General features: G+C 47.2%; 10 protein-coding genes and 1 long non-coding RNA gene across 14 annotated transcripts; 7 read left to right on the top strand and 4 right to left on the bottom strand.

Moving 5' to 3' along the window:
• Positions 1–20,754: 20,754 nt before the first annotated feature.
• Positions 20,755–21,661, bottom strand: LOC120664711. The gene has a single exon (XM_039944013.1). The coding sequence runs from the start codon at positions 21,480–21,482 to the stop codon at positions 20,946–20,948; it is 537 nt and encodes a 178-aa protein (XP_039799947.1). The 5' UTR covers positions 21,483–21,661; the 3' UTR covers positions 20,755–20,945.
• Positions 21,662–28,125: 6,464 nt separating this feature from the next.
• On the bottom strand, positions 28,126–31,449 carry LOC120664710 (ATP synthase subunit beta, mitochondrial-like). The gene is made up of 9 exons (XM_039944012.1): positions 30,888–31,449; positions 30,391–30,466; positions 30,214–30,302; positions 29,977–30,094; positions 29,789–29,892; positions 29,547–29,705; positions 29,197–29,421; positions 28,803–29,114; positions 28,126–28,567 (listed from the first exon to the last, which is right to left on the bottom strand). Exons 1-9 carry the CDS (start codon positions 31,350–31,352, stop codon positions 28,454–28,456), a joined length of 1,662 nt encoding a protein of 553 aa, XP_039799946.1. The 5' UTR covers positions 31,353–31,449; the 3' UTR covers positions 28,126–28,453.
• Positions 31,450–46,540: 15,091 nt separating this feature from the next.
• On the top strand, positions 46,541–47,982 carry LOC120664709 (transcription factor RAX1-like). The gene is made up of 3 exons (XM_039944010.1): positions 46,541–46,832; positions 46,959–47,088; positions 47,179–47,982. Exons 1-3 carry the CDS (start codon positions 46,697–46,699, stop codon positions 47,696–47,698), a joined length of 786 nt encoding a protein of 261 aa, XP_039799944.1. The 5' UTR covers positions 46,541–46,696; the 3' UTR covers positions 47,699–47,982.
• A 20,120-nt stretch (positions 47,983–68,102) lies between these two features.
• LOC120664707 (syntaxin-71-like) lies at positions 68,103–71,937 on the top strand. Of its 2 annotated transcripts, XM_039944008.1 has the most exons (10): positions 68,103–68,160; positions 68,491–68,728; positions 68,826–68,954; positions 70,204–70,375; positions 70,653–70,738; positions 70,845–70,913; positions 70,997–71,041; positions 71,131–71,193; positions 71,296–71,372; positions 71,582–71,937. In XM_039944008.1, the coding sequence occupies exons 2-10, from the start codon at positions 68,573–68,575 to the stop codon at positions 71,595–71,597; spliced, it is 813 nt and encodes a 270-aa protein (XP_039799942.1). In that variant the 5' UTR covers positions 68,103–68,160; positions 68,491–68,572; the 3' UTR covers positions 71,598–71,937. The 2 variants fall into 2 exon arrangements, with proteins under 2 accessions (XP_039799942.1, XP_039799941.1); XM_039944007.1 differs by lacking the exon at positions 68,103–68,160 and having other exon boundaries at positions 68,449–68,728.
• A 407-nt stretch (positions 71,938–72,344) lies between these two features.
• Positions 72,345–75,783, top strand: LOC120664708 (histone chaperone ASF1B-like). Its single transcript, XM_039944009.1, has 3 exons — positions 72,345–72,761; positions 74,649–74,764; positions 74,953–75,783. Exons 1-3 carry the CDS (start codon positions 72,653–72,655, stop codon positions 75,295–75,297), a joined length of 570 nt encoding a protein of 189 aa, XP_039799943.1. The 5' UTR covers positions 72,345–72,652; the 3' UTR covers positions 75,298–75,783.
• Positions 75,784–81,427: 5,644 nt separating this feature from the next.
• Positions 81,428–85,008, top strand: LOC120664704 (protein DETOXIFICATION 14-like). Its single transcript, XM_039944002.1, has 7 exons — positions 81,428–81,800; positions 82,445–82,989; positions 83,074–83,160; positions 83,260–83,316; positions 83,409–83,647; positions 84,354–84,559; positions 84,652–85,008. Exons 1-7 carry the CDS (start codon positions 81,510–81,512, stop codon positions 84,733–84,735), a joined length of 1,509 nt encoding a protein of 502 aa, XP_039799936.1. The 5' UTR covers positions 81,428–81,509; the 3' UTR covers positions 84,736–85,008.
• Positions 85,009–85,721: 713 nt separating this feature from the next.
• LOC120664705 (50S ribosomal protein L7/L12-like) lies at positions 85,722–87,267 on the bottom strand. Of its 2 annotated transcripts, none has more exons than XM_039944005.1 (2): positions 86,568–87,267; positions 85,722–86,092 (listed from the first exon to the last, which is right to left on the bottom strand). In XM_039944005.1, the coding sequence occupies exon 1, from the start codon at positions 87,164–87,166 to the stop codon at positions 86,588–86,590; it is 579 nt and encodes a 192-aa protein (XP_039799939.1). In that variant the 5' UTR covers positions 87,167–87,267; the 3' UTR covers positions 85,722–86,092; positions 86,568–86,587. The 2 variants fall into 2 exon arrangements, with proteins under 2 accessions (XP_039799939.1, XP_039799938.1); XM_039944004.1 differs by having other exon boundaries at positions 85,727–86,169; positions 86,568–87,252.
• A 296-nt stretch (positions 87,268–87,563) lies between these two features.
• LOC120664706 (ER membrane protein complex subunit 6-like) lies at positions 87,564–89,775 on the bottom strand. Its single transcript, XM_039944006.1, has 4 exons — positions 89,588–89,775; positions 88,337–88,532; positions 88,232–88,251; positions 87,564–87,889 (listed from the first exon to the last, which is right to left on the bottom strand). Exons 1-4 carry the CDS (start codon positions 89,674–89,676, stop codon positions 87,859–87,861), a joined length of 336 nt encoding a protein of 111 aa, XP_039799940.1. The 5' UTR covers positions 89,677–89,775; the 3' UTR covers positions 87,564–87,858.
• A 12,920-nt stretch (positions 89,776–102,695) lies between these two features.
• On the top strand, positions 102,696–108,612 carry LOC120664703 (CDP-diacylglycerol--serine O-phosphatidyltransferase 2). Its single transcript, XM_039944001.1, has 13 exons — positions 102,696–102,927; positions 103,081–103,350; positions 104,172–104,237; positions 104,736–104,795; positions 105,129–105,219; positions 105,363–105,417; positions 105,503–105,582; positions 105,687–105,803; positions 105,902–105,986; positions 106,445–106,536; positions 107,614–107,867; positions 107,970–108,058; positions 108,185–108,612. Exons 2-13 carry the CDS (start codon positions 103,190–103,192, stop codon positions 108,310–108,312), a joined length of 1,278 nt encoding a protein of 425 aa, XP_039799935.1. The 5' UTR covers positions 102,696–102,927; positions 103,081–103,189; the 3' UTR covers positions 108,313–108,612.
• Positions 108,613–109,264: 652 nt separating this feature from the next.
• Positions 109,265–111,593, top strand: LOC120664702. 2 transcript variants are annotated; one of them, XM_039944000.1, is made up of 4 exons: positions 109,265–109,480; positions 109,571–109,634; positions 110,077–110,286; positions 110,659–111,593. In XM_039944000.1, the coding sequence occupies exons 1-4, from the start codon at positions 109,382–109,384 to the stop codon at positions 111,369–111,371; spliced, it is 1,086 nt and encodes a 361-aa protein (XP_039799934.1). In that variant the 5' UTR covers positions 109,265–109,381; the 3' UTR covers positions 111,372–111,593. The 2 variants fall into 2 exon arrangements, with proteins under 2 accessions (XP_039799934.1, XP_039799933.1); XM_039943999.1 differs by having other exon boundaries at positions 109,266–109,480; positions 109,571–109,664.
• Positions 111,594–117,147: 5,554 nt separating this feature from the next.
• On the top strand, positions 117,148–118,640 carry LOC120664701. The gene is made up of 2 exons (XR_005670992.1): positions 117,148–117,790; positions 118,283–118,640. It is a non-coding gene; the product is annotated as an uncharacterized LOC120664701 (long non-coding RNA).
• Positions 118,641–139,776: the final 21,136 nt, after the last annotated feature.

The following is a 139,776-nucleotide window of genomic DNA, read 5'->3' as shown; positions in this document are numbered from 1 at the left end:
CATCGTTGATCATATCCATCGAATGTTTAGATTCCCCAGCGGTACTGCTGATGATGCGTGTTTAAGGGTGTGTTTAGATTCCAAAACTTTACACCTAAACATGTCACATCGAATGTTTGGACACATGCATAAAAGTATTAAATAAAATTTATTTATAAAACTTTTTATATGGATGGGTTGTAAAATCGCGAGATGAATTTAATGAGCTTACTTAATTTATGATTTGCAACAGTGATGCTACAATAACTATCTGCTAATCATGGATTAATTAGGCTCATTAGATTTGTCTCGTGATTTACGATCCATCCGTGAAAATGATTTGTAAAAAAATTGATTTAATACTTCAAATTAGCGAGATTCTCTTCCAAATTTTTTTTGGCAAAATGATCTAAGCACATCCTAAAATGGGCGCGAAAAGCAGGCAAGCAACTCGAGTTCTTGGGGTCAGCACCAGCCAGCCAACAATATTTTTCTCTCATACCACTCCAGCACCAGCACAACGAACAGAGTGTTTGGGGTCAGCACACTCAAACAGGAATGAAGGACGATGCGTTGATAGTGTACGTACGACCAACTCTTTTCGTACGTAAGGAAATCAACATCACGAGGGGAGGGGGCGTCCTCACCTACGTTTGTTTATATTGCGAGCTCTAGTTCATCACGCACGCACGTATCACATCATCACATCACGAGCCAAACAATCCAACCCAATTTGCACCCCTAAATCCAACAGGAAGATTTCCAAGGAGTAGGCCGATCACCTCATTTTGCATTCTTCTTTGCCGTAGGGATTGAGATGTTACCGTATGTGGTCTCTCTTAACAATTGGAGTCAGCGTACGCATCGTGGCAACCTTGATTCCAAATCCACGTGCAGAACATACGTAGTGCCGTGCCGCTGATGAGGGGTTGATGTGTACGGGTATCGCGTTGTGCTCTCCTCCCGGGGTGGATAAGGGCGGTGTGCAGGGGGAGCAAAAGTGCAAGACCCACGAACCTTTTGCAGGGCTGGTGGTGCTGGCCGTGCAGTGTGCACGCGTGCTGCGCGTCAGCGCGTGCCACAAAAGCCAGACCTTTGCTCCCCGCTTTTGCCAAGTTGCCAGTTTCGGGGGTGCATGCCATGCGCTCGCCTCTCAGGCAGGACGTGACGTGACGCCGGCGTTGCCCCCACTGCTAGGCGCCTACTCAGGTCGGTGGCGCGGCCAATGTCCTGCGTGCGCCGTGCGGGGGTCGAGCCAAGTGCGCCCGGAGCAGGGGGCGGCGGCACGGTATCTCGACACGTCATAGAGACATAGACCACCATTCGCCCGGCCGGCATAGTGGGGGTAGAGAAAAAAATCAAAGAGAAAGAGGAGCTTCCCCGAAAACGACTCGCTGACCTGCTGCGCCCGATTCCGCATGTTTCCTGGTTTCCTGTTTCGCGTAGAGGCCGCCGGGCGGATGGCCATAAGGCTTTCTCCAACCGAATAGGCAAAAAAACATAGACCCATTTGGCTGTATAGGTCTCGTGGCCGGTGGATGGGTCAGGTGCTGTTGGGTAGTCAAAAAACGGAGTAGGCGGGAAACGGTGAAATTTTCCCGCCCTTCTTTTACCGCCTCTTCACATTACGGCCGCGAGTCAGCGCTTTCCCGCCGCATCCCCCTTCTCGGATAGGATTTCGCGGCCGAGTCAATCCCTCAGGTGTGCCAGGTATGGTTCTATCTTGCCGGCGTTCGATCTTTACTTGCCTGCTCATTGCTTGCTGTAGAAATGGGGTCTTGGTTCATGATCTGCAGTAGCTGGGGGAACGATCTAGCATCTCCCCAAGGTCTTCAACTCGCTGTTGCTGCCTATGCGGTAGCATCGGGTACGAAGAAGCGTAAATAGGGTGGATCTATTCTAGGCCACAGAACCTATGATCGTGAGCGTGTTGCAGCCGCAATTCGGCTGGAGAACGACTACTTCAGGCCACGACCACTATACAACGAGGAAATTTTCCGCCGCCGGTAAAATGGCTTCTTCTTTAGGCTGATTAGGCTGTGCTTATTTACCTCATCTCGTTTCCATGTTCCATGCTCTTTATGTCAATTTACCGTGTGTTTGTATGTAGCAGGTTCCGTATGCGAAAGTCGTTGTTTCTGAAAATTGTTGATGAAGTCACAACAGCCAATGACTTCTTTAAGCTTAAGCGTGATCGAGCTGGTAAGCTTAGCTTTTCACCAAAGCAGAAATGTGTTGTTGCAATGAAGATGCTTGCCTACGGGTCAATTGCAGATGCTTTAGATGATGGGCAACGTATGGGTGAATCAACAATTCTCAAGTCGTTGAAAGAATTTGTGTACACTATCATATCTGTCTTTGGCCCAGAGTATCTTAGGAAACCCAATGCAGAGGAGTTGGAACACATCCTAGCTGTTAATGAGGCCCGTGGTTTTCCTGGGATGATTGGCAGTATAGACTGTATGCATTGGGAGTGGGAGAATTGTCCTAGTGGCTGGGCAGGAATGTACAAGGGGCACAAAGGCAAGCCCACTTTAATTCTTGAAGCAGTGGCCACGCAGGACCTTAGGATTTGGCATGCTTTTTTTGGGCTTCCAAGATCTCACAACGATATCAACATGTTGCAGCGTTCTCCAGTGTTTGATGAGTTAGCTAACGGGAACGCTCCTCCTATGGACTTCACTGTCAACGGTAACCCTTACTGTATGGGTTACTACTTGACAGATGGAATATATCCTAAGTGGGCTACTTTGGTAAAGAGCATTAGTGCACCTGTGAGCAACAAGCAGAAGATATTTGCTGGCCAGCAGGAAATTTGCAGAAAGGATGTTGAAAGGGCATTTGGTGTGCTGCAAGCAAAGTGGAAGATACTCCATGGTCCTTGTAAACTTTGGAGGCACAAGGACCTCAATGCTATAATGCTAGCATGTGTAATCCTCCATAACATCGTAATTGAAGATGAGCGCAATGTTCAGCTCCCTAGAGTTGCTCGCAGTGAGTGGCTGAAGCGTCCCCTCATAAGAGAAGACTTAAATGTGTTACAAACATCAGTCCCAGGAGGCTGATGACACATTTATTACATCAGATGGTTCATTACCGTACGGTTCATTACCGTACAACTCTATGCGGTAGTGAGCAGAGAAGCGCCACTATCGCGAGGATTACAATCCACACACACGCTACGATATTAAATATAAAAAGAAGATCATCAGAGTCTTGCGCCATGCGGTATCTCTTGCGGGTGACTCTAATCCACAGGTAAGGCTGGGTGCAGGACGATACCCTACTCAACGTCCTCTGGAACGAAGTCTGGGTCTTCCTCTGTAAAAATTAAGAATGGGGTGAGTACAAACGTACTCAGCAAGTCCAACCACACCCACGGAGGGGGTATAAACAGAATATAATGCACATGGTAATTCAAGGATAAGGCTAGGGTTTGTTTTGCGGAAAGCAATATTTTATGCAGGGGTTCATTTGAAAGAAAGCATTTTCCAAAACCAGTTTTCTTGTACTGAGTAACACGAGGGGTTGATCCACCCAGGATCCAAGTTTTAAGCTGCTACCAGACTTCTCATCCGCCGTAGCACACGGCACAACTGACAGAACTGGTCTTGGTCCATTCACAGAGTTGGAGAAGGTTGAGGCTGCCGGCTTGTTGTTGGCATACGAGCAGTTAGCAATGAAATGCCATGTCTCTCGGCAGTTGAAACAGGCCTTAACATTGCTGTTGTTGGTGACCTGGCTTGCATTGCTCTGCGGGGCCTTCATGGAGTTCTGGCTCCTGAACTGCGTGTTAGAGGCTTGTGAGGCTGTCACCTGAGACCGAGTCCTATACTGCATTGGAACCTAAGATCCTGGTGCAGTGTAGCTGAAGCTTCTTGGTTTCTGAAAGCGGTCCTGTTGGCGGGCCTTGCTTTCCATAAACTTGCGCTTGTTGTCCTTTCTTTCTTCAACTTTGGCCCTTTCAGTGAGAATGGCCTTGTTCATCAAGGTGTTGAAGTCCAGGTAGATCTGAGGGGTAAGCAGGGTCCTGAGTTCTGGGTTTAGTCCCTTCTTGAACATATCCTACTTCTTCTCGTCGTCGTTCACTTCTTCTGGTGCATAGTGAGCCAGTTCCATAAACTGGTGGGTATACTCTTCCACCGACATACTCCCTTGCTGAAGTGCGCGGAACTCATCCGCCTTGCGCTTCATGGTGGCCGAGGGGATATGGTAGCGGTGGAACTCCTTCATGAATTCCATCCTAGTGATGTTGGAGGCATCTTTGGCAGCAGCGCAGTAATTCTCCCACCAGGCTAAGGCAGACCCGGTGAGTTGGTGGGCTGCTAGAAGAACCTTGTCCCGATCCTGGCATTCGAACGGCTCGAGCTTTCTCTGAATCACACGAAGCCAGTCGTCTGCATCCAAGGGGTTGCTAGATCCAACAAAGGTGGGCGGCTTGGCTCTCAGAAAGGCTGTTAGCTTGTCATTCGTGGTTTGTTCTCGAGGCTGCTTGTTGACAAGGGCATTGGCCAGTGTCTCTAGGATGAGGGTCTGATTGTGGATTATCTGTGCCAGGTCTCCGAGGGGTGGTGGTGGAGGCAGTGGCACTTCTCCCTGATTTTCTCCTCGGTTCTGGTTCACTTCTTGTTCATCCTAGGGAGGGTTCTGTCCGTTAGGCTGCACTCCCATATCAGCGACTGCAGGGTTCCGAATGCGGGAGGCCCTCGTAATGCTTCGGGAGGCCATATGTAGATTGGGTAGAGTTTTTGTGAGATTGAGATTAAGTGATGTTTAAGTTGTATAATTCGTATTTTTGAAAAGGCAGAATCTACCTTCTGCCGATAAGCACACAACTATCAAACACACAAACATGACAAACTACAAGCACACACAACTTTATTATAGCAAGGGAGGGTACAACACGGGGTAAGACTAAAACACGTACTACACGACCGGGTACAGGTTTATACTTAAGGGTACAACTTAAGCCAGTGGGGCTGGAAGGGTACAATACTAGGATGGCGTCGGGTATTCTACTCGCGGGGCGAGCCTTCTTCTGGGGCGGAACATGCTTCACCGTCCTCTAGGTTTCCATTTGCCAAGGGTTGCGTAGCAGCTTCTCCTTCATCGGTTGCAGTAGACCTTTCATGGTTCTCGGGTGGGGCTTGTGGAGTTATCACGAGTGGTCCCCATCCTATGACGGGCGTCCCGAGTAGAACTTGGTCTTCTCCAATTTCCGGGACTGGGGTTCCACTTCTGGTCCATTCTTGCATACGCCGGTCTCGGGCTTGCCTGAGGCTTTCCTGAGCAACTGCTTCACTGATGACCGCGGCTACGGCTCTTGCCTCGGCTTGGGCTGCTCGTATCTGTTGCAGTCTCACCGCGAGCTCTGCTTGCTCGGCTCGATGGGTCTGCTCCCTCAGAATGTTGGCTTACTCGTCAAAGAGCTTATCCAAGGCGGCTAGGTAGGTAGCCACTTGGTACAAAGGGTCCTCTTCATGGCGGCGCCGTTCCAAACTTCTCATGCGTGCTTCCCAAACTGGGGTTCTGATGGTCGGCGGGAAGAACCTCATTGGCGTGGGGGCTAGGTGTTCTTCGAAAATCCGGCACAGGTAACGGAGTGCCTTTCTGATGGCCAAGGGATAGGTGTCTTGGTGCCTAAACCCCGTAGCGGTCACTCGCCACGGCTGGATGTCGGGGTAGCGATCACTCCTGGAGATGACCAGGATCACCCTGCAACGGAGGGTACCATGGTGCTCGTACTCTCTGTTGTAGTACTTTGGGCGTTCCGTGACGCCAAGGCTTTCCTGGGCGTTGATCAAGAGGCTGGGGAAGCCAGGTGCAGCTTGGCAATCGCCCTGGGTCCATCCTTCCTCAGCCTTCTGAAAAACAAAGATTAGGTGAATCCGTTTTGCATAAAAACGGTCTGTGAGGTTAAACAGGGTTGGACCTAATGGGAAAGGCTTGGAAAAGGGGTCTCGCTCCTAGGGTCACGTCCTACGGCCAATCTATGGCTCTGATACCACCTGAAGCGTCCCCTCATAAGAGAAGACTTAAATGTGTTACAAACATCAGTCCCAGGAGGCTGATGACACATTTATTACATCAGATGGTTCATTACCGTACAACTCTACGCGGTAGTGAGCAGAGAAGCGCCACTATCGCGAGGATTACAATCGACACACACGCTACGATATTAAATATAAAAAGAAGATCATCAGAGTCTTGCGCCATGCGGTATCTCCTGCGGGTGACCCTAATCCACAGGCAAGGCTGGGTGCAGGACGGTACCCTACTCAACGTCCTCTGGAACAAAGTCTGGGTCTTCCTCTGTAAAAATTAAAAATGGGGTGAGTACAAACGTACTCCGCAAGTCCAACCACACCCACGGAGGGGGTATAAACAGAATATAATGCACATGGTAATTCAAGGATAAGGCTAGGGTTTGTTTTGCGAAAAGCAATATTTTATGCAGGGGTTCATTTGAAAGAAAAAATTTTCCAAAACCAGTTTTCTTGTACTGAGTAACACGAGGGGTTGATCCACCCAGGATCCAAGTTTTAAGCTGCTACCGGACTTCTCATCCGCCGTAGCACACGACACAACTGCCGGACACATTTCCAAACAACTCACGCCAACCCATCCATTCCCAGAAAAAACACTAGTTATGTGATGAGAAATAATGCTATTAACACCACTACCCAGCATATCTCTAACAAGAATTCCCGTGTAAAATAGAGAAATAATGCATGGATGAGCATTATGAGAAAAAAATGGATAGCAAAGAGATGATCCACATACAAGATAGGGTATGCGAGGGGTAGAGATTAACTGTGCTGCTGTGTGAACGAATCAAATGTTTTTCCTCACTAAAAAGCTCCAGGGATTCAATTTTTGCAGCAAGTGACTAAGGATAATATATGTGGACACAATTGCCATCAATGTCGGCTGAAAAGAGGTCAGTTGATTATTCTAGGGCTAGCATATAGCAGGAATTTTGTAGAGAAATAAAGGTTCAACGATGATGGTTTAGTAGGATTTGACCAGCAGGCACCTGAACCCAACCTCAATCGGGGTCGTTTATGAAACTCAAAAGGTCCAGCACGTATTTCACAACTAAAATTTTCTACTAGGGCGAAAGGAATTTCCTTTTTTGCATGTAGCTAGGGATACTTCTTGATGACGACGATGATTTTAAGAAACATCCGAACTCAATTCTTGCAAGACTCTGCAACTAGAATGGATAATTGAGTGATGTAAGATTTTCCGTCCAAGAAGAAAAGGTCAAACAAAGCAAGGAATGATGCTGAGACAAGGTGATCAAGTTCTTACAGAGCTGAGATCAGAACATGAGGAAAAACAAATGTCGGTGAGATTCATCACCAGACTTACGGATAGCAAGTAAGGGTAGTAAGGAAGAATGATTTAGAAGAAGCTTTTGGAACATCCTTGCTCAGGATTTATTACTTGAAGTAGTTGCACGATGCTAGTTGTAAAACATTTTTATTTATGCCAATGCAATCAAGGGATAATGACAAAATATTCCAACTCAGAGTGTAAATGCTCGATAACCATGAGAATGATGCACCCATGAAATGTATGTTTGCAGTGGTGGTGCAACACGATGATAAAAATGTTCCACGCACAATGGAATGGTGCATATGACTTGATGCATTAGTTATGATGCTGGCCCAATGATGCGTACACCATGGTGCAAAGATGATGCCCATGTTTTATGCATATATGAGGTGCATAAAATATGATGCATACACGCATGAGTTTGCGAAGCACACAATGCAACACGCGTCTTAGGACCGTTCTCTTGCTCGAGACTAACCTCTCGTTAACCCTATACCCTTGAGAGGGATTAGAAGTTAGGACACTAGTAAGGTTGCATAAAAGGGGATCGTAGTGAGTTACGTCACACATACCTAGACACCAGCGCGCTCCTAGTGGCTCGATCATGTGGCTGCAACGCACAGGTGGCCCTAGGTTCCGTCGCGGCATCAGGGTTATGTGATTAAACACCACCACACGAAATCAAGAGTAGCAACCCAACAGGCCAAAAGAGCAAGATAGGTTAGAGGGAACCCAAGACAACCCACGATGTTACACTCGAACGCATTCCCGTTAGTCAATCTATGGATTCTCGACGATGATGCAACACCATGCACTGACCAATGACGTGATGCATGATTGTTGCAATGACTATATTCAAAAAGTTATTTTGTCATGAACCTTTTTAATTTATCCAAAACTACTGAGCAAGAATGGAATGTACAAGGTTCCGGTGTTAGAACCAAAATAGCCAACAATATAGATTACGAAATCAATGATAGGCCGGTCATTGAACGATGGATCGAAGGATTTTGTTGACAAACATTGAGGTTTAGACATTGAAGGAAAAGCTTGCTTTTGCTCGAACAAGTGCAATGCGTAGATCAAGGGTTTGATTGGAATGACAGGCTAAGAGAAACATAAGATTCACGTAAGACCCAAGCCACCAACTTGCAAAAGATCTTCTTAAGCCAAGATTAGTCTAGCAGATTATGTTAGCCCCACTACTACAACACAAAACCTAGGTGAACCTTAAGGTAAAAGCATCACATTTTAGTAAATGACGCAACAAGCATGACAATCAATCAAACTCAAGATTATGCCAAGATGCATGCATGTTCTATCGTTCCTCACCAACAAATGCCAATAACTAGGCATACGGGGACAATTGGTGGCACAGATACGTACTCTCCCTATATATACTAGTCGTTCTTACGTTCAAAGCTTACGTAACATGGTTAGTGTACCTGCAGACAAACACAAGATATAAAGAAATATAAATATCCATTTCTGGACCCTTCGTGCCAGCACACACGAATAGCCCCCATGTGTCCTACGCCACACGGGTAAAGCATATGCAGTTTCCCACATATTCACACATACATTACCATCCACTATAGAGATGACACCCAAACGTTTGATGTTGAATGGGCAGCGCTTCATACGTTACCGGGGCAACGTATTCACTTCCCGTACAAATCACCTTACGGGACACCCAAGGGTACACGTGTCCCAAGGTACACGGTTATGTCTAACCACATAACAGGTCTTCATCTCGTAACATTGCCTTAGGAGATGGCCGTGATTACAATCACACGGTGGGAAATCCGCACTCCATATCAGGCGGCAGATAGCGACAGGCTCGTTTGAATTGAACCTTATCACTTCCTCGTATGCTCATCATACGGGTCCCGCGCACGTATGAAACACATGGGCTATTCTAAGGACTATCAGAACAGTCACCTTGCTTACCTGAGCGTAGGTGCGTCGGTACAGAATAACAGTTGTGCACAAAAGTAAGGTTTAACAAAAAGTAAATGCTGGAAGTGCTGGAATAAAATAGATATATAGATGCCACCATATCTAATAAAACCTAGATAGGGCATACGAGCTATCTATCTTATTCCTTAGCGCCACTAGCGTCAAACTTTCGAAACCGAACATTTTGCAAGCCAAAAAGTTAGTTTTAAACTTAATTAAGCATACAAGTAATCATCCCCAGTGCATTTCGGTTCTGATACCAGCTGTGGCAGAACCGCCCAAATTAAACCGGCTTAAGTGCGCTAACTATCATTTTAAGTATTAATCAAGCCACCGCGCACTTAAAACGGTGTAATCCGGCAGCTTGTAGGGTTAAGGATCGAAAACACCGGAAGTCTCGCCCGAAGGCGAGCACAGATGATTACAAGCAGATAAAAGTTCTCAAAATTAAGTTTACAAAGCAAAGTATTACAATTAAGTTTAAATACAAGTTATCAGAGTTAAAAGTGCAGCGGAAATTTAGAAAGTAAGTTCAATTTGAAAACCACGAGATCTACGAGGTCGGGAGGACGTCACATCGAGCCCACCGACGTGAATCCTGGTCAGCTTCCACCAACAATAAAATACCTGAAAACAAGGTAACAACAAACCATGAGTATACTAATACTCAGCAAGACTTACCCGACTATGGTATATACTTAGCCGACTCCTAGACATGCAGGCTTTTGACTCTGGGTTTGTTTTGCTGAAAAGCTACTAATAGTGGATCCTTACTTTCAATATTTTAGCTCAAATTTATCATACAAATACCAACTAGGTTTGTCTGAATATCTATAGCATGCATGGTTGATCACATTATCTCTTTAGAGTACCGCACTCATATCTCATAATCTTAACTTTCCAATCTCATTTCAATCTTTTACTACGATGTGACGCAGTGACCAAGGTTCTCTTAACCGAGAGAGACGGCGAATCGATCCGATTTAACCTTGCAAGGTGGACCTAACTCACACGACACATGTAAACCACGCCGGGCCACACGCGTCAACTGTTCCCATCATTACCCCGACGTCTGAATCACGCCTGCCAAAACCCGGGTGAAGGGCCCCTCACAGCGAACTCCCAGAGAACCCGGAGGCGACATACACTCCAACACCCGCCATCATTCCACTCCCAGAGTAGTAGGTCGCGATTCAAAGTATCATTGCAAATCAGGTAATTAGCTTACCGGTTTCGACTACATCTTACTTCCGGCATGTGGTTAGTACTATTCAAACTCGGTCAACAGGGCCAACAACGGTACGGTCCTCAATCGACACAGGCGGAGGCTTACTTTCCAAACATTCCATATCCGTAATCCAATTCCTCTCCGCCCGGTCTCCATTTTTCTTTCCTCACAGATTCATTCTCAAGCCACTTTTCCATAAATAACAAAAACCTATAGCTCGCGAGGGACAGCAATCACTCGACTTCTACCGGATCCTAGTTAAGCATGGCAATACTAACGACACATGTATACTAGTATAGACTCATAGGTACCTAGGGAGAAACATGCATACTAGGGTTCCATACAACTTCTAAAAATGTAAATGCACAAATACTTAAATAAACATTGAATACTCAAATTAGGGGTTATGCTCCGGGGCTTGCCTTCTTGAGCTAAGTTAGTTTCCGAGGCTTCTGGAGTCGGGTTCGGGTTCTCGACGGCGTCGGCAAAGTTCACTTGAGCTTCTCCGGGACCTTCTTCTACTTCAGGCACCAGCTTGTATGTACCGTCGGCGAGAGTAGTCGTGTCTATATGAAATGCACATGCATGAGTGAATGATGATGACAAGTTAAGATTAAAACACTATAGAGTTGTAATCCAACAACTCAGGTTAGGTGGTACAGAACCATCAACTCTGTTTTATTGGGCAACCGTTTATAGAGTAGAATCTAACATGTTTTAGTTCATAAAAAGAACTAGGTGTGGTTTTCAAAACCCAATTATTTAAACAAGACAAACAAATCAACATATACTAGTTAAATATGCATAAATAGCCAAAGTAAGGTTACACTTAGCCTCTGGTCACGAAATTTTCACACAGCAAGCATAACTTAGCTAACAACCTACTGTAAAAAAATTTCAGTAAGTTTCAAGAAGTAGAAAAGGCAGGAAAAACATTTTACATAGCCACTGCAAGAAAACAAATTGATTTGCATAGGCTAAACTATGCAGGTGCTGGTAATAAACTTTTAACTGAGTGTTGGTTATCCTAAGATGAGCTTACATTAATTTTTTCAGAATTAAAACAGGAACATACAGAGCATGATAAATATAGCAAGTTATAGCTATATTTAACAAGATTCATTTTTCTCGACAGATGTACTAAGTTCTAGTTATCTAAAAAAAATACTAAACTTTTTGTACAGAAACTAGGCACCAATTTAAAGGTACTGTAATAGTTTTAGCTCATGAAACAAAGTTAAACAGCATGTACAAACAAAACTAATTAAACAAGGCATAAAGCAAGTTTTAACTAAACTGATAGTTAGGCATGTCAAATGTCCATGAAACTTTTACGCAAGTCTAATAATCTTGCGTGCAACACACTGACCAAAAAATGGCAGCCATGCAGTGTATAGAACTAGAGATCTAATTAAAGCTCTAATAAACTTGCATTTAGTATAGAACAAAAATTAATGCTTAAATAAGAAAGTGCATGTAATGAAACTTGTATATTTTGTTACAAGGAATCCAAAACAATTGAGTTTGTATTTTTCTCATTTTTCTATGAATTGTTATGAATTTTCAAAGTTCACATGAAATGAAACAAATTCATTTGACAAAACTACAGAAGCAGCACACAGACACAGCCACGCCATGGCCACCAGGGCCATGGCCGACGGCGTGGCATGCCTGGCTTGCCGGCGATGGGCCAAGACGTCGGCGGGGCAGGGCAGCACGGCGGCCAGGGGAGCCCTGCGGCCCCGAGGCGCGCGGCGGGGGCGCCCGGGCCCGCGCAGAGGCAGCCCGCGGCGTGCGCTGGCGGCACAGCCCGGCAACCATGGCGGCTTTCCGACGGCAGTGGTGCCGGAATCGAGCGGGAGAGAGGTCAGGGAGGGAGAGGAGAGCACAAGGAAGCTCACTGCGGGGTTCAATCGGGTGGAGAAGGGCCGGAAGACGAGGATCGACGGCGGGGCGGAGCTTCGGCGGCCAACAATGGCGGCGGCGGCCGGCCGATGGCCCTGGGCGGTGGCGTCGGGGCTCGGGAGCTTCGCTGAGAGGCGGGGATCCCGTTCCCGTGGTCGGTTGGGCAGACGGAGGTCGGAGGGTGGCGCTCCGCGGTGAGGTGAGGGCGGCGGCGCTCATGGAGGTCGGCGGCGCCTCTGGGCGCGCGAGCAGGGGACCGAGGAACTCGGCTCGGAGTGAGGGTGAGAGGGAAGAGGCGAAAACGAACTTGGCGACCTCCACGGCAACGACGGGGTTAAGCGGCAGTGGTGGTCGTTGGCGCGCGACGCGTGGGCACAGACGTCGAGAGCGGCGACGGCGTTCGGCGGCGTGTCGTGCGGAGGGGCGTCGGGGCGCGTGGCAGCCGCGCGACGTGCCAGAAGAGAGCGGTTTCGGGCAAAACCGGGGGCATGCGAGGTGGATTACGAGGCTTCTCCGGAACGCACAAACATGGAGATCAGTGTTGTGCGCTTTTCTGATGGCTATTGGGCGATTCCGGAGTAGGAGACGGCACATTTGGACTTTGGGCCCCGTGAAGCTATATTTCAGAAGCCTAAAGATCCGGATAACCACTTGAAAGCCCTTTATGTGAGGGGGCACATTAACGGGAAGCCGGTTTCTCGTATGCTCGTGGATAGTGGGGCAATTGTGAACTTGATGCCTTATTCACTCTACAAGAAGCTCGGCGGGACGGACGAAGAACTCATCAAGACGAATATGATGGTCAGCGGCGTTGGAGGAGGTGATCCCATTGGTGCCAAGGGGGTTGCTTCGATGGAGTTGACCGTTGGGAGCAAGACGGTTGCTACGGCATTCTTCGTTTTCGAGGTGCAAGGTAACTTCAACCTCATACTTGGACGTGATTGGATTCATGCCAATCAATGTGTACCATCTTCCTTGCACCAGTTTCTTATTCAGTGGATCGGTGATGAGGTTGAGGTTGTGCATGGTGATGTCTCTTTTTTTATTGGTACCGCCGATTCCGAGTTTGTTGGCGCACATGACAACATCAAGTGTTTATCGGGCCTGGACTTGACCGATTATGACTTGATTAGTTACACTAGGGAGAGTTTTGTCTCTGCAGTCCTAAAACTGATGCAAAATCGGCTACACTTCTATGATGCAGCAGGACAACAACACAGAACCGACCGGTCAAGCCGCTTCCTCTGACCGGTCAGACCAGCCGAAGCCGACCGGCCAGACTGGTGCACCAGACCGGTCAGACCGGTCTAGCGCAGACTGGCTGCAGCAGCGCACTGAGCACTATCGGGACAAGGCGAATGATATGTGCGAGGCTATTGAAGACATGGGCGACTTAGATAAGTTAGCCCAAGGTTTTACGTCGGTTGATCCTTTAGAAAAAGTAGCTATTGGAGATGGTTCTATTCATAGGCCGACTTTTGTAAATGCAAACTTATCGAATGATTGTAAAGCCGATTTAATAAAGTTGTTGAGAGAATATGTCGATTGTTTTGCATGGGAATACTCTGAGATGCCTGGTTTGAGTCGTGATTTGGTTGAGCATTGGCTCCCGATTAAGGCCGGTTTTAGACCTTATAAACAACCTTCTAAGCGTTTTAATCCTATTATGTATGACTGAATAAAAGAAGAAATCAATCATTTATTAGGTGCTGGATTTATTCGGACTTGTCGTTATGCGGAGTGGATCTCTAATATTGTGCCCGTTGAAAAGAAAGATTCGGATAAGATTAGAATTTGCATTGATTTTAGAGATCTTAATAAAGCTACTTCTAAAGATGAATATCCTATGTCTATAGCCGATATGTTGATCAATGAAGCTTCTGGACATCGTGTTATCAGTTTTCTTGATGGTAATGCGGGTTACAATCAAATATTCATGGCCGAAGGAGATACGTCTAAAACGGCTTTTAGATGTCCTAGTTTCGTTGGTTTATTTGAGTGGGTTATCATGACTTTTGGTTTGAAAAATGCTGGTGCTACTTATCAAAGGGCTATGAATTTGATCTTTCATGATTTAATTGGCATTATATTGGAAGTTTATATTGATGATATTGTGATCAAATCGGTCGGCTTGAGTCATCATTTGGCTGATTTGAGACTTGCTCTTGAGAGGATGCGTCAGTATGGATTGAAGATGAACCCGCTCAAGTGTGCTTTTGGTGTATCGGCTGGAAAGTTCTTGGGCTTCATTATTCATGAGAAGGGCATAGAAATTGATCCGAAGATAATTGAAGCCATGAAGAAAGTAGAGGCTCCTGCTTACAAGAAAGACTTGCAAAAACTTCCGGGCAAGATGAATTACTTGAGAAGGTTTATATCTAATTTGTCCGGAAACATAGATGCTTTTACTCCTATTCTTCGGTTGAAGAATGAGACTGAGTTTACTTGGTGGGGGGCAGAACAACAAAAGGCTTTTGAGAAGATCAAGAAGTATTTATCTTAACCACCGGTTCTCAAGGCGTCTAAGAGAGGTATTCCTTTTAGGTTTTAGGTGGCTGCAGAAGACAAAGTTATTGGTGTTGTTTTGACTCAAGAAACCGAAGGAAAGGAGTATGTTATCACATATGTTGGCCGACGACTTATTGATGCAGAAACAAGGTATACGTTTATTGAGAAATTATGCTTATCATTATATTATGTTTGTACCAAGTTGAGGCATTATTTTTTATCAAGTACTTGCATAGTTACTTGTCAAACCGATGTTATTAAGCACATGTTACAAAAGCCGATTTTGAGTGGAAGAATAGGAAAGTGGGCTTATGCGCTTGTTGAATATGATTTGGCATATGAGTCTTTGAGAGCTATTAGAGGTCAAATTGTAGCGGATTTTATTGTTGAACATCGGATTAGTGATGAGCATGATTTGAAAGTCGGCTATGTTACTTGCACACTATATAAGTTGTTTTTTGATGGATCGACTTGTGATGATGGACAAAGAATTGGTGCCGTTCTGATTTCTCCGAGTGGTACTATTTTTGAGTTCTCGAATTAATTAGAAGAAGAACACACGAATAACCAAGTTGAATATGAAGCACTTCTATTTGGTTTGGAGTTCTTGGAATCAATGGGCATTAAGCATGTGGAAGCTTATGGTGATTCACTTCTAGTGGTGCAGCAAGTAACCAAGATATGCCAATGCTATAATGGTTCTTTAAATGCATATCTTGATAGATGCCTTGATATTATCTCTTGCTTTGATGAATTTGTAATCCGATATATTTCAAGAGATAGTAATAAGAAGGCAAATGCTTTGGCTTAGCAAGCATCTGGCTATGATGTTACTAAAAAATATTTTAACATGAGAAAGCCGATGCGAGCAACAGCTGAGTTACTGGTTCTAGATGAACCGGTCAGACCGGACGCCCCGACCGGTCTGACCGCCCAGACCAGCCTGACCGGTCCAGAGACCGGTCTGACCGGTCGCCCTGCTGAAAACAGCAAGTCGGCCGCTATTTTCGATTCCAAAGGGAAGGCCGAGGTTGTTGATTGGAGGGTGCCTATTGTGACATATTTAAAGGACCCTGGTCATGGTGCAGAAAGGAGTATTCGGTGTTTGGCATTTAAATACATTTTGATAGACGATGAGCTTTATCGTCGGACCGCCGAAGATGTACTTCTCAGGTGCTTAGATTCTGATCAGGCCCGTGTTGCTATGGGGGAAGTTCATGAAGGCATCTGTCGTACACATCAATCGGCTCCTAAAATGAAGTGGTTACTTAGGAGAACCGATTTCTATTGGCCAACTATGATGGCAGATTGTTTCAGATATTACAAAAGATGTGAAGAATGTCAGCGATTTAGTAATGTTCAGTTAGTGCCTGCTGCGTTGTTGCATCATATTATTAAGCCATGGTCGTTCAGAGGTTGGGGGTTGGATTTCATTGATTAGATTAATTCCCCTTCTGCAAAGGGACATCCCTTCGTGTTGGTTGTTACGGATTACTTTACTAAGTGGACCGAAGCGGTTTTTTTTGAAGAATATGACACATCGGGAGGTAATTGAGTTTATTACAGAACATATTATTCATAGATTTGGTATTCCTTAAACTTTGACAACGGATCAAGGTTCATCTTTTATTTCAAAGGAGGTACGTGATTTTGCCGAATCATATAAGATTAAGATAATCAATTCATCTCCATATTATGCTCAGGCCAATGATCAGGCCGAGTCTAGTAATAAAATCTTGATAAAGCTCATCAAGAAGAAGATAGAGGAGAATCCTACGAGGTGGCATGAGGTTCTATCTGAGGCATTGTGGGCTCATCGTATATCTAGACATGGTGCTACTAAAGTTAATCCTTTTGAGCTTGTTTATGGTCAAGAGGACGTTTTGCCCGTTGAGGTGAATCTGAATGCTTATAGATTGGCTAAACAAAATGACCTTTCTGCTGTTGATTACTATGACTTGATGATGGATAATATTGATGAAGTAAGCGACAAGCAGTTGCAAGCTTTGAAGGAAATTGAGAATGACAAGTTTCAGGTGGCTAAAACTTACAACAAAAAGATAAGAGCAAAATCTTTTCAAGTTGGTGAGCTGGTTTGGAAGACAATATTGCCTCTTGGAACAAAGAGCAATAAGTTCGGCAAGTGGTCGCCAAGTTGGGAAGGACCGTATAAGATTGTCAAAGTTATCTTCGGGAATTCTTATATGGTGGAGACGATGCAATGAGAACGTCTTCCACGGGCACTTAATGGAAGATACTTGAAGAAATACTACCCAGTGTGTGGCAAGATGCTTGAAGACGAAGACGGCCGGTATAGAATATCGTCCTTAGCATTATTTTAGCATTGTAATTTTTATGCAGATCTATGTAATTAGGCTAGTTTCTGGTACTTGCTTTTTAGTTTGCATAGCTTACTAAAAAGTAGGGGGGCATATATGGTCAGCCAAAATTGGCAATGCCAAAGGCCGACCGGTCTGACCGGTCTGGTCCTGTGTAATCCGAATCAGATTAGATTTGATTTGTAGAGTCCATTTGTAACTCGATTTGGAAGGGATACGTCCTCCCCGGTCTATAATTATAAAGACCACGGCCGATTGAGGTCCTTCTACCCAATCGAATCAATCAATTTACAATTTTCCTATTTTTCTCCAAACCCTAGCTTTTCCAACCTCGTGTTGTTCTTTGCTCGTCTCGACGACGTTCAAGGGTTTCTTGGGTGGCCAGCCGAACTCAAGACAACCCTAGATCTGCGAGCTCCGACGGGGTCCCTCCCGAGCTCGTGGTTTTAGGTCTTCGCGAAGCTGCTCTGCGTCCGACCGGTCTAACCGGTTGGCGCAACTGGTCTGACCGGTTGCTGGGGTACTTCGTTTGGTTGCGATCGTTGCAATCCTGCACTTTCTGGCGCTTGTATATTGACCAATTCTGTGTCAACACCACGCTACCACCAGCATTGTTGCGATGGCGGCGTAGACCCGGGAACCGTATTGTTCGATGACTTTTCGGCAAAATTCATGGAAGGGAAACGGGTTTTTAACGGGATGCCTTTGCTAATTTCTCGCTGGCAAGAATGCTTTTCTTCGCCTTATTAAAAACGCATTCCTCTGCTGGCAAACTTTGGGTTTTGCTTTCTTCATCGAGTAGTACTACTACCAGTTAGGCCTGGAGCCTACCTTGCTTTCACTGATCAGTCTAGGGGGTTGTTTGGTTCCAGGGACTTTTTTTAAGTCCCTGGAATTTTTTAGTATTTAAAAGTATTAAATAAATATTAATTATAAAACTAACTGCAGAACCTTGGGGCTAAACTGCGAGACGAATCTAATGAGGTATCTTAATTTATGATTAGCGAATGGTTACTGTAGCATCACTGTAGCAAATTATGAATTAATTAGGCCCATTAGATTCGTCTCGCGAAAAAGCATTCAGCTGTCAAAAAAACATTTATAAACAGATTTTATTTAATACTATAAAATAGTAAGATTCCTTTTAATGTGATAGGGACTTCTGAAAAAAGTCCTGGAGCATGTTTGGTTCCAAACTTTTTTCAGAAGTCCCTATCACATCAAAAGAAATCTTATTATTTTGTAGTATTAAATAAAATCTGTTTATAAATGTTTTTTGACGGCTGGGTGCTTTTTCGCGAGACGAATCTAATGAGCATAATTAATTCATAATTTGCTACAGTGATGCTACAGTAACCATTCACTAATCATAGATTAATCCAAAACACCCTCCTACTTTCCACTTTACCCTGTTTTGAGGGACATCATGGTATCTTTGCCCGCAAACAAAATTCCGGACCAAACCAACATCATGGTATCTTTACCCTGTTTTGAGGGACATCTTGGTATCTGCCGGCAAACTTTGCGTTGTCTGAATCCGAGGGTCACCTGGTTCTAGGTAAACTTAATGCTACTTTCTCCGGTCGGAAAGATCCTAATCTATTTTTTTTTGGATCAACCCTGCTTATCAGAAAACATTATTTGAGGACACATGGTTTATATGAGCGAAAGTTAGAACGCGCTGGTAGCGCGATGGTAAGCGCTCCCGTCGTGGAGCCGCCGCCCAAGTTCGATTCCCGTATGGGACGTGCCCGGGTGTCGCACCAGGTGCTGAAGCGTGCGTGCGTGGTGGGTGTGAGTATGTGTGGTGGTGTGAGTGCCTCAGTATGGCGCGTCCCGAGACTACTCGGGCAGCCTCGTCTGCATTGAGTTCGGTCAATGCAGGCGTCTAAAAATCTTATATGACTCTCCAGTGCTCCTGGGTGCTTTAAAAAAAAGACAATTCTTTGAAAAAAGTTTAGTACAAGCATCCTACTTTCTTCTATAATTTATTAGGAAATTTAGATAAATATATATCACTGCAAACTTTGTAGCTATGAAAGTGGCATTGTTTTGCATCTTTCAGTGTTACTAAGCAAGAAAAGTATCAAGTTTGGGCTACTATTAAGTTGTAGTAGGTGCAGTAACATGTGACGCCCAATTTGAACGGTACGAAGTGTGGAACCAATCTCCTCTTCTCCTGAAGAAACTTTTGCTCATTCGATTCAACTGGCTACTGGTTAACGACGTTAATAATATGAAAGGAGCCGGTCATTCCACGCTAAACTGGTGGATGTGAAGCGAGACACGACTGTACAAGAGACCAAAGCTAAACAACTGAAATGCCTGACCAGTCTCAAAAAAAAAAATGACTGTCGTGGCTCAAGGAGGAGGGCCACAGCCGGGTGGCGTAGTGCACCCGCCAAATCCCAGAGGGTGGTTACTCGGGGAAGTACAAGCGATCAGACAGATCTACTTATAAAGTAAAAACACAGGAACACACAGGGACTTAGAGTGGTTCAGGCTGCCGGAGCGTAATACCCTACGTCCACTGAGAGTTAATACCCTACGTCCACTGAGAGTTCTATTGCTCTTGTGTCCGTGGATGGTTCCTCCTCTAACAGGCGTCTCCCTTTTATAGCGCAAGGGAGACGCGTACACAGGTGTTGGACCCCGACAGGTGGGCACAACGAGGATGTGAATCTCTTGCCGGATACGCTTCATCGCCCTGTTGACTCTCGGACCGAGGGGGGTTTTTACTTTATCCCATCGGCGAGGTGCCCGTTGAGGCGGTGTAGGTTGCGGCGTAGACTGTTGGTCTACCGCGTAGGCGTTATAATACTCCGTCGCCGAGCTGTAGTGTCTAACTGGCGTAGTAGACTGACGCGCGTGGCGTGGGCGGCGCCAGCGGCTGCACTATGCACTTTGGTAACGCGCGATCAACAGTATAGCCTGGCAAAAGTCGCATCGGGCTCTGCTGTGGCAGAGCGCACTTACGTCTCCTGTATTGAATGCGGTAGGTGGGCGAGTCTTCCCGGGGAAGCTTCGCGGCACGCGCGTGCCTGCGCCTGCGGACATGTGGCGGCTCCGGACCCTCCCAGGCGGGGTGTCCGTTCCCTCCCCGCTGAGGGGTCCGGATAGTATATGGGGGTTCGGGCCCCCGGCTGTTTTGGCTGAGTGCTCTCTTCTCCGGGATACGTGGCTTCACCGGACCCTTCCCTAGCAAGGGACGGGTCCGGGGCCGCTGACCGGGTGAGAAAGGCCTCGGACCGCGTGGGCCTGGCTGCTCAGGCCGTCAGCACGTAGTCAAGGATAACTACAAGGCTCTCGCAGCAACGCCTCTAGGACACGTGGTGACACCGGACCCGTCCCGAGCGGGAAGCGGGTACGGGACCGTTGGTCTGATGAGATGGGGCCGGACCCCAGGGGTCCGGTAGCTTCTTAGGGCGTAGTTACGGATAACTACGCGAGTCTTGACATAGCAAAAGGGGTACCATAGTCCAGAGGTACCGACACTGACCTAGTATATCTGTATATGTATTTTTCTTTTCACAGAAATACGGTTGCCTGTACAATTTGCTTACCTCAAGTACACATCTTTTGGAACTCCAGTTCAACTGAATGCTCCAAAATTGAAACGAAAAAAAATGGAAAAAGCGTGTACTTGAATCGCATATCAAAAAAGCTCTGCCACGCCACGCCGTGTCTTAGGCTCTCGACGACAGGTAATTCTCCTCCTCTATGGTCTCCAGCGTCGGCCTCCTCCTGGCCCGCGCATTGCTGAGCCGGTGCTTGAGCGCGCCGAGCTCCGCGGCCGCCGCGCCGTCCACCTCCATGTCCTCCAGCCGCAGCCTCGGCGCCTTCTCCTCCGCGGCCGCCGCGGCCACCCCGTCGGGCGGCGCGTCGTCCGACACCTTGGCGGACGACCGCCGCGCCTCCCTGGTGCCCGCCGCGGCGGCCAGGCACGCCGCGTCCGGCGCCGCCAGGGGCGTGCCCAGGCGCTTCATCGGGAACGCGGCGTACGCGCCGCCGAGCTCGAGCTCCTCGTCGGCCGGCAGCGCGGCGAGGCGCGCCCCGACGCTCGCGGCGCGCGCGTCGACGAGGAAGTGCCCCGGCGCGTCCATCATCAGCTCGGCCGCCGTCGCCGGGAGCGGCACCTGCCGGACGCCGCCGTCGGGCAGGATCACCCTCGCGCCCCTCCCGCCCGGCGCCTTGGCCAGCGTGCACGACATGTAGTTGCCCATGGCCGGTCGAGCGAGCACCGCCGATCACCGAAGGGAATCCGGACCAAGTTGGCCTGGCCGGCTGTGGGGTCGAAGCGAGCACTCGGAGTGCGAGATGAGATGGATGAGCCGAGACGAGGTCGTGTCGCGGTTTGGTGGTCTGCGCTCCTGGCGGCCCTGGCCGGGGACGCCGCGGCTTTATATAGCGCGGGGGAAGCGCTTGGGAACGCGTGCGGGCGAAGGCGACGGTGATGGACGGCAAGTGAGGGGAAATAGGAGAGGAGGCGTGTGTTTGGTGGGTGTTGGTGGTGGTGCCAGCGCGCGCGCGTTCCGGAATCCGGACTCCACTTGCACTCGGGTTCGCATCCCGTGTCGCGTGCGAGCTCTCTCGCCATGGATGGGGTCGCGGTGGTTTGCGCGTCGGCGGGGCGTGGTGGCCTGGTGGGGTCTGGGCGGTTAGCCCGGCTGGGGTTTTCGGTTGGGGACGCGCCGTCACGGCGGGCACCTGGGGGCAGCCGCGTCACGGAAAGATGGTCCGCTCGCTTGCCATTTACAAGGCGCCCCCCGCCGCGCGTGTGCCCGGCTCGGCCGGGTCGCCGTGCGCTGCACCTGCCCCGTGCCCGGTGCTAGGATTGCGTACGCTGCACAGTGCCCCTCCTGCTTCCACTGTAACAGAATGTTTGTTGGGGCGGCCACTGGGAGATTTCGGGTCAATGCCGACACCTCGTCAGGAGATGTCAGATGTATAATATGTTCTTCAGGGTTTGCTAGGAATATTTATTCTCGTGAGATTCATATAGGATGAAGTCGCTATTACCCTTACCCAACCACCTTTTATGCAAGACTATTGACCTATCTGGGGTACTGTCGTATCTTAAATTTGGGGACCCTGATTATCAACATGTAGTCTAAGCTTGACATCACATACCAAACTATTCAAATTACTTGTGTTGCTCCAGACGAAATGAGCAACACGTGGCGATACTGGGGACTTGGAGCCTGCTACAATTTTCTTACACACAATTTTCAGCTCGTGAGGGGATTTTTTTTATATGTTCTGCTGGTTTGCTAGGAAACTCCCGTGAGACAAGTACAGAATGAAGTCGCTATTAGCCAACCACCTCATACGCAAGGCTGCTGACCTATCTGCGATACCGTCCTATCTTAATTTCGGCGACAATGATCATCCACGTGTACTTGCTGCGGCTTAGTATCTTCACATCACGTTCCAAGCTGTTCAATTTACTTGTGTCGGTCCTGACAGAATGAGCGGCAATTGGTGGAATTGAAGACATTTAGAGTTCGGAGTCTGCTCTCATTATATCTATCTGCCACTGGGTTTTCACCGTTCTTTCATATTTTTTCTCATCTGCTCGCAGACCTAAAGGCTCACAAGTCACAACTCACATCGGCGCCGCAGCGACTTCCAACTCTCACCACGATGCCATGAGAAGCGCAGGATTGTTTGTCGGCTTAAAGTGTTCCAGACTCGTCGGTAAGAGACGAGTCCTTTCGTCTTTATCTTTTTTCTTGGTCTAGTCGGAGAAACAGTCAGCGTTTGTCTTATTGGACGTCGTTTTCCCCGTGCCAATGTGCTACCTATAACCCAAGTTTAGTGTTTAGTGCCTTGATCGACACTTCCTCGACTTAAACGTGGCTACCTACTGTGATTGCCAGTTTGCCTTAACCTTTTTTTTTAACCAGAGAGAGAGAGAGAGAGAGAGAGAGAGAGATAGAGAGAGAAGAGAGAGATGACACAAGAGAGAGAGAGATGACAGAGAGAGCAGGTGATAGATTATACTAAGTCAGCAGTGTGCAACACACTGCCCTTGTTCGCCTTCATGCTCACTGTGTGTCTGTTGTTCCCTCTTGGCCATTTTAAGCACAAAGCAGTGGACCGAGATGCCCTCTTTCTAATATGATGACAAGAGATAGTGACAAGAGCCGACAGGTTCTAGCCTTAGGCATGCTTACACAAAAAAAACTCTATAGTCGCGATTAGTGTTACCAACCGAAACTAAATGTAGACCATTTAGTTCGGGTTAGAGCCTCTAACCGAGACTAAAGGGACTTCACGTGTTAGTTTAAAAGAAATGCACCCCCTCTAAAGTCGCATATATTATGTGAGGGGGGTGTTAAGCAAGCTATACGCGAGAGATAAATGGTCCTCGGTTCAAACTTTGTAGAAGTCCTACTCGACCGCGGGAGTTGGTGGTGGTGCTTGCTTTTTTTTTTAAATCTAGCGGGCCTTTTTAGTCCCGAATGAAACAACCGGGACCTACCGGGACTAAAGGGGTTAGTTACAAATGAATTTCTCTGTTCTGTGCTGGGGTCACTTGCTCTCCTATCACAAAGATCGTATTACCATTGTACTATCCTACTAAAATACTGTAATTTGTACATCCCTAGGTAGCAAGCCTTCAGAAATGAAGTGGGTGGTGGACCTGGTGGTGCTTGCTAAATATATTTTTTTGTCGAGCAGGCCTTTTAGTCACGACTGTAACAACCGGGACCAAAGATCCTGGACTTGTTGTCTCGGTTGGAAAACCGGGACTAATTGGGGTTAGTAACCGGGGCTAAAGAGGTTAGTAACCGGGACAAATGAGCTTCTCTGTACTGGCGTCACTTCCCTCCTATCGCAAAGATCGTAGTACCCTTGTATTGTCCTACTAAAATACTGTAATTTGTACATCTCTAGGGTAGGAAGCCTTCAGAAATGAAGTAAAACTCAGTGCAAGTAGACCTGATCATGGGCCACTCGACCCAACGAATTTTTTTGACCTGTAACTCGAAAAAAACTCAACCCAACCCTATCCGATCCAAAAATCACATATAAAAAATTGGATTTTACATGAACCGAACCCGGCCATGCTCAGGTTGAAAAATCCAACCCGATGATTTCTTTTGACTCGATCTGAACCCGATCCGACGCGACAGATGATCAAGTTCTAAGTCTAAGTGCAAGTCTCTCTAATTTTAGGTGGAAACATTCAGCAGTGAACTTGTCCAAAACTCTCCTACCGCACCACCCAAACCCACCACCCAATTCACTAGGGAACTTTCTAACAGGAACAGGTAATCAACCAACCGACACTTTTATTGAAAAATAACAATAATCGGCTGGCAAATCACCTCGATAAAACTCATGCTAGATTAAATCGCAAAAGACCAGTTCCATAAAGCAAATAGTATTCCGAAGTTCACATCCAATCGCCTGGGACTCTGGAAGTCTAACAAACCGCTGTGACAGAGATGCTCCTTTATGAAAAGTTAGTGACTGGCTCGAAGATTGACGAAAGGATAAGTGCGAGCTGACCACGGGAACCGCATCACCTCAAGGCTGGTGATGCTGATCAGCAGCTGACAAGATCCTTCTTCAGCTCATCGCAGAATGTCGCCGACGAAGCTGCCGGGAACCTGCACGCTGCAGCTGAGGGTGACTGTGATCGCGTGAGCAGACAGAATAATCGACCTGGTACCAAGCTATGAACGCGCACCGCCGTGGTGTACCAGCGCGTGGACTGACTGAGCTGCGGAATCAGCCGCTGTTTAGATTCCAAATTTTTACAACAAAAAAACATCACATCCAGTATTTGGACATATACGTGGAGTACTAAATGAAGTCTATTTATAAAACTTTTTACACGGATAGGTTGTAAATTGCGAGACGAATCTAATGAGTCTTACTTAATTCATAATTTGCAATAGTGATGCTACAGTAACCATTTGTTAATTATAAATTAGTCATAGATTAATTAGGCTCATTAGATTCGTCTCGCGATTTACAACTCATCCATACAAAAAGTTTTATAAATAGATTTTATTTAATACTTTAAATTAGTAAGATTCTCTTTCAAAAAATTTTACCAAAATAATCTAAACACACAATCGATCACGTTGGAGAGATGGGGTGAGCGCGAGCGTCTGATTGAGTGATTCTGGAAGAAATGAACCTGAACCGTTTGGTCTGACCTTTGAGCTAGGTCTTGCGTGGTGCTAACAGTAGCCAGGTGGCCTCGCTGACCTACTGCGGCAGCTTGGCACTTTTGAATATGCCTGTGGCTTGTAAAGGGTTGACCTACCCTCAGTATACGTTTAGTCAACACAACCTACTGTAGTATCTTCACCGCTAGTCCAGCTCTTCCCATGTAAATCTGTAGTTTTAGGTCCAAAAACAGTAGCATCCAGCCCAATTTTAGTTGGTTAGCCTAGTACTTCGTCCACCCGGTCAGCTCCCTGCTCCAAAAAAAAAAGGAGGCTTGTCTACAATGCAGAATTCCATCGCAATTTCACAGGAATTTCGCATGAAACAATTGAATACTACAGGAATCAGAAACACACGTCTTACCAGAAAGAGAAAAACTATGAGCAACACCAACATACTAGCAAAATAGATCAGGATCTGTAAAAAAGAGAAGCATCCGGGTGGTAATGGACTATGACCCTAAAGATTTACCGCCCCTAAACATCCCTAAAACACGCATCCAAGAACTTCTCTTTCCTCCTCGCTCCATCTGGATCAGTATCCCCTGCTCCCTAGGCATCTTTGCCTAGCCTGCCCACTCGCCATCTCCCTAAATCTCGCACCGCGCCGTGCTTTTAGATTTAGTCTCCCTCAGAAATTGATGGTGGGGAACTCAATATATAAGGTAAGTCAGTTTTTATTCATTAGACTAGTTTTTTAGGTTAAGTTAATCTCAAGACCTTAGTTGATTGATTGAGCTCCGATTGACCAGAGGTTTGATAGGGCGCCCGCTCGCAGGTACTGTAGGTAAACGGGTAGGCTACGCTAGCACCACTACCGCATATACTCAAGACGCTTGCGAGTAAAAGATCATAAATCGTTACCACTAGACGCGCAGCGCAGCGGAAGAAGTCGCGCGTCGATGTAGAGGAAGTAATCGATCACGTCCCATGAACCGAGCTCCTCGTACTTGATCCCAGCAGCCGATCAGCACAGCAGTCGCAGCAGCGCCTCCACGGAGTCTACACATACGGGGATGAAACGCCGGGCGTCGGTGTGCTAGCACCGCACGCACGGCAAGGGCGGCGGCCGAGAGAGAGAGGGGCGGCGGCTAGGGAGGTGGAGCAGCTCAGGGTTTCGCCCCCTAGCCCCTCCCTCGTATATATAGGGCGTACTAATAGGCTTCTATCTCATAGGTCCATTAGTAATTCTAATTCCTTTTGGATCAATATCATTTTGGGTCTTTAAACTGTATTGTGATGATGGGCTCTTGGACTTTTGGTACAGCCGGTCGGACCAGGTTCCGCTGCGCGCTCTGAGGTTAGTCCTTTTTCCTCCCGGTCCTCGTCTCGCCCCGTCTGCCTCGCCTGCCTGACGCTCTCACTCTCTTCCGCCCTCGGGGCGGTGGCATGCGCGAGCGGCGGAGCTCGCGCCGGCGGGGCCTGGCACCAGCCGGCGGTGGGGGACGACGAAGCGGAACATGCACCGGACGCGGCGCTCATCCACGACTCGCGCTCCAGCGCGCTGACGGCAAGCGCGGGTCCCAGCGCACCAGCTCGAGGCGTTAGTGGTGGAGCTTCGCAAGCGGCACGCGGCGGTGGGCGGTGAGCATGAGGAGCTTCCGGACTGCGCGCACCCGTGACGGGAGGAGAGTGTTGTGCTGCTCGAGAAAGAAGAGGGTCACTTGTTTTTTCGTGAACCTAGCAGCTTTTCTATCTTTTTACAGATCCTCTAAATAGCTAAATTTAGATAAAATTATTGCTAAGCTGTTGGAGTTGCTTTAACTATTTACGCCAGAACCTAACACAGGCTCACCATTCCTTGTACTGCGTTTTGTGTTCCGCCACGCTGGCGTCAGCGACTCAGCGTCACAACATGCACCCAGGCACCCAGCCCTTTGTGCGCCTTGTGAACGCAAAAGCATCGGAACATTAGCAAGGGGGTTGGTAACGTAAAGAGATTGATGGTATATATCTAACTTTTGTATCTTCTAATGATACAAATTTAATTTTTCTGAGGATTTTCCCGGCAGTCCTGACAATCAAGCGAGGTAAGCTCTGTATGGCAGGATACACAGCAAGGCGTCTCATCGAATGAGTACTCGATATCCTGAACCTCAAGCGAGGTAAGCACTGTTTTTTCATAGAAGAGCCAGACACACAGCATGAGTTTGTTTACACTGCCATCGCCTAGGAGTCGGCACTTCAAGTATTGTGGGTGCTCAGTTCTTGCACGGAGACCGCAAGGGCGTCAATCAAATGCTGTATTGCTTCTATTATCTAAGTTGGTTTGTAGCTGCAAGGTCATGGTTTAAAGACAGCTTCTTTACTGCAACACTGCAGATTTCTGAATCTCGACCTGACGGAGACTATGCTTATTTTGAAATAGTGTCAAATCAGAACATTCAATAACCATCAGTTCAGAGGTCCAACAAGGTCCAATTTTCCTCATTACCTATCTGCATAATTCTCATCCAATGTAGCAAGTCAGAGTTGCTCAATTGCAAATTTGCACTTATCATCCCTTTCAATCCAACTTGTGACTTCTTTTTTTGAGTGGACAAATATGCATCAAGTGATTCTGCCCGGCAGCTGCCCAACCATACAACTTCCGCAATATTACAAGGGTGATGAAACGTAGAAACTACAGCACAGCCAGTTCTCAAAACAAGCTACCTTCACAGTGCAAACATCCCAACCATACAACAAACAAAGCTGGAAACCTACAAATCAAAATGGTAACAGAACCTGGAGATGACATAATTTACCAACCAGACGCCATAACTTCATGGTCTGATGGATCTGCATTACAACGGGCACAAGTTTCTGGAGTCATGTAATTTCAGTGCAGCCAAAATCAATGTCACTGCTGTTGCTTATTTGGTTGTAAAGTGGAGGAACAAAAAACAAAACATGCATCCCTCAGCAGGAGATGGCTCTCCAGCTCGTCCTGCCTAACTGCGAAGAACATTTGCTTAAAAATCCAAAAATGGAACTTGTACAAGAGGTTCAACAATCAAGAAGCCTCCTTATGAAGCAGACTCCTTTGCGATTTTCTCAGCCTTAGCAATGACTTCCTCAATGCCTCCCACCATGTAGAATGACTGCTCAGGAAGGTCATCGTACTTACCATCCAAAACACCCTGCACAATACAAGATCCTTTAGCCAAAAAAGGACAGCTTAAACAAGTTTAATATTAACTTAGCAATAATTGGAGAAACAAAAGCATCATCATGCAACAAGTGATGTAATGGCCTAATCATATAAAGCTAAAAGTTAGGTCTCAAAAAACATGTATGGTAAAGCTCACGTATGCTAAACAATGCACTGTTTCCAAACTGCAGTTTCTGAACAATAACTAGGGTTAACAATTTTACCTGGAAACTCTTAACACTCTCCTTGAGCTCCACATACTTCCCAGGAGCACCCGTGAAAACTTCAGCAACATGGAAAGGCTGGCTCAGGAAACGTTGAATCTTCCTCGCACGTGCGACCGTCAGCTTGTCATCTTCACTCAGCTCATCCATACCCAAAATGGCAATAATATCCTGAAGATTTTTGTAGTTCTGAAGAACCTTCTGAACACCACGAGCAGTGTTGTAGTGATCCTCACCCAGCACATGAGGAGAAAGCATTCTGGATGTGGAATCCAGTGGGTCAACAGCAGGATAGATACCAAGCTCAGATATCTGCACAGGAAGCACCCCTATGTCATAATGAGCACCAAAAAAAATACACAATGCACCAGCCTAAGAGACCAAATAGACAAACCTGTCGTGACAACACAGTTGTGGCATCAAGATGGGCAAAGGTAGTAGCAGGAGCAGGATCTGTCAAATCATCAGCAGGCACATAGATAGCTTGGACAGAAGTAATAGAACCCTTCTTTGTTGTCGTAATTCGCTCTTGCAGTCCTCCAAGATCAGTTGCAAGGGTTGGCTGGTACCCCACAGCAGAGGGAATACGTCCAAGAAGAGCAGACACCTCAGAGTTTGCCTGATAGCAAGAGACAGCAACAATGCCACCGGATTTAACATCATCAGAGTATTAAAATGGGTAAGTAAAAAAGACAAGATGATTTACATTCTTTGCAGACCAAAGAAATGTCCAGCAGAAATTACCTGAGTGAAGCGGAAAATGTTGTCAATAAACAGAAGCACGTCTTGTCCTTCAGCATCACGGAAATGTTCAGCCACAGTCAAACCAGTCAGCCCAACACGAGCACGAGCACCTGGGGGCTCATTCATTTGCCCGTAGACAAGAGCACACTTGCTTTCGCTCTGCCACAAAAACCAATATATAAGAAAAGGATAGCTTTGATATGACAAGTGCACAAAGAAACTGGGAAATAGCAAGAATTTACCTGCTTGTCACCTAGCTTAATGACACCACTTTCAATCATTTCCCTGTACAGGTCATTACCTTCACGGGTACGCTCTCCAACACCAGCAAACACAGAGAAACCACCTATATACAAATGAATAGTTATCATAATCAGAAGTGAATAGGCAACTTAGTCAAATTTACCATGAAACTCAATGCAATACCAACCATGGGCCTTAGCGACATTGTTGATCAACTCCATAATAAGTACAGTTTTACCCACTCCTGCACCACCAAAAAGACCAATCTTTCCTCCCCTTTGGTAGGGTGCAAGAAGATCCACAACCTGCATATAAAGGAATCATCATACTACAATCATCATAGCAAAAATGGCAGCATATAAGCTTGTGAGGAATCCTAAAATTCAATGTTCTAGGAGGGCAATGTAAGAAGTAAGAACTCGACCTTAATTCCTGTAACAAGAATTTGCTGCTCAGTGGCTTGCTCAACAAATGCAGGGGCTTCACGATGGATCGGGAGGAAGTGGTTTGTCGCTAAAATAAAGAAAGGTACAGCAAGTTAACAGAAGCTCTTCCACATACATCTCAAAGTAAAATTACAAAACAAAGTCCAGCCACTTACTTATGTCACCCTTCTCATCAATTGGCTCACCAATAACATTCATAATGCGTCCAAGTGTAGCCCTGCCAACAGGCACCTACAGAGAGGAATAGGTTTGAAGTCAGAAATAAGAGTGAAGTAGATTATCCTGACAGCAACACAAATGTGAGACACAGAAACCATTAAGGTTAACAAAACATACTGCTAACCAAATCCTCTACATGACATCATAATTTGAAATGACACCAAAAGCGAAGCAACATTATTAGGAAATGTAGAAACGACAGTAAATCATAACGATACATAAGCTCTTATACACCATTACACCACAAGCCACCAACTAACTTATCATGGATCAGATAACGGCAGAAGATATAAAACCTAAACGTTGGCTAATCAGATCTGCGCGCCCATATCAAATCTAACACTAAAGGATCCACATTTCACCAGATCGAGCCGTACCATCACAAAATGGAATGAACGGTCAACAATGAGGAAGAAATGGAGGGTGTCCTTACGGTGATGGGGGAGCCGGTGTTGAGGACGCGCTGGCCGCGGACGAGCCCCTCAGTCCCGTCCATAGCGATGGTGCGCACCATTTTCTCGCCAAGGTGCTGCGCCACCTCTAGCACGAGGCGGATGTTGTTGTCAAGAACCTCGAGCGCGGTGAGGATGGGCGGGAGGCCCTCATCGAAGCGCACGTCGACGACGGCGCCGATGACCTGGCACACCTGCCCGATGGCGCCGGCGCCGGTGAACTCGTCGGTGATCTTGCCGCCCCCGGTCTTCCCGGTGGCCGGCGGCGGGGCGGCGGGCTTCTCCTGGGCCGCGGCGGACGAGGCGTAGGCGGCGGCGCGGTTGAAGAGGTACCCTGCCGGGGACGGGCGGTGCGGCGGCGCGCGCGGGCGCGGCACGGCGGGTGAGGCCGCCCTGATGCGGGAGGCGGAGCGGAGGAGGGAGGAGACGACCCGGCGGGACGCCATGACCGGAGATCGCCGGAGAGCGGTCCGGATCTAGGGTTAGACTTGCGCTGGTTGCGGCGGCTCCGCGAGAGAGGGGGAAGGGGGAGTGACGCCGGGGTGCGGGGGGAATAAGTGGGTGGAGATATCGAAGAGGGATCGGCGAGTGGACCTGGTCTACGGGGACCGCGAAGCGTGGCGGAGCAGCCCGTTGGTCCTGCGCTGTGTTCGCTGGTGCATGGAGCCGGTCCAGTGAACGAGTGGATGCGCGTTTTGGGCTTTTCGAGGATGAATTTGTTGCTTGGTTTTGCAGCAGCTGGAATATATTCTTTTTTAATCATTTCCGCTGCCTGGTTTTGCTGATATAGTTTAGTTTACTCTCTCCGTCCACGTCTAGAGTAGAAAATAGCTATTTTGATCCACCTACCTTAAAAAATAAGAGTTTTTGGAGTCTTTGTGCATAAAAGATAAGACAATATTTGAATCATTCTCACAAAAAATAAAAAATATTTTTGTAATTTCACACAATATATTGATTTATATAGTCGGTCTTAGAATTACATTTATTATGAGATGGAGGAAGTATGTTTTAATTAAAATCACATTTTATTTTTGCGACCTTGGTCGAAATATTAGAGTAGAATATTGTTAGGTCAATATATGGCGTCTCACGTAATCCTCGATAGCGATGTTTGATTACGATTATACATGACCGTATGCGGAAGTTCTGACGCGGACGTTCTTTTTTCCTGAGGTGATGAAGAGCAAATTTGCTCTGTTCCACGAGAAAATGCATAAAATTAATGCGTGCGGAAGGCCCAACAATCTGTCATCTGTGGGCCGTGGTGATAGAAGCATCTCGCGAGAGGCCGGCCTGCTTCTTCGTCTAGCGCGGTCGTCGTTTCAAAAAAAAAAAAGCCCAGCCGCCCTGCGATGCGCTCCACCAGGTCTTGTTTAGTTGCGTAAATTTTAGGATGTAAAGTATTATAACACTTGTATTTGGTAATTATTATCAGATCAAACTAGGCTCAAAAAATTCGTTTCGCAAATTACAGATAAACTGTGTAATTACTCCATGCTTTATGCATTGAGTAGTTATTTTGTTTAACTACATTTAATACTTCATGCATGTGTTTAAAGATTAAATGTGATGGGGAATCTTATAAAGTTTTGAAATTTTGAAGGTAACTAAACAAGAGCCCAGTCCGCCGCCTCTGCATCTCCCGCGTTGGATCTGCCGTCGTCCCCCTGCTAACTGGCGGTGTTTATTTATGGGAAAATTCGTTTTGTGCCGGTTAGCAATAATCCATACCCCCAAAAAAAGTAATAATTCATGTAGAAGTTTCTCGAACACGGCATCCCGCCTCCTCCGACTCTGGCGTCGTTTTCGGTACCTCCGCTGCCACTCTCCACCACCGCCGAGGCTAACCACTCTCGTGTGGTTCCGCCCATCCACCACTGCCACCTTCTCCTCACCCCGCCGCCGGGCACCGGCCACTACCCACTTACTGAGGGTCAGGCCTGGCCCGGTCAACGGTGCGGAAGCGCCGCCGCCACGCCCTCTGCCAGTTGAATCGTCACCATCGCCCATCCTCCACCGCTCCCGGTCCCTGGAGGTCATGGAGACACTCTCACCCCCGGCAACCCCAAACCCTAAAACTCCGCCGCCTCCCTCCGCCACCCTTGCCGTCGGCTGCTCCCCACACCTTCCATCCCTCCCCGTAGCCGCTTCACCCTATCCCTTTCTCCTAGCTCATCGACGGTCACTCCGCTCTACTCCCTCCCTTCCCTTTTCCTAGCTTGCCGGCGCCCGCTCCCCCTTCCGTCGATAGCTCTGGTCCCATTCGCGATGCACTATATTATAGATTCTCCAGTGCTAACCGAATATTTTTTCCAGGTCCTTGCACTTTTCCAGTCGACGCTGCTATAGTGGAAGTGGAATAGAAACAGAGCACATGCATCGCCGCAAAACAAAGACTGACTCGGGATAACAACACAGCGCTCGCTCTCGCTCACTCGCGCTGCTACTCGGAGACCCGGAGCCGAACGAGCACCCCGCTCGTATGACGGAACCGAAAGCGCCAACCCAGCTATTGTCGAAATGGCACCGTCCAACGGATCCGAGTTGGAACTCATGTCTGCACACAGCTAAGAGGGGCCAAGAGTTTGACAAACACGCAGGAGCTAGTTGGAGTGTCCGATAGTATACAGCCATACTGTAGGTTTCATCATGGAATGGATTTGAGTCGTTTACGCCTATACCATTACAAAAGTTCATGGTTACGCACATACCATTAAAAAGTTCGGAGTTACCTGTGTACCATCGCGCAAAGTTTCGTTTACCTATTGTTGACACTAATTTGCGCCAAACACACTCGAATGCACTAGAACGCGCAGCAAGATCGTCGACACGATCAACACCAGCAGCCTCCCCGCACCGACCAGTCAGACCGGCATGGCGGATCGGTCAAACCGGTGCTTCAGGAAGACGGCGAAAATCTAAACCTCGAGCTCGGGAGGGACCCCGTCGGAGCTCGTGGGTCTAGGGTTGCTCTGAGGTCAGCAGGCTACTCAGAACATCCTCGAACGCCGTAAAGACGAGTGAAGAACAGCAGATGGGGTTGGAAAAGCTAGGGTTTGGAGATAAAAAGTAAGGAATAAATGTGTGAATCGATTGGGATTACCCTCAATCGGCTGTGGCCCTTCATATATATAGGGTGGGGAGGTCTGTACCCGTTAGGAGTCGGAACCCTATCAAATCCCGTGTCAAAATACAATTCCTAACTCGGATTGGACGTTTTGGATCGGTCTGACCGGTCTCTGGACCGGTCTGACCGCTCTGGATCGGTCTGACCGGTCAGACCGGGATGCAGGTCTTCCAGGAGGCATAACTCCCTCATCCGGACTCCAAATTGGATGTTCTATATATGCATTTCGATCGTCTCGACGAGATCTATGCAATGGTGCAGTCCAATTTGTAATTTGACAAACTTGTCTAGACCGGTCTGACCGGTTTAAGGGAGAGGTATGACCGGTCTGCCCAGATTGTCCAGAAAACCTTCATCGTGTCAATTTTGAGTGTCAACATATGTCCCCCTGTTTCATGGTAAACCTTGATGTGGCAGCCCTGCCTAAATTAATCCGGCTTAAGTGCACTAACCATCACCGAAACGGTAACTAGGGTTAACACGCACTTAAAACGGAGTAATCCGGCAGTGCTGTCGGGTAAAATCCCGATTAAACCACTTGAAACAGGATCGACAAAGCAGTTCAGAGAATACAACATTCCGCAAATTTTACAATACAGAGTATGAAACAGAATTATTATTGCAACCAAGTTTGAATTTATAAAACTACAATAGAGTTTAAGTTTGACGGAAAATGAATGATAGTCTAGTGACGAAACAAGACGTCATGATGAAGCCCGTACATGACGTCAGCCACATCCTCAAATGTACCACCTGAAAAACAAAGCCACAAGCAAGGCTGAGTATGCTAATACTCAGCAAGGCTTACCCGACTAAGGGTATACTTAGCCACTTATCTAGAAATGCCAGGCTTTTGGCTTGAGGGGTTTGTTTTGCCGAAAAGCAGTAAAGAATAGATCCTTAATTTCAGGTTTTAGCTTCCAGATTCTAGTTCAATTACCACTCTAAGTGAGCATCTATCCAAAATCATACATGGTGGAAACAATTATCTTTCATCAACCAACCAGCCAAATTCATCATCATCATCTTTCACTTCTTACTCTATGTAGCAGAAGGGTTAAGCAATCCCAAACCGTGAGAAGCGGACGATTCGAATCGAATTTGTTAACCTGGCCAGGTAGACCTAACACACACGCAGGGGGATCGACGTCTCGCTTCGCCCACGCGACTTTTCCCTTCAATTCCCGCTGCACGGAACAGGCCCACCGCCCTCGACTACAAGAATACACGCCACGGTACGACGCCGGGTCATGAGCCTCCTTGCACCCGCATGTGACCGCATGAGAACAACGTTCAAAGACGGTGGGGAGGTATGTTCCGGCCTCGGTGCAATCCAGTACTTAAGCTTACCGATTACCATATTTCTCAGCATGTGGTTAGTACGTTCAAAAGCTTAACCACCACTACCGCACACTGCGGCCTTATCCATTTTCACTAAACAGACGGGGTATCACAAGTACCACAACCCCGCCCGTGAGCCTTATAGTTGCAGCATGTAGTAAACATTCAATTCCTATAATTCTCGCGAGTGACAGGAAATCACTCGACTTCTACTAAACCATTAGCCTAGCCACTAACGACCTACACATACTAGTGTTCAAGCATAGGTACCTAGGATTATGCAGCTAAGGTTCCAAATAACTCCTGTAAACTTAAATGCGCAAGTAGATCGAAACAATAAAAAGTTGCATAAATTTAAAATAGATAGGACATGCTCCGGGGCTTGCCTTCCTGGGCGTAACTGGATCTGGGCTCTTCCGAAATCGGGTTCGGGTCTTCAGTAACTTCAGTTAGATTCACCCGAGCTTCACGCTGCTCACTCTTGGACTCGGGCACCAGCTCGTATGTTCCGTCAACGAGAGTGTTAGTATCTATATGAGATGCACATGGGTGAGTTGTTGTGATGATAACAACTTATAACTTGCTTTACTATAAAGTTGTAATTCAAACAAAACCCGAAGTTAAAGAGTGAAACACTTCCATTCATATTTTACTGGGCAATCGTTTATAGAGTAGTAACTCAACATATCTAACTACACAAGACATCATGATCAACAGCATAAGAAAGCTATACTAACTTCCTAAACAAGTGGGAGTAGTTTCCTATAGCAATTAAATCATGATTGGTTAATAAATCAACAACTCAGCATACATACAGTAGTAAATTCAACAAAAATTACATCAAACAGAAGGTAAACCGAACTAGCTATCCTGCACAATTCATCCCAAAACTTGTAGCCAATTATCCAGAACAATTAATGCAATCAGACAACTCCTAGATCAAGATTGAATTATACATGTTAGATCAGAGAATAAAAGAAGCTAAAACTTTAACAGTAGGTCTAAAAAGGGAGGAATTAGCTACTGTGAATTTTTCATGATTTTATCTACACATAATTAATTCTGAGAAAATAAACAAAACAGACATCATATTTACAAGATTCATTTTTAGCTCCTGTTCTATTCATGAATTGGGACTCAAACTTCATGGAAAAGCTAAACTATTTAAAAAGAACACTCAGAAATATTTTCGTGATTTAAAAAACAATATAACTTATTTCTCATAATTAAAGTCTACTAAACAAGGATTAAACAAAAGAAATAGCTACACAAATCTATAATTAATGAAATTTGGACAGTGGTGTTCAATTAGTATTGGAAATACACAGAAAATGTTTCATACATATATCTTAAATCAAAACATCCAGAAATAAAAGAATATAATATTCTACTAGATCTAGCCAAGACTAGGGTTTCATCTAGTTACAAGTGTTAACTGGTGCTCAATTTTTTACACAACACTAAGTATGGAATGGATTAGCTACCAGCCAAAAATTACCTATATATGCTAAGTATAACTCCTAGAATAATTATAGTCCATATAATTTAATCTTTTTCCTAGATTAAAATATAGACATAAAATAAATATGTGCTTGTAATAAAAGTTGTAGATCTAGTAACAAGAAAGTCAGATCAATTGAGTTTACATTTTTCCGATTTTTATACGAATTTAGATCGAATTTACAAATTCACTGCTTTGGAAAAGAAAAGGAAAAAAGAATCTCTTTTTGCGCAAAGACCCCTGGACTTCTATTTTCTTTTCAACTTGGGTCCCTGACCGGTTTGGGAAACAGAGGAGGCGGCGGGCGGCGCAAATCCGGTGCCTGCGGTCGCCGGCGATGAGGGGGAGCAGGGTGAGGAGCAAGAGGACATCGAGAGGGACCTGTAGATGGTCTTGGACGGGGTTGGGGAGGTCAGTTTGGGGGTTCCCGCAGAGCAGGGCTCCGGCGGCGGCTGTAGGCGGCGGCGGCGGTGCGGCAGGCCTGGGCGGCGGCGAGCGGGTCGGGAAGCACCGGTGGATGTCAAGGAAGCTAGCTACGAGGTCGTTTGGGCGTGAGGAAGGGTGGAGGAGGGAGCTCCGCGGCGACCTAAGGGGCGGCGGCGGGTATGGCGGACGGCGGTGGCCGTTCCAGGCGCAAGGGGCGGCTGAGCGTGGCTCTCGCGATCAGGAGGGGAGAAGGAAGGGTTGAGGACGCCTATGGGCTCCGAAGGAAGACCCTAGGCGGTCAAGGGCACGAGACGGGTCGAGGCACGGTCGGCCGGGTCGTCACGGCGTCGCCGTGGCGGTTCGGCGGCCATCCTCGGCGAGCGCGCCGTGGATTGCGACGCGTGGCGAAGCCGAGAATCTACGGGAGAGCCAGGGACGGGGCACGGCGAAGGCGCGGCGCGTGGCCGGCGGCGAACGGCATCGGCACAGCGATGAACGGCGTGAGCAGAGAAGGGAGAGGGAGTGAGGGTAGTTTCGTAAATAAAGCGAAGTTCAAAACTCCCGTTTGAAAACTCAAATTTTCTCCTTCTACATGGCCTCAAATGAAAAAATTTTGAATACCAAGCTTGCTTAAAATTTTGAGATCTACAACTTTCGTTTTAGGCAAAAGTTCATTTGAAGCTTCGTTTGAAAGATATAATTTAAAATTTGAGTGCATTTGAAAAGGTTCTATATGCTTTGAAATTCAAATTTTTCTCCCATTTTTGTGTGGCATCTCGAAAAACTTTAAACACAAAAGTTATTCGTCTTTTGAAAACCAATAACTTTGGTTTTGGGCAAAAGTTCGTTTGAGCTATATTTTAGAAATTATTTTCAAAGCATATTTGTTTAAAATTTGAAAGAGTATTTAAAACCTCGAATTCTATGATTCATTTGACCTGTCATTTTATGTGCAAAATTTCATATACACATAAATACACATACATACACATGCATATTCATACATACACATATATTATTTTCCAAAAGAAATACATAATTTGAGTTTTTCTTGTTTATTAAGCATGAAATCATATTTAATATTTCTTGCTTAGCATCTTAAACTCTAGGATGTCACACTTGCATACCAAGAAATATATCTCAAAGCTCAACAATGCACTTGAACAACGAGAAGCACCGACGCACCAATCATGTCTTGCTTTCAAAATGGACGATATCACATATCGGCCATGTCATCTTGTGTAAGTGAGACAAGCCTGAGTATATACAACCTCGACTGTGAATCATGTCCTTCAAAAGAACTACTTCGGTCCATCTAGTAAAATAATATGTAGCAACTAACACGAAGCAATGTCTCTTTGAAGATGGAGGATTAATTTAAAGAATGAAATCCAATCCTCAACCTCAGAACGGCCATGATTTGATAATAGGATGTATCAACACAGCGAACAAACCGCTGACATTCTTCACACCCCTTACACCACTTGAAAGAATCAGACATCATGGCAAACTAGTACAAATCGGCTCTTTTAAACAACTACTTCATTTTGGGAGCCGATTGATGTGTAACACAAATGTCTTCATGAATGTTTCTCATGGCAATTTTGGCTTGATTCGAGCTCAAACATTTAAGAAATAAATATTCGGCTATTCAACGATAGAGTTTATCGTCGACTAAAATATTTTTGAGTGTTATCCGCTGAATATCCCTTTCTGCACCGCGACCAGGATCTTTAGATAAGAGATTACAAGAACCCTCCAGTCCTGATCTTCGGCTTTAGTGATGAACCATCTTTCATAGCCGAATCGGTGTTTTCAGTAGTCTAGGCGGTCAGACCGGTCACATGACTGGTCAGACCAGTTGCATCGACCTGTCGGACCGGTTCATCCAGAACCTACAACTCGGCTTTTGCTTGCATCGGCTTTCAAATATGAATATATTTCTTCACTTGCATAGCCAGATACTTGCTGAGCCAGAGCGCTAGCCTCTCTATTCTTTTCCCTTGGTATATGTCTTATAACAAATTCATCAAAGGAAGAAACAATATCGAGGCACTTGTCAAGATATGCATTTAAAGATTTATGGTATCATTGACATATCTTAAATACTTGCTGCACCACCAGAAGTTAATCACCAAAGGCTTCAACATGTTTCACGGCCATAGATTGCAGAAATTCCAAGCCAAATAAGAGCGCTTCATACTCAACTTGATTATTTGCGCAATCCTCTTTTGATCGGTTTGAGAACTCAAAATAACACCATTTAGAGAATAAGAGCAGCACCAATTCCTTGATCATCATCACAAACCGATCTATCAAAATATAACTTCCATAGTGTGAAAGTAACATAGCCGACTTCAAAACCATGCTTATCATTAATCCGATGCTCAACAGTAAAATCCACTACAATTTGGCCTCTCATATATTTCAAGGGTTCGCAAGCCAAATTATACTCAACATATGCTTGAGCACATCGGTCTGACATACTACTATGCGAGTACTAGATAGTAGATAATGCCTCAATTCGGTACAAACATAATAGAGAGACAAATATAACTTCTCAGTAAAAAGTATACCTTGTCTCGGCATCAATAAGTCGTCAGCCTTATATAAGTGATGACATACTCCTTGTCTTCTGTTTCTTGAGTCAAAACAGCCCCAAGATTTTGTCTTCAGCAGCCACATAAAGCCTGAAAGGAACCCCTCTCCTAGACGCCTTGAGCACAGGTGGTGAAGACAAATAAATCTTGATCTTTTCAAAGGCCTCTTGCTGTTCTGCCCCCCCCCCCCCAAGTAAGTTCAGCTTCATTCTTTAACCGAAGAATAGAAGTAAAAGCATCAATATGCCTCATTACAAACAGTTTGCCAATTTTCTAGCTCGAATTGAAAAACTTCTAATTCGGCCTTTATCTGCTGATGTTGCAATTTTCAACCAGCTCAAGACCTCAATATATAATCAAAATCTTGAGAGCCCCTTGCAAACTGATCTGTTGCATAGAAACTTCATAATGTAAATTATCAGCTGCCAATATTTTGCCCCCGAGCACTTAAATGTCGTTGAGCTCCATATTGCTGTGCTTTTAGTGTAGCCTCATGATCCACTAGCTTCTCATTGCCTTGTACCGAGAATGCTAGCGGTGTTTCTCCATCACAAGGAGCTGAAACAGGCATTGCCAATTTGACTTTTTGCTCTGCTGCAACCTCAACCGGTCTGACCGGTTGCTCTGGGCGGTCAGACCGGTCGGTTGTACTGGTCAGACTGGTCGCCTGAGGTGGTTTGACCGGTCCTGCTGGTTGGTCAACTGCTTTGACCCTCCATACCTTGCCCTGAGGGACCATAGGTTTGTAGTTGTTGAATTGTTTGTCCCTCAGCCTCTTGAACTCCTTCTCCTTCTTCTCCTGAGCATGTAGACGCTGCAGCTTCCTTCTTTGAGTACGAGTCAACCCTAGAGGACACCATCTTGGTTGAAAGTACCTTGATGTTGAACTACTGCTGCTGGCCTTATGATCATTATCCATGATCGGCCTCTGGACAGAAGGATTGACCAATTTATCAAAAATCATCGGTCTTGTGCCTACATCACTGATAGCCACCTTGATGTCGCCGATCTGCACATCATCATCGGCTTTAGCTTTCTCTGGATCAACAGTGGGTTGTACCTCTTCTTTCTTCTCCTTGACATGGTAAACCTATCTTGGAGAATGAGCTTTGCCCGGCCTCCGATGAGACCGGTCTGACCGGTGCAGGCTGCCGCCTCTGAGCTGATCGGTGAGGTCCCAATCGGTCTGGTCGTGAAACCTTGCCGAACGTAGGTCTTCTGTGATCCTCCTCCTTGTAGTGAGATGGTGGGCATAGTATCGGATAATAATACATCCAAATTCCTTCATGCCCCCATGTAGGACAAGAAAAACCTGATGCCGGTGATGCCCATGACGTAGTAGCATACACCTTCTGAGAAGGAAACACTGTAGTGCTATCACCTCTATGCTTGCTGGATTCTCCCCTAGGAGAAGAACACTTTTCTTGACGCGGAGGTGAACTCGGTTCTTTTTTTAATGGCCGATCTCTTGGAGCGGCCTTTGTGTACTTGTAAAGTAGCTGAGCAAAGGTGAGCTTCTGTTTTGTAAAACTCCCCTGCACATTTGACTCATTAACCTTCTGAGTACCTCCTTCCGGGCGCTTAGGCTTGAAAGTTCTGGGCCAGCCTTTTGTCTGACCGGTCAGGCCGGTCACCCACCGGTCGTGCCTGAGTTGCAGGACGACTTGTCTTTTGAGAGGAACTTTCTTGCCCCCCCCCCCCCCCCGAGCCTTGAAGCTTTGATAGTGATCTTTAGTGACTCCTCTCCATCAGGAGTCTTCTCCATCGTCACTTCCCTAGCCTGAACCTTGTCATTGACATTTTTCGACCTTGGCTCACCAATGATAACATTTTTCCCTTTTACTCCTTCGGCTTGTTCCGGCCGAATGAGTACCTTAACATTATCCAAATCAATCGTAGGGACAGGGAATGACGGCTTGACATATTTCACCTCATGCATTGCCAATCGTCCTTCATTAACGGCCGATTGAATTTTTTGACGAAAGATATTATAATCATTAGTTGCATAGGAAAAATATTATACCACTTGCAATATGCATGCTGCTTTAGCTCCTTAAGCGGCGGTATGGCATGAGACATCTTGATGTTTCCACTTCTAAGCAATTCATCAAATATACGATCACACTTAGAAACATCAAATGTGAAACGAACTTGTTCTTGCCGATTCTTTGGAATCGGCTTAAGCGATGAACAAGAACATGGCTTAGCTTCTGATGGCCATATGAATTCAGCAACTTCCTTTTTCACATCGTCCGAATCAGATTTACAATCAACATGTATGGACCGATGGGCACCTTTGGCGTTCTGGAGTCTAAATTCTAAACCCAAGACTTTCATGTGCAAATAATTAACAGTATGATACTCAAAGCCTTCGAGTTCTTTTTTCAAATAAGAACGCAAACCATCAAAAGCCAAATCAGCCAATTCCTTTTCAGAAACTGTTAAATTGAAGCATCAGTTTTTTATATCTTTAAACCTTCGGAAGTAATCCGAAGCAGGCTCATCATGGCCTTGCCTAACTGTAACAGCCCAAGGGAACAGTGTTGGGCCGGCACTGTAGACGAATTGGGCCGGGCCTGATGTCGGTTACTGTAGCTCGGTTACTGTAGCACGTCGGGGTACTGTGGCGTCACAACACTGTTCACCCGCGGGAATTGTCCCATACTGAAAACCGATTGAGAGCCAGACCAATTTAAATACCGAGTCACGGGAAGCTAATTAATTCCGGATCGATCCTTTTTGCGCGAAGCGAGGACGAAAGCGCAAGAGGATTAATTAGTAGGTGTGGTTTACTCAACTTGAAGAGTAGATCTTAGCCGTTATCCCGGGCCGGGTCGTTACAGTGGTATCAGAGCCGACTCTCGCAGTTTCACGCCACATACGGGCAGAAGTGCGCGGGCATGAGCACAGGCGCGTGGGGGCGCAGATGCCAAGGCATGTGGACGGGCGCGTGCGAGGCACGGACGTCGCACAGGGACCGTTGTCACTGGACGCACGGACGTGGCACATGGGACCGTTAGCACTAGACGTATCGGACGTGGCCAAGAGAGGAGATCCTGGTATTTAGGTTGGTCTGGTACTCGACGGGGACGTCGAGTCCTAAGGGAGGATGATTGTAACAGCCCAAGGGAACAGTGTTGGGCCGGTACTGTAGCTCGGGTACTGTAGCCGAATTGGGTCGGGCCTGATGTCGGTTACTGTAGCTCGGTGAGCCAGACCAATTTAAATACCGAGTCACGGGAAGCTAATTAATTCCGGATCGATCCTTTTTGCGCGAAGCGAGGACGAAAGCGCAAGAGGATTAATTAGTAGGTGTGGTTTACTCAACTTGAAGAGTAGATCTTAGCCGTTATCCCGGGCCGGGTCGTTACACTAACCGATGTCAAATCCGACAGCTTAGCTTCATTGTGCCCATTATAAAAATAACCATGAAACTTACGTTCCAACTGATGCCAAGATTGAATAGAATTCGGGGCCAATGAAGAAAACCAAGAAAAAACAGTTTCAGCCAATAATAATGAAAATAAGCGAATGCGCAAAGCATCATGGAAACCAACTTTTCCCAGTTGTAATAAATATTGGTCAATGTGCTTCCAAGGTGCTCTATTATCATAACCACTAAATTTCACAAAATTAGGAACACACCAACCAGCAGGAAAAGAAACCAAATCAAATTCAGCGGGATATGGCTTTTGGTATAATGTAGAATTACCTATATCCACACCGAATTTGGTTTTCATCGCACTAGCCGGATCTTCTTTTAACCTAGCGGGATCGGCTTCGCATCTACCACTCGTGGATGCTTGTGCTATAGAAGTAAGACGATGTTCTATAGAACCATCTTGTACCATCGTCTGAACCAAATTTATCGGTGCATGCCCCGCAAAATTTCCATGTACATTAACAAAAATCGGTTCATGTGGAGAACCAGATTCTTGTGAAGGAAAAGACTGCACACAATTTGTCATCTCATTGGTTCAGCTAAGAGTTGCCGAGCATGGAGTAGACGTGTTTGGTGTAGATGTTACTGGGCTGACTACCATTGCACCGGTCTGACTGGTCTGTTGGACCGGTCTAGCCGTATTCGGCTGTACCAGTTGCAATGGTGATGTTTGCCCTGTAAAATAGTTCGTCGGCATGCCGTATAATGGTTCTAGAGCAGATGCTGGCGTAGCCGATGAACTAGCAGTTTTGAAAGCACAATTATCATCTAAAAGTTTGCCTTTTTCATGATGTCTAATTTATCCTTTAAATCATTCATGGGCTTATATATATTACCAATCTTGTGATCCATAATAGATGATAATTGGCTAAACAAGTCGGAAGATGAAGTGCTTACGTCGCTTATTACCTCAACTTGCTTATTCTTGAGCATGAAGGAGGGCATCACGAAGTCTTGAACCCTCGTGACCTGGCCTTGCTGATTTTTTCTTGAATTCCTTCAAGAATTGTGCTTTGAAGTGCTCTCTGACCACCAAGTAATCTTGGCGCTCCTCCTCGCTGAGTTTCTCGATAGATGTGGAGATGTTGCCTTCGTCGAGGTCGGTGATGACGCCCATCTTCTTTGAGAACTAGATTAGATCGGTTTCAAAATCAGATTAATCTTTCCCCAACGGAGTCGCCAAAAAAGTGTGTTGACAGTAATTTGCGCCAAACACACTCGAATGCGCTAGAATGCGCAGCAAGATCGTCGACACGATCAACACCAGCAGCCTCCCCACGCTAACCGGTCAGACTGGTATGGCGGACCGGTCAAACCAGTGCTTCAGGAAGACGGCGAAAATCTAAACCTCGAGCTCGGGAGGGACCCCGTCGGAGCTCGTGGGTCTAGGGTTGCTCTGAGGTCAGCAGACTACTCAGAACATCCTCGAACGCCGTAGAGACGAGCGAAGAACAGCAGATGGGGTTGGAAAAGCTAGGGTTTGGAGATAAAAAGTAAGGGATAAATGTGTGTATCGATTGGGATTACCCTCAATCGGCCGTGACTCTTCATATATATAGGGTGGGGAGGTCTGTACCCGTTAGGAGTCGGAACCCTATCAAATCCCGTGTCAAAATACAACTCCTAACTCTGATTGGACGTTTCGGACCGGTCTGACCGCTCTGGACCGGTCTGACCGCTCTGGACCGGTCAGACCGGGGTGCAGGTCTTCCAGGAGGCATAACTCCCTCATCCGGACTCCGAATTGGACGTTCTAAATATGTATTTCGATCGTCTCGACGAGATCTACGCAATGGTGCAGTCCAATTTGCAATTTGACAAACTTGTCTAGACCGGTCTGACCGGTTTAAGGGAGAGGTCTGGCCGGTCTGTCCAGATTGTCCAGAAAACCTTCATCGTGCCAATTTTGAGTGTCAACACCTGTGTACCATTTTGGATGGAATAGTGCCTAACGGTGACTAATAGAGATATACAATGACCATTATACCCTTCTGTTGTCTTGTGGGCTTAACAGGCCGATAGATAAAAGGGAGAGGCCCGTGACCAACTGCCAGGCGCATGTCCATGCTGCTGGGCGCATGAGGCCAAAAAAAAAAAGATCGTGACTATTCTGCTTGGCGTATGAGGCAAAAAAAAATAGCGACCATGCTGGGCGCATGAGGCTAAAAAAATACGGTGACCATGCTGCGCACGTCGCGGCGGCCTGGGGCCGCAGGGGCACCCTGCGCACGCGGCGGCTGCGGCTTGGGCACGCGGCGCCCGCGGGGGCCTGCTGCAGCCTGCCCTGCGCCCGCGCCGGCCTCGGCCTGCGCCCGCAGGGGCGCCCTGCTCGCGCGGCGGCCTGGGCGCGGGGGCGCGCGCAGAACCGATTCAGAGGCGCGGAATCAGTACGGAGCAGAGGCAGGGATTCCAGCGACCGGCTTGGACGCGGGGGGCGGCGCGACTAGGGTTGCAGGGGAGAGGTCGCGCTTGGGAGAGAGAGGAAGCACTGGATCCTCGATGGTAGAGAGGCAGGGACAAAATTGTCATTTCTATATATGGGTCTCATCTGTCAGGACTAACAAACCGTTAAGTTCTAACGGAAGGTGGACGGAATGATACATAGGTAAACGAAAGTTTGGGCGATGATACACAAATAAATCTGAACTTTTTAATGATACGTGTGTAACCATGAACTTTTATAATAATATAAGCGTAAAACACTCAATGGATTTGCCCGAAGCTTCGGCAGAGAAAGAGAACAGCTGCCGGTTCAGGCTCGAGTCCTCAGCGCCGCTAGCGTTTGGTAGCACGTGCTCCACGGAATCAGAAGTTGGAGCACCTAGCAGCGTTCTCCACTCGGCATACTTTATTAGCACCCCAAAGAGGTGGCAATAGTTACCGTTAAAAACGTCCTTCGGGAAAAAAAATAGAGGTAAAAAACAAAACGTCATTTGACCACGCATGACCAAGGTTAAAACTTGCTAAAAGCAAAGCCTTCCAACGAGCACCGAAAAGCTCGTGTGGTCAAAGAGACGCGATGACAAAACGGAGGGGGGGGGGGGGGGGGGGGGGGGGCAACGCCATCCATCATGTCGTACGACCGCGGAACGGAACGGGGGCGACGCGACGGGTTCTCACGGCGGCTCGATCGGCCGTACCCGCGGGCCCCGCGCCCCTGGCTATAAATTCCGTAGCCCGGCAGCGCATCACCCGCTGCCGTCTCGTACTTGCGCTTGCGCTACGGCTACTCGGGTCAAGGTCGGAGTCTCGGAGAGAAGGTTCTTGCGTGCGTGTAAGCCGCAGCCTGTGGGTGCCCCGTCCTGCCGCAGCCGCCCGTGCTCGTCTCTCGGCCGCCGGCTGCCGCGGACATGGGGCGCGCGCCGTGCTGCGACAAGGGGAGCGTGAAGCGGGGGCCCTGGTCGCCGGAGGAGGACGAGCAGCTGCGGAGCTACGTCCGGCGCCACGGCATCGGCGGCAACTGGATCGCCCTGCCGCAGAAAGCAGGTACACTTCATCCCGTCCCAGCATCCTCTGCGCTTAACGAGCAGCGATCCTGGGGCGAGTGGCAATTTCGAGCAGATTTTCTCAAGCAATTTAGCATTTCCCCCACATCCTACTTGTGGTCCTCAGGGCTGAACCGGTGCGGCAAGAGCTGCCGGCTCCGGTGGCTCAACTACCTGCGGCCGGACATCAAGCACGGCGGCTACACGGAGCAGGAGGACCGGGTCATTCTGTCGCTCTACAGCTCGATCGGGAGCAGGTGGGTTCGCGCTGGCAGCGTTCTAACATACTAACCTCTGCGATTCCCGCCACCGTGCAAGCGTGCAACTGACTGATGATGCGATGCCAGGTGGTCGATCATCGCGTCCAAGCTCCCCGGCCGGACCGACAACGACGTCAAGAACTACTGGAACACCAAGCTCAAGAAGAAGGCCGTGGCGGCGGCCAGCAACGGAGCCTTCGCCTCGCCCGCCACCTCGTCCGTGACCAGCTCGAGCGGGGACGCGCGCTTCGCCGCGTACCCGCCGCAGCCACAGGCGCAGCAGCAGCAGGGGCTGATCCGCTTCGACGCGCCGCGGAGCACCGAGCTCGCGCCCGTGCCGCCCGTCGCGCAGCTGGGTGGTGCCGCGTGGGCGTCGCCCGCGGCAGCGAGTGGCGCCGTGGCGGCGCTGGACGACGACGTGTTCCTGCCCGATCTCGTCGGCGGCGGCGGCGGCGTCGAGCAGCTGTTCCCGTACGGCGACTTCTACGCCGGGCTGCAGGACCGGGCTCTGGAGCTCTCGGCGTGCTACTTCCCCAACATGGCCGAGATGTGGGGCGCCGCTGCCTCCGACGCCAAGCCGCAGGGCCTCTGCAACACCTTGACATAGGAGCTGGGGCTCCGCTCGTGGGGTTGTCGCGCGAAAAAAAAGAGCTTCGATTGCTCCATTGATTCGTGGACGATCGGAGAGTTTGATCGATCCGTCGCGCGAAGGTATAGATAGGATCCGTATAGCTCCCTGCTCTTCACTGCTTCTCCTGTCATATCCCTGTCTCTGTCTCTCCCTTTCTTCCTCCTTTCGCGTGGGTACAGATTGTGGCCGGTATTTTGCTGTGCATCGCATTACATGTAAGTAAACTGGTACGACCGAGATGTGAATTATGCTTTGCTCGACGAGTCTACTCTGAGAACCTCGTCAGCTGACTGATACGCTTGTCAGCATGCACAAGTAGACGCGCCGTGAGAACGACGTGGTGGCTGCTTTGTGCCGCCCCGCGCGTGATGGCCACAGCTCTTTCGCGTGTGTCTGTCCCAGTCTCTCGCTCCATGCTACTCCACTGACCAGTGACCACGGCGGTTAGTGACGGTGCAGTAGTAGCTCAGTGCCAACGGGCAGGGGAGGCTGCCACGTAGGAATTAAGGATCAAGTGGCCACACAGCGACCCAGCGCATACCATCTCCATGTTTCTCTCGGCGTGCTCCAGGAATGCCTCCTCTTACCGGAGGCGAAGGCGATGTGCTCGATGCGTGACGGACATGGATGGACCAGTTCGCGAGGGGCTCGCTCGCTGTTGGGTGTTGGCAACGCATGCGCGCGCACAGTGCTCGGACTTGACCAGTTCATAAGTCGCAAGACCAATGGAGGAGGGAAGCGTGTGGACGCGAGGTACCTTTGCAAGATCCTCCGACACGACCCTGCCCCTGTGTATCACGTTACAAGTAGTATTTTGTAGTATTTTCTTTGGAGGGCCTGCAAGATTTTTTTCTTTCTCCTCCGATTATCGTAAGTCAACTAATCTAGGATCACATGGTCATTGAGCGTTGTCATTTTATATTGATCGCACTTACGATCGCTGTCTGTCTCGTAAAGTGACCAGCTCGGAGCCTTCACGGGCACGACAAAGAACGGGGGGGCCGGGGCCTAGTTGACTGTGGCAAGACAAGAGGGAACTAGTAGCATGTAGCATCGGTTTCGCCGAAGCTTCCTTCTCGCCGATCCGAGGGCCTTTCAGCAGTGTGCCCTACAAAGATTTTCCGTTGACGTACTGCGAATTTACATGGAAAAAATCACCTCTTGTTCAAAAATCACCGCGTTGCTCGTTTTTCTTTTTAACTCTGCTGTGACGATGAAATCATATTGACAGTAACCAAGTTGGGACGTTGCATCACTATACGGAGACCAGTCAATTAACTGGGATAACAGCTTGATTGGTATAGATATAGACTATGCAATTATGCTCTTGCTTTGCTACAGACAGTGTTAGTATTGTATAAGATACGTATAAGATTCCGTTCGTTAGTATATAGAAATATATGTGATCGAATCGTGGACAGTGGGCAAGTCCGACTCACATACGGGGTAGAGCAGGCCCACATGTTAATACACACAAGACGGGCCAAACTAGAAATTTAGATGGACCAAACACAAAATTTAGATGGAAACCTTATTTCATTTAAAATAATAGATAGGTGGATCTTGATGCATCCCGTATGCGAGTCAAACTAACCCTCTGCGTCCATATATATCTCTATAAATTAACATACGGGCACCAATCGTATTCGATATTTATAACAAATTTGTCCATAGCAACGTACGGACATAATTTCCTAGTAGATATAGAAGTGTGCTGTGACGATGAAATCATAGACAGTAACCAAATTTGAACGTGGCATCACTATACGGAGACCAGTCAATTAACTGGGATTACAGCTTCATTGGTATGATGGTAACTTTCTGAGCTACTGAATTGAATCATGGCGCTGGGTCCAGGTTCCATCTTGAAAATTATGCGTCGTAGTACTTTCCTTGGCCAAAAACTAAGCCCTGCGTCATCCATTCTTCGTCACATTACTACCTCTCTCTCTCACACAGTCAGCTTACTGTCCGCTGGCGACTGGCTCAAATGTTCAGATACATTCAGGCTTTGTTTAGTTCATTTTGCATTTTGCATTTTGCATTTTTGCATTTTTGAAAGGAAAATTTCAACATTTGAAGTATTAAATGTAGACTAATCACAAAACTAATTACAGATCTCGTCTGTAAACTATGAGACGAATCTAATAAGTCTAATTAATCCATCATTAGAGCATGTTTACTGTAGCATTACTATAGCAATTTAGTGTCTAATCACGTCCTAATCAGGCTCATTAGATTCGTCTCGCGATTTACAATCCATTTGTGTAATGCGATTTATTTTTTGACTACATTTAATACATCATGCAAACGATTTACAAAAATTTTGTATTTTGCGTTTTGGGATCTAAACAGGGCCTGAATTTAGAGTGGTATTAGTGGCTGTAAAAAGACATTAAGACATATAGCGACCTTTTCAGATGGGAAAGAATAGTTGTTGCGTGCTGTTTTTATGCAGAAACATAGCACGAATCAAGGGGGGAAATTCGGTGCAACCCAGTGCAGCTCCATCTATGTATTTGCGACACGCATCCGTCCACATGATCCAACAGTCGCGCACGGTTTCGGGCGGACGGACACAGTTCACACAGACCACGTGGTTTGATCGTCTGGACAGACCGTGTCGCAGATGCAGAGTGGGATTGCACACTTGCACCGGGCGCAGTTTACAGCCCAACAGCACCGAACTTTTTCCCCGACTCAAATGAGCCTTTGTGACCTTAGCTTATTACGAGTGACCACGAAAACAACCAAAAATATTAGATAAAATCATGCAGCGCGCAGTCAAACTTTGCTGTCTCGGAGCAACACGCTGTAATGATCCCAGGACGTTTTATACTCTGCCTTTTTAAAAAAAAATTGGAAACGGTTTTATACGCTGCATTTTGCTCAATTTGGAGCCCGTTGACCTTTTCCCCATGGTACACTCACTGACGTCTTTATGGTTCGCTCGGCTGTTGGTGTGTGCCCTGACATCGACGACTCTCGAGGATGGAGGGGAGGATCCGCGTAGGTGTTTCGACATCGGAAGTAGGTGGCGACGCGCGACAAGTCAAGGCAGGTACACGCGTGTATATAGGGGCGGTTTAGTTTTCAAAAATTTTCACCCAAAAATTTTCACCTCCCCTTTAAACACATGTATGAAGCACTAAATATAATTAAATAACAAAACTAATTACACAGTTTGGATGTACACGACGAGACGAATCTTTTAAGCCTAATTAGTGCATGATTAGCCATAAGTGCTACAGTAACCCACATGTGCTAATGCTGTGGTCAAAGGTCTCAAAAAATTTGTCTCGTGGTTTCCAAGTGAGTTCTAAAATTAGTTTTTTAATTAGTGTCCGAAAAACCCTCCCGACATCTGGTCAAACACACGACCACACATCCAAAATTTTTTGCCTTTGGAACTAAACGGCCTATCGATCCCTCCGGGGAGTGGACTTCGTGGCATCTTACAGGTCCGTTCAGGGCGGATTCTCCTCCGTGCTGGCAGGAGAAGACGATGAGGAGAAACGACATCCAGGTTGCTTTGCTTTCATTGCCACTCCAACGACGATCTAACAACCACCCATCCACCAAATGCATTTTTATCAGTGGGAATGGACGCATGCAGGGTTGCAGGCTGCAAAGGCGGAATCAGGTGTGGCAATGGCATGTGGGATCGCGCACAAACTTTGGAAGATGTCGTAGAAGAGCATAGTAACTGAGATATGGGGCCACGCGTGGAAGCGGAGCTGCACTGTCAAGTGTCAACTGTGAAGCTAGAAGCATTTTTTTTTGAGGGGGTCTACGGCCAGCTAAAGCGCCAGCCTGAACAAACTGTATTAAGATGTGAAGTTGTACATGTGAGATTTACGGCATGGGGGAGGAAAGAAAACTTTGCCCAAAATTTATGTTACATCAAGAGCTAGAAGCATATTTGTACCATGCATGTGTTCAGCTAGAAGTAAGTAGAAGTTCATAGCGATCGAACCGAGTACCGAGCATAGCATTACAAGATTCCGCTATAAGAAAGGGACCCATGTTTACGGCTAATTATTTTTCAAACTGCGAGTAGTAAACTTCAACCAATCCTCAAGCGAACTTGGTCGTTGATGCATTAGAAAGTTAGACTTCTTAGAGCTTTCCAACGGTACAATAATCCTATGCAAATGGGTTCCTGATTGCATTTAGTAATTGGTTTTTTTTTTAAAAAGTCAAAATGTGCAAATGAGTGGATAGGCCCGGCTTTGATCCATCTAACAACCAAGATCGTTGACCACTCAACCCACGTCCTATGACTCACTGCTCCCTGGGGCCCGTCCGGCCCTCGGCCCCACCGCCACAGCACCTGCGCCTCCCCGCCTCCCGGTCACGGCCAAGGCCTACTCTTCCACGACGCCAAGCATCAGCAAAGCGGCGGACGTGGTGAGTGGCTCGCAGGCCCCGCGACCGCGAGAGGAGCAAAGCTGGAGGGCGACCAGCAAGGCCTAGCTGCTGTCTCTTTCTCGATCGGTACGCGCGGCCTGAGGATCACATGATCAAAAGGCCCGCGTCTCGCAGCAATCGCCCGACGCTCTTAACCTGTCGGTAAAAGGTTGCGCGCTTTTTTTCTTCAGATAGAAAAGGATTCAGCGACGCCATGATTTCGAGGACTTTCTTTTTTGAATTTTTTCGTATCTTCAGTTTGAATGTTTGATCGCCCATTAAACACATGCCTGATATCTCTCTCGTCTTCCTGTGTGGACGACTGTGCCACCACTAGAAAAATATGCCTGAGAGAAACTTTGATGATGCTTGAGGACTCCACAGCCTTGCTGTTCCAACAAGGATAAGCCATTGCCTTTCGGAACAAGACCTACAGGCTACAACAACAGGCAGCGAAATCAACAGGCCAAATTATGCAGAAAGTTGGAGCCTTTGACTCCGTGACAAGCACTGCAAAACAAACAAAAGTTAGGCGGATTGACACCCATGCATGCATAGCATAGCATCGCGAGAAGGCAAAAAGAAGGGGCCCCTACTACTATGGAGCTATGCTTAACAAGCGGCAACGACCGGTGATCTCTCCCAATCAACTAACGATCGATAATCTCCCTTTTAACAACTGTGCGCACTTGCCTGAAACATATAATCCCTCGCTCGGAGCGATCAATACCTTGCGCTTGTCGGTACCGGGTCATGAATATTCCACAAAAATTGCCTCTTTAATCAGTGCACCCTGCGAGATGTAACATCCCAGGTTTTGGAAAAAATTGAAATTCCGGAAGCTCCGGGTTCAAAAACCTGAACCTCCGGTTTTACTCTGCTCCGGTGGGCAGAGCACGAATCACGGCGCGCCGCCCGTCACCACCGCCGCCGGCCATCCTCGCGCCACACGCCGGCCATCCTCTGATTCCGTGCACCCATCCGCCTCCTCCTTGCCTTTATAGCACCGCCGGCCTCTCCTCCAAACCCTAGCCTCTTCTTCCCCCAAATCCTCCCTCGCCACCGCCGCTGCTCCGGCCATCTCCGGCCGCCGTTCGTCGATTCCTCCCACCAGCATCTGCCTAGCCTCGTCCTCCACCCATCCACGAGCCCATTTGAGCTGTTCCCCGACCGAAATCGATTCCCCACGACCGCCGCCGCTTGAAACTCTGCCTCACGCGTCGAGCTCCATTCTCCGGCCTTTCTCCGCATGACCTGAGCTCGGGGTAAGTATCACGCCATCCCCCTCGACCTCTCCAGCCATTTGTTCTTCCATTCCAGGCGTCGCGCGCACGCCATGGCAAAAGACCGGCTGAAGCCGGAACCGCCGGTTTTAGAAACCGGAACTTCTGGTTTTGGCCTGACAAGTGCCTAAAACCGGAACCTCCGGTTTTGTCAGGGTTGCATATCCAAAATGTTATCTCATGTATATCTTTTTACGCATATCATTTCATGCAGTTTATTTTATGCACAATCGTAGCATTGCACTAACGCATGCATTTCATCCATGCATTATAGTGACCGAACCATCGGAGGTCGAACCCGTGGAGCCCACCGAGTCTGTTAGCCTGAACCCGAAGTCTCGTTCGCGGTCGAGCCCGAAGCTAGCCGTGGCAAGCAGCTAAGCATGAATTCTTGCTCCTATTTAACCTGATTTAATTAGTTATCTCACCGGTAATGTTGGGTTATGTATATTATGTATGTATTGCATTCTTGCACCTATCTGCGTGCATTATCCTTCCTTGATTTGTTATCCTTGTTCTTGGCACTAGTTAGTCAGCTAATCACTTAACTTGACTAGATGCTTAGCCCTGCTTAGAATATTTATATCGCTCGCTAGACATGAATAGTTTGGAGAATCACACTTACCGGTTACCCTTGATCGCACTGGTTCGGCTTGGTTGTATGTTCTGGTAGTATCGAGGTTTGACGGAATGGTAGGGCCTAGAGAATGAAGTTACATGGGCATAGTCCGCTTGGATCGATTAAGGACCGAGTTGATGCCATCGGCCTTGAGTACCTTTCCGTGCTACCACATATCCAATATAATGGTACGGATGAGCCAATTACCTTCTTTGACTTGATCATTGATGTGCAGTTCTAGATACGTGGCTACGGGCTATGCAGAGAGGCTTAGTGTGTCCCCAGGTGGACCTATGTGTAGAAAAGTTTAGAGATGTCCTTGGTGGAACTAAGTCTCTACTCGTAAACTAGGTGTGAGGTTCAATGATCGAGCCATGTTGGGAACGGTTGACGCGAGTACCCCCTTATCCAACTTTGGCCGGTTGGGTGAGTCGCATGGTTCTTGCATCGTGTGGGTAAAGTAGTACACCCTTACAAGGTTATAATCAATTCGAATTGCCACGCTCTCGGATATGAGCAAGCTCTTGGTTCGTCGAATTCTTCATAGAGAGTTTCAGTGTTGTTGGCTTTGGATTCATGTCAATCGAGAATCTATTATAGATTATGTTACTCTCTTAATCAACTAAAATTGTTTGGGGGTTGGGCAAAATTAATTAAGTTTGCTAGGTGATAGTCTAGATAGCTCATGCTTATGCAATAATTACTTAACCATAAAGCCTTTACTTGAGCCTTTGCATGATCCTTGTTTATTTAATCGCATAAGTCTTGCGAGTACCTTTGTACTCAGGGTGCTTCTAACTCTAGTTGCAGGTGAACCGGAAGTGGTGTTCGGCCACTTCTACCCCGCCAATTCAGGCGCGGGGGAGGAGTTGGTCGTTGAGGCTGGGATGGTGTCCTTGAGCAAGACATCATCATCGTAGTATATTTTTATCGTAATCGAACTCCATGAGAGCATGTAAATGTAATAATCTTTAAATTTCTGTTTAATATGGCTTTCGTGAGCCCAATGCTTGTAATGGAAGTTAGTTGAACCCTCCTATATTGAACTTGTAATTTTAAGTGTGTAAAGTTGCTCTTTGTGGATCATCGGCAATGTACGTGCTTGTGTAACGGTACGTGTGCTTAATCATGGGCATGTGGCAAACACGTACCGGGTCTACCGGGTTTGCTCTTGTTCTAGGTGAATTGTGTTGATTAAGTACCTCTAAGGTGTGAATTAGCACGTGGCGTGTCGAGAGACGGACACGTACTAACCCTCATCTTAAAGAATTAATCAATAATTTCACTTAAATCGAGTGCAAATTGGGCGGTTCTCACACGAGAGGTAGAGGGGTTTTAGCATAGGATGGGGAGGATAACTGCCTTGTCTAGTCCAACATGATTCTTCATGCATCGTCGGCGTCAAGCCGGAGCTCAGCTGCTAATGTGGCTAGCTGCACGCCCTTCCCTTTGTAAGCTTCTCTCACCGGGCATATTCTCGTAGGCCCGTTTCTGCCTTGAGGTGGAGGGGGTTTTTTTTTTTCCCGTTCAGAGTCACCCTGCATTCGATCCCTGCTGCAGTAGTCTGCTGTGCATGCGAAGAAATCGCTTTCAGGTTTTCAAACAGGTCCGAGGAATGTTCTCCCGGCAGGCAAATCCCCCCAGGCCCAGCAGGTCAAAAGTTCAGCGGCCACCGATAAGAGCCAGCAGTTTGTTTACTGCTCCGGGGACTGTTTGGTATTGTTCCCTACTTCCCTTGCTTAGAAGCGCAGGCAACCTCGTGTTCTGACCGACCCTCCTTTTGGCGAGGGCAGGGCCGGGCCGGTTGCTCGAGGCATCTACGACACCGGCGCCGTTTCACACCATCCCCGTCGCCGGCTCGCCGTGTCGCGAGCTCTCCATAAGGCACCCGGATTTTCGCATGGGAGCGGCAGCTGCGAAAGGCGGAAAGCCGAAAGCGACTTGCGCGGAGGCCGGCGGCTTTGCCTTTGCCTTCGTCGCGATCGAGCCGAGCGTACGGGAGCGGGGGCGCGGGGCCGCCCCCTGCGAGACGACCCGGGGGGAAACGACGATGCGTGTCGCGGCGGCAGCGGCTAGTGCGCGTGTGGGTCTGCAGGTTGACGAGCCATGCTAGTATGCTACTACCCCGGGCGTCCATAGCGGTGCCGTGGCCATGCCGCTTGTGGGGCTGCTTGTTCTCCGCTGGAGCGGAAAGGGTGACAGGCGAAATGGCACCTGCGGCCGCGGCGTCGCCGTCGTCGTCTTGCCAGTCTAGCTCCGGCATGCCACTGACGAGGGACTCGTGGCGTGAGATTTATCACCCTGGATATTTTAGCTGTTCCAGCCCAAGTGACCTAGTGACACCCGGAGGAGGCTTCACTGAACGAGTGATGATCTCTCAGGCATTCTTCCATTCCATCAAATGCTATCCGTTTCCTGGACAACATCATCGATGCACGCAACATCCGCGCCAACCAACTGGCTCTAGAACTGGAATTCATCACCGTCTCCCTTGACGCTCTCATCGGAGATTCAGAGTTCAAGTAGGCGAGTACCTGTCGTTCTACTATCATGTCTTAGTCTTGCTGAATATTTTGACTTTCCTAGCCGTCCATAGGACATACTCACATACCAAGACGAACAAATTAAGTAAAGTCGGCGATGATAGGATAGGCAACGCGCGCGAGTCCTTTCAGCGTCACCCCCGAACACTAAAATTCAACCAGCGCAGTTGCTACCTCATCCAATCCGCATTGTCTCCACCTCTGAAGTTTTGCGGCCGACGACGTTTCGTTTCCACAAGTTTCCATGGCCAATAGAGTAAGCATTCAGTCCATCTCTCTGCAGAAACGGCTCAACTATACTACTCGCTTGCCGGTTTGTCCCGTCGCCCTTGAGATTCCTAGCTCATTTGTCAATGGCTCCAGTTGCCCCGCTCGGTCGCGATAACACGCGGCCTACGAGACCGGTGACCGGCGGCAATCATATATTGGCGTGCCGGCGGAATTCTCAGCGAAGGTGCCGGTTCACACCGCGGCCGTCGCCCGGGGGCGTGTAAAAGATGGGAGAGGTGAGCGGAAACGAGCGGCATCTTTAGAAATTGTGGCGGTCTAGGTTTGAAACTATGGAGACGTGAGCTGATGCCTGAATGATAGCCTCTGCTAGTACTCTTAGGCTTCTACTTCTACTGGCTACCAGGATGATGGTCGCAGATCGAGAGGACTGAAGGACCACGCCACACCGGTCTCCAAGTGGCAGTATTTTTTCCTGATTGATGCAATTTTGATTTCCTTTGTTTGACAAGATGGACAACTTGATGGGCCCGTCTTGTCTCAATAATGGCCGCCAAACAGAGTGTTGATGAGGAATGTTGAGTACTCTATCCTGCTTATGATGAGTGAATTGTCAACCGTACGGTGTGATCGTGCGCTTGATCTTTGGATTGCAGGTACACGGGCGTCAAGTGTCGACGGGGAGCTACCGTGGAGGTGCTGTGGCCGATGGACCATGCGGTGGACGACGGTGAAGGGCAGCGGGGACCGGAGCTCGGACTAGGCGGCAGCTGTGGCGTCCACTCCTGGATCGAGGGCGCAAGCGGCGACGGAAGGCGGGTTTCTTGGTTTGCGCCACAAAACCAAGGAGGCGGACGGCGGTTGATGACGCCAAGTCGTGGAGGCACGGGCGTCGGTCTCGGGACTGACGGAGGCGACGGGCGTCGATGGCGTCTAGGGCCTCGCTGCGGGCGAGGAGGTGACGGGCGTCGGGCGGCGTCTAGGGGCGTCGGGCGGCGTCTAGGGCCGTCAGAAAGCCGAGGCGGGAGCGGCGTCTAGGGCCACGGCATGGAGGCGGGAATCTTCTCGCGCGTGAGGTTTTGGCGGTTTTCTCAAAACCGGCACCTACCCGGGTTTCGCGGACCCTCCAAAACCGCGGACTTGATCTTCATCAAGACGGCGGCATCGCGGAGAAGACTTCGTTTCGAAGAAAGAACCTCGGCCGTCGGATGAGATCGTGTATAGGGGGTGCTGCAGGCCAACCGGTCTGACCGGTCCCTGGCACCGGTCTGACCAGTCTAACCAACCTGTCTGACCGGTCCAGCGTACCGGTCTGACCGGTCCCGCGGGTATAAATACCCCTTCACTTGTGTTAGGTTAAGTGCGGCTTTTGTAATCTATTCGTGGACTCCTCTTTTCTCCAGGCCGCCGCCCCTGCGTCTTCCTCCCTCTGTTCCTCTCTTTAGAGTAGGTTTTGATTATGGATTTGTGAGACTTTGTATTGAATTTGATTGGGAAAGGAGGCCCCATCCTCCTTGTGCCCTCTGGGCTTTTGAATCAATCCAATTCTCTAGTTTTTGTGCCCTTGTGTGATGGATTTCTATTTCGTTTTTGGTGCACATGATTGCTAGGATTCTACGAGCTCTTTATTATGATTCTCATGCTTCTGATCCTGTCCCAAACCCTCTGGAATCACGAGCTCTTTTGAATTGGATTTCTTGAGTTCTTGAGAAAACCCCAATCCTTCTTGATCTCCCCTCGAATTCTCAAGATTCTTTGATCTTTAGGACGAGATCTCTTGGGGATATGTTCATTGGGTAGGGGCGAAGCAATCCCCCAAGTTTCATCGATTTTCATGGTCGTTTGGTTGATATACATCGTTTGAATCCAAGTTTTCGGGGGTTTTCTAGGTGCCACCGGTCAGACCGGTAGGCAAGACCGGTCAGACCGGTCTGCTAGTTTTTGAACAGCCGCGACCGGTTAGACCGGTCCAGTGCACCGGTCAGACCGGTCCAGGCAGATCAGTTCTGCAGTTTTCCCGATTCGCTTCCTATTTGCTTCGTGGTTTCGCTCGCTCGTTCGAGGCCTTTTGTGTTGGTTTAGCTTTTCCATAGCTATACCAAACTCTGGTCAGAACATTTGAGGGCTTGTGTGATTTTTGGGATATAGGCCGACGGTTTGAATTTCGGAATAAATTTTGATCGGCTCTCATTCACCCCCCCTCTGGTCGCCGGCTTCGGTCCCTCAATTGGTATCAGAGCTTGATTGAGGTTTTCAGTACCTTAACCGGTTCGAAAACCACTCGGCGACCATGGCGTGTCTTGGTAAGATCCCGGTGTTTTCCGGCGAGGACTATGCCTACTGGAAGGTTCGTATTTGAGCCTTCCTGCAGAGCATGGGAGCCGATGTCTGGGAGATTACCACGAACCAGCTTTACGAGGTGCTTGCTGTTCGGACCACACCTCTCCAGGTGACCCAGCACGAGGCTAACGCCAAGGCCGTCAATGCCTTGTTCGCTGGCGTTTCTCGTGCGGAGTTCTCACGAGTTCAGGATTTTCAGGAAGCCCACAAAATTTGGACGTGCCTTGAGAACTACCACGAGGGTACACCTCAGATGAAGGCCAGACTATTCGAGACTCACCGGCGTGAGTACGAGAACTTCACACAGGAGCCGGGTGAGAGCATTGACCTGATGTTCAGTCGTTTTCAGTCGATTGTGAACAAGGTTAATGCGAACAGATCTGCTGGTGCCCTTGAGTACATAGAGCACGAGAAGGCCCTCAAGTTGCTTTACGCACTTGATCGCTCCGTGTGGGATCTAAAGGTGAACACCATCATTGAGTCTGCTGGCTATGAGACTCTGACGGTGAACGAGCTTTTTAGCAAGCTCAAGGCCACGGAGGTGGATAACCAGACACGAGCCAAGCTCAATGGTGCCCCTCCTTCCAAGAGCGTCGCTCTTGTGACTGGCCCAAGTGGATCGAGCTCTAACGCTAACTCTGCTCTTGGCTTTTCTCTTGCCTCTTTGCCTTCTGTTTTAGATGAGCAGCTGGAGACGCTGGGCGACGACGACTTGTGCCTCCTCATCAGCAAGTTCCAGCGCGTCTACCACAACAGGCAGAGGAAGAAGAACCCCGAGTGCTACAACTGCGGCGATCTGAACCACTTCGTCGCCGATTGCCCCAAGAAGTTCGGCGGTGGCCAGAACAACTCCTTCGACTACTACCGCCACCGCGACGAGGGAGGCTCCAACAAGGAGTGTCGGCGCCACAAGCACCGCAGTTGTGACCGGGGTGGACGCTTCGACAAGGAGTCGCTCAAGAAGCGCTTCCAGTACAATGCCAAGAAGCGGGAGAAGGCCTTCCTGGCGCAGCTCAGCGACCTCGACAAGAGCTCCGACACCGACCGCTCTTCTTCACCGACCTTCGACGACGACGACAAGAAGAAGAAGAAGCGGGACAAGGAAGCCACTGGCTTCATCGGCCTTTGCTTGGCGGCCGGTCGGCGCAAGAGCTTCTGCACCATGGCGGGCGAAGTCGATGGTGCTCGTGCGTCTTCGGGTGGACATGCTACACCGACGCACTCCGGCTCTTCTCCTGGATCCGAGAGCGATTCAGAGGTAAACTCCACGATCGACCTGCTTGATACAGAGGTTAGAGAGTTGTACGTCGCTCTCGACGACCAGAAGAGGCTGCTTAAGGAAGCAGCTAGAGAGCGTAGAAAACTTAGGGCTGAGCTGGCATGTGCTAGAGAGAAATCTAGTGAGGATGAGTGTGCTGGCTGCATATCTCACATGAATGATTTTGTTGCTCTCCGTGCCAAGCATGATGAGAACGTCGCGAACTTAGATGTTGCTAAGACTTCGCTTTCTGACGTGTCTCACGAGCTAGCCAAGGCCAAGCATAAGCTTGAACTTGTCAAGGATGGTCCCATTGTTAGTGATGTGCTTGAATGCGATGAGTGTCCTATCTTCAAGTCTGATCTAGCTTCTTTGCAGTCCAAGTTTGCTACTGCTGTTTGTGAACTAGAGGAGCTTAGATCTAGGCCTGCTTTGCTTGGCGCTTGTAAGCTTTGTCCCACGCTTAGGTTGGAGCTAGAGGAGAAGCGCTTTGATCAAGTCTTTTGAAAAGACTAAGGTCGTAGAGTCTAGCCCACCTATTGACTGCTCTGTTTGCCCTGGTTTGATATCTGATTTGGATAATCTTGCGGTAGAGAAATCCAACCTGGAGAATGAGAATACCTATCTTAGGGCGATTCTTAGTTGGGTTTCTGCTAGTGAGCCGCAGTTGGGCATGATGATCAAGCAGTTCAAGCGTGGTGATGGGTTTGGGGTCGGTTACACATACACGAAGTCAGATTTTGACAGGTTGTATGGTAAGAATGGCAAGGCTGCTGGAAACACTGCTAGCACGAGCACGCAGCCTTCGCTTGTTGACCCCGCGGATGGTGTGCTTAAAGAACCACCGAAAGCACCTCCGCAGAAGCAGGTTTGGGTTCCAAAGCCCAATGCGCTGAGGAACCCCCTCGACACGCTCCCTGCTGCCACAGCCCAAGTTGCCCAGAAGAAGAGGGCTGCTCCTCCCCGTCTGCAGGCTAGGCCTCCACCTTCCAAGCGTGAGGTGAGGTACCACTGCGAGTTCTGTGATAGGGAAGGTCACCTGGAGGAGTTTTGCTTTAGGAGGAAGCGGGTTGTGAGAAGAGAGCAGGAGAGACGGAACGTGGACATGTACTCTGCTCGGGTGCATGGTCCTTCTCGGCGTGGTGGTAGGCAAGATGCTAGGGCGCGCCGTGTAGGTGGAGGTCAGGGAGACGGTGGTGGTTGCCGTGCTCCAGCAGGTGGTCGCTTTGCCGGCCGTGCTCCTGGTCGTTTTCAGTACGGCTATGGACCACAGGACCGAGGCTTTGGAGGAGGTTTTGAGGCTCCACGCTTTCCTCACGGTGGTGTTCGTCAGTCACGCGGTAGACGGAACGGGGGATACGCTTTGTCTGGTTTTGCTAACCCTTCTGTAGAGCAAATGGCTCGACACTGGTTTGCTTCTCACTTTGCTAACCCCAGTGTTGAGACATTTGCTTACCCTTTGTCTCACTACTGATGTGCAGGTCGGAGGCTTGGAGAACAGGTGGATCATGGATTCCGGTTGTTCGCGCCACATGACCGGAAATGACAAATGGTTCTCCAACCTCACCCCGATGCGCTCAAAGGAGTACATTGTGTTCGGGGATAATGGAAGAGGAAAGGTACGTGGACTTGGCGCTGTTCGGGTTTTTGATCGCTTTACCCTGAGAGAAGTTGCTTTGGTTTCGAATCTTGGCTTTAATTTGCTCTCTGTTTCGCAACTTCTTGATGAGGGGTTTGAGGTTCGCTTCAAGAAGGGTTGCTCGCGTGTTTTGGATTCCAGGGGAGATTTGGTTTGCCGGATTACACCTCGCGATCAAGTTTTCTTGGTTGACTTCTCTGGAACTCCTTTTGGCCCTTCTCATTGCTTGATGGCTGGTCCTTCTTCTGATCTGTGGAAGTGGCATAGGAGACTTGGACATTTGAGCTTTGACTTGTTGTCGAGACTGAGCTCACTTGGCCTGATCCGAGGATTGCCCAAATTGAAGTTTGAAAAGGATCTTGTTTGACATCCGTATCACCACGGGAAGATGATTGCCACTTCACATCCGCCTGTTAATCAGGTGATGACCTCTCACCCTGGAGAGTTGCTACACATGGACACTGTCGGTCCATCTCGGGTGATGTTTGTTGGTGGGAAGTGGTACGTTCTTGTGATTGTGGATGACTTTTCTCGCTATTCTTGGGTCTTTTTCATGAGAACCAAGGATGAGGCTTTCAAGTTTGTTCGAGACTTGATCTTGAGGTTGAAAAACGAGCTACCCCAGGCCATAAGAGCGATTCGCAGTGATAATGGCACAGAATTCAAAAACGCTCATTTTGACGCCTTTTGCAGTGATCAAGGGCTCGAACAACAGTATTCTTCTCCCTACACTCCACAGCAGAATGGAGTTGTAGAGCGGAAGAATCGGACGCTGGTTGAGATGGCGAGGACGATGCTCGATGAGCATAGGACTCCTCGTAAATACTGGGCTGAGGCGGTTAACACCGCTTGTTACGTGTCCAACCGCATTTTCTTGCGTGTTTTCATGCATAGGACTTCTTATGAGTTGCGGTTTGGACGCTAGCCCCGTGTTGACCATCTCAGAGTTTTTGGTTGCCGGTGCTTTGTGCTGAAAGATGGAAATCTTGATAAGTTTGAGTCTCGCTCGTCTGACGGCATTTTTCTCGGTTATGCTTCTCACTCTAGAGCGTACCGTGTGCTGATTATTGATACTAACATCGTCAGAAAGACTTGTGAGGTCACTTTCGACGAGACTGCACCGTGCAATTCTTATGTCTTTGAAGTTGCAGGAGATGATGAGCTCGGCACCTCCATCTTTGAAGATGAGGAGGAAGAAGCTGCAGAGGGCGACGCTGAGGCTACCACGCGTGCTGTGGACCCAGCTATTTCTGCCACGAGCTCGGACGATGACGACGGCCCCGACCCGACTACGTCTACTTCCCGGGGGCTGTTCAAGGAGGTGACTCAGGCTTCACCAGCTGCACCTGAGGAGACACCAGTTTTGGTTGAGGAGGAGGCGACTTTGACACGGGAAGCACCACGACACATTCAGCGTCGTCATCCACCTCAACAGATGCTAGGTGATCTCAATGAGCGAGTCACCAGGTTCAAGGTAACAAGTATCGCTGGCTTTGCTCATTCAGCGTTTGTTGCCTCTTTTGAGCCCAAAGATATTGGACACGCTCTTTCTGATTCTAATTGGGTTAATGCCATGCATGAGGAACTTGAAAATTTTGAAAGAAACCAAGTTTGGGTTTTGGTCGAGCCTCCACCTGCTTGTAATCCCATCGGAACGAAGTGAGTTTTCAAAAACAAGCAGGGTGAGGATGGTTTGGTTGTTCGGAACAAGGCTCGTCTTGTTGCCCAGGGATTTTACCAAAAAGAGGGTATTGATTTTGAGGAGACTTTTGCCCCCGTTGCTCGTTTGGAAGCTATTCGAATCTTTCTTGCTGCTTCCAAAGGTTTTAAGGGTTTCCAAATGGATGTTAAACCTGCCTTCTTGAATGGTTTTATCGAAGAAGAGGTTTATGTGAAGCAACCCCCTGGTTTCAAAAATTCCAAGTTTCCAAACCGTGTTTATAAACTTCAGAAAGGTCTTTACGGTTTGAAACAGGCATCTAGAGCTTGATATGATAGATTGAAAACATTTTTGCTGGCTCAGGGTTTTAAAATGGGATGTGTGGATAAAATGTTGTTCCTCATGCGATCTGGCACTGATTTTTTATTAGTTCAGATATACGTGGATGATATTATCTTTGGTGGCTCTTCTCACGCTCTTGTCTCCAAGTTTTCTGAGCAGATGCCCAGGGAGTTCGAGATGAGCATGATGGGTAAGTTGCAGTTCTTTCTCGGGCTGCAGATCAAGCAAACTCCTCAGGGCACTTTTGTCTATCAAGCCAAGTACACCAGAGACTTGCTGCGGAAGTTCGACATGAGTGACTTGTCTCATCAGCCGACTCCGATCAGCACATCTACGGTGCTTGATGAGGACTTGGACGGCGAGGCGGTGGACCAGAAGGAGTACAGGAGCATGATCGGCCCTCTTCTGTACCTGACGGCGACGCGACCGGACATCTAGTTCGGCATCTGCCTCTGCGCGCGGTATCAGGCTTCGCCGTGCACCTCTCACAGGCAGGTGGTGAAACGCATCTTCAGGTATCTGAAATTCACCCCTGAATTTGGTCTTTGGTATTCTGCGGATTCTTCTCTGATTTTGGTGGGCTTTTCTGATGCCGATTTCGGTGGGTGTTGGTTGGATCGCAAGTCGACATCCGGCACTTGTCAATTTCTCGGTACATCTTTGGTGTCTTGGTCCTCTCGCAAGCAGGCTAGCGTAGCGCTTTCTTCCACAGAAGCTGAGTATGTTGCCGCTGCTAGCTGCTGCTCCCAGATACTTTGGATGAAACAAACCTTGCAGGATTATGGCTTGAGTTTCGGTAGGGTTCCCATCTTTGTAGACAACATGTCAGCCATTAGCATTGCAAAGAACCCTGTCCTACACTCCAGAACCAAGCACATAGACATTCGATTCCATTTCCTGCGAGACAACCATGAGAGAGGACACATAGACCTGATCTATGTCCCTTCAGAGAGGCAAACTGCAGATATTCTCACCAAACCGCTAGAGTAGGACACCTTTGCTCGCTTGCGAGGGGAGCTTGGGGTTTGTTACCCCTTTTGATCGCTGACTTTTGTTTGGTTAGCTTTGTAGATTTTATTTGCTTCTCTTTGTTTTCTAGGTTTTGTAGTTGCATTGTGCATATGCATTGTATTTGTCTGCATTTTGCATTGTCTCACTTGCACTAGCATTCTTGTATACATTGCTATGATCTTCTAGTGCCTGCTAGTGTAAGTTGATAAACTTGATCATGTATAGCTTGCTCCACTGTGTATATGACATCATCTGAGTTAAGCTATTTTGTTTTGAAAATCTGAAAACATGATCACCCTGTCTTGTCTACTAGCATGTTAGGGCGTGTTGATGTGCTTTGCTATCTTATTCATGCTAGTGTAGCCTTTTGTTCACCAATTCTTATTTGAAATGATCTAAATCTGATAAAATTGCTTGAACTGTTCTGGAAATGGATTGAAAAGATCCAGGTGGGATTGCTTGTCGCACTGATCGAGCTTTCGGGACGGCTCACTTTGCACTTGTGAGAACCCGGGCAAGGCTGTGCATGACTGAAACGAGTGCTTTACGCTTCTGATTGTCTTTTGGCATAGGCTTGGCCTCGTTGCTAAGTGAAGCATGACAAGCTTTCAGCCCCTGGCATTAAGATTTGCTTGAGACAGATTTGATTGAAAAATGAATGTTGGCAACTTGTTTTTGGCTGCTTTGGCTCACCTGTATGAGTTTGATTAGCACTGCTTTCCATTTCCTACTTGTTAGTGCTAGATCATGGGTGATGCTTTTATTTCTCCTAAACTGAACTTGCCTAGCTCTAGATTGATTTGATATACCTTGTTGAGCTAGATGCAGGTCTTGTTTATGGATGCACACGTGCTTGTGCCTAGATGTTGCTCATATCATTGTATCCCTGAATGCTTTCACTTACACCTCCTGCATTGCATTCATTGCATAGCATCTGTTCAGAGGGAGTTTCAGCTTCAGGGGGAGCTTTAGGTCTTTTTAGATTTGATGTGTGCATGTGCCAACAAGGGGGAGAATTTTGGGAGAAGTGATCGAACAAGGGGGAGACTTGTTTGATTTTTGAAAAACTTGTTGTGCACAGGGCTTTGAGAGTGCATCATTTTGGTAGAGTTGCACTTGTGAGAGGGAAAAGCTTTGCTTGGGGAGTTTCTGCTTTGGTTTTGGCTCCTGGTTTTCTCGTTTTCCCTCTGCTTCTTGCATGACTGCGTCGAGCGTTACCTCTGTCTTTGAGGAGTCATGTTTTTGGCTTTTGATCGATTGCGTCGAGCCGTTGCCCTTGTCTTAGGGGATCGATCTCTGCTTGAGTAAGTGACTGTTTCTGCTTTTCTGAGTTTTGTGTCACTTGCTTAAGCTCTTCACTTTCTTGCTTCTCTTTTTATCACTTCTCTGTTTTCAGGTGGTGTGTTGACAATGCACTCATCAAGGGGGAGATTGAGGAATGTTGAGTACTCTATCCTGCTTGTGATGAGTGAATTGTCAACCGTGCGGTGTGATCATGCGCTTGGTCTTTGGATTACAGGTACACGGGCGTCAAGTGTCGACGGGGAGCTGCCGTGGAGGTGCTGTGGCCGATGGACTGTGCGGTGGACGACAGTGAAGGGCACATGATTGGTAGGATTCTACGCTCTTTGTTGTGATTCTCGTGCTTCTGATCCTGTCCCAAACCCTCTGGAATCACGAGCTCTTTTGAATTGGATTTCTTGAGTTCTTGAGAAAACCACAATCCTTCTTGATCTCCACTCGAATTCTCAAGATTCTTTGATCTTTAGGACGAGATCTCTTGGGGATATGTTCACTAGGTAGGGCGAAGCAATCCCCCAAGTTTCATCGATTTTTATGGTCGTTTGGTTGAGATTCATCGTTTGAATCCAAGTTTTCGGGGGTTTATGGGTGCCACCGGTCAGACCAGTAGGCAAGACCGGTCTGCTAGTTTTTGAACAGTCGCGACCGGTCAGACCGGTCCAGTGCACCGGTCAGACCGGCCCAGACAGATCAGTTCTGCAGTTTTCCCGATTCGCTTCCGATTTGCTTCGTGGTTTCGGTCGCTCGTTCGAGGCCTTTTGTGTTGGTTTAGCTTTTCCATAGCTATACCAAACTCTGTTCAGAACACTTGAGGGCTTGGGTGATTTTTGGGATATAGGCCGACGGTTTGAATTTCGGAAGAAATTTTGATCGGCTCCCATTCACCCCCCTCTGGTCGCCGGCTTCGGTCCCTCAGTTGACAAAGCATGATTAGCACCCAAACCTGGAGTTGTCAAGTCTCGTATGAGAAGTTGAGACTGAATAATGGACGCACCAGCATGTTATTAGCCCGTTTGGGTGTATGCCTGGATAGAGCCAGAGCGGTTTAACTGGATCTTAGGGGTGCAAATTGGTGATTTTTAGGTGCATCTCCAATATAAAAATTTAAACTAAAGAGGGTTGTAGGGGCATCTAAGGGTCTCCAATTGACAGCCGTACTCACTGCCGTTGCGGATATTGTAAGGTTATTAGGTTTGTGTAGGACATGGCAGCTATGTATCCCCTTGTCGCTTATGACATGATCTTTCTTTTTTTAATGTTATCGTTTAGCAGGGTAAGCAATGGGCCGGGAATATTGGCATCCTGATGCATTTGACTTCATCCATCATCCATACATCTACCTCCATTTTGTAGGGATGTCATTTTTGTTAAGGGCCAGATACTCTTAAAATCATCATGAACAGTTGAACACGAAGGACAAACATAGGTCATCTACCCGCAAAAAAAATCCAATAGGTCATCTCACACAAACTCGAGGTGATACAAATTTTTAAATTTAGCTTTTTTTTAGAGAGGGAGAGGCAAATTAAGCTGATAGGCAGGTTCTATCAGCAATTTTATGGGCCTAGGTCCATAAAAGCTACGGCCCACATTACAAGCCCAAACTTATCACATATTCAGCCCAGCCAATCCACCAACCGATCTCCACCGAGGCCGGGGCCGTTGGTGGGGTCCAGCCGACAGACAGCGACGGCGGCTCGGCGCCACCGGCCGTCCAGGCTGTGCCCAGCACCTGACTCGGGCAGGCTCTGCCGTCTTCCCTTTCCCCCGTTCAGTTCAGCTTCGGTTGGCTCGCCGTTCGGGTTAGGCCCCGTTTGGTAGGGATTTGGCTCTTCCAAAAACAGTTTCAGCTTCTTAGATGGAGCGGCTTTTCTAGTGGAGTTGGAGCCGTTTTAGAAAATGTTTGGCAAAACAGCTTCACTTGTTAGATTGATGTGTAAGCCGCGTGAAGTCACGATTTCATGACTTCACCTTGCCTGTATAAACCGCCGACGGCTTCAAAACCGACTTCACACGTGAAGCCGATCCTAAAATAAATGTTTGGAAGGGCTTCACCTGAAGCCGCTGGTGAAGCCGCCGGTGAAGCCCTGAAGCCGCTGGTGAAGCCGCCGGTGAAGCCCTCCCAAACGGGGCTTATTCTTCGCCTCGCCTCGCCTCCTTCCGCCGCAAATCTCTTCTCGAATTCGCTTGTGGTTGGAGCAATCGGGGCGCCAGGATGACCGTGATCGACATCCTCACGCGGGTTGACGCGATCTGCCAGAAGTACGACAAGTACGATGTCGACAAGCGCAACGGCGCCAACGTCGCCGGCGACGACCCCTTCGCCCGCCTCTACGCCTCCGTAGACGCCGACGTCAACCAATGCGTCGAGGTGAGATCTCCTCCTCCTCCTCCTCCTCCCCCCCCTCCACCCGCGTCCGCGAACCGGGGGGTACTCGATCTGAATCTGATGGTTTGTTTTGGAACAGAAAGCGGAGGCGGCGAAGCAAGAGAAGAACAGGGCCGCGGTTGTGGCGCTCAACGCTGAGATCCGGCGCACCAAGGCCAAGCTCCTCGAGGAGGACCTGCCAAAGCTGCAGCGCCTCGCCGTGAAGAAGGTTGCCGCCCTAGTACCCGCATTGCCTCCACTTGAGTGTTTGTGCTAGATCTGCGAACTTTAGGACTTTTGAGCTTGATTCTGTGCTTGCCAGTAGCTAAACTTGCTTGGACTGTAGCTGCCTAAAATTAGGATGTCCGGCTGCAAGGGTTAGGGAGTCTATTGGAAAATGGTCCATTTCGCGGATTTTAGAATTGGTGTACTACCAGTGGAAGAATTTGGGGGGAAAAGCTGTGGTTTTGGTTAGTAGTTGCGACGTTTCTGGATTGGGAGTGATTAAGTGAGCCATGTAGGAGCATTTCTAGGATTAGTAGAATGATGGTTATGCGCTGATTTGACATGCATGAGGAAAATTTAATGTCTTGTGTTTTGCCATCTGAATGGAATTAATACATATGCAAATTGGTTGATTGCTGCCTTCATCTGGTTCCTCTGACATAGTTGAAGGTAGATTATTGGTGCTGCGTCTTTACTGATGTTGTGGAACTCCATGCATGCCTTTTATGCATTCTTCTTGTTTTTTACTTTGAACTTGCGGCACAATCTTTTCCCCGTAATCTGGATTATATGCTTTTCACCTGTGTATTTTTGAGTTCAGACTAGCTGACATTCTTATTCATGTAAACATCTATGAATCACCGATACTTCAAAATGGGTGTCGTACCCGTATCCGATACGGCGATACGCCCCGATACGCGTATTGGGAAGTATCGAGAAATTATGATTTAAAAATAAAAGATTTAATTCTCGATACTCTGTCTGATACTTCCCGATACTCCATCCGATACTTTTGGGCCAATAACACCTCATTTGAAAGAGCATCGGGAGCCCATCAACGTAGGCCCATCCAGGTTGAACTAATCATTTAGCTATTTCTGGTTGAACTTGAACATTTGCTACGTGTGTTGGCCCTTTGGAAATGTAATGTTTATTATCTATTTCGTTCTCAAAAATTATTTGGCAATTTATGTTTTTAAAAATATATATACTTGCCGTATCGGCGTATCCTTATTTTTTGAAAATCGCCGTATCACCGTATCGCCGTACCCGTATCGGCGTATCGCGTATCGGTGATACTTAGGTAAACATGCAAGATTTTATGTGACCCATTGAGCAAGCAACTGCTTGCTTGGTTTTACTTGTTCCCAGATGCGCCCCTTACAGTTTACCTTAGCATACCCTTATACATAGTTAGATTTGACTGCATTGATACATTCAGGTAATCTAGTTCTGAAGACTCCTTTTAACAGGTGAAAGGGCTCACCAAAGAGGAAATTGCGACCCGCAGTGATCTGGTTGCCGCATTACCTGCAAGAATACAGTCAATCCCGGATGGTAGTTCTACTGCCACAAAGAAAAATGGAACTTGGGGAGCCTCAGGATCTCGCACTGGAGGAGCCATACAGTTCGACACTACTGCTGGTTAGCGAGCATCTGAACATCTTCTGTTGATTCACCTTTGTCTGTCCTGTAATGATTTATGTTATGTATTAGCTTTTTATTAGGAAAGATTTGGCATAGTTCCTTTTGATGAAACTTGAGATCCAAATAATCGCTTTTTATGTCCAATACTCCAATTCGAAAATGATTAACTATGCGCATGTGTAATCTTAAGACTTTTAGACCATCTTTGTTTTGAATTTCATCTCTTTTGGATCACTGGCTGACCCCCATCCCTGTAACACCACTTAAAATACAGATGGGAACTTTGACGATGAGTACTTTAAGGGGACAGAAGAATCGAACCAGTTCCGCCGGGAATATGAGATGCGCAGAATGAAACAGGTAAATTTACTGAATCATTTTTCTTCTTTCAGTTTCATTTTATTTTGCTACAGTACGTTGGACTCAGTTTCTCATATGGTGTGTCTTTGGCAATGAAATTCTGCAGGATGAAGGTTTGGATGCTATTGGTGAAGGGCTGGAAACTCTGAAAAACATGGCATCTGACATGAATGAGGTTGCTTGTTGTGCTTTATTTCTTGTTATATGATACAATTAGAATAAGTTATGGACAGTTAACTGAATAGCTGTGATCATCAGGAATTGGACAGACAAGTTCCTTTGATGGATGAAATGGATGACAAGGTCTGTTATCTTGCAGCCATTAGTTTTTGTAGGCTTCATCTATATACTGTCCAGCAATACTTATTTTTGCTGTATAATGTTGATTGTAGGTGGATAGAGCGAATGCAGATTTGAAGAATACTAACGTTAGACTGAAGGAGACTGTTCTTCAGGTAAAACCTAGCACTTACCTTTGTGCACTTCCTAACTAATGCTTGGTTAGCTGGTGACCTCATAACTCATACTGGTTGTTTTCCACATTGACTTGTTACCAGCTGAGATCGAGTCGCAACTTTTGCATTGATATCATCCTTCTCTGTGTCATTCTTGGTATTGCGGCCTACCTTTACAAGTAAGTAATTTTCATTTGCAACAAAATTCAGTTTCATTTCCAAATAATTTGTTGGTATGATTACTGAATGAATCTAGATATAACATTGTTACTATGACTATGCTGAGATTTTCTTTAGTTTGTGTATGTTGGAGTGCAAGAGTTCTTTATGACTTGCTGGTCTTCGATATATAGAGCTCATTATCTTGCTTCCTGTTCTTGTTGTGCAGCGTGCTAAAAAAGTGAGGCGGAATCCAGTCGGGGCCCCTTTGTTGTTATGGCTCTACTTATCAGTTCTTGGAGTGACAAGTTACGACGTGTGCACGAGCGATTTGTGTTGTCATATCTCTGTATTATTTGTGGTGTCCTGCTTGAACCTTAACTAGGGTTTGTTGAAGTGAGCACTGCGTGTGCGTAAACTGGAGTCAGGAGATATATGTTCTGTACATTTGGGAGTAAATTTCTTAGTGAGGAGTACACGGCATCATTCTGTGTGGACCATGTAAACGTGCTCATGTATATTCCGTCAGGTCGTCCATCGATGTCTCCATCTTTATGTTGAATCTGTCTGTCTGGTTGGTACCAAGAGCAGTGCTACCGTATGTTTCGTAATTTGCTGCTCCAACTCGACATTATTCCAGGTCTAGCTCGCATCCGGGCAGTTCACTTGTTTGCAGTCTCTCAATGTCAGTCACGCAAGTACTGGCCCTGCTGAGACGTTCCTGCGTGGATGCTGGACTGATTCATGCGTTCCAGAAGAAGAAGCCTTTTGCTTGGTCAAATCCTGCATGGGAGCTGAACTGATTCCAGCGATACAAAACGAGTCAAGTTTGAACCGAAATCAGTCGGTTTCCACCAATTTTTCCAAATTCCCAGCCTCTAAATCAGTCGGGTTCCACCATTTTTTTTTTTTGAAATTCTCAGCGTCTAAAGTGTGTTCGCGTTGGTAGTTATTCAGTTTCAGCAGCGGTTGAGCCTCGGCAGGTCGTCTCTCCCTCCCCAGTCCCCACCGTGTCGTGTGCCCACTCGGTCTCGGGGCTCGGGGCTCTGGGCACTCCCCCAGCTCTGGCCCTCTCCAGACTCTGAACCTCGGGGCTCCGGGGGCGTCTCCCGCCAACCCAATTTCGCTTCCCGCCGCGAATCTCCGCACCTTGCCGCATTAAACCCCGCCCCAAAGGCCGCGCACTTGGGCAGTTCGCGGACCCCCCGGCCAGAAATCCGATCCCCAGCCGCCGCGGCTCGCTCTCTTCTTTTCGCCCCCTCCGCTCGAGCCCGCGCCGCTGCTACCGGAGGCGGCGGCGATGAGCGCCGTGAACATCACCAACGTGGCGGTGTTGGACAACCCCACCGCCTTCCTCAACCCCTTCCAGTTCGAGATCTCCTACGAGTGTCTCGTGCCCCTCGACGACGGTACGGATCCCCCTTCTCCTTTCTCGGTCCCCGCGACGCGTGGCGGCGGGCTAGGGTTTCACGCGTGTCGAGATCGGCCATTCTCTGTTTTTGCGTGGGGGATAGGGAAACAAGCTGACGGCGTTGGGTTTTGCTGCATATAGAGGCCGGGATATCAGGAGGGGCGTGGAGCGGTGGGAGTCGAGCGCTGCTGCATCGATTTCCCTCCACTAATCCGCATCCGCACAGAATTTTTTCCCTGCATATGGTAGTGTTCTAGATTGCTGTCGCTACTTCTTGTTAAGTGAACATTGTAGTTCACACATGAACAGTAAGAAGAATTAGAGAATTCGGTTGAGGAAAACCTAACTTTTAATCCTGTTGTAGAACTCACCTAGCCTGTTTATATTTGTTGGTTAACATCTCTTAATAATATTTAACATCAGTTAAACGATGCAAATAGTTTCTTCTAGCCTACCCTGAATTATGTAGGGGTCATATTGTATTTTTTTTATCTTTGATCCCTGGTATCAGTACATCAGTATGCCTGTGACTGATCCTATTTGTCTAGCAGTTTATTGAGTTATTTGTCAGCATTTGACATTATGCGTGATGCAACTCTGTAAATAAATTTATGCCGCCCATTCTTGGAAATTTGCCAACAGTCTAGCATTTGTCGATCATACATTGAAGTTAGAAACTATTGAGATGATGTTATTGTTCTTTTGTAACCTCTGCTTGTATGTATATCTATAATAATTAACAATTGTTAACAATAAGATAGCTGACTGTAGAAATCAAACTTTGTGCTATTGGATTTGACACAGGTGAAGTTTTCTTTTCAGTCGTTAGTTCTCTTCTTTCTATTTTGATTTTGGTGATTATCCTCTTGAATATGCAGTGGTTAATTTGCTGACCTCTTTGACTATGTTTTCAAAACGTATTATTGGAGCTAGTCATAAGAACACTGATAATATGATTAATCGTGATTAATCGTTGATCAGGCTGATTAGTCGAGGCTAAGTCGAACCTAGTCGGTAGTCTAATCGTCCCGTCTAAATCCCCTGATACTTAGGATGCATATATATTAAATAGATGGTCAATTATAAATTACAGTAGAGAATAAGTAGGCAAACAATAAAGATTAAGATTCAACCAGGGTTGTTTGGTCCAACACATAAATATCTCGCGAAACAAGTATCCCTAAACAAATTGTCAACTGCTAAGCTATAGTTACAAGAGATTAGTAATGGATTACAAACCTGAAGGAGTGTATTAGATATTAGTTGTTCTATGTCTAATCGGACAACTAATCGTGATTAGTTGATGACTAATCGTACAACTTGCAATCTAGTTGAGCTAATTGAGTCGGTGGGTATAATCGGTACCAAGGAACCAATAAGGGTGATTAGTCGTGACTCTGCATGATTCCTTGAGATCCTGCTATATTGAAAAGTCATTTGACTGGTGTGTGTCAGTATCAAGAGAAATTCAGGTTCAGGGATGTTTGCTTTTCGTGCGAATGTGGTGCTTTGCTTTCTCCCCTTCTTTTGGCTCCAGTTTGTTGATAGTGGCCATAAAGCAGTACATCGTGATTGGTATTGGTTAGAGATTTTACAGATATGCTCTGATCAAGACCTAAGCTAATGATACAATTTATGGCTTTATGCAATTAAAAATGTCAAGTCTGAACTCTGAACCTAGTTTCAATTGTCACACAATGTTTATATTTCATTCAGTACCATAGTTGTATACATACATGATCATCAGTTCAAGGAAAGTACACAAAATAATTCAATCGGATCTCCTCAATTATTCTATTAATATGTTTTGGTTTCTCATTGTCTTTTTATTTTGGGTATTACATTTCTTTAAATACAAGTAAGAACATGCTTGTTTTCATTTCAGATCTGGAATGGAAGCTTATATATGTTGGATCAGCAGAAGATGAAAATTATGATCAACAACTTGAGAGCGTGCTTGTTGGGCCTGTCAATGTTGGGACCTACCGTTTCGTGCTCCAGGTATTTTTTTGTTGTGTTGCTCTATTCTACTTCAAAACATTCACCAAACACAATAGATCCTGAACTACTGGTTCTCTGGTAGAATAAAGCACAAGCACTGCTTGTGACTTCTCAGTTTTGTTAAACTTGTACAATATATCTAAATTTGGATCTGCCATCTGGAAAGTGATATGACATTTCCATTGCAGGCTGACCCACCGGATCCCTCAAAGATCCGTGAGGAAGACATAATTGGTGTGACTGTGCTGCTATTGACATGCTCTTACATGGGCCAGGAGTTCATGAGAGTAGGTTACTACGTGAACAATGATTATGACGATGAGCAATTGAGAGAAGAGCCTCCAGCAAAGGTGCTAATTGACAGGGTGCAGAGAAATATCTTGGCGGACAAGCCCCGTGTCACCAAGTTCCCTATCAACTTCCATCCTGAACCCAGTACAAGTGCGGGACAGCAGCAGCAGGAACCCCAGACAGCCTCGCCAGAAAACCACACAGGCAATGGTGATGGAAGCAAGCCTGAAGCTGACCAATGAGCACAACTTGGTGTGGTAACATTTTGGTATGCGTCTTCCAGGATGTGCTGTAATATTTCAAAATGGGATTTCTGGTTCCACATTGCTCTAGGATCCTGGTTCTAGCACCGGTGGTTCTTTAGAACTGTTTGTTCTGTAACTTGAGTTGCGAACACCAGGTGACTGGATGTTTCATTAGGACCAGAAGAGTACTCTCAGCATGTTCTCTTGCAATCGCTGTATTGCTTTCGTTAGAGTACTAGAGTAGTATTTCAGCCTAAACTACTGCCTGGCTATTCATCAGCTTTGTGGTATAGATTCTAACTGGGGAATCCTTTTGCTCACTTGGCAAGTGTGGTGTAACGACTTGTATTTGTGAGCGCACACGCATATTTGGTCCCTGTTTTCATGGATCGGTTACATTTCCATGAGAACTGAGAATTGGCCGTTCGCTGGATTAGACCACAGAGTCTGACCCAGGATGATCTACGTGAACATTTTACACTTTTTGCTGGCCGTAGGCCGTAGCTTGATGATGAACACGCCTTGCCCCTCTTCAAAATTCGTTCCAGTGTGCAATTTCGCATTTTGACGGAATGTTTTTGTGGTGATTTTAAAGCGTTTTTGCGTGGTGGTTTTCAGTGCAGGCAAGTTATCTCCAGGTGCCCGGCTTGTAACGACGACGATCCCCAACAACATTTTGCTATTGATTCTCTCTTGCGTATCGGTGCGTGGATGAAATTTTAAATGATTTGACGCGGATGAACACCCAGCCTCCACCAATTTTCGCAAATTTCACGCAGATGCGTCATAGAAGAGGATGTAATAATTTGAAATTTTCTGCTGCTGCCGCCTGGCTTTCCATATTTAATTTCTCGAGATGGAGAGCACGCAGGAACGGAGAAGCCGATTCTGGTTTCTTCATAAATTATGATTGCCCCCTTGCAATACAAAAGGAGAAGGAAAATAAAAGAAGAAATTATGCATGTAGCTTTGTCTTGTGTTCGTGACTACCAGCACATCTCTGAAGCTTTAGGGAACCGACAGCACTTTTTCAGAGCGACATGCTTAACTGGCTTCGTCGATAATTGAGGGCAGCGATCATAGGCAGCAGCCCCCTATCCCATCACGATGCCTACACTTCTCCGTTTTCCTTTTGCGGATCAAACGCGCACTGTCTGGTTCGTTCCATGCATTCAGAAAGCAGAAATTTCCATCCAACTCTTACCATAACTCTTCCTTGTTCCAAATGAAGCGCATCTAGGCCCGTAGATGCATTCGGTAAGTTTCGGTGATTAATGACGACTGCATGCGACTAATGTGTATTTTGAAGGAAATAATACTTATAAGTTAAGTCTCATATGAAATGTGAAAGGAGACCTCTCAAAATTCATGATCAAACGATTCACGGACTCAATTTTCAAGATCAAGGACTATTCTAGATACAAGTGTCATAAAGAGATAAATGACACTTGATTTAGTTTGAGTTTTATAGACTTAAGTTAATGATCGTACTATTAAGAGGGGTTCTTGGGTTAGTAGCTTGACTCTAATCATTTTGGCCTTAGTAATCTTGCACACTTGCTCAATTCAATCCAAGACAGCTCAAAAGAATTCAAGAAAACACTTGGAAGAACAAAAGGTCGAAGAAAGAAACAATTCCAAATCAACTCAGCTGAAAACAGAGAAAGCATAGTTGCACCGGTTACACCGATGCTCAAGCACCGGTGCATCCGAAGGCAACCGGTTGCACCGGTGCCTTAGCTCCGGTTCATCCAGACATTGCAGCAGGGGTCAAGTGCAAGAAAACACAGCATCACCAGTTACACCGGTGCCACATGAACTAGCACCAGTCTAATCACCGTGGCATCCTTCAGAGAGCATGTTTTTGGGATGAAATATTTTCTTCAGCACCGGTTACACCGGTGGCATGAATTTAGACCACCGGTGCATTCACAGTACTATTGACCAGAGACGTATGTATGGCCAGTGAAGGAAATTCTTCAGCACCGGTTACACCGGTGCCACACTTAGCAAGCACCGGTGCATTTCTGTCAGACTGCTACTGTGTCAGATTATCAACGGCTATTATTTGGTTTTAGAGTGACCGGTTGCACCGGTGTTGTAGCTGCGGCCTAAATGGTGCCTACGACTTTCTGGACAGTTTGTTCCCAACGGCTAGGGGTGCTTCTCCACTCTATATAAGTCGACCCCCTGGCTCATTTATGATGCCTTTGACGCATTGAATACCTGAGGCCACCCTAGAGAAGAGAAGAGAAGTGTTTCGAGCCATTAAATGAAGATCTAGTGCTTGCAAGTGATCCAAACAAGAAGAATTCAGCCATTCCTTGAGCAGCAAGTGTGCTAGTGCTTAGGGCCATCTCAGTGAGGGTCAAGTGAAACCTTAGGAGCTTGTTACTCTTGGTGTTTGACGGCACCTAGACGATCTTGGTGATCGGGTGATTCTTGGTGAGCTCTTGGAGATTGTGGGAGCCCCAAGAGAAGGATATTGTACGTAGTGTGAAGCTCGTCATTCCGAAGATGGAGAAAGAGTATTCTTAATGAAGACTTGCTTCTTGGTGATGCAAGGGAGCGATACCCTTAGTGGGTGCTCCAACGTGGATTAGAGGGGAGCGTCAACTCCTCGATACTACGGGAAAAAATCCGGTTGTCTCGTGTCCCTCTCATTTACTTTACTAGCATTTCATATCTCTTGTGCTTGTTAAGTATCTTGCTTGGTTGCTCTTACTTAGAAATTATCGTGCTAGTTTGTTTCGATTGATTAAGTTGCATATTTGTTAGTATGATCAACTCTAAGGAAAATAAACATGTTAGTGTGTTATCCTACCTAGATTGATGATGCTAGTGTGCTCTAGTTGATAGGATCAACCTTTGTAGATTGGGCAACACTAGCCTAGGTTAAGGACTCGATAGAAATTTAAAAAAATTCCAATTCAACCCCTTTTTAAGCCTTCGATCCTTTCACCAAACATGCTCTGAACACCTCATCGTCCTCCCGGCGATGCTTCGAGAATCGAGATCATTTCCGAACTAAGTGGAATAACATGGGGCGCACCTGTAGGTTCTGTGCCATGCACACTGCCAACCTTGGATAGATCTGCATGACCAGCACCACCAAGCTGTGTCCAAGTCCAAGTTCCAACCGTATGAGCGCAATGGCAGGCAGCATGACGGCCTGTTCCCTTGTCCTCGACCATGCGATCTGCCACCTGCTGCGCAAGGATCAGCAAGTGATTTGATGCCGTTGGAGCGCGAGGGTGTCCAGACAAAAAGGCATCGCCGCCTTTCGTGTGAGGAATGAGCTCCGGCCGGCGACGGGTTGATGACGAGGTGCCAAACGAAAAGTGGATCGGCGAGCGACTGGATGCGGACACACCGACACAGCCGAGTCCTCGAGGCAGCGGCGGCGGCGGATGCGGCCATGAGCTGAAAGGTGCAGCGGGTGCAGTGCACGCATGCATAAAATTGTTTGCTTGAGCGTTCTGTATAAAACGAACTGAACTCCGATGAACTGTGTTCAGTTTATTTTTTTCTTTTTGGAGTTCTTACCTTGAGCAATTAATTGATTAGTTGATCAAGGCCGCTGATGCTTGGATAAACCATCGATTCGGTTTTATGTTTATCTGAGTAGTACTAGCAGGCGAGCACTTGTCTGAATCTCTTCAGACGTCCAAACCGATCAGCACTTGGCTGGCTTCTTTGGCAACTGAGGACAGCGACCTAGCATGGCCTGGCCACACCGTTTTGGGGAACACTGGTGGCACCGCCGGCGGTTGGCTACTCTTCCTGTGGTGCACCACGAGACAGACATTGAGACATGCATGGCCTCCACTCCACTCCAGTCTCCGCTTCATAAAAAATTACAGCCCTGCTCGCCGAGTCACGCTGCTTGTGCATGCGCGTCGATCGGCCGCCACTTACTGGACCAGCACTCCTTTCTCTGAACCAAAGCTTAAGAAATTCGATCGGCTCCGTCTGGATCGACATGCTTAACTGACTTAATCTATAGCAAACCGTGGATGGATAGCGCGGCTGCAGACAGTCTGTCTGTTCGCCGGAACCCTGACGCCGCCGCGCCGCCGCCGCCGGTGGTTGCAGACTTGCAGCGACCTTCCCTATCCATGGTGCACAAAGGGACGATTGAGCACATGCACGGTTTGCATTGCTGCTGCTTCGTAGAAACTGGGCTTGCTTGTCGCGACAATTCTCCATCCATAAACTATAATAAGAGGATCAATCATGTAAAGTTATCATGTCTGACATCATTGTTGGGCTAAAACATATGCAGATCATATGCATTTTGTCACTGCGTGCAGCACGTACTAATGAGTGGCCAACCATGCCAACACAAGCTGCTGCTGCTGCCGGCGCCGGCGCCGCCTGTTTCCTTCTCCTGCGCGGAGCAAACCCGTCGTCTGCACACGGATCGACAGGCGAGTGACGTGCCAACGGACGGGAAACTTTGTCCGGGAGTAAACGAGGGAATAATTCCAACCAGCGAGGCGCAGAAGCGAAACAAAACGCCACGGGAGCGTTCGACTGGAAAAAGGCCAAACGCACCGGTTAGGAAGGGGCTTAGGTACCGGTTTTTGAACCGGTACCCGGAAACCGAGACTAAAAGTCACGGCCATTAGTATCGGGTAAAATAACTGGTGCCTTAGACTAGTATGACGTTCGACTGGAAAAAGGCCAAAGGCACCGGTTAGGAAGGGGCTTAGGTACCGGTTTTTGAACCGGTACTCGGAAACCGAGACCAAAAGTCACGGCCATTAGTACCGGGTAAAATAACCGGTGCCTTAGGTTAGTATTTTTGGCAAAAATGGTTGGCCGGGATTCGAACTCAGGATCTGTTGTCTCGCGTGTACTTTTCTTACCATCTCACCTATACATCACTTCTGAGGAGAAGATAGATATTTTTCTTTTGAAGTAACACATGAATGAGCCTAAGGTACCGATTGGTAGCCTTAGGTTGGTACCTAAGGCTCATCCATAGACACCGGTTGGTGATACCACCCGGTACCAATGTAAAAATTACCACCCGGTATCTATGGAAAGCCTTAGGTACCGGTTGGTGTGTTACCAACCGGTACCTAAGGCTCATCCATAGTTTTCATCCACCCTAAAAGTACCTGTACGAAGATGAACCGGTACCTATGCTAACATAGGTACCGGTTTATTTTCATAGTGGTTCTTTTGGAGTGGACCTTTGGCGTGTTTTCTAGTAGTAATTACTGCCCGTCTCTCTGCACCTCATCAATTTTGGCCCTCTTGTTTTGGGATCCTGCTATGCATGCATGTGCAGCTCCACTACGAACACGATTTTCTGTCCCAGCCCTTTTCTTCTGGAATTCTCGTGTTTCAAGCATAAAACTAATTAATGCGTACAATAATGGATTTGTAGCCAATGCAAACTAGTTGAATTGTTTTGTTTGATCAATATAAGATAGGTTGACATGTTGTCAATTCATTCCTCATAGGTACTCATGAAGTATAAATATGAGCGCATATCTTAAAATATATACATAGTACAAAGTAACTAAGTACTCTCTCCGCTTATAAATGTAAGAATATCTCCATCCACAAATTTCCTGCAAAGAAATGTAATATCTCCTCACACAAATATAAGAATTTTTAAGTTTCAAATTTGTCTATAAATATAGTAGTTATCTGCAAGATACTTTGCAAGCACTTTAGCCGACCACGTGACAAAGAGTAAATAAGGAGAGAAAGGGAGAGAGAGAGAGCAAAAACGTCTCTTTGCCTATAAGACAGCAGGTTTAACCTTTTTGTTGTGAAATCTACACATGGATTTCAAGTGCCCGCGTGCGGTCATATCTTCTAGATTTATTATCAAAATTAATGATGATTTTTGGGGTATTTGTCAGCCATTATTTTTTTAAAAAAATATGAACTCCATATTTTAGAAATAAAAAACAAACTTTCTTGAAAAAGATCAAAGCTTAGCCTGATTACCGTTTTGTGAAAAAGAAAATACATGCTTAGAAATAAGAGTCCCTAGGTGATAATCATCTCCTTATAAATAATCTAATTCAGCTTTTCAAAAATATAAACATATTTTTTCCTCTATAGAATCCCGTTCTCAGTACACCCGGCGCTGAGAGCGCGCAGTCCGTCTCCATTAAGAAGCCCCCCATCCACGGCCAGCATCCAGCGATAGAGAGAAACGCGACGAGTCGAGAGCGGCGGCCACCATGGAGGACAGAGCGCCGCTTCTGCTGCCGCAGTACACGTTGCGGGACGGCGGCGACGGACGGGAGGAGAAGTGCGGCAGCGGCAGCGGCTGCGTCAGGTGGTGGAGGGACCTGGCGCGGGAGGCCGGCAAGGTCGGGTACGTGGCCCTGCCGATGGCGGCCGTGAGCATGTCGCAGTACGCGGTGCAGGTGGCGTCCAACATGATGGTCGGCCACCTCCCCGGCGTCCTCCCGCTCTCCGCCTCCGCCATCGCCACCTCCCTCGCCACCGTCTCCGGTTTCAGCCTCCTCGTACGTTTCACATTAAGCACTCCGTGCCTTCTCATCTCCTCCTTTTTCAAATTCGTTGCGCGATCCTGTTCGCTTGACAAGCGTTTCTCTGTTTTTCTGCTTGTCACGTGAGTTCACAAAAAAGGGGGAGGAATTAGAAAAATATTGGATTGAGATTTGGAAGTCGTAGATTGTGTCTTCAGCTAGCTATGGTATGGAACCTTGAAATTATGCAGTGATTCTTCAACATCTGGCATCGTGTTTGGAAACTGGAACTCAAAATTTCAGAAGCAAGCTTAGCTTCTTTGATGGGGAAAAAAAAGAATTGCATCTGTATAGTGAAGTTACAAGTTTAGCTCACTGAATCTGTTGAATAGTACACACTGCTGTTGAAGCTCTTTGCATGGATGGCGACTAGTCATTCTTCATGATCTCGTCATTTAGAATAGGTTTTTTGCAGAATGGTGGTACATAAAACTTATGCTCCATTCAACTTTCAAGTATAAGCGTGCCCTTATTATCCAGCACTCTTGGCTTAAGCATGTACTACATCAGAAACATCTACTTAGCATCCTTTTTCCCTTGTACGGTGATCTTCTGATTTAATGGAATGATTCACATATTTTTCTTCCATTAACTGATCAACTAGTGTACTTCTGAAACAGATTGGAATGGCAAGTGGATTGGAAACTCTATGCGGCCAAGCCTATGGCGCAAAACAGTACGAAAAATTGGGAATGCACACCTATAGAGCTATAGTCACACTCATAGTTGTGAGCATTCCAATATCACTTCTGTGGGTTTTCATGGCCAAACTCCTCATCCTCATAGGTCAAGACCCCTTGATCTCAAGGGAAGCCGGGAGATATATAGTCTGGTTGATTCCAGGACTCTTTGCATACGCAATCAGCCAGCCTCTCACAAAATTTCTGCAGTCTCAGAGTCTGATAATTCCTATGCTATGGTTCTCCATTGCAACACTGCTCCTGCACATTCCTATTTGCTGGTTATTAGTGTTCAAGACCAGTTTAGGGTATATTGGAGCTTCTTTGGCGATAAGCTTATCATATTGGTTAAACGTAATTATGCTTGCTGCTTACATTAGATGCTCGAATTCTTGTAAGGAGACCCGCTCGCCTCCTACAATTGAGGCCTTCAAAGGAGTTGGTGTGTTTCTGCGCCTAGCTCTTCCATCTGCACTGATGCTGTGGTAATTTCCTTTAACATCTTTCTCTTTTTATGTGATAATTCTGATGTTAGGCTAATAATGAATTCTCTTTCACAATCTTTATAGTTTTGAATGGTGGTCCTTTGAGATCCTCATTCTTCTCTCAGGAATTTTACCAAATCCAGAGCTACAAACTTCAGTTCTTTCAATCTGGTAAGTGTGTTTTTCACATATGTATATTAACACGCAATTGCAATACATTGCATTTTTTCTAAAATTATTTGCACTGCTTATCCGCGTGCTCTTCATCAGCCTGACGACTATCACGTTAATGTATACTATACCTTATGGGTTTGGAGCCGCTGCAAGGTACGAAGAAGCTTACTTACTCCTAGCTGCTACTACTTTTGATTATTGAGACAAAGTTATAATGAAATTTGTTCGTATTGTCCAATGAGCAGCACTAGGGTAGCAAATGAATTAGGTGGTGGCAACCCCGAAGGAGCTCGATCAGCTGTCCAGGTTGTCATGTGTATTGCCGTGATGGAGGCGGCTATCATTACAGTTATCCTGTTGGCATCACAGCACATCTTGGGCTATGCATATAGCAGCGATAAGGAGGTTGTTGCGTATGTCAATGCAATGGTTCCATTTGTGTGCGTCTCTGTTGCTGCTGATAGCCTGCAAGGAGTTCTATCAGGTCACATCTCTAAACTTTGTTAAGCTGGTTGATCTGCCTTTCCTTCAAAAGAGTAAAGAAAAAAAAATTCCTGTTCTTAAAACCTCAAAAACACATCTTCCAATGATGCCTGTAAAGTTATGAAACAAACTTTCATCGGTCTTTACACCAAACTACAACGCCCCGTACCCCTTAGCTTGATCTCTGTAATTCAATCTATGTGCTCTTCTCAATTTTGGTATGAAGCCCATCAGGTGGCAAGTGACCATTACAGTTTTGTCAGTCATGCCAATGTCATACCAACCAGGTAACGCGCCGCTTCTGTTCTTAGTTTCTTCCACAGTACTAATGCTATTCTGTGTTGTGGAAGCAAAATTTTGTTACTCGGGGAGTTACTTGTTTATTCCTTCGAAAATGGGCTCTTACGTGAACATGGATGCCGGTGTTTTCATCAACACGCATCTAGCAGAGATGTTACCGTAAGCAGACTCCACATCACTATGTATGCAATTTACACCTTTCTCTAACTAGTGGTATTCCCGTCTGCTATATATTTTAGTTCATTTCTTCTTGTGTGTTTGGGTACGCAAACATCCATCTGAATTTGAACTTATGTGAGTGTGGCTGTCATTTCAAGTGTTGGATGATTGACAACGCTAACTTCAGTACAGCTCCTAGCGAGACACGTTGATGCTAAATGCTAACACATGTTGTTTTTTATCATCAGGTATTGCTAGAGGTTGCGGGTGGCAGCACTTGGGCGCCTATGTCAACCTGGGCTCGTTCTATCTCGTTGGGATCCCAACGGCACTCTTGCTCGGCTTTGTTCTGAAGATGGAAGGAAAAGGGCTTTGGATAGGCATTTCCTGTGGCTCCATAGTGCAGTTCTTCCTCCTTGCCATCATAGCATTCTTCAGCAACTGGCAGAAGATGGTTTGTTCTTTCTCTGAACTCTCCAAGTCTTTTCAGAACCAACGCTGATCACAAATAATTTGTAGCCTAATGACCTTTTGCCTCCTTTGCAGTCCGATAAAGCGAGGGAGAGAGTTTTCAGCGACGAGCCGTCAGACAAGGTACCTTCCGAATCGGATGGATCGGAAATGCCTTAATTTTGGCACGAGTCCTCTGATCCCTTGACCTGAACGTGAAGAAGCGCACGAGATGATATACAGGAGAAAGTGAAAAAAAAATACTCCCGGAATTTCTTTTTTCTGCTGCCTTGCTTTGGAGGGACTCTGAACTGAGCTTTATGTACAGGGGATTTGCTGAACGCTGACCACTTTCTGTGTTCGTAGCTGCTGTTGTTTGAAACTGGGACAGTTATAACAGACACACGACATATGATGATTATATGGTTCATAATAGCAAAAAGAGCTTGCTTTTGTTTGGTTTACCATTCTATGCTGTGCACGGGGCCGCGTTATACTGCCAGCTGCAAGCTTTGCATGAGCGGTGGTGGGCAGCGAGCCGCCGCCCCTGCAAAAAACGGGAGACTGGAGCTAATGTGCCAAATATCAACTGAAGGAACAGCAGAGTGACACAGCATGCGGACAGATGTGCAGATCAGCTAGGTCGATTTGGCCCTCCTGAGCACTGATCATCTTTGCTGCTCCGAGTTCTCTGAACCAGGAATAAGTTTTGCGAGAAACAAACTTGCTCCCCAAATTTATATCAGTAATAAACATGGCGTGGAGACCCGGCGTATGATAAAACCACGCGACACAGGATAAGGCCTTGTTCGGTTGGACATGGATTCATTCCGGGCCGGGAATGATAGAAACAGTAAAAGAGAGATCGTGATTCATTCCGGGTAAAAAACTAATTGCAACAAAATAAATTCATAATAAGCACAACAAGAGACCAAGATTAATTCCACACCTCTAGACTCATGAATTGATTCCATGTCTTTTAATGTAGTTATCATAAGCCTATTTTATTGCAATTAGTTTTCGACCCGGAATGAATCACTTATATTTCTTATTGTTTCTATCATTCCCCGCCCTGAATGAATCCATGTCTAATCGAGCAAGCCCTAAGGATCTCAGTGAATGTACAGGTTTCTATTCCAAAATTCAGGATACAGCACAACCCAAGATTCAATAAGTACTGAATGCGAACCACGAAACATAACCACCATCAGCTACATACCATTTCATATGATCAATCATCGAACAAATACAGAAGACAAAGACTACATAGCTCAGGCTGCTCTGCTATGGGCATGCCACCAGAATATATGCATGCAGGGATATTTGCCAACCAAAAGTAACATTACACATACTGTAATACTCCAGATGTGTGTGTTATTTTTATTTATCTCAATTTCCAAAGTAATTTATTCCGCATCTCTTGCTAGTGAGAAGCTATTCCTCAACAGAATAAGAGGAAACACGTGATTTAATGAATAGTTGATGGCCGTTGAGGCTCAAAGTTCCAGTTGCAGTGCCGAGCCAATCTGGATGCAGTCTTCAACCATGTGAAATGAGCAGCATATGCAGCCGGGCCAACATGAAAAGCATACGGTTAAAGATTATCAACATCACCTGCACATTGCAACATCAGCTAAGTTGCAAGCATATCACAAAATTACTTCAATGGAAAAATTACTTCCAGTCAAGACAGAACAGTATGATGTGATTCACTGAAAGAAGAGCAAAATGTTAACCACTAAGTTACTAGGTTATTTCAACTCGACAGCTGCAAGTTCACAAAATCATCATAGCAAATAGCAATGCACTAATTTGTTTTTGTCCAACTAGCTCACAACTTATGTCCCAATCCCACTACACGATGACTGAGTTATAGATACGATACAATGACACATTCAAAGATCACAACACATTCGACTAAACACACTCCAAGTCCACAATTTCACTGTGACACTCGCATCCTTGCACTTTAAAGTTGACCTGAAATGGAGCATAAATTTGCAGGATCTCACCCGTGAATGGCATGCTCCGATCAGTCCATGACGACCTTGGCTCCAACAGCCTTCATCCGCTCGACGATCGCCTCAGCATCCTCCTTGGATACGCCGTCCTTGATCACCGCAGGCGCCTTCTCCACCAGCTCCTTGGCCTCCTTCAGCCCCAGGTCAGTGAACGTCCGGATTTCCTTGATCACCTTGATCTTGCTCGCCGCGTCGAACGCCTCCAGCCGCAGCTCGAAGACCGTCTTCTCGGCTGCCGCCGCAGCCTTCTCTCCAGCCGCGCCGGCCGTGCCGCCGCCGCCAAGCCCCGCAGCGGAGTTGAGGATGGCGATGGGGGGTGCCGAGGGTATGTCAAGGCGGCGGAGAAGGAGAGAGGAGAGAGCGGCGGACTCCGCAAGGGTGAGGGAGGAGACGTCCTCGACGAGGCGCCACACGCGGTCGGACGGAGGCGGCCGGGACGGGGAGGATGGGTCAAAGGTGGAGGGGTCGTAGTCGGTGGGAAGCTTGCGGACGTCGATGAGCTCCTCGGCCGAGGCGGTGGAGAATGCTGCAGAGAGGCGCTGGCGGCGGAGGAAGAGTCGGTGGCCGGAGCGGAGCATGGAGGCGGCCATGGCAGCGAGGCTAGGGTTCTGGCTGCGGGATGCGGCGCTCCGTAGAGTTGGGTTTTGGAAGAAGATGCATTTGGAAGTTTGGATCCGGGCAAGGCCCGTGTAGTAAATTCGGCCCAGTATCCTTACAACAAGGCAGAATTTCTTCTGTAATAAAGATAAAGATAATAAGCTGTGCCACAGGTTGGGCTGAACTTGGCTAAGCAACCTTGACAAGTTGATGAATTCATTCATTTCGATCTGGAAATGGACCCAGTCAGTTGAACCATTTTAGGCTGTATTCCATCCATGCAAAGCAAATATCCGTACACAAATCTGAATATCTGAGGATAATGCACTAATGGAACAGGAGACGACAACATTTCGTATGATAATAACTGCCAGATCGGTGAGAATCTCAAGAATCCAAAAACAAAATTTATATCTATACCAAGCTCAGTTTCAGTACCATAGTGCGGCTGCTGGAAATAACAAATAACAATGGATACAAAACATCCGAAAATGAATTGCTACAGTTCATGAGGTTTGCTAAAGTACATGTCTACACCGACAGATCTGATATACAGGTCTCACTAAAGTTCATATCAATTACCAATACAAAAATTGAATATAAGATGAGCTCAAGGCCATGTGCAATGTCAGGAGAAATCCCAAGTCTGCTTTCATTCTTTGGAGAGTAGCTCTTTCTTTGTCCATCAGAATATGTGAACAATGTCATAAGCAAATCTATATCTTGTCAAGGATGGACTCAAGCAAAAAAAAAGGGCTAACACCAAAACAGTTGAAAAATAGACAGGAAGATTCATAAACATGTTCATGAGTAGGAAAATAGGTTGCGGACGCATGAATTCTTTTTGGCAATTGTCTAAAAATATAGATTTTCATTCCTTTTCCAGGTGACAAACACAAATCTAAAATATTAATATGTTGCCCAATATTCAGCCATTAGATTCTGAATAAAGGTTTGCCATCCCAGATATTTGTCATATTTCAGGTTATTTATCAATCTAATAAGCATGTAAAGAAAAATATTGTATGAACAAGAGTGATCAAATCATCAAAGGATACGACCAAAACAGCACGAAGGACTGCAAAAGAAAATACATAACATTAGAACATCATTAAACAGCATGATAAGCCACAGAATGTCGACATGGCAGCAAAAAGGCTTACCATAAGGCCGCCAAAAACTCCTTCGATTGAAATCCTGCTCCAACTATCGAAGTATGTCTGCACTGAAAACTTTGACTTTGCTAAAAGACCAATTGATGAGACCATCATTATCAGAAAGTAGAAGACAAATCCCATCAGGCCTGTGAATCCCCAGATTCCAGCAACAACTCCACCAATGATCGACAAGAATGTTCGACTGTAACATGAAAATACCTCTTGTTTAGAACTAATCATCATTTTTTTTAAAAATGAAGTAGCAAATTAACCGAGTATCTTCAACTGGAAAAAGCCCTAAAAGAATTAACAGGGGAAATTAAAGAGTATGCCACACAGAAAAAAAAATCATCATGACTTTTACATTGTGCCCAAAGCCTGTCTAGCGAACATTACAGACATGTTCAACAAATTCAGCTGCTCCTAATCCACACTAAGTATGAAAAATATTTTCTGCATATCCATGTTAAAGAATACAAAGCATTAAAGCTGAAGCTTATGTTCAAGAGTCAACATCAACAAAGCCTTTTAATCCCAAGCAAGTTGGGGTAGGCTAGAGTTGAAACCCAACAAAGACCATTATTCATGGTTCTGGCACGTGAATCGCGGCTTTCCAAGCACTCCTATCCAAGGACAAATCTCTAGGTATACTCCAGTCTTAACAATAATACCACAGAACCTTTTTGCATAACAGATATTCCTAGCAAATCTAAGGGTAGTTTTCAACCTAAAAAGGAAGTTTTGGCAAATCATTGCTCATGGATAAATATGTAAGATTACTTCATTTTTATTATTCGTCAAGCATTGTGGCAAATCAAATCCTTACTACTAGCAATGTGGCTTAACATAGAACAAAGCGGAACCTGTTAACTCAATGCAGCAGATTCAACCAGGCAGCTAATGAAAGCACCAATTTGCCTATCATAAAATTGTTAACTACCATGTTTCTCTCATGTGACCTTCCCCCAAAAATAGGACGGCTGCTACTACACATCACAATTGCATGAGAAATATTCCCAGTTATCATCCACCTGACCACTCATTGCTCCCCTCTTCCTATCTGATCGACATTAAACACTATAGTGTACAATTTTACTAGCAGACCCCCTAATTCGCGGCGAACATAAGTTACCGCGTGGTTGCAGTACCTAATTCAAGAGATCTCGCTACGTCCAGATTAAACCTAACAGTAAACTGAGGGCACCAGATCGGATCGAGCGCATGGGGAGGGAGCGGGCGGAAGAGAGACACAGGTACCTGTAGTAGATGGACTTGACGTTGCTGGAGAGATTCTCCGTCTGGAGGATCGGAACATCGTCGGAGGAAACGCCGCCGGCCGCCGCCATCGCCTTGACAGCTTTTTCGCTACTTGCGAGATTCGGAGGCGGAGGCTGGGGCGGCGAGACTCTCCACGCCACGGGGTTGTGTTGATGATATTTTGCACATACACCCTCCAACTATTATGTTTCTCGCGACTGAGAAGTTCCTCGATGATTGACTCGTACTAGCCCAGTCTCCACTCGCCACTCTCCACTCTCCAGAGTCCAGACACAGGCGGCGTCTAAGATCCTCCACAACGTGAATTTTGAGTGATGCTATAGAAAAGAAGAGAGAGGATTGCTAGAAAAGAAGAGAGGGGATTGGGGCTCATTCCATATGATGTTGAAGATAAAACTTATTTTGAGCGATGCCAAGAAATATGGAAAGGTGTAAGAACTTGCGCCGGTGCCAATTTCATTATAATTGTTTCATTGTCCTTATCTGCTGTCTCATTGCTAATTGCCGCTCGCAGCTTGCCTCGAGCTTAGAAAGAGAAAATCTAGAAGCAATGCTATATTTATTTGATGTGGATCCCTAGCATATTAGATAATTTCGATTCATCAGTGAACTGCAATGTCGATACTCATTCACTCATTTTGAGACTCTTTTCTTTCGAGCATCGCTACAACACTGTGGAGGATCTTAGAAGAGTTGAAAATCCTGTTTTGTTAAGGGTTTCTTTTGTTTTTTGAAAGTACTACCTGTACAGGAAAAGCTAAGCCGGATTAACAACTACTATGGCTATCAATAGCCTGCAGCAAAACGGAGTTCACCCTTTTTCTGGACGACGTCGAATCTTCTCCTGCTTGGGCAATCCGTCGCCAGCGAGCGAGCACGCACGATTTAGGCGTGGTCCTCGGCCCGTAGCACCTTTGCCACCGTTTGGCCCCGATTCCGTGCAGGTTTTTGCATCATAGCCTCATGGGCGTGAGTTGTGAGAGTCCTCCTGTGGGCATCATCTCCCTCCCCAAGGACCTGATTCATGGCGTGCCGCGGTGCGGTGGTGCCCTGTGATCACGCTTAGTGGTCCAAATCCGATGGATTCGTAACCGTCATGTGCTAATGCCGTGTAGAATCCTTGATGTAATCAAATGCACGAGGTTGTGAGCTGTGACATGTACTGTGTATGTGCTGTTGTAGTCTTCAAACGAATGGTGGGTCCAGGACCATGCTTCACAAATTTTTTTTTGTTGTCTTCCAAAATGAAAGATTTGTAGTCTGCAAACTTACGAAGCGGAAGATGTAGCCAAATATTTGCAGTGCTACATGAGTGTAGCATCTTCTCCGTATCATAATTTTTTTTCGTGAAATTTATCACAAATCTACTTCGGCGTATTTCTTCTTCTTCTTTTTTTTCGGAAATCATGAGTGCTTCTAAACTTTAGCGAGGGGAACAACTCCAGTAGATTAGTTAAATGGACTTAATAATTAGCTAAAGAAACAAAAAAATCCGGTGAAAAATCAATCCAACGGACTCGCTTTCCTTCTCGCCAACGTATCCTGCTCGGCATTCCTGAACCTTCGCTGGCTACTTTTGCATATCGCCGCGCCTCGCCATCCCGCTCTGCGCGCGACTCTTTGTCCTCCTGCACTCCACTTCCCATGCTTCTTTCACCTCCACGCGAGCGAGGTGGGCCTCGGCGAGCTCGACGCGGCCGGAGGCGAGCTCGGCGCCAGGCCGGTCTCCTCCTGCGGTGCCTTCATCTCCACGCGAGCAAGGCGGGAGCTCGCGTGGAGATGAAGGACCGGAGGAGGAGACCGGCATCTACGCTGCCGACAGAGGTCGCCACCACATGGACCTCGGCGGCGGCTTCCGCAATGCCCCCGCGTCCTTGGCGCCCTTCTTCTCTGCCTACAACCTCGACGCCGGTGCTGGCGGCCGCGTGCGCAAGCAGGCCAACGTCCACGAGCTGGAGCAGGCGGTGCAGCTCCTGCAGCAGGAGAACGAGAGCCTCTGCATCAAGTACCAGCAAGAGGAGGAGGATTGGAGGAACGAGGAGGAAGGTGATTTGGATATAGATAGGCAAGATTTAGCTAGTTACCTCGATCTTTTAGCTAGTTTTTTAGTTTTTACCTAATCTTTTGTCTAGTTATTTAGCTAGGATTTTTAGCTCATCTCTTGGAGATGCTCTAATTACACCAATCATATCAAGAGCTAGTTTGGTCATTGATTCGCACCAATCAAGAGCTGGCTTGGCTGCTTTTAGTGACGGGCATAAAAGACCTTTTCTGGTTAAACATATGCAAATGGCTCAGAGCCCTGAGGATAAGTTTTCTGGTTTGACCTTTGCCTTATTTAAAGGACAGCAAATGGCATCAGGTTCTCTGGTTCTACAGAAGATAGGAATCTTTAGGCGACATCAAAGGATCTGATGCCAAAGCAACCAAGAATATCCTATGCCGGCTATTATCGTGAAGGAACCGAAACCTTTTTTGTGTGGCTGAGTAATTGGAGCCAGAGCTTTACTACCATGTACACTACTACTTCATCAGTATACATCTACGGACCTATCACCCCATGTATGTTCACGAATTCTAACTTTGGTTTTGAAAGATGACGAATTCTAGACAAAAAAAAAGATTAGTTCAACTCGATCATGAAAACCTTTAGCTAAACTTCGTCTCCGAGTTTGAAAGCCTCTTACCGAACATCGAGTTTAAACACTCGAACACTGCTCCGGCCGTCAGCCATGGCCCATGGGAGCTCCATCGCTCCAGCCTCCATGGAAGAACACAGCGGAATTTCTACTTGTGTCTGCGATCATCCCACGTCCGGAGCCGAGTCCTCTTCTCGTCCGGATTCAGGAGGAACAGTGGAAACTGAGACCCCGTTCGTTCCTAGTTCCTACTGCCAACAGCAAACAGGCGGCCGCAGCAAGAAAGACAGGACGGAGAGAGCACTCGGCGGCACGGCATGCTTCGTGCTAGGTGAGGTGACCCGACCATCAACTGTCTGCCGGGCTCGGCACCCCCTCCCTCCTCAGCCCCCAGCCCGTGCGGCCTTGTCCGCTAGCTTGCCCCAGGGCGGCGGGGCCGCGCCTCCGCCTGCCTGGCCCCGCGCTCCGGTGGCGCCGAAAGGAGGAGGGGCCTTGGTGCGGGGGCAAGCGTGCGGGGTTGACTGCACGGCCACGATCGCGCGGGGTGCCGATCTTACGCCAGCGGCGCGCTTGTCGCCTTGCCCCCGCGCGCGATTTTTTAAAATAATATTTTAATTTTAACTCGGTTGCCATTTTATTTGCACGGCATAACCCGTTTGGTCGTGCCATTCGTACTAACGCGACAATTAGCCTTTGTCGCGCCAGTCCGGGTGGCGCGACAGGCGTGCCGCGCTGGCGCTGCGATCTGGACCTGCGCCACGTGGGCGCTGACGTGTTCGGCTCTATCGCGCCACATGCGTTGGCGCGACAAGTCTTGTCGCGCCGTGCGGGCTGGCGCGATAAGGCTAATGTCATGGGCCCGCGCCAGCCCCTCCCCCCTTTCTTCCCTCTCTTCCTCCCGACCGCTCCACCTCCAGAGAGGCAGCCGCCGGCGTCGCCCCCCAGATCCCCTCCAAATCCGGCGTTTGGAGGGGGTAAAGTGGGGGGAATCGTTCCCCTACCTCTCCTAAAGGTATTCCTCTAATTATTTCGTCGTTTAACCATGCACATTAGTAGATATTTGTGGTTCATGGTGATTAGAGTTTGGTTTTTGATTTAAAGAAAAGTGTTGTAGTTGATAGGGTAGTCATGATTAGATGTTTGGATGACATGTAGATGTTTATCTGCTCGCGATTTGGACGTGAGGTAGCACGTGCATGCACCGATTAATAGGTATTGTAGGATTGAGTAGAGGGAAAAATAATATCTTTGTGATGCCAATATTAACTACTTGTTCATGAATTTTTACATGTGCACATTGTAGTAGTTCTTCATTTTGTTTGCACACTGAAACCTCTTTAATCATGTGAATGCTCGTAAAACTTGAAGTAAGCACTAAGTAGCTTTGAAATTTTGTGATGCTTGCATAGATTTGGGCACAAATGAAATGAGTTGAGCTAAGATTTTTCTTTAGCAACTTAAGCATTAGCAGATGTAGGCTGTAAATATTTGTTGAGCTTAGATTTTTCATATATAAGATTAATGAGCACATTTCTGTCGATATATTTAGGCACATAGTATTATAGAGTACTTGTTGCTGCTGTAATTAATAGTGGCTTTGTCTCATACTTTTAGATCTCTAAATATACCTAGACATAGACGAATTAGTTCGGTTCTTTCACGGGGGTATGGTTAAGGAAAATGGAGAGTTTGAGAATATGATAGAGGATTTAGAATTTTTCGATAGTTCTCCATCGTTCAAGGATTTGGTAGACCGATGTCGTGGCTCTAGGAAGAGGGTCACAACCGGGTGGCGTAGTGCACCCACCTAATCCCAGAGGGTGGTTACTCGGTGTCAGGGCATGTGGCGTAGGTGACGCCGTGCCACTCTTCATCTCCTCGTCGTCGTTGCAGAGGATGAGCTCAAACTCAGAAGCCAGGAGGTGAGCGAAGATCTGGCCAACGCTTGCGCGATCCCCACGGACGGCGCCATATGTCGTGGCTCTAGGAAGAGGGCCACAGCCAGGTGGCGTAGTGCACCCGCCTAATCCCAGAGGGTGGTTACTCGGGGAAGTGCCAGCGATTACTCAGATCTTCTCATGAAGCAAGAACACAAGAACACTCGAGAATTTAGAGTGGTTCGGGCCGCCGGAGCGTAATACCCTACGTTCACTGAGAGTTGTATTGCTCTCGTGTCTGTGGATGAGTCTATCCTCTGCCTCCAAGTCTTTTCTTGGACTTGAGTTCTTCTCTAACGGGCGTCTCCCTTTTATAGCGCAAGGGAGGCGCGTACACAGGTGTTGGACCCCGACAGGTGGGCCCAACGAGGATGTATAGTATATCACGAAAAAGACATTAACAGTGCTTTGTGAATCTCTTGCCGGATACGCTTCATCGCCCTGTAGACTCTCTGACCGAGGGGGGTCTTCACCTGTCCCATCGGCGAGGTGCCCGTTGAGGCAGTGTAGGTTGTGGCGTAGACTGTTGGGTCTACCGCGTAGGCGTTATGATACTCCGTCGCCGAGCTGTCATGTCTAACTGGCGTTGCAGACTGACGCGCGTGGCGTGGGTGGCGCCAGCGGCTGCACTGTGCGCCTCGGTAACGGGCGATCAACAATACAGCCTAGCAAAAGTCACCTTGGGCTCTGCTGTGGCAGAGCGCACTTAACGCCTCCCGCATTGAATGCGGTAGGTGTGCGAGTCTTCCCGAGGAAGCCTCGCAGCCGCGCGCGTGCCTGTGCCTGCGAATACGTGGCGGCTCCGGACCCCCCCAAGCGGGGTGTCTGTTCCCTTCCCGCTGAGGGGTCCGGATAGTACATGGGGTCCGGGACCCCGTGGGGGGTCCGGGACCCCGTGGGGGGTCCGGGGCCTCCGGCTGTTTTGGCTGAGCGTTCCCTTCTCCGGAACACGTGGCGTCACCGGACCCTTCCCTAGTAAGGGACGGGTCCGGGGCCGCTAACCGGGTGAGAAGGGCCTCGGACCGCGAGGGCCTGGTTGCTCAGTCCGTCAGCGCGTAGTCAAGGATAACTACGAGGCTCTCGCCTAGGCACAGCAACACCTTTAGGACACATGGTGACACTGAACCCATCCCCGAGTGGGAAGCGGGTCCGGGACCGTTGGTCTGGTGAGATGGAGCCGGACCCCAGGGGTCCGGCTGCTCAGCCCCTTAGGGCGTAGTTACGGATAACTATACGAGTCTTGACACAGCAAGAGGGGGTACCCTAGTCCAGAGGTACCGACAACCGAGTTGTTTCAAAGCATTCTTGTGGCATTGATGAAATAACTATGAGGGGCAGATTTGACTGCGGTAAAACTAGAGCACATTATGTTATGCTGACATTGGAATCAGATATGCATTGGAGGAAGTACAAGGATATAATTACGCGTGTAAATGTGGTTTGTTGGGAGGTAGTTGTTGAAATAACCCGTACATGAAATGTATTGGCCAACTGGATGACAAACAAAAAAATTAAACAAGCATAGAAGGGAAAAATGTCATTTACCCAAAAGAGACCAAAAGAGTTGCCACAATACCAACCGTAGCCCAACTCCGTTGGAACGACACCCCTTCGAGCCAAAATGCCACATTTGCAACGAGGTATTGGAGCACACTCACATGGTCATTTCTCCTTACCACTCTCAAATTCTTTAATTTGCTCTTCAGTGTAGTACCAGTTAATCTTGGGGCCGTAGATGTACTCCTGGAAGTCACATAAAGACCATTCATCCTGCATGAAAAAAAGAATATGCAATACAAAGATACTCGGTTAAATATTAGGTCATGCTAAACCAATTCAAAACCATTGCTAAAAAATCTTACATGAGTGGTTAGCCTGCAATGGAAGAATGGAGTGAATTTTTTAGGGAGCTCAAGGTTGGGATGCTGCAGCTTAGAAGGATGTCCACAGTAACAAAGGGGAGGGTTCTCCACGTGGATGCATGCTGCCGCTTGCTTTTCTTCATTGGTCATTGGAGGAGGATTAGGTGGAGGAGGCACCCACCTCTTGAACTTATTGAGTGGCTTTGTCTCATCCTTATCATATGGGAAAAGCCGGATCCTAGGGTCAAACTTGTCTGGTCCATCAATCCATTGAAAGAACATACACGACTCTGTCTAGTAATATGTATCTCTTCCGGCACTCACAGTGTGCATTTCTGACTTAACAGAACACATGTATTACACTCTAGCAACTGTGGTCGGCCACCTAGATTGCTTTACCTCTGCCGGAATACCACATTCACAATTTGGGACAGGTAGTGCTGAAGGGACTGGGGCATCCTCGCATCTTACTGTAGGATACTGTATCTCAACCTTGCGCTTGCGTTTCGCTATCAATCTAAAGACAATACATAGTAGCACGATGGAGAAGTATCTAAATGTTAGACATCCACATTCATTTTCTCCAACTCTCCATTTTCTTTATACATACTCCGTGCAACAACTGAGCGAAATCATCTATCTACAAAGAAAGCAACTACAAAAACAATTCCAAGTTGCCTATTATCCATGAATGAAACTCATATTAATGGGTCCTCAATCCTAATATCATTCCATCTACTCAATCCTAGAATAGATATTAATCGGTGCATGCACGTATTACCTCACGTCCAAATCACGAGCAGAGTACCATCTACGTGTCATCCAAAACTTTAATCATGACTACACTATCAACTACCACATCATTTCTCAAATCAATATTCAATCCCTAATCACCTTGAACCACTAATGTACATGGTCAAACGAAAAAAATAGAGGCAATACCTTCGGAGAAGGATGGGGAACGATTTCCCCCACTTTTCTCTCCACAAAACGCCGGATTTTAGAGGGATGGGGGGGGGGGGCGAATGGCCGGCGGCGGCTTGAGCAAGCCTCTCGGCTCGGGCAAGAGGGGGAAGAAAGGAAGGGTGGGGGAGGAGGGGGCCGGCACGGGCTCAGGACATAGCGCCTGTCGCGCTAGGCGGGGCGGCGTGACAAGCTTGTCGCGCCATTGCATGTGGCGCGACAGGCGTGCCCACGTCACCTGCCTGCGTGGCTCGCCGCAACCCCCCTGCCAACATGGCACGCATGTCATGCCACCCGTACTGGCGGACAGAGGCTAATTGTCGCGCCAGTACGGATGGCGCGGCCAAACGGGTTATGCCGTGCAAATAAAGCGGCAGCCAGCCGGGTTAAAATTAAAATATTATTAAAAAAAAGTTAAAAATAAAAAAAATTCAAGCTCCCATCCAGGTTATCGGGCCTCGCAGTGTCGCCCCACTCGTCGTGAAGGTTTCTCTATTGACTGTTCTGTTCTGTTCTTACCCGCCCGCAGGTGAATTATTGCCGCAGTGCCTTTCTGCTTCGTAACTTACTTTATTTTTAAAAAAACTAGTGTACCCAAAATTCACCGTCAGTGCATGCTGCACTGTGTTTTTCCCATATATTCTTTTTGAGGGAAATTTTCCCCTAAAAGTGATTTTAAAAGCGTGGATTTGCTGCTTAGTGAGCTGCGTAGGCTAGGCTTATATCATGGCCTGGGTTCACCACTTTCAGCCACTCGTCAACTCGTATAGTAGTGAGTTCTTCATCATTAATTTATGATACAGTTGTCTCTCTCTCACAAAGTTTCTTGATTCTTATATCAAAGCTAGCTGTAAGTTTACAATCCGCTTCTCCTCTTCTCTCTCTTCCATCTTAGCATTTAATCTATTATAATATTTACTCTTATTTAGGCCAAAACCAACGTGTTGGTGCCTCGTTGACTTCCGAGGATCCTTCCAAAAGGCGTTTCATCCAACGCTGATGGTTACCATTACAACAGGTGTCACTACGCTAAGCTAAAGCTACCACTACTACAAAAAAGGCCTTTGTTCCAGATCATTTGTCCCGGCAGCCTTTGGGCCCGGGACAATAGATAGCTTTTGTCCCGGGTCCAACGGCTAGCCGGGCCAGCAGAGGTACATGGGCCTTTTGTCCCGGTTGGAGGCACCAACCGGGACAAAAGAGTGTCCTTTTATCCCGGTTGGTGGCTCCAACCGAGACAAAAGGCCCGCGCAGCCTTTTGTCCCGGTTGGAGACACCAACCGGGACAAAATGAGGGCCTTTTGTCCCGGTTGGTGTCTCCAACCGGGACAAATGCATGTCTCGCTCGGTGATTTCGAGAAGCTGTCTCTCACCTTTTGTCCCTGTGTACTGGTGCCTTATCATTTCATACTCCTCGAGCTGTCTCTCACCTCAACTCCCCTCACTCTCATCTTTTCTCTCAGGGGAATACTAGATCTAGCGCTCGGCCCGGGGAGGCGCAAGCGGGAGGAGGCCGGGGGCCGCCGGCGCGTCCGGACCGGCGCCCAGCAGCGCGGGAGGAGCGGGCCGGGCGACACCTTCGGCCGCCGCGCGTCCAGGCCGGGGGCCGCCGGCGCGGGTGGGGCGCCGCCGCCGTCGACTGCCGCGCGTCCGGACCGGCGCCCAGCAGCACGGGAGGAGCGGGCCGGGCGACGCCTCCGGCCGCCGCGCGTCCAGGCTGGGGGCCGCCGGCGCGGGTGGGCCGCCGCCGCCGTCGACGGCCGTGCGTCCGGACCGGCGCCCAGCAGCACGGGAGGAGCGGGCCGGGCGACGCCTCCGGCCGCCGCGCGTCCAGGCTGGGGGCCGCCGGCGCGGGTGGGCCGCCGCCGCCGTCGACGGCCGTGCGTCCGGACCGGCGCCCAGCAGCACGGAAGGAGCGGGCCGGGCGACGCCTCCGGCCGCCGCGCGTCCAGGCTGGGGGCCGTCGACGGCCGTGCGTCCGGACCGGCGCCCAGCAGCACGGGAGGAGCGGGCCGGGCGACGCCTCCGGCCGCCGCGCGTCCAGGCCGGGGGCCGCCGACGCGGGTGGGCCGCCGCCGCCGTCGACGGCCGCGCGTCCAGACCGGCGCCCAGCAGCACGGGAGGAGCGGGCCGGGCGACGCCTCCAGCCACCGCGCGTCCAGGCCGGGGGCCGCCGGCGCGGGTGGGGCGCCGCCGCCGCCGCCTGCCGCGCGTCCAGACCGGCGGGCACCGGCGCGGGAGGAGCGGGCCGAGGAACGCCTCGCGTCTAGGCCGGGGCCGCCGGTGTAGGCGGAGCCGGTGCGCCGCCGCGTGGGTGGGAGCTCGGCCAGGCCCCAGCGCGGGGCCGGCGAAGGGCGAGACCGGCGTGCGCCGGCTTGACGGCAAGTGCAAGCGCATGATTGGAGGTGGAGATCCATAGTATTTTTATTTTTCTGTTGATGAACTTGTTCTAGCTGTTGTTGTTCGAAAAAAGGAAGGTTGAATATATTTTTAATTTGAGGATTGTTGCTGGTTTCATTGTTGTAATTGAACGGGAGATTTGATGATGTTGTTATTGATTAGAGAATTTGAGAAATGAGACATATGCTGTGTAGAACTAGAACAAGCAGAGGTAGAAGAAGAGGGCGCTGGGGCCAGCGACGGCCGCCGGCCGGCAAAGCCGCCGAGCGGTCAGGGTTCATTTTTTTTATTCGTGAAAATTCTATTTGTCCCGGTCGGTAGCATGACCCGGGACTAAAACTACTCTTTTGTCCCGGTTGCCACACCCGGGACTAAAGACTCCTATCTTTTGTCCCGGATTGGTGATCCCGGTTGAGAAACCGGGATAAAAGAGGTTTGCTAACCGGGACTATTGAGCTATTCTGTAGTAGTGTACGCCGAATCAAAGGCGCAAGACCACAGATTTATTTTAGCCACGATCGGCTGGAAACAAAAGAGGCAAGCGCCGACGCAACCCGACCACCGAGTAGTAAAACAGCTCGATGCTTTACGGGTCCATCCTTCCATGGACACACGGGTGTAGGCCTTGGCATTCGGGTTACCCAAAAATTTCGGATTGGGTTTTTTGGGTTTTTCAAATTTTGGGTTTTGAAAACTCCAACCCGAAATTTACTCAAAATAAACAAAATCCGACATTTTGGGTACTCGATATTTCAGGTTCGGGTTCGGGTTTACCCGAACAACCCGAACTATCCTAAACTCTGCAATACGCCATGCCTCCACCGCTCCAGCGCGTGGCCTAGCCGGCCACCGCTCCCCGCCCGCAGCTCGCCCCACACTGCGGCTGGCGGTTCCTTGCTCGTGGTCGACCAGGCAGCCTGCGCGGTCGGCTCGATGCCGTCCCTCCACGCCGGCCAGGTGCTCGCGACAGCTCGCATGGCGGAGGAGGCGCGCACAGACTCGGGCCGCCGTCGCCGCTGCCGCCGAAGCCCCACTCGCCACCGCCGCCGTCGCCGCCAGCGGGACTGCGAGAGTGAAAGCTGGGGGCGTGGAGGAGGAGGCGGATCTGGCGGGTGCAGACTCCGGCTCCTGCTCTGGCGGGACAGACAGGAGATCGGAGAGGTGAGGAGGAGGAGGTTGGAGAGGCACCGTCACGCCCTCGCCCTCACGGAACGGAAGTTGCGGCTGGAGGTGGCGGTAGGTCTAGGGTTAAGCGGTTACTGGGTTTTGTAGTAGTGGATAACGGACCGACATGGGGGATTTGGTGGGCTGGTCTGAAATACTGGCTTGGGCTGCCTGGATCTTTGGGTATTCGGGTACCGGGGTCATAAACCCGAAATACCCATAATAATTTCGATACCGTGGCTTGCTACCCGAAGTAGTGTTCGGGTTTTTCGGGTTCGGATTTTTCAGGTGGGGGACCTATACAGCTTCCGGAAGATCAATAAGCCATGTATCGCACGGGCCATCACAGAGCCCATATACGTGTATCTGTAGCATATAGCCGGCCCACTTCAATAGCAAGGACATGGTCATGCCAAGGCACAAAGCTGAGCGCCCATCATTGCAGGTGTCTGTCCTCGTGAGCTACTCAGTGCTATTATTTTTATATTCCTTGTATTTCTCTACGAGAACCCATGTAATATAGTATTCAATATTTTTACCAAATTGGTTCAACAATTTAGAAAACTGAACTCAACAATGAGGAAAAAACAATCAACATTTACTAAAAATATGTTGAAATAGCACATTGCAAATGTTGAAATAATATGTAAAAAATGTTTGACTGGTATATTAAAATGTTGAAACATTAATAAGACAAATTGAAAATAACATATTGGATCGCATTTTGTTGCATTAATTCTAATCAATACAACTGTGCAAATGGATTTTAAATTGAGTACATCATTTATGAGAAAAGGTCATTTAAAATTTTGAATTTGCTTCTATCTCCATCCGACTTCCCCGCTCCTGAAGCGATTGGTGTCCACCACGTGCTGTGCGCAGCGCAGGGGGAGGGGTCCACTACTATGCACTTGGAGTAATCCTGATCGTTAGATAAACATTGCACGGATCTCAAATACCGGAAAATATATAGGAAAAAATCTTCCGGAACATGTATATAGGAAAAAAATCTTCCGGAACATGTATAGGTTTCCGGCACTCTTTGGCCTTCGATTCGCCACCTGCCGCCGTTCAGCCGGAGCCCAAATACGTGAGTCGCAAGCCACTTGTTGCACGGAGATCGGCTGGCCAGGCCCTCCGGCGAGAAGCGCACAGATGCATCGGAACAAAAGTAGTTGAGGCCTCGACAAATAATAGTACACGCACACGCCCTACCCCGGGGGGGGGGGGGGGGGGGGGGGGGGGGGGGGTTGCCAGTGCCATGCCAACGCCAGCCAGCCCCGGAACCCGGGACCCTGCCAGAGCGTCCGGGGTACACATGGGGCACCCGGGACGGCTCGCTCCGGCGGCCCGGACGCGTCGCGTTTACGTGGGGGAGCCGCGCGAAAACCACGGAACCGAGTCGGGCAGATTAACCGCGGGAGATCTATTCATAGCGCGCGCGATTTCATCGCGCCGCATCGCAGAAGCCCCCGGCTCGCCCTGTTCATCGTCTTCCTCGAGCAGGGGAGGGGAGAGCGCCCGCCGGCGGGGGTTGCGAGCTAGGGGAAGGGGAGGGGTGGCCGGGGAGGGGTGGTAGGTGGGCAGAGCGGCCGCCGGCGAGGTCGCCGGCGGCCGGGGTGGTGGAGGGCGGTGGCGGCCTTATCATTTCGGGTTGTTGGGGGGCGGGGCGGCTCCATGGCCGCCGGCAATAGAGGAGGGGTCGGGGGCGGCGGCGGCCAGGCGGTGGCGGCGGATCGACCGGCGGAGGGCGCGGCGGCGCGGTAGCGCCGCCGGCCGGGCGGGGCCGGATAACCGGTGGGCGGGGCCGGCGGCGGGGGCGAGGAGAAGGCGGCGGCGCGCGGCGGCGAGCTCGGTTAGGGAAGGCGGCGGCGGAGGGCGGCGGCGGAGGCGCCGAGGGCGGCGCCGGAGCCTGGGAGGCGGAGGAAGGCGGGGGAGCGGGGGGCGGAGCGTAGCTGCGACAGCTCGGCGCAAGCTCGCGCGAGCGAGGAATAGACGCCCCCGATTAACCGCGATCCGCGCCGCGGTACCCTCGGACCCTCTCTTTTAAAGACGCGGCGACCGCCACCCTCCCTCGCCTTCTCCTTCTCCACTTCGTCGCCCGCCCGCCCGCCCGCCTCCCCTCTCGTCGTCCAGCGCCTCGCGCGCGCCTTCTGCAATTCCCGCGCTCGCGGCGGCGGCGCGCGTCCGGCTCGGCGCCCCCTTCCCGAAATTCGCTTCGCGCGGGCGTCGCCGCCGATTGCGTTTTCCGTTGTGGCGTCCCGTCGGATCGCGTAGGGCAACCGCACCGCACGGCTAAGAAAAGATACGCTCTCCAACAACCTTTCGCGGCGGCTCGGTTCCTCGTCTCCGCGGTATGTTGCGTTGCGCCATCTTGCATATGGAATTCTCTCGCGGTTTTTTTTTCCCGTCTCCTTTTTATGGCCCCGGCGGGTGCGACGGCAATCCGCGCTTGCTGACTCGGTGCTGCGGCGGCGGCTCCGGCATGGTAATTTGGCGGTTTGCAGGACGGTCCAACTCTGGCAGGCGTTGGTTCCGGCGGTTTCTGCTGTCGCGGGCTCAGACCCAGAGGGCGGCTGTTCCCTCTTGATTCGGGTGGCGCACTGAGGACGTGTCATGGAGGCCAAGCAGCGGGCGCGGCACGGCGAGGAGAGGCGGCCGCCGGCGGCGACCGATGGCGCCGCCACCGCCGCCGCCGACGAGTACGACCCGTGGACAGCGTGGCTCTACAAGCCGCACACCATCTCGGTGCTCCTCGTCGGCGCCTGCCTTCTCATGTAAGCGCCCTCGAATTCTCCTCCTCCTCCTCCTCTGTTCCTCAAGCAGAGAGAAGGAGAGCCCTGTCTCGTTTCGCCTTTGCCACCGTTGTGTTCGTACTGCCCCGCTTGATGACGGAATTTTTACGGGTGCGAAAAGGCCTGTGCTAGGGAAGTACAAGAGCTGCCAGGGATACCAGGTGCTGCAACCGTGTCAGAGAGGAAAGGCAGCCATGTACTCTTGTGGCTTGGTTTTATTTTCCCTTTTTTCCCAAAAGGAGATTTTGGTTGGAATTTAGTGAATATGTGCGAACGGATCGAGCTTCTGAATAATTGGAGGATGATCAATGGGTAGGCACGCACGTCAAATACGAGTGGCTGTGGAGAACCGGAGTCCTGCTCAAGTATCTCATGCCAAAACTGTTCTGAAACTCTCCTGGAAATGTAATTGTCTGAAAGTTGCTCTAAAGGCTGTCTTACATATTATTTTCCTTGGGCACTTATAAACGTGTGCAAATTAAGAGGTTTATTTCGGTTCATTTAGTAGTAGTAAGATAATAACCAGAGAGTTTTCCTACTGCCTCCTGAAAACATGATACCATTTCTTGTGAGGAAGAATATTTACCAATTAAGCTTGGACCTGAACCTAAGGTACAGCCATTAGCTGTCCCCCAGTCCCAAGTTATCCCCGGGATGTGCCACTCGGGACATGCAATTCATGAGTGACTTGTAGGCTGCTGAGCGGTGGATACGATACCAACCGTACCATGGGGCACCCTCCTTTTCACTTTCTCGTGGTGGCATCTCATCTGACCACAGATTCAATTGCTCTTCCCTTTCAGATGGGCAAGTGGAGCTCTTGATCCTGAAGGCGCTGCTGCTCACAGTAGCGTGACATCAATCAAGAGGTATGGCCGAACCATCTCAATATTTAATTATTACTCCCTCCGTTCCAAATTATAAGTCATTCCAAGAATCTTGGAGAGTCAAAGTTTTTTAAATTTGACCAAATTTACATAACAAGATAATAATATTTATAATACCAATTAAGTATCATTAGATTCTTTGTTAGCTATATTTTCTTAGTGCACTTATTTGATGTCATAAATCTTTATATTTCTCTCTATAATTTTGGGCGAACTTTGAGATGATTTGACTCTCCAAGATTTTTGGAATGACTTATAATTTGAAACGGAGGGAGTAAACAGCACTGAATTTTTCAAAAGTAGAAATAAAAGAAGAAGCAGTCTACTACTTTTCATCTATTCCAAACGCAAAAGATTATCAGGCCACTGTTACATTCTGATGCCACCTTTTGGACTCGAGCTGTTTTACCTCACAGCAGTGCACAATGATTGGAGAGAGTGAGTGATGCTGACTCACCTTCTGTTACTGAAACTTTCCAGGGGTGTCTGGGCTATGATTGCAGTCTTCCTTGCCTACTGCACGCTTCAGGCACCTTCAACGTGAGTAAATTTCCCTTCTTTTAAAAAAAATGGAAATCAAACATTGGGCTTTATCAGTGCATCGCTTCGTTTGTCATGTTGCTCTCGAGCCACAGTTGTGCTGTGCATATTGTGGATCAGGTAGACAAACTACCTTAGGGACACGGTGCCAAGGCATCTTTACTGTCTGTACTTGCTGCAAGATTTCTGTTCTCATCTCCCTGACCTTGCAAAATATTGCTTTGCAGTCCATAGCCATTTTCAGCTCCCATAAATCTATCATACATCAGTATAGGTCGATGTGCTGACGTTTTTGGACGATACTGATTCAGTGCCCTGGCAATTTTGTCACAGGATACTTATTAGGCCCCATCCTGCTGTCTGGCGCCTGGTGCATGGACTGGCTGTCGTTTACCTCGTCGCTATTACATTTCTTCTTTTCCAGGTTATCTACATATGTGGTTCGGTCGGATACTCTTCTGTTGGCATCATCGCCTTTGGTCAATGACTTGATTAATTTGGGCACGTCAGTGCGAAGGGCATTTTAGCTAACTAATCTGTGGCTCTTATTTGCTGCTAATTTTCCAGAATCGTGATGATGCTCGCCAGTTCATGAAACACCTTCACCCTGATCTTGGAGTTGGTAAAATCTCTGATTAAATTCACAGGAGATATAAGATTTATTTTTAAATAAAGTGCTGGCAATAAACATTTTTTTCCAAATGCAGAATTGCCAGAGAGATCTTATGGAGCTGATTGCCGTCTGTATGTTCCAGAAAACCCTAAAAACAAGTTCATAAATATTTATGTATGATTTTCCATATGAACCTTCCTATTCTGTGAAAACGCACATGCTTTGGTCATCATTATTGCTATTACTCTATTAAACTAGACTGTCTGATCTATGTATAGGAGACATTGTTTGATGAATTCGTTGTTGCCCATATCCTTGGGTGGTGGGGCAAAGCTGTAATGATACGAAATCAACTTCTCCTTTGGGTCTTGTCCATTGGCTTTGAGCTTATGGAGGTTAGATCTGGGTGCCGTACTGGAAAGGACTTCAAAGTTAACTTTTCATTCTTGTCGTCTCTTGGACAAGGAAGCATGCTGACTATGACATTTTGCAGCTAACGTTCAGACACATGTTGCCAAACTTTAACGAGTGCTGGTGGGATAGCATTATTTTGGATATCTTGATCTGCAATTGGTTTGGTGAGACATTTGAAGATAGTTAATGTTCATGTTTCATACTTTCGGTTACCTTACTGATATTAATGTGATCTGCTGTTGATCAGTAAGCTAAGTAATAAGCATATTAAAGTAATCGACATCTTCTCCTTTTGCATGATTTTATACAATTTCTTTGCATTGGATTCTATCAACTGTAACTTCATAGTATTTAAGATTAGCTATGTATCCATAAGTCAAAATGGAAAATAAAAAATAGTACATGTCTGGCATGCCTCTGGCATCTTGTTATTTGACTAGAATATTTAATGTTATTATATCACCTGATGCCTAGAAAGTAAACTTTCTATTGAGCAAATCAAGATCTTAGTATATTTAATACTCATGGCCCAGGGAACCTAAGAAGAACTGATGTAATTTCTGAAATTATTTGATGATGATAATTATATGTTTTTGATGGAAATGCTGCTATTTTTATGCAGGTATTTGGGCAGGAATGCACACAGTACGTTACTTTGACGGCAAAACATATGAATGGGTTGGACTGAGCCGCCAACCAAGCATCATGGGTAAGGTATGTTAACTGAAAATACATTTGCAGGCGAATGGTTTCTCCATCTTATAGCAGGGTAATTTTGTTGCAATTGTATCCTTGTATTGACAAGGCCTTTGTTCCTGAATAGGTCTTCTTTTAGAAGTATGTTGTCTATGTATTTTGGACCAAAACTTACGAAAAACAGTTTTGAGAACTAACACATGTTTTAGAGACTGCTGAAGTGCTGGTGTCTGAAACATAAGCAGAGCAGTATCCCGGGGGTTTGTTCCACTGCACTTTTTATCACCATGGCCCTGAATCCCTGATCTTCTATACTTGTTAAGTTTCCCTTGGATATTTTGCTTTTTTTCATAAGAATTACACACCATGGATACTGCTCTGAGTTAGGACAGCACCTTGCCAAAGGATAGTCCAAGACAAGTGACTCAAAAGCAATGCAGTTTACTGAGCAAAAGTAAATTGCTTTGACTTCTTGCATGTGAGATGCCAGACAACATGTGAGGTTTTCCCAGTGGGCCTGTTTTACATCTGTTGCGCTGTCCAAATCTGCTCTGTGTCGTTATTGAGCCTTGAGTTTCTTCACAATTCTTTTCCCATACAGTTGTGCATTCACTGTTATCTTACAAACTGGATCAACATGTGAATAGTAACATCTATTTCAGACAACCAGGCTTGTAATCAGGCTTGCCCACATGTTGTCCTAGGGCCAAACAATTGTAGCTATTATTGAGTTTGACTCGTAGAACTTGTTCTATCATAGCACATGAAATCAAATAGTCTAAAAAATGTTTCAGAATGAATATTTCTAATTAAGCGATGATCTCTGTGCCCGGCTGTGCTATTTACTTTTGTGCTCAGCTGCAGCAGTTTATGTCTCTAGCCACTGTAGCGGTAGTTTGTTACCGCTGCAGCTGCAGCCACAGCAATCACTTCTGAATGCCCCCAATCATAAAACAGAGTTATAAACGCAACCTAAATTATTTCAGTTATGTTACTCCAGAGAAGTATAAGAACTCCTAGTTTGAATTGATCTAGAACTTCAGCATTATCTGTGCACACTGGCAGACTAATTTACACTCTTTGATTGTCTTGCAGGTGAAAAGATCGCTGAGCCAGTTCACCCCTGCACAATGGGACAAGGATCAGTGGCATCCTTTCATGGGGTCACTGCGATTCATCCAAGTGCTTTTCCTCTGCGCCGTCTTCATGACTGTGGAGCTTAACACATTCTTTCTCAAATTTTGTCTATGGATTCCTCCAAGGAACCCCTTGGTCGTGTACAGATTGATCCTCTGGTGGCTGATTGCCATCCCAACCATCCGCGAGTATAACTCCTACTTACAAGACAGGTTAGCCTACTAGCCATTCAGTTGTTAGCAACTGCGCGCATGCACAGTATTACGCTTTATTGTTGGATAATTGATGATAGACCTTGGTTTTAATCACCACAGCAAACAAGTGAAGAAGGTTGGAGCCTTTTGTTGGCTCTCTCTGGCTATTTGCATAGTGGAGCTACTTATCTGCATGAAGTTTGGGCATGGTGAGCTTCCACTTTTCAACTTTCTTGTCAGATATAGCACTGACAATCCAGTGTGTGATATGATATAGTTGAAAAAAAAGCCATGTTTCGCAAACTGTTTGCCTGACATTCAGCAAATCTGAGCAGGGCTGTTTCATGACCCAATGCCTACCTGGTTGGTTATCTTTTGGAGCTCAGTGGGGATTGCGCTTGTGATTTTCTTGCTTGCATGGTCATGGAGGAATCACCAAAAATTCCGGAGAAAGCAGCTGTGATAGATTGCAAGAATCTATCTTAGACAATTTAAAACTCGATTCCTTTCTTGGATACAGGCGCTGTACATATGTGATATGTGATGTAACTTACGTATTAGGGGAGCCCATTTTTCTGCAGCTCCTGGCAGGAACTTGGTTTGTCAGTTATCACAGTAGTATATGACATAGCAGTGCTCCTACTTTATTCCCCCAAAAAATGTTACAGTAGCTCATTGCTGCCAGAATGAGATTTGACGAATAATTAAGAATACTGCAGCATTAAATCTGGAGTAATTAATCAAATAAAGCATGATCATCGCATGTTTGGGTTCTAAAGTTCAGTTTTGTTCTAAGTCAAAGCTGGTATTTAGTTTGTCTCAACAGTTTTGTTTTTTTGACTAGTAAAGAGTCTATTTTTTTATCATCAAACTATTGCCTGAGTTAAAAAGGAGAGAGGAGAGTGAAAAAGGAACTGACATGTGGATTCCACCTTCACAGTTGTCCACGCACCTTTCAAAATAGCTAAATAGATAAATGCAATGATTTTAACAGTTGGATGGTGAAAATTTCTGATGTTAGAGTTAGATGGTCAAAATCAAACTCAACTCTCAAGCGATAGTTCGATGGTTAAGAATGAATTTTTCCTTTTAATTTAAGTCAAAGCACTTTCGATATTTCTTCAAACGTTAGACTTGCTCGCAAAGCTTAGGTAGTGTTCAGAGCAAAAAAAAAAAGGCAAAAGCTATGTCAATTTTGTAGTGGTACAATAAATTATCAACTAGTTTTTTTTGACTAATTATCAACTAATTTTAAAATAGAACACGAAGAGGACTTTTGAGATTTTACTGTCCAAACAAAGCCAAAACAGCACTCTTCGCTTTCGCGTTTCGCTGGAGAGAGAAAACACTTCCTCGCACGAATCTTGATGCGATTCTTAACGGCTCGCGCAACTCCGACATCGAGAATCCCGAGCCCTAACCGCATAAACCCGTCCACCGCCGCGGCGCCGTCTCTTGTCCCCGTCGGCTCCTCGCCGCTCGCGCCGCCCTCTTCTTCCCGGTCCCGACGCGCCACAGCCACGGCCGCCGCGATGTCGAAGAAAGGAGGAAGTGGGAAGAAAGCGGCGGGCGGCGGCGAGCTGTCCCGATTCCTGGATTCGCATCTCCAGACCATCAACGACACCTTCCAGGTACCATGGTCTTGGCCCAGCTCTGATCCCACGCGAAAACCTCGCCGCGCCGCCCACACGCTTGACGCTTGTTCGTTCTTCGTGTTTCAGATGATGGCGGAGGCGGTTCCGGGGAGCTTGGAGCGGACGGAGTGGTCTGAGGTCGTTAAGCTCGGCGAGCAGGTTTCTAGGCAGGCCACCGTCGGTTAGTGCAAAATTGAGCGATTTCATGTACTTAGTTTCTCGCGCTTTGCTGCCAGAGCATGAATATGTAGTTGAATTGATTGGGAATTTCTCTGGGAGTGCATAAGCTGGTTTATTTCAGGGACAAGAATTAAAGTTTGATAGGTTCGGAAAATCTTGTTTTGTTCGTTTTTTTTAAAGAAGAAAATCTTGTTTTTGTCTGAATCAGTGCTCCATAGGAAGTCAGGTTCGGGTAAGTTAACTTAGCAGTTACCAGATTGTACATAGCTGTTCTGCTGAATGTAGTAAATTAGCTATGGTATCTGCAATGGTATTAGGCAATTTGTTTCTAGCTAGTTCTTAGGGTAGAGCAATTCTGTTTTATACACACTATGCGATTCTGTTTGAGGGCTGATGCCTGTCTTTTGCTGCAGCTGGAATGCTCTGGAGTGGCGACTTGCCTAATGTAGAGACCTTGAAGGAGAACATTGTTGCATATTTCAACATCCTACAAGGTTTCCTTTTGGTTTGCCACGGAAGCATGGTTGGTGCTGGACCTACTCTTCACAAGTCCATCTGTGGTTCTGCAAAGAACGTGGTTGACTCTAGCTTCTCATTGTTCAAGCATGCTGTTTCTGCTTATGGTATGTAAAAAAAACTGCCAAAGCTTATATGGTGCTGTTATTTGTCTAAAACAATGCCCCAAGATAGTCCGTACTGATTGTTATATGGAAAACTATTAGTCAGAATCAAGTATAAAGCAATGTTGATGATGAAAGAATCACATGACTTAAAATTTCTGGTTTAACTGCACATATTTGAAGATGGAGAAGCATGTGACTTTTTATCAGTGTCAGTTGCGTCTGTATTGTGATTCTAGTCATGGTAAAGGACATCTGAAATAGCAGTGATGCAAATGTCACATTCAGAGACCTCGAGTCTTGTGCTTTATTTATCTTAATCCCTCAGAAGATTTTTAGTTGGGCTAACAATCCTTTTTTTTTAATCTGATGCAGAATCTCGCAGCCCTGATCGAAACACAACTATACCCCAGGTAACAGGAACTGTATGGGAAGCCTGTGCTGCTCTCAAGAAGGTGCCAACGTCAAACTGTACTGCCATAGGACGAGCCATGACCCAGATAGGTGTGTGCCTGAAAGATGTTCTCCGAGAGATGAAGGAACTCCCTATTGGTGATTCTGGTGATAATACTGCTGAAAAATCTTCCAATGGTGCTGTGGACACCGCGAGTTGTTCGGATAGAGATGAGATATCTGATCTTGATATGGATGATGATGATTTCACTGAAGAGGAGGTTGCTGTTGCTAAGTTGGTTGTTGAGGTGGTATCTGATTCACTGGTTGTAGTGAAAGAGGCGATTCGTTTCATTACTGGTTTGCTCAAGAGCACAGGTAACAAGAACGGGGCTAATGAGGACAAAGTTGAGCCAATGGAAAAATTGCTGAGCCATTGCAAGGAGATTGCCGGCCAGGTCAATGATATTGGGGCTTCTGTATATCCCCCACAAGACACATCTGAGATGAAGATTGCTGTAAAAAGACTGTATGATGGCATCAATGGAATGCGCGAGGAAATAGGACACCTTGGTGGCTCACCTGCGAATGCCTTTGGAGCTCTTGAAGGATTCGAGAAGTGCCTTGGATCTCTGGAGGCTGAGTTAGCTGGTGATTTGGTGGACGAGATGGAAAATCTTACTATTAGCCAGTAGCACGTCACGATAATGTTCAGATTTGTCATAGCAATGTTATACCAGTACGTCTTCTGATTTGGGCAATGGAAGAAGCTTTTGTTGTTTAAGGCTTGCGCTCTGTGTACTCTTGTATCTTTCAGTGTAAGTAAGAAGCTCGGTCTGGTTTGCTGCAGTTTCTAGTTGGCGAAGCTACTGCTAAGGATCATTGAATATGCGAAAAATACTTTTCACGTTCTCTCATTCGCTATTTTTACCATACTTAATTATTTCGTCCCGCAGTTCTGTCAATGTAATCTACACAGATTCGGAGTCACATATTTTTGAATTTAATTTGTGGCTATCATAGGACAACACTATTAACATTACAGTAAAATAAGATCTAGAAAAATGTTACAAATTAACTATTAACAAACTTTTCAAACTCAAAACAAATTCGAATTTGTTTTGTTGCCGCTCTCCTTAAATAGGAGATCGCCCTAAAAAATTGGCGTATGCTGCTAAGTGTGGTGAGCAGCATTCAAAAAACTACGGAAAAACTATTTTGAGTGGGCTCTCCTAATACTCTCATCCCGAGAGCCCTCCTTCAACCGTTCATTTTCTATCATCAAACAAACCCAGAGAGAAAACATTTGCCCCCTCCTTCCCCATGCTCTCCGAAGTGGAGGTGACGATGGCGGCGCCAGGCCGCGGCGCCGATAACGATAGGTGAGGGGAGGTCAGGGCGGGAGCGACGACAAGGGTGGCACCAGGACATGTATCGAGCGTGTCTGGTGAGCAGAGGACACGAATTGAGTGGATCCAGCGAGCATCAGTGACAGGCCACGGATCGAGAGCTCATCAAATCTTGCATTTGCACTGTCACACACTTAAAGTCTTAAATTTTGTACTGATGCAACTTTCTGTTCATCAATGATCCCATATGTATCGAGTTAAGTAGGATGTACCAGAACAAATATCAAGTATGAAGCCCCAGATGTTCGCGAACTGTGATATGATCTGTGACTTTGAAAGCATTGTACACAAAGCAAGGTTACTACTACAAGTCTATTTGTCAAGTATAGTATCAAACTATCCTTAGTATGTGATCAATCCCTTTATTCATGCTGACCAGGCATGCATCAAATATCAAGTACTTCAAATGGAAAATTATGAGGCATGTCATGTAAGATGTAACTGTGATTTGTGATCTTATATCCAGCTACTGCAGAAATCGAAAGAATGAGATAGTAGTAGAACCAAATACTTATATAACTAATCACAATCAGATAGCTAATGCTAATATCCAGTCTTGCATTCAGAAGTCAGAACTCAGAAGCCATTCGACCTTGCTCCGGCTTTGGTCCCTTTCGTGAACAAGCGGGCGCGGTCTTGGAGGACTGTTCATGAGGCCATACAAGATTTGTGTTGGGTGGGCGACATTGCAGGAGGCTTGTCGGTTCCAGCTATAGTGGATTACCTGGAGCTTTGGGATGCCCTAGAAAACGTTCAGTTGCTCGAGGGCCAACCGGACCAACATCTGTGGATGCCAGAGAGCTCAGGGTCTTACTCCGCTCGATCAGCTTACACCAGGTTCTTTGTGGGCTCATCTGGTTTTGAGCCGTACAAGCTCTTTGGAAGTCTTGGGCGCCCCTTCGGTGCAAGATGTTCCTCTGGTTGGCCATTCTCAACAGATGCTGGATGGCGGATCGGCTAGCCCGTCGGGGACTCCAACACCCGGACAAGTGCCTCCTTTGCGACCAAGAGGATGAGACAGTCAAGCACATTCTCACGTCTTGTGTTTTCACAAGACAGGTATGGACGTCCGTCCTTCAAAGGGTCGGTCTGCAGCACTTGGCTCCTTCTTTGGAGTTTGCCACCTCCAAAGATTGGTGGAGGTGGCGCAGAGCGCCGAAGGCTGCTAGAAAAGGGCTGAACTCCCTGATGATCCTCACGGCTTGGTCCATTTGGAAAATGCGCAACCGCTGCATTTTCAATGGCTGCCACATGGATGCCCGCCCTGTGCTGCTGGAGACTAACAGGCAGGCCCATCGATGGCCACGGGCCAGCTGGGCGACGGCACAGAGCCCCCCCAAACGGAGGGGTCTTGGTGGAGAGTGTCTCCGGAGAGGAGAACACTATAACAGTCAGGTAACGTGCGTAATGCGAAGACGTAGCGAACACGAGGAAACAGAAGTAGCCTTCGGACAATCGCCCGGTATTCTCTCTCCTTGTATTGAAGGAGTATTTATAGGCGGCGGTTCACCTACCAGCCCTCCAAATTACACTGTAATGCCCTCCAACGGCTAGATTTCTATAATATTCTCAGAGCAGACCCGTACTTGTACATCACTCAGTGGATTACAGTTAGACTCCCACTTAGACCCGCCGCGGCATGGCTGCCAACATCATTGTCAGTCTGCTCCGGTACTCGACCCCGTAGCCGATCTTCGTCTTGCTTCCGGTCGTCGCTCGTATCGGTCTCTTGCCTCTTTGTCCCGGCTTCGCGCGCCTTGGCGAAGCGGTCGGGATCTTCGCTGGGCCTTCGGTTCGCCCTTCTCTTGTCGGATCTTTGCTCATCATGCAAAGACCTCGTCGTCTGAGGCCTCTGTCCAGTCTCGACTCGCTTGCTCGAGGTGGGGCCTTCGGCGTGTGGCCGAAGGTGGCGCCCCCAACAAGGGGCCCCCAAGTAGTTGGGCCAAGGCGCTCCCAAGTAGTTGGGTCAAGGTGCAGCTCGGCAGCTGGGCACTCTACTCTGGCTAGCGAATCATCATCGGCGAAATAGAACACAAATCGTTGTCCGATCGCTGTCACTGTAGGCTAGGACTGGGCTGCGTGCCTGCGCGCGTGCATCCTGCATCTGCCGGCCACGACGACAACCGCGATGGCTACTGGGAGCCTACCAGCTGCCGCGTACGCTGCCCGCTGGGCGCTGGCCCCTAGGATGACCGACCAACAAGGCAACAAGCCAACAACATTGCCTGGTGCCCAGTTGCCTTGGACACCACGCTCTACTCCACGGTAGGTTTGGTGTTTTCATTTTTTATTATCTTCTTTTTTGTTGATTAGTTATGAAGTGTGGTTTAAATTTGATTTACTTTTATTTATTTTTATTAAAAACAGGAATTGCATAATTGCAAGAAAATATATATTCTTATATATTTTAAGGCCTCATTTTGCATTTCGGCCTGGGGCCTCGAATTCCTAGAGACGGCCCTGCTAACGAGCAGGCGGTCTTGTGGAAGTTGGCGGGGGCGAAGGCGATGGGGGAGATGCTGGCATAGCTCATGTGCGACTTTGTTGGGTGTGTGGTTGTTTACCTCTCATATGGTCAAGTATATTGCTACACGTTAGTGGTCTCATAGCTCATCTCATGCAATGCCACATAGGATTTTTGATGATGTGTGGATGAGAGAGAGCGAGGTGAGAGAAAGAGGTCGTTGTTTCGCGAGACAACCGTCTCATAAGCTAAATTTTAGGACTATGAGACAACTAGACCACCATTGTAAGAGTTTTAGTTGGCATGCAACATACAACATTCCTTTTTCTTATTTACACAAATTAAAGAATTAAAGAGTTTTATGAGACAACCTATTGTATAAGTTGTCTAATAAGGCGTCTCAAAATTACGTTGTATGCATGAGACTACCTATTAGACGACACCAATATACTTGCCCTAAGGCGCGTTTGTAACAAAAAAACAAACTCAGGCCGTGGATTCGACATTGTAATTCAGACCGATCTTTCTATCTATTAATACAATGACGCGTAGATTCCTATTAATACAACGACGCGTAGATTCCTGCGTGTTCGAGAAAAAAAAAAGTCATTCGACTACCTCAAGACTTAATTTAGAAAGGAACCAGAGAACATATACTTCAATACACCTTCATCTACTTCCCTGCACGTTCATGTCCTCGCGCGTCTGCAGCAGCTCCTCCACATCAACCTCTCCAACAATGCCTTTAACGGCCCTTCCTGCCGTCGCTTGCGGGCCTCCGCACCCCCGATGCCGAGAGACCGCACAGAGAGGTATGCTCTGTTTCTCCTTGTTTGTTTTGGATTTCAGTTGTAGATGCTGAATGCCTGAATGTTTGCATCTGTTCGTGACAATTACATTGTGTTTTGATTGGATTTCCTGTGTGGTCAAATTCAGTCACGTTCGAAGCGCATTGCTTCAATCCCAGCATTCCGTAGCTTTTTTCACCATTAATCCATTCAAATTTCTATCTCGTGCTGCCGAATTGACCATCGATTGCTCGGTGACAAAGGCCTGGCGCGCCTCCAGCTCGGAGGATCACCATGCGGGAGCACATGTCCTCGTCTCCCATGAATTCACGGAGGCCACGGAGCGCGAGCGCTGGCGGGGCATTGTTGGAGAGGTTGAGGTGGAGGAACTGCTGCAGGCGCGCGAGCGACGGTGGGATGGGCCCGCATAAGGTGTTGGCGGCGACGGAGAGGCGCTGCAGGCCGCGGAGCTACGAGAGCGGACGTCGAAACTGGCGGCTACGTGTGGAGGAAGGCTGGAGGTTGAAGGAGAAACTGACTCGTGGGGTCCAAGTGGCAGCCAGTGGAGGAAGGCTGGAGGGTGAAGGAGAAACTGACTCGTTGAGTGTTTTGGTGCATACGAAAGTGTTGGCGCCGATTCGGAGTCAATACACGAAACTAGAATGCGGCGAACAGCGGCATACCTTGCAGCGCCGCGGTACCAACCGGTCAGACCGGTATGGTGGATCGGTCAGACCGGTATGGTGGATCGGTCAGATTGGTCTCGTCGGGGCAGTTCGACGAGGATCCAACGAACGCCCGCCCGGGGGAGATCTGTCGGAGCAGGCACATCTTGGGTTGCCCTAGACTTGGCAGGCCAGCTAGGACGTCCTCAACCGTCATGAAAACGAAGGAAGAACAACATGTCGTGGTTGGAAAAGCTAGCGTAAAGATAAAGGGTAAAGACGATGAAAGATAAATATATTTTATAGATTCGATTGGTTTGGATTCCTCAAACGGCCGTGACCCTTTATATTTATAGATTTATAGGGTGGAGTAGACTTGACCCGCAAGAAATCCTATTACAAGATTTGAATCTATGAAAAGTACAAATTGTACTCGGACTCTGCTTGGACCGGTTAGACCCACCGATCAGATCGGTCGGTCATGCTAGACCAGTTATAGACGCTTCGACCGGTCAGACTGCTCGAGCGCACCGGTCAGACCAGTCTCTGCCAATTTTGGTTGTTAACATATGCCCCCCTGTTTTTTGGCAAAGCTTGCGTGGCAAAGAGCACTCCTCTAGACCAAAATTGTCTAAGGCCGGTGATCAATAATATATTGTTGACGACCAAAATTGGCAGCAACTTGAACAGACCGGTCTGACCGCTGACCGGTATGTCCAGAAAGTCTGACCGGTCTAGGTATCTGTAGACGGTCTACCACGACCGGTGGGTCTGACCGGTCTGATCGGTCAAGAAAAAGTCCGAGTACAACTTGTGTCTTCATAGATTTAGCTCTTGTAATAGGGTTTCTTGCGGGACAAGTCGACTCCACCCTATAAATATAAAGGGTCACGGCCGATTGAGAAAACAACACAATCAAATCTGTCAAATACATTTATTTTTTATTGTCTTTACATTTTATCTTGGCACCATATCCTATGGAAACCAGGATCCTTGTGCAAACTTTGGAAACCCCCAACAGAGGCCACTGGATCCCCATCCGAAGGCACCGATCGGAGCTGGGGATTTTTTCAGTTAGGCGCCCGCCCCTCAACCCAACCTGGCCTGCGATTTTCGTAAAACCCCCCTCCGAGTGTAACCCCACGCGCCGTTAGCTCCCGTTCCGTCTCCCTCCGCCCCGTCCCGCGGATCGCTCCTGGGCGCCGCCATTGGAGCTCCAGGCGCGCCGCAATTCGAGTGCCTGCCCTAGGCGCCGCCGGCCTCGGACAAGCTCCAGCAGCGCCGCCCCTCCGTCCGTCTCCGTCTGGGCCTCGCACAGGGCATGGCGCTTCGTCTCCCCCAGACGCCGCCACCGCCTAGGGTTTCCTCTGCCGCCCTCCACCGCCTCCCTCGGGTCGCCGCCTCCCAAGGGCCGCCGCCGCCATGGACCACCTCCTCGGGTCGCCGCCGCCCTCCACCGCCTCCCTCGGGTCGCCGCCACCCTCCGTCGCCTGGGTCGGCAGCCCCCTCGCCGCCTCTGTGATGCTATTGGTATTTCCACTGTAAATGTTGATGACCAGGTTTATTTCCACAAAATTCCTGATGAAGTTCTGGAGAATTTGGTAAGTCTGAGAGCTGCAACAGTTGATCCACTATTCTGTTCTTCCATAGTTGCATACTGAATTTTACATGGTAAGATGAAAGTGGAAGATGTGCAGCTATCAATGGATGATCTTCAGATGATCTTGAGATGAAAGTGTTGTCCAGCTAGTGAGGCACAAATGGGTGTGTAGAATATTGTATTTCTTGGTATGAAAAGTAACCCCCTTTTTCTTTAGATGGCACATTGTATGTGTTTTTTCTGACAATCAGAATTCTCTGTGTCTTATCATGTGATTTCTTTGTTTAATCATTCTGCAATGACATGGCCACATTCATTTCACTTTACACCATACACTTAAACGAGGTGGAAATGCCAAATGAATAGGATAGCCATATTTTCCTGTGCTAATTTATGTACATCAGCAAATATTATAAGCATGCAAAAAGTTCTGGAATTCTCTGTTGACTGGATTGTGATGTTATTTCAACCATATGACCTATAGCTCGATGGAGTGAACAGTATTACAATTTCTCCTATAGGGTATTCAAATGAACATTCAGGAGTCAGTTCGCAAACAAATAGTACAAGAGCTCAAAATAAACCAGGCAACGCAAAGCCCTCATATAGTTCTGTGCCATCAATCTTTTTACCACAATGCTGTAATATATCTTGTTCCTGACGATCGGAACTTTGTGCAGGTTGGTACAATTGACAGTGTAATGGGGCTACCTCACCGAGAAGCTGATCAAGGAATCCCTTTCAGAGCAATAGCTACAACCCTCCGGACTGAAACTGACTGGTGATGCAGAAAGCATATTGTCTCGCGTTCCCATGGAAGAATAACAAGTCGAAGCTTTGATTGAAGGCTCCAGCAATTGTTTAGATTGAATTGTGTTCAGTCCATTTGTACAAAAAAAAATTGATGAGCTTCAATTGTGTTATGTCATTTGAAATGATTTAGCTTGAATTGTACTCTATCATCTGAAAATATGTAATGGGATTGTGTTATGTCATTTGATAATGAGATTGACTCAAGTGCAAAACAGATTCTTGCTTGTTGTTGTTGTTGTTGTTTTGTTTTATGGGAATAGTGATTCCATTAACTGAACGGCATGAAATGCATCCATCGCACAAGGTATACCTCCAGCACCAGCATGTATGACAGCTCCCTCTGCATCTCTAATGACAAAACCCCAGCCGCCACAACTTGTTTCAGCAATATATGAACCATCGATGTTAATTTTCAGAGTGTCTCCCACTGGTTTGCACCAGCGTTTGGGAGTGCTATTAAGTGCTCCTTGCTTCATATTTTCAGAAATTCATCACACTGGACCACAATGTCGTTTGGGATCAGCTCTGAAACTGATCGCCTCCTCTCCCCTTCCCGGACCCGATTTCTTTCTAGCCACCACTGCCATAGTAATGTAACTACTCTCAACTGCATATGCTCATCCATCTCCCAAATAAAGGACAAGAACATCCTGATATGTTGTGACAGTTTGAGTGAATTTAGATACAGGGACATAATGACTGTTTAAAAACATTATGCATAATTCTCATCATGAGGGGGGAGACAATATAACAGGATGCTAATTGGCTAACATAATTTGAGTTTTGTCCTGTCATGTCAAAGGACACAGTACCAACCAAACTATATGAACAATAGAAAAAGAACAGCTGTATATTGGTGTCCAACAGTACCATCCACCTAGCACCAATAAGCTTACAGCAGATTCAAATATCTGCCAACCACATTGTTTGGGCAATTGCGCGCATCATGATCAACTACTTGCTTACATTTCCTACACTTGCGTTTCTTCTTACCCTTACTTCCACTTCCGGTCTTAGGCTCCTTGCTCTTCCTAATTCTTTTGGATCTCCCTTTCGACCTGATATCGTTTGGTGGATGTATATCGACTTCAGTTGGAATTTACCCAGGAAAGATTCATATTCATCCTGTTTATCAACTCTCGTAGCAGGCGTGATCTTCTGGAGAGGTTCTACTAGGTTCGATAAACTCGAATATAAAAAGCCCATCCCATGTTCAGAGTTCTTGGCCATTTGGATAAGGTCTTCAAACTTGTTGCGCGATTATGAAATCTTTTTCCGCATTGCCACCTCCCTAGGATCCTTTGGCTTTTCATCCAGTAGGTTACCTTCATGATCATAAAATAGTTCCCTGTAAAATTGAAGAGGTCATTAAGACTGATAGTATAAAATAGAAAAGGGGCTGTACAGAAGGAAACAAAACAACCAAAGGAAAGAAACATACAGTACACACCTTTTACATCTTGTCTCCCATCTCTTCAAAATATAACTCGATGGTACCTCATTTTTGCTTCTCGGCGCGAAGCACTTGTATGATATGCCGACACGGGATGCCATAGGACTCATATAATTTACAGGAGCACCTACCAAACATGTTTGTCTTGTTCATCTGAACAACTCGCTCTTTTCCAGATAGGCTACTGATGGTGAAACATTTTATATCTTCACACTCTTCAATACCTTGAACAATGCAATGGTCTCTTGCAACTATGATTTGTTCTTGAAATTTACTAAAAACTTCATGTGTATATATCACACTACATTGCTTCTCCATGGGCCATGGTGTCATCATTTTAGGAGTGGTGTGAAGACTTACATTGTCGGCTTTCAACTCCTCTGGGCGCTGGCACTCCAAAGCTGTGTCAAACCTTAGCCAGAACTCAACAAAGCTCAACTTCCTATGAATGAAACGGTTAAAAAAGGAATTTGCACTCTCCGATCGTGATCTTGTCCTAAGCATTCCTGCTAGAGGTATGTCCAAAAAGTATATCGGAATCCATGATTCGCGAATTTGAAACCTAGAGGAAAACCAATCATTCTCCATTAGTCCATAATCTGTTATGATAGAATTCCATTGTGACACAAATTCATATAAATTCTCGGTCCCCCCAAACACACATGTTTAGCCTTTCCCAAAATTGTTCATCATCTCTTATAGAGGGCCCGACCTTCTCAGGTACCTTTTCCATGATATGCCACATGCAAAGTCTATGAGCTGTATATAGTAGAATCTGAGGAATAGCAGCCTTCATGCTCGCATCTTCATCTGTTGTGATTAGATGAGGTGCTACTCCACCCATAGCCATAAGAAATGTCTCAAACAACCATACATATGACTCAATCTTTTCATCTGCTAAGAATGTTTCCCCAAGGAAAACACTTTGCAAGTGATGGTTGACTCCAGTAAATGGCACAAATTTCATGTTATAATGGTTGGTGGTATATGTCGCATCTACCGAAACCACATCCCCAAAAAGACTATAGTTTTTCCTGCATACAGCATCTGCCCAAAATACACGAAAAAAGTCATCCTTTATCATCCACCATAAACTCATAAAAGAAGGTAGGATTTACTTCCTTCTTTCGCTCAAGTTGTGCCACAAATATTTGTGCATCTGCATCCTTGATTTTGATTCGGAGGTCACGATAATAGTTTTGTAAATCCCTCTTTGTGCATTTGACATTCTCAAAACCACCCTCACTGACATGGAGAAGTCGATATGCTTGTGAGGTGCCAATGCTAGCCTTATGGCAATTGAACAATGTACTCTTAGCCTTCTCACTGACTCTCCGGTTGGATCTTAGCAAATGCCTTTTATCTGGCGACACGAACCCATGGCTGTGCTCCTCAACCATTGAAACAATTCTATACTTCTTGTCAATGCCAAGCTTGACAACAATATGTACCTGACATCCACATCTGGTTTACATCACATTATGTGTCTTTCTTTTTTTTCCCAGATTCATCACTTGCATTTGTTACGTTATCCTTTCTATACACTTCCCTTGAACAATAATACCTCTTGATTAATATTTCGTCATTTCCCTTCTTGTGCTGACCAACACGAACTGAGAAACCAACTTCATGTGCATACGACTTGTAGAATTCCTCCACATCTTTCAGTGTATCAAAGATCATTCCAATTTTTGGCTTCAAATGTTCTTTGAGATTTGTGTTGCTTGTGTCACTCGTACAAGAGACATACGGAAGTGTAAAATTGTATGAGCTTATAACAAAATCACTCGCTGCCTGGCAATTGTTCTAAGTTATTAAGGAAATAGTAGATGAACTTACTGTTGCACTCAAATTTTGTGGTGTGCTCGGACGTTCAGGGTGGGATTCAACTCCGACGTCGATGGTGATGCCAGCATGACCATCCACTGCATGCATGCAGCCACGTTAGCAGTGATCAGATTGATTTTGATCAAAGAAAGTAATGTCGACATGAATGGCTGCCACTACCAACGCCGAAGTTCGCGTCGCGGAAGGCCACCGTCTCCACGGCGGACGGCAGCTCCATAGCGGCCAGCAGCTCCATGGCGGACGGGCGGTTTTGAAACACGGGAGCGACAACACTGTTGGAGTTGGTGCTCATTCGCGATGCTGCATCTCCCAACTCCATGTCGTTGCGGGCGGGCGCCGGCTCCATGGCGGACGGCAGGACCATGATCTCGTACCCGAGGAAGGTGGCGATGGAGGAGTCGCGGTGCCCAGAACGTCAATGGCGGCGGCGCTGCAAGAAACGAGACATGAGCTGGATCGATCGGAGTATGTGCATGCAGATACGATCGTTTCTAACACAAGAAATTGAATTGAAGGATCACTCACTCGTCACGTACTAGGATCATGGCCTTGATGGCTTCGTTGTCAAACGGGACTCCACCGCCGGCGCCGGCGCCGGCGTGCTCCTCTGCTTCATTCACATTCAGCAGGGGCGCCCAGAACCAGATCGTTTGGCTCTGCGCCTAGGGCATAGCCACGTTCCGTGACTCCGCCGCCCTTCTCGCCCCGGACAACGGTTTGTTCTTCCTGGCCACGCCTTGATGAGTCGTGCCGCTGGAGCTCCAGGTCGGCGGCGCCTAGGGCAGGAAGCGGCGGCCTGGGCCTCGTCGATCGGAGCGGCAGGAATCGCGATTCGCGTGACGATCGACAGCGACGGAACGGAAGGCTAACAGCGTGTGGGACGGGGTTACGGATGGAGGGGTTTTTTGAGAAAATCAAATGCCAGGTGGGGTTGAGGGCGGGCGCCTAACTGAAAAAATCCCCAGCTCCGATCGGTGCTCTCAGATGGGGATCCAGGGGCCTCTGTTGGGGTTTCCAAAGTTTGCACAAGGACCCTAGTTTCCTTACGCTAGCTTTTCCAACCTCGACATGTTGTTATTCCTTCGTCTTCATGACATTTGAGCACGTCCTAGCTGGCCTGCCAAGCCTAGGGCAACCCAAGGTGTGCCTGCCCCGACGAGATCGGTCTCTGCCAATTTTGATTGTCAACATATGCCCCCCTATTCTTTGGCAAAGCTTGCGTGCCAAAGAACACTCCTCTGGACCAAAATTGTCTAAGGGAGATGATCAATAATACATTGGCTATTTTTTGTGCTAAGGGCGATAAAAAAATTATCGGTCATGTCTTGCTTTACTTCAAGTTGATGATGAAACAATTTGCTTTGGCCTCCAAACTTTCTTCATGGCTACTGGCTTTATTGGCTCGACCTCCACTTGTTGCTCCATTGATTCTTGCTTGCGCAAACGTTGCAACCTTTTCTTTTGAGTGTGAGATAAGTGTCGGTGTTTACCGCCAAGCCTGCTCAGGGATACCCTTAGTAGTAAGATTTATAGGTAGGGATCGACTGCTCTGGAACTCGATGGTGCAAGGAACACAAAGATTTAGACAGGTTCGGGCCGCGAGTTGCGTAATACCCTACGTCCTATGTGGTTTTTTGTATTGCTTTTGGTGTTGATGTTGTTTCGAGGGAGTCCCTGCCCAACCTTATATATCCGGGGGGACAGGGTTACATGGAAAGTTCTAGCCGAGTACAGTTGGAACCCTACTACAACACAATTGGGTAGTTTCCTTTGTACTGCAGCTAGTTCTACGCCTATTCGGGTAGTTACAAAAGAGGTAAGGTACATCCATGAGCTATCCCTTACTCTAGAACATTCTATGTCTATAAGCAGTCCCGCTGTCCCGGGTCTGACAAGCCCCCGAGCTCTTCGTAGCCGAGTCCTGCAGGTGTCGAGTACTTGGCTGGGCGTCTTCGAGTACTTCAAGTAGTCAGAACATCCTTCTGGTTGCTTCTGGTCCTTCCTTTAGATACGTCGAGTAGTCCTCCAAGTACTTCGGGTTGCTTCGAGGCTGTGAGGTGCTCAAGCCCCAAAATCTTGATCATATATGGTGCGCGAAGTACTTGCGCTCCATATGGAGTAGCCCCTGAGCCTTAGGTTGAATCGCAGAATTAGGCTGAGGGTCACTTCAGTCTTTTTTCTTCATTATTTTCCAAAAAAATTGAAAATAAATCTCTGATGCACATATCCCGCAGCCCCCGAGCCTTAAATCAAAATCCCTTATACTGCGGGTAGCCCCCGAGCAAAGATTTGGAATTAAGGATTTAAGACGTGGCATCAGATTTTATTCTTCAGAATATTTGCAGGATTCATCAGATCCGGTATCCGAAAAGACCTCTTTTTCGGATAAAAAATCTCAGAAAAATGATACGATTGGATACGCCACACTAATTGCACCCAAAATAACTTCAGAAATAAAACACGGGATGTACTGCTCTTTACTGTATACTCACGTGGGATTTTACTATATGGAGAATCTGCATTATTGCGTCCTTGAATGCGTCCGTGAATACTGCCACTGTGGTGTCACGGGTTGTTCTCTAGTAAAGTCTCTTGTGGCTATAAAAGGTGGGAGAGAGGCCTTTGCCAGAAGCACTAACGTTCAGAAAGCATGGCTTGCATTTGGTGTTCTTGCTCTCGCCCTCCTGAGATTTGTGTAGTTCTTTCCAACAAAAAATGCTAGAATAGAACTTGCGAGGGACAAGAGAAGTCCCTACTACCTCATCCTGCAACCACAATGCTCTCATTGGATCCATTTTGGACATCATGTCCTTGCATATTCCAATGAGGCAGGTTTGGGGTCGATGGACTGAGTCTTCTTGTGTCACATCCTTAGGGTTGCCTGTCTCTGGGTGCCCAAGAACTGACATCTCTGGTAAGGAGACTTAATCTTATCACAACGTATTCAGGGAGAAGGAGAAATTTCTCCTCAAGATGCTACAAGAGATCTTGCGAGGCGATTACTGTAATATGCCTCCAAACTGTTAAAATTTTTCTCCCAGAATACGAGTATCATTATTCCCTTGATGGGAATAACATGTTTATACTTTGTTATGGCCTCGGGCCGATCTAACTGCAGCAGGCGTCGACTAGAAGCTCCAAGAGATCCAGACGTTGTGCATGCAGGTCCGAGTCATTGTAAATCTAGTTAGAAAAAGTACTCGAGTTGTAATATCGAGTAGTTGTACTGTGTCGAGTACTTTCCTTTATCCTGGATTGTAATCCCAGTAAAGTCAAGTAGTGTTGATGCAAAATTAACACACTGGAATCTGAGGGCACCGTTCGCCAAGCCTCAGAATGCAGACCAAGCGTGCCAGTCAATTTGACCTGTAAATTGACAAGAAAATAATAAACCATCAAATTCAAGAGTGTATCGGCTGGATTTCCGAATCACTCTTATGCGGGGTATCGGCAAGGCTCTGCGGATACAGAAGGCGACAAAAGATCGTGTAAGATGAGCGTATGATAAAAGCGATCCACTACGGATCGGCAATGAGCTGCCAATGCCGATGAGCAACCAGATGGCTAGATCTAAAAGCCGACACGTGCCAGGTAAAGATGTACAAACCCACGAATGTATGGATCTGGACAAGGCTAAGCTTATGATTCAATCTAATCGGCTTTACAAGGTTTAACGTGATAAACAAGGAGCTTACAGCCGATTAAACAGATCACTAAGCAGCTTAGATAAATTCGATAAATTTTGAATAGATCTGAACGAAGCGACAGTGATGCGCCCGGAAGCTAAAGCTCAGATTTACTCGGTAAACAAAAACTTACCAGCAAACCAAGTCGCTCGAATGTGAGACATCCTTGATCAGCTTGAAAGAGCTCACGGAAAGAAAAAAGATGGCGAAGCCGTCGACGAGAAAGTAAATTGCAAGTAGAGTAAAGTTTTGTTTGTTGGATGTGTATCAATCCGTTACAATAGCCGGGGGTTCATATTTATACCCCACGCTAACACAATCCTGCCCGATCACGGCAAAACATGATCTATTCTAGGGAATAAAAACTACTTCTAAAAATAAGATAATTCTTGCCAAACCAAAGCCAAAATATCTGGTCAACTTCTTCCTCTTTGGTCAGCAAGATTTTTGACCGTGGCACACGATCACCCCTCTAAATCCATCGATCGTACGCGCGCAGAACCTTTTCTCCTTTGCAACATTTATCCTTGACACGTGCCAAAATTTGGTGTCAACACATGCCCCCCAATTTCGGAGTGAAAATGTTCTTTTTAGTTTGAAATTGACCCTCGTCATGATTACGCTGCCGAACGGTCTTTTCACTTACTGCAGCTTCGCTTCCCGTGCGGGTGGCGAGTGAAAATCTCTTCTTTGCCCTCAACCCTTCATCTTGTCGTTCGCACAACGGGAATCTGCCGATTCACCTTCCGTCTTTTTACCCATGCACCCCTCGATTAGACCCAAGAGTAAAGGCTATGCTGGGGCACGCAACCGATTCACCTTCCCTAACTTGGGCTATAAATCGCCCCATCGGCACTGTAGTCTCCTCATCGGCCAAAGCTGTCCTTGCCTTCTCCTTCTTCCAGCCCAAAACCCTAGCCTCCTATCCTTCTTCAAAACAAATGGCCAACAACAAGTGCATCGGCGAGGGCTCCTCCGACGCTCCTCCGCCGCTCCGTCCCCGTCTGGGGTAAGAGATCGTCTTCTTCTCTGTCAATGTTGCATTTCCTGATCTGCTTTTGACCATATGCTCTTTTTTGTAGGTACGCTGCCATGGAGCTCCCCCCAACTTCCGGATCCTGGACGCGGGTACCCAGGACTACATCCGCGACCTCCTCCGCCAGCTCAACGAGGCCCACAGCGACCTCGATCGGGCACGAACGGGCCAAGTCATCGTTCGCGGCCAACTCACCAGCGCCGACACCAAGGCCGCAAGTAAGTTCTGGAATCATGCCTTCCTCAGTGATCTTCCCAAATCTTTCATTCTAATCTCTCCTTTCTTAGAACTGGAGGCACAGGTCCAGACCCTCCTGGACGCTGCCCGAGTCGCCATCGACTCGGTGAACGCGATGGGGAACACCGTCGCCGCGCGCCTCCAGAACATTCCAGCCTGCGTCACGGAGGTCGCCGAGCACGGGGCTCACGAGGGCATCGCCAAAGCCATCGCTGTCATCTCCTTCATGTCCGGGGCGGACTTCCAGCAGTGGGCACCGATCTTCCCCGAGCCAGGGCTGCGGCGAGAAGCTTTCGAAGAGCACGTCGATGACCTCTATCACCCTGCTGATGCCGTCGCCGGTGACGTCAGCGCGGAGGGGGTCATCAGCAACCTCTTCGGGGAAGAGTCAGATTAGGTTGTAGTATGTAACAGCCTAACTGGCTCTTTGTAAATATAATCAATGAACTGGCTCCCCTCGTTGGCTTCCATCTTCCGTCGTGTTCCGTACTGATTTTTGTCTTGCAACTGCGCCGAATAAATCAACACCTTCTTGCAATTCAAAATCAAACAGAAAACCAAGTCAAACCCAAACCATATATTTTTGGATCAGTCTTTTTGATCTAAGGGCGATATATGTCATATCGGCCACGAAAACACCCGAACGCAACATGATACGATCAAGTTTTTCCTTTATTTTTGCACTAAAGGCGATACACTTTCCGTGTTGGCCATTCTGAATTCAACCGATCTTTTCACGTAATCGGCTATGCGTCTACCCAAACACTTGGGTAATATTTCTTCAAATATTTGCCATTAAGTGCGCTGAAAAATTCTTCTCCTTCCAGAGTCTCCAAAATATATGTGTTCCCCAGAACACATCTGCTAATCTTGTACGGTCCTTCCCATGTTGGAGACCATTTGCCGAACTTGGGATCTTTAGTTCCTATCGGCTGGACTAGCTTCCAAACCAAGTCTCCTTGGTCAAAAGATTTGGCCTTGACCTTCTTGTCATACCATCGGCCAATTCTAGCTTTATTAGCCTCGATGCTGATGAGAGCATTCAGCCGATGTTTAGCTAAGTCTTCCAACTCATCCTTCATTAATGCAGTATAATCATCGGCTGTCAACTGATCTTGAAACGTAACCCGTCTGGAACCAAACCTAGTTTTCCAAGGCAGTACAACTTCATGTCCATAGACTAGCTGATACGGAGACACTTTAGTGGCCCCATGGCAAGACATCTTGTAGGCCCACAAAGCTTCATTATTAGTTGTATGCCACCTCTTTGGCTGTTCCTCAATTTTCCTCTTAATCAACTTGATGATTCCTTTATTGGAAGCTTCTGCCTGACCATTGGCTTGAGCATAGTATGGAGAAGAATTTAACAATGTAATTCTCATACTTGCAGCAAACTCTCCAAACTCCTCTGAAATAAACATACTGCCTTGATCGGTCGTAATAGTTTGCGGAGTGCCAAACCAATAAATAATATGTTCCTTCACAAATTCAATCATCTCCTTGGATGTTACTGTCTTCAGAGGAATCGCTTCAACCCACTTGGTGAAGTAATCTGTCGCTTCCAGTATGAACTTGTGATTCTTGTTGGATGGTGGATAAATCTGTCCAATCAAATCAATTCCTCATCCTCTAAATGGCCACGGCTTAATGATGGGATTCATAGCCGATGCCGGTGCTCTCTGCATATTTCCAAATTTATGACACCTTTGACAACTCTTGTAATAAGTGAAGCAATCTTCTAGCATGGTTGGCCAAAAGTATCCATTCCTTCTAATCACCCACTTCATTTTGTATGCCGATTGATGCGAGCCGCAGACACCCTCATGTATTTCTCCCATTAAAAATTTTGGCTTCTTCTTTGTCGAGGCATCTAAGTAAAACTCCATCAATTGTCCGATAATATAGTTCTGCTTCAAGCAATACATATTTAGTCACTTGAAATCTGATCCTTCGGCTTACTTTCTTGGAGGGATCTTCCAAATACTCCACAATTTCTTTCCTCCAATCATCAGTAGGCAATTCCAAAGTCATCACACCTTCAATCGGCCGATAACCAGAAGCATGCTGTGCCATCCGATTGGCATCTTCATTGTAGAGTTTGGGTACATGTTCGATGGTCACTTTCTTGAATTCTTTCAATAATCGACAGCATTCCTCATGATAAATCCGTAAAATATCATCTTTGCATTCATATATGCCGATCAACTGATTAACCACCAGCATGGAATCCCCAAATATCTCAACTGCATCAGCTCCAATCTCTTGTAACAGCCGAATCCCATTAAGCAAGGCCTGGTATTCAGCCTGATTATTTGTAGCAGTAGCTTCTATTGAAAAAGACAACTCAAAAGTTGCCCCCCGAGGCGACACCAAGACAATGACAATGCCAGATCCAACTCCACGTGATGAACCATCAAAGAATAATGTCCATGGAACTAGATCGACAACTCCCAATTCCGGCCCACAATGTTGAACAACAAAATCGGCCATGACTTGCCCTTTAACTGCTTTAGCCGATTCATATCTCAAATCAAACTCAGACAAGGCCAGAATCCATTTTCCAATTCTCCCACTCAGAATCGGCAAAGAGAGCATGTATTTGATAACATCATCTTTACTTACCACAACACACTCAGCCAATAATAGATAATGTCTAAGCTTGGTACAAGAAAAGTATAAGCAAAGAGATAATCTTTCAATAGGAGAATACCTGATTTCAGCATCCAAGAGTCTTCTACTGATGAAATAAATCACGCGCTCTTTTCCTTCAAACTCTTGAATAAGGGCCTATCCGATAGCACGCTCATCAGCCGATATATATAACTTAAACAGCTTGTGCTTTTGTGGTGGAACCAACACAGGGTGCGATGTTAGATATTGCTTGATTTCATCCAACGCCTTTTGCTGCGCTCCTCCCCACACAAATTCCTGACCGGCCTTCAACTTCAATAAAGGACTGAACGGCTGTATCCTACCGGATAGATTAGCAATAAACCTCCGAATAAAATTAATCGTGCCGATCAATGATTGAAGTTCAAGTTTCGTTTCTGGAGCCACTACTTTGTTAATGGCTGCAATAGTTTTCTGACTAATCTCGATTCCTCTTTCATGTACCATGAACCCAAGGAACTGACCAGCCGACACACTAAATGCACACTTGTTAGGATTCATCTTTAATCCATGTCTTCTGGTACATTCCAAAGCTTTACGTAGGTCGGCTAAATGCTCTTGATACCCTTTGGACTTCACCAAAACATCATCGATATAAATTTCAACAATCTTGTCGATGATTTCGTGGAAGATATAATTCATGGCTCTTTGGTATGTTGCTCTAGTGTTCTTCAAACCAAAAGTCATGACAATCCATTCAAACAAACCAACATATCCTGGACATCTGAATGCAGTTTTATGAATATTTTCCTCAGCCATGAATATCTGATTGTATCCAGCATTCCCATCCATGAAGCTGATCACCTTATGCCCTGCAGAATCATCCACCAACATATCAGCAACTGGCATTGGATAACCATCCATCGGCGTAGCTTTGTTGAGATCTCTGAAGTCAATGCATACACATAGCTTCCCATTCTTCTTATACACAGGAACCACATTGGATATCCATTCAGCATATCTGCATTGCCTGATAAACTTTGCTTCTATCAACTTTGTGATCTCGGCCTTTATATCTGGTAAAATCTTAGGATTGCACCGTCTTGACCCTTGCTGATGTGGATGATATCCAGGTTTGATAGGCAAATGGTGTTCAACAATAGACCGATCCAAACCTGGCATTTCATAATACTCCCAAGCAAAACAATCCTTGTATTCTTTTAACAGCTTTACCAACTCTTGTTTATACTCAAGATCTAACTTAGCACTAATAAACATCGGCCTTGGCCTATCTCCATATCCAATGTCTACTTACTCCAATGCATCGGCCGACGTGAACCCATGCCCCAACTTCCTCTCATTTTCTAGGAACTCATCCATTAGGAACGGTTGGGAGAACCGACTGCTTGGATCGGTAGAAGCATGGAGGTTACATTAACAGATGTGGCCGATGATTCTGATTGCTGTCCTCCATCGGCCTTTGGCTTGACACGCAAAACTTCAGGTCTGACTCCCCTCCTAGGAGCCTCTCTTCTTTCCTCTTCTTCCAGGGCCTCTGTCTGTCGCAGTCTTTGAACCCGTCTCTTCTGTGACCTGGTCAATCCTCCTGGACACCATCGAGTCCGATCAACGTTGTCATGAATAGGCACTCTTTCTGGATCTCTGCGGTGTGGGTACTCATCAGGAATATGAGCAGCAGCAGCTTGTTCAACTCGCTCATCGGCAGAAATCCTTCCTCCTGCAGGATTATGCAGCATGGTCCTGCCCCCCAGCCAATCATGTATAGAGATGCGTCTATCATTGCTCCTCTCTCTAATGATCGGCCCTCGAGGCTTCTGGTCGAAACGTGGCTTCTTGAATGACCGGTTTTCACGATAGAAGCTGTTGCACTCTGGACAATTATCCACTGTCAGCAGAGTCAACCCTTCTTCCCAATAGTACACAAAGAAAGGACACTTCCAATGTCTCTCACATCATCTAGTAGATTCTTCCCGGTACTGTCTTCTCTCTTGATCACGCTGGAATTTGTTCAACAGCATCTGAGACGTGACCTTCTTCTTAGGCGCCACCGATTCTTCTCTCTGTTGTGGCCCTTTGCCTTTAGCATCATCGGCCATAATCTGTGCTTTGGGGTCAACAGCACCAGACTCCTTTGCCGATTGTGATGTGAGCATCTTGGTTTGTAAAGCATTACCCTTCTTTCCAACATCTACCATATTTGCTGGAAACGGATGCCCATCAATCTTCATTGGCTTTTTAGGTGTCTCAAACTTGAGCATACCTTGCTCTATAGCCGATTGTATCTGCTGACGGAATACCTTGCACTCATTGGTATCATGAGATGTCGCATTGTGCCACTTGCAATACTTGATATTTTTCAATTCCTGATCTGTCGGGATCTTATGATATGGCTTCAACTTAATTTGTCCCTCTGACAGCAACAGGTCAAAGATCTTGTCAGCTTTGGTAATATCAAACACATACTTCTCGGGTTCTTTGTTACTAAAAGGACATGAGATCAGCTTCTTACTGTTCTGAACCCATTCAGCCGATCCCACCATTTGATCATCATCTGAATCAGAAGAATCTGAGCAGTCAACGAAGTTAACCTTTTTCTAGAAGTTGCTCCTCTTCTGTTCATATGGTCTTGCCTCCCCTGTCATCCTGTTAGCCATCTGACTGATGCTGTAGAACTCCTGAGAAGCGTACTTCTCCTTGATGTGTGGTAGGAGTCTTTGGAAGGCAACCTCTGCAAGCTGTTGATCAGACAGAACCAGACTAAAGCACCGGTTCTTGACATCTCTGAACCTCTGGATGAAAGTAGCGACCGATTCATTGTTTCTTTGCCTCAGGTTGGTCAAATTGGTCAACTTCATCTCCTCCACACCAGAGTAGAAGAACTAGTGGAACTGTTTCTCTAGATCGGCCCAGTATATGATGGAATTGGCTGGTAATGTAGTGAACCCTGTGAAGGCCGATCCAGACAAGGATATGGAAAACAAACGCACTTTTAATGCGTCGTGTTGAGCTGCCTCTCCACACTGCACAATGAATCTGTTGATATGTTCCACTGTGGGGACTTCCCCCTACCAGAAAACATGGTGAAATTTGGAAGCTTGTATTTGTGGGGCAATGGTAATTGATCATAAGCTGCTGGATATGGAGTTCTGTACATCAGATTCTGCTGCTTTGGCTTCAAACCAAACTGATCTCTCATAACCTCAGCAATCTTGGATGTCCAATCGATCTGTTGACCACCAGCTGATGCTACCTGTGGTGCTGATGGAATCAACGGCAAAGTTGCCGATGCTGGTTGGACGCTTTGTGAGGTCATCAGCTGAGTAGCCGATGCGGTCTGTGTAGCTTGCTGAGGAGGTTGATTAGATGGTGATTGGTACAGCACCATCTCATTGCTTGGACTGCTCTGTGTTGCCCCCTGACCAGACTGACAGCGTGCAAAGCTAGGTACATTAGGCACATCCACATGGCGCAACATACCTGTGGCAGAACCGCCTAAATTATCCCGGCTCAAGTGCGCAGGCCATCACCATAAAGGCAACATTAGCTTAAACGCACTTCAAACAGAACAATTCTTGGTCTGTCGGGTAACGTCCCGATACAACCACCGATTCTCGGATCGAACAAGCATACCCCGCACGAAGGCGAGTCCAGAGATATTACAACCATAATTTTACAACACAGGCATAGTAATGATTACAAACCAGTGAAAACCATTATTTACAGAGCCAACTTAAGTAAAACAGTTATACAAACCATAACTTAAGTTCAGAGTTTAAAACAACGAAAAAAATAAAACATGACGGCTACAACACGTCGCAAAAGGACACCAGGCTAGCTCAAGCATGGTATCACTCGTCATAGTTATTGCCGGTCGCAGACGTATCCCACTCTATGGACCAGCCAGGAGGCAACGAGCAAGGGTAGGTTAAGCTAGCGATCTGATTCTCAAAACTCATACCTGAAAAAGGGTTTCAACAGCAAGGCTGAGTATTCTAAAACTCAGCAAGACTTAACCGTCAACGGGTATAAGTATTCCACTTTAGCTAGACTATGCAAGGTTTTGTGAGGCTCTGGTTTTCATTTTGCTGAAAAGTAATAAAGAGTATGTCCTTACTTTCAAGTTTTAGCTTTCAAGATTCTAGTTGATTAACCATTCTATGTCAGCAACTACTATTCAATCATGGTAGAAAACTAAGCAAACATCAAGATTGATAAATAATATTGTTGCTCTTATTACTCTGTGTGGCAAAGAGATCAAGCAGTCTCATTTCATCGTGAGAGGCGGACGATTCTGAATCGAAATTCAACCTTGCAAGGATAACCTAGCACACACGTCTGGAACACCGTCGGGTCATTCCCAAACAACCGTTGACCTTTCTTTCCGGCTTGTGGATAGGAACACTCTCCCCGACTACAGGGCTCCAAGGTCCACCCTTCTACAAGGTCCACCCTTGTCCCTTGAAGTCGCAGTGTTGCGCAACATAAAAATAAAACCTATCCCTAAGAGAGAGTGTCAGGTATATCCACTCCCCGGTCCAATCGGCTACTAGGCTTGCCGCGTACCATATTGACGGCATGTGGCTAGTACTTTCAAAGACTTAACCAACGCTACCACACACCGCGACCTTAGCAAGTTCATCAACATAGACGGGGTCTCACATGAAGTTATGATATCGATCACAACCCCGTCCGTCGTCCTTATATTGTTAACAGAAAGTAAACAGGCAATTCCTATAAAGCTCGCGAGTGACAGGCAATCACTCGACTTTTACCGGTTCTATAAGCTTAGCAAGTAGTCGAACTCAAGTCTAGTGTTCAGTACATAGGTTCCTAGGATCATGCATCTAGGGTTTCAATTCAAATCCTAAGAACTATAAATGCACAAGTAGGTAATACAGTAAATGATATTAATTTGAAATATAGGTTATGTCCGGGGCTTGCCTTCTTGGTAGTTGCTAACTATTTCAGCTCTAGGCTCTTCCGAACTTTGGTTCGGGGCTTCAGTTAGTTCAGCAGTATTTACTTGAGCTTCAAGATCACCTCCGTCAGACTCCGGGATCAGCTCGTACGTCCCGTCCAATAAGGCAGTCGTGTCTACATGTAATGCAAGAACAGTATTATAAACACACATGGGCAATCGTTTATAGAGTAGTTAAATACCAAATTTAACTACACAAGGCATCATGATCAACAGCACAAGCAAGTTATACTAACTTCATAAAATGAGTGGTGGTTGATTCCTATAGCAAATAATTCCATGTTTGTTAATAAATAACTAACTCAAGGCAAAAATAGCAATAAATTTAGAAAAAATTACCCTAAACAGAACATGAACATACTAAGCTACCCTGAAAAAATCATGCCAAGACATGTAGCCAATTAATCACAATAATTCTTTCATTCAGATAACACCTAGATCAATCTTGAATTATACAGGTCAAAATAGAGAAAAGTAGAAGCTCAAAATTTAACAGCAGGTCAACACAGAAATAAAATAGCAACAGTGAATTTTTCATGATTTTATCTATAAAGAAATAAATACGAGAAAATAAACAAAACAGACAACAGATTAGCAAGATTTATTTTTTTAGCCCCTGATCTAGCCATGAACTGAAGCTCAAACTTCCTGGACAAGCTAAGATACTCCAGATGAACACTCAGGAATAAATTCAGGATTTATCAAGAACATAAACTATTTATCATAAATAAAGTCTATTAAACAAGGATTAAATCAAATAAATAGCTACACAAGAGAACTGATCATGAAATTTTTATAAAAAAACAAGTGTTACAAGAGTGAACTACCATAAAAGTTTCACTTCAATACATGGCTTTATACAGTATTTAAGAAAAAGATGAAAACAACTAACATTTATACACTAGAAACACAAATCAATTTCTACCGCAAAAACTTGCAACTAAAGCCTAATATATTATGGTTGTACTGCATAGAGCTCTTCAAGAGGATTCCAAAACATCAAGATTTGCTATTTTACGAATTTTCTACGAATTGATATCGAATTTCAAAGTTCACTGAAAAACATTACAAAGCAGTCCCTAAGGCACTATTCATCTGAGTCTAGGCCTATTCAAATAACCCCCCGGGTTCTCTGGAATTTCAAACCCGAGGTCCCTGGGCCGGGTCAGAGGGGGAGCGCGGGTTTGACCGGCGGTTTCCCGGCGAGGGGCTCACCGGCGGCGAGGGTCGAGGGGTGCGTGAGCTTCACGGGTTCACGGCGCACCTCTAGGTGGTCTAGGGTTGTGGGGAGGGGCTCGGAGGCAGCGGCTCGACGGAGCAGGGCGGCTTGGCGGCGGAGGCAAGCGACGGCGAGGTAGCTCCGGCGAGGATTGGGCGATGGGAAGCGGTCTGGGAGCTGCGCGAGGTCGAGGCGCGGCTAAAGGTGGGTGCTATTGGGGTGGAGCGGGCTTGTGGTGGGGGCTATTGGGGTGGAGCGGGCTTGTGGTGGCGGCTCCGCGGCGGGGTGAGCTCGCCGGGGTTCGGGTGGTGCGGCGGTGGCGTTCCGAGGCGGGGGAGCGAGGGGAGAGCAAAAGGGCGGTAGGAATTGGTTTCTGGGGTATTTGTAGGGCTCGGGCGCTCGCTAGACGAGGACGGCGGCTGCTGCAGCTGGCTCTCCACCGCGACGGCGAGGTGGCGGCCGTCGGGGCGGTTCTGGAAGCGGCGGGGCGCGTGGCACGGCCGGGGAGCTCCAGCGCGAGGCAACAGGCGGGGGAGGAGCTCCGGGGCGACGCGTGGGTGACAGCGCGAGGCGAAGTAATGGCCGGGAAAGCTTTCCCCGGCGCCGGCGGGGGCGCTGTCGGTGGGCGGCGGCGCAAAACAGAGCAAGGGGGTGGAGGTGGAAGACAAGGGTAGTTTTGCAATTTCCAAAAATTCCAGGGACCCCACTGTAAAACAGCGATAACTTTTAAACCAAAGCTCAAATGGAAAAGTGCCCAACATGAAAGTTGTTCAACTTTTCAAGATCTACAACTTTGATGTTGTGCAAAAATTTATTTGACCAAATATTCAAGAGCTAAAATTAAAATCATTGAAGGGATTTTGAATTCTAGGAAATTTGTCTTTTTCAAAGCAAATTCACTTCAAACATAGACTTAAAAGTAAATTTTGCTGCCATGCATTAAATGCACTAAAATTTTGCAAAAACACCCTCCATAAAAGCTATATTCAGAAATAACTAAAGAAAGGACCTTGCATAAAATCATAATTACACATATAACCTTTCATAATTACAAAAATATCCTTTTTAAGTAACTCAAGAACATGATGCCTAGCAAACATACACAATTACTGTGCAGACACCTATTTAATTACTGGTCAGACACCCGGGGTGTTACAATATCAGTCGCAAGATCTTGGAAAACCCATGTGACTCCGTTGGCATGAGGGAGTCTGTTTGCCAAAACTTCTATTGGAGACTTGGGTTGCAACATCATCGCCAGATACTGTTGTTGAGGTGTCGGACATGGGGCCGACACATGGCTTGGACTTGCTGGCGAAGGCACTGATGCAGGAGTAACCGCTGGTTGTGACGCTGGTACGGTATCTTGAGGCTGAGTCGGCTGTGGAGCCGACGCATTTTCTTGCTGGTTCATCGGCTGAGAAGCCGATGTACTTGGCTGCTTTGATGGAGATGGAATCATGAATTCCGGAGGCATACCAAGTCCAGTAGTTGGATTCCAACCAACTGGGTATCCTGACATGAAGTTCCCCTGTGCATACGTAGCCATCAGCGTAGAATTGATGTACACTGGAGGAATCTTAATTGTCGCTACAGTGCTAATTGGCTGTACATCTAAGACTTTCCCTTCTGCCTAAGCTTGGGGGTTAATCTGTGGTGTTCCAGTAGCCGATCCAACAGGAGAGAAGACCATCTGACTACCTTGATAATAAGCTGGTCCCATAAAGCCAAGTGTCCCTCTATCTTGTAGTGTCTTGAGCATAGCGTTGTGGACGTGGTTGGCCATGATTGGAGCATGATTCGCGAAAGCATGTCCAATCGCCTGATTCATCTGATGAATCATCCAGTCCTCCTTCTGTGACTCTTCATGTGATACAAAAGTGGGAAAATTGAATTTCTTGATTACCTCTCCACTTCTGTTGGTGCTGAAGTATAAAAGGCACCGTTGCTCAAAAGCATCTATAAGTGCTTTAAGTTCTGCCTTGTGTTCTTCCTTCAACTTCTCTTTATCGATCGGGATCTGATTATTTCCAGATACCTCTGCCTTCTCTGACATCTTGATGTTTCGGGTTCCACCGGGCATGCCAAAAGATGTGTTGACGCAAAATCAACACACTAAAATCTGAGGGCACCATTCGCCAAGCCTCAGAATGCAGACCAAGCGTACCAGTCAATTTGACCTGTAAATTGACAAAGAAACAATAAACCGTCAAATTCAAGAGTGTATCAGCTGGATTTCCGAATCACTCTTATGCGGGGTATCGGCAAGACTCTGCCGATACAGAAGGTGACAAAAGATCGTGTAAGATGAGCGTATGATAAAAGCGATCCACTACAGATCGGCAATGAGCTCCCGATGCCGATGAGCAACCAGACGGCTAGATCTAAAAGCCGACACGTGCCAGATAACAATGTACAAACCCACGAATATATGGATCTGGACAAGGCTAAGCTTATGATTCAATCTAATCGGCTTTACAAGGTTTAACATGATAAACAAGGAGCTTACAGCCGATTAAACAGATCACTAAGTCGGGTAGTTTGTGAATTAATCTAAATGAGAAAACAGCGATGCGCCCAGAGATCAAAGCTTAGATAAATTCGATAAATTTTGAATAGATCTGAACGAAGCGACAGCGATGCGCCCGAAAGCTAAAGCTTAGATTTACTTGGTAAACGAAAACTTACCAGCAAACCAAGTCGCTAGAATGTGAGACGTCCTTGATCAGCTTGAAAGAGCTCGCAGAAAGAAAAAAGATGGCGAAGCCGTCGATGAGAAAGTAAATTGCAAGTAGAGTAAAGTTTTGTTTGTTGGATGTGTATCAATCTGTTACAATGGCCGGAGGTTCATATTTATACCCCACGCTAACACAATCCTGGTCGATCACGGCAAAACATGATCTATTCTAGGGAATAAAAACTACTTCTCAAAATAAGATAATTCTTGCCAAACCGAAGCCAAAATATATGGTCAACTTCTTCCTCTTCGGTCAGCAAGATTTTTGACCGTGGCACACGATCACCCCTCTAAATCCATCGATCGTACGGCGCAGAACCTTTTCTCCTTTGCAACATTTTTCCTTGACACATGCCAAAATTTGGTGTCAACAAGTAGTTGACAAGGAATGTGAGTATTTTCTATTTCCAGAATGTAATCTTAGAAAAAAGGAATGTCTCAAAAAATCCCATATTTTGCACGATTGGCAACGATCTGTTGGCCTTTTGAGTGTTTTTACCATGTTGCCACCACCATTATAAAATAAAATGGTAACTAGGTTTTTACCTCATCTGCCGCCATTCGCTTTTACTGTTTAGATCTGTTCTTGCTTTCAAGCCCCCAGATCTAAATCTTCCTGCTCTCTCTTGCTCCCCAATCCGCCTAGGATTTAGCTAGTGTATGCACATGAAGCGCTCCATTGATTTCCGGATGGCCCCCAAGAAGTCGAGCAAGGGCAAGGGTGCGGCTGCGGAGCCAACCCGTGAATCAGGATGGATTGGAAGTAAGTGCTCTGAATTTGACCTAGAAACTTTAGTTTATGCTGGTCTTTTGGCACACAAATCCGTCATCCCATGGCGTCCTGCCTTGGATGAGGATCGTCCGTATGAGAATACGGGCGAAATCGTTTCTTTTGTTCCTTATTTGGAACGGAGATTGGGGTTTCTTTATTCATTTTTCTTCTCTGGGCTCTTGCGCTACTACAGGATCCAGCTTCATCACTTGACCTCCAATTTCTTTGTTCACATTTCCATCTTCGTGTATTTGTGCGAAGCTTTTCTGGGCATCGAGCCCCATTTTGAACTCTTTCGATTCCTTTTCCACTTAAAACCGCAGCCAGATTTCTACGTTTTAGATGTAGTAGGACGTGCGGGTCTTCAACTTAGATAGAGAAAAGATAGAGTTTATATCCCTTATAGTCTTAGTAGTAAAGTAATCGACTGGAAACCCAAGTGGTTCTATGTCGAGAATCAAAGGGAGAACTTTCCAGCGATTACTCCCGGCCCTCCGATTCAATGGCCTGAGTGGAACAAGAAACCAGTCGACGAGAGTCAACATTCGGAGTTACTCGCACGGATTGCCGATCTTAGGCAAAAGAATGTGACTGGAGAAGCAGTCATGTTCGACTGGATGAAAAGAAGGATCCAGCCACTGCAGGCTCGGGAAACGCTAGGTTTCCGGTATCAGGGAATAACTGACTCATCAAGGTACTCGGAGGAAGAGATCTCGGATGAGGAAGTGTTTAGTCGAGTACAGCGACTACTAAGGGATGTAAAG

The sequence above is a fragment of the Panicum virgatum genome, chromosome 3N, assembly GCF_016808335.1.
Source record: "Panicum virgatum strain AP13 chromosome 3N, P.virgatum_v5, whole genome shotgun sequence".
In the NCBI taxonomy this organism is placed as follows: Eukaryota; Viridiplantae; Streptophyta; class Magnoliopsida; order Poales; family Poaceae; genus Panicum; species Panicum virgatum.
This window is presented reverse-complemented; position numbering and strand designations above follow the sequence as displayed.

What these genes read in the sequence shown, in the direction of transcription:
- LOC120664706 (XM_039944006.1), bottom strand. Translation starts at nt 89,676, where the DNA reads ATGGCGGCGGCCGGCGGCGTTTCCTCCGACGATGTTCCGATCCTCCAG. An exon ending in GTCAAGTCCATCTACTACAG is followed by an intron (nt 88,533 to 89,587) that starts GTACCTGTGTCT and finishes TTCATGTTACAG; the next exon opens with TCGAACATTCTTGTCGATCA. An exon ending in TCCTTCGTGCTGTTTTGGTC is followed by an intron (nt 87,890 to 88,231) that starts GTATCCTTTGAT and finishes GACAAGATATAG; the next exon opens with ATTTGCTTATGACATTGTTC.
- LOC120664705 (XM_039944005.1), bottom strand. Translation starts at nt 87,166, where the DNA reads ATGGCCGCCTCCATGCTCCGCTCCGGCCACCGACTCTTCCTCCGCCGC.
- LOC120664707 (XM_039944008.1), top strand. Translation starts at nt 68,573, where the DNA reads ATGACCGTGATCGACATCCTCACGCGGGTTGACGCGATCTGCCAGAAG. An exon ending in TGGATGAAATGGATGACAAG is followed by an intron (nt 71,042 to 71,130) that starts GTCTGTTATCTT and finishes TGTTGATTGTAG; the next exon opens with GTGGATAGAGCGAATGCAGA. An exon ending in TGAAGGAGACTGTTCTTCAG is followed by an intron (nt 71,194 to 71,295) that starts GTAAAACCTAGC and finishes ACTTGTTACCAG; the next exon opens with CTGAGATCGAGTCGCAACTT.
- LOC120664702 (XM_039943999.1), top strand. Translation starts at nt 109,382, where the DNA reads ATGTCGAAGAAAGGAGGAAGTGGGAAGAAAGCGGCGGGCGGCGGCGAG. An exon ending in TTCTAGGCAGGCCACCGTCG is followed by an intron (nt 109,665 to 110,076) that starts GTTAGTGCAAAA and finishes CTTTTGCTGCAG; the next exon opens with CTGGAATGCTCTGGAGTGGC. An exon ending in GCATGCTGTTTCTGCTTATG is followed by an intron (nt 110,287 to 110,658) that starts GTATGTAAAAAA and finishes AATCTGATGCAG; the next exon opens with AATCTCGCAGCCCTGATCGA.
- LOC120664703 (XM_039944001.1), top strand. Translation starts at nt 103,190, where the DNA reads ATGGAGGCCAAGCAGCGGGCGCGGCACGGCGAGGAGAGGCGGCCGCCG. An exon ending in TCACCCTGATCTTGGAGTTG is followed by an intron (nt 105,418 to 105,502) that starts GTAAAATCTCTG and finishes TTCCAAATGCAG; the next exon opens with AATTGCCAGAGAGATCTTAT. An exon ending in AACTCCTACTTACAAGACAG is followed by an intron (nt 107,868 to 107,969) that starts GTTAGCCTACTA and finishes TAATCACCACAG; the next exon opens with CAAACAAGTGAAGAAGGTTG.
- LOC120664708 (XM_039944009.1), top strand. Translation starts at nt 72,653, where the DNA reads ATGAGCGCCGTGAACATCACCAACGTGGCGGTGTTGGACAACCCCACC. An exon ending in TCTCGTGCCCCTCGACGACG is followed by an intron (nt 72,762 to 74,648) that starts GTACGGATCCCC and finishes TTTTCATTTCAG; the next exon opens with ATCTGGAATGGAAGCTTATA. An exon ending in CCTACCGTTTCGTGCTCCAG is followed by an intron (nt 74,765 to 74,952) that starts GTATTTTTTTGT and finishes TTTCCATTGCAG; the next exon opens with GCTGACCCACCGGATCCCTC.
- LOC120664711 (XM_039944013.1), bottom strand. Translation starts at nt 21,482, where the DNA reads ATGGGCAACTACATGTCGTGCACGCTGGCCAAGGCGCCGGGCGGGAGG.
- LOC120664709 (XM_039944010.1), top strand. Translation starts at nt 46,697, where the DNA reads ATGGGGCGCGCGCCGTGCTGCGACAAGGGGAGCGTGAAGCGGGGGCCC. An exon ending in CGCCCTGCCGCAGAAAGCAG is followed by an intron (nt 46,833 to 46,958) that starts GTACACTTCATC and finishes TGTGGTCCTCAG; the next exon opens with GGCTGAACCGGTGCGGCAAG. An exon ending in TACAGCTCGATCGGGAGCAG is followed by an intron (nt 47,089 to 47,178) that starts GTGGGTTCGCGC and finishes ATGCGATGCCAG; the next exon opens with GTGGTCGATCATCGCGTCCA.
- LOC120664710 (XM_039944012.1), bottom strand. Translation starts at nt 31,352, where the DNA reads ATGGCGTCCCGCCGGGTCGTCTCCTCCCTCCTCCGCTCCGCCTCCCGC. An exon ending in TTCTTGTTACAGGAATTAAG is followed by an intron (nt 30,095 to 30,213) that starts GTCGAGTTCTTA and finishes CTTTATATGCAG; the next exon opens with GTTGTGGATCTTCTTGCACC. An exon ending in CAATGTCGCTAAGGCCCATG is followed by an intron (nt 29,893 to 29,976) that starts GTTGGTATTGCA and finishes ATTTGTATATAG; the next exon opens with GTGGTTTCTCTGTGTTTGCT.
- LOC120664704 (XM_039944002.1), top strand. Translation starts at nt 81,510, where the DNA reads ATGGAGGACAGAGCGCCGCTTCTGCTGCCGCAGTACACGTTGCGGGAC. An exon ending in CCTGCAAGGAGTTCTATCAG is followed by an intron (nt 83,648 to 84,353) that starts GTCACATCTCTA and finishes TTTTATCATCAG; the next exon opens with GTATTGCTAGAGGTTGCGGG. An exon ending in TCAGCAACTGGCAGAAGATG is followed by an intron (nt 84,560 to 84,651) that starts GTTTGTTCTTTC and finishes CCTCCTTTGCAG; the next exon opens with TCCGATAAAGCGAGGGAGAG.